This window comes from Misgurnus anguillicaudatus, chromosome 8, assembly GCF_027580225.2.
Source record: "Misgurnus anguillicaudatus chromosome 8, ASM2758022v2, whole genome shotgun sequence".
Lineage (NCBI taxonomy): Eukaryota > Metazoa > Chordata > Actinopteri > Cypriniformes > Cobitidae > Misgurnus > Misgurnus anguillicaudatus.
In genome coordinates, this window is record NC_073344.2 from 37,121,372 (window position 1) to 37,223,396 (window position 102,025).

The following is a 102,025-nucleotide window of genomic DNA, read 5'->3' on the forward strand; positions in this document are numbered from 1 at the left end:
TTCTGTGTTTTTTGCAGTCTGTAAAACGATAGCTCAGAATTCTTGTTAATCTGTTAGTACAGTCTATCGCACAACAGCTTTTTCCCATTAAGACGTTTTTTTTCCCCGTGTTTTCGCTGATTTCACACTGTACTCAATTGCTGCCGCTCTGTCTTTTGCCACTCAGTGGGCGTAACCGCAGTAACTTACACCGAAAGGTGACGTCACGCGCATACCCTCTATTCTATTTGGAATGTTCATGAATAATAATGTTGAGCCCTGCTCTGATTGGCTGTTTCATGTCCGTCAGTAGCTCTTAAAGCAATAGACATTATATGGTTGAGCCTGTATCAGACAAAGATACCGATTTTGATGTATAAACAATTGTATGGAGATTACAACTATAACGTCAATAGAACTTCAGCCTAAACGTTAGCATATAGCATTAACTAGCATATTGTGCTAACTCAGCAGTCAAAACGTAATTCGTTTTAGCACAGTAATAACATTGTAATTAATTTAGTTAATTAATATTGGGGTGTAGGCCTACATCTGGACTGTAATGCAACAGTGGGTGTTATGTTGAAATTCGAGAAAACAATCATGTGTGAGGCTCACGATATGTCATCAAAATGTAACTTACAGAACTCTTAGGGGGCGTGCACACGAAAGCTTTTACGCTCGCGGCCGGTGTATGTTTTCAATTGTTTCCAATGGAAGCTCTGCGTTTTTCAAAAAAGCCAGTAGTTAGCATTTTTTTCCGCACTGAAAGGAAAAACTGCAGAGCGCTGGAGTTGAAAAATATTCAACTTTGAGTGAAAAGCTCAGCTCATCAAAGTATATTTTTTTACTTTTAGCACTCTGAGTGTGGAAAAAACGCTGAGTGGCGGCTTTCAGCTAGGAAAAAGTTGTGTTTCCATTGAAAACAATTGAAAACATACGGCCGCCGGCGTAAAAGCTTTGGTGTGCACGCCACTTTATTATTTAAATATGCCTAGGAAAATGCAGTTTCTATTCTACAGAACCTTTAAATCTTTCACCAAAGTAACCATCTTTTGCAAAATTGAGGTCTATAGTTGAGTCTATTGATGATGTGCTCATAAATATGTAAAAATAAAGACTTGGCATTTTTGGTAGTCTTCATTAGTTCAAAAAAAATATTGTCTAATAAAGTCTATGTTTATGTGAAGTTTATGTGTTTTGCAGAGACAAGTTAAGGGCCATTCACATTATAACGATAACTATATAAAAATATAGTTTTAAAAATCATTTGTGCGGAGTTCACACCACAACTATAACGATAAAGATACAATTAATGATATTATTGGGATGGCTTCCTGAGCATTTTTTTCCAACTGATGAACAAAAAACAATGACAGCCAATCAAATCTACTTGAATCTAAAGTGCACGCGCATTTGATATGGCACTGTGGAGATGCTCATTGCTGAGGTCCATTACATAAAATCACTTCAGCACTGTTGCAGTGAAATTGACTTCAGAATGTTTTTATTCTACTACACTAGACTATTACACAAAAAGGTACGATATTAGATTACACAAACTAGATTCACTGTTTAGAGATACGTGAATCGCAGTGTGTTGAGGACATCTTATCAGTAGAGTTCTCTGAGATGTCATCACTGATATTAAGAAAAGAAATGTATACTGTATGGACATCGTACTTCTCCATTACGTGTCTCAGTGCTCTTGACGATGACTGCTTTCTTGACGATGACCCAAAATTACACTGAACTACATTAGTGCTAACCCTCGTGCCATCCCAGGTGTAAATGATTCCTCTCCCTCAATTAAATACATGTTTTCTTCTTGTATAGGGCTCATTTGGATTACTTTAAGCATGGATGTATGTGCTTTTTGGAGCTTCACCAAGTTGTTCCCATTTAAGAAGAGGACGTCTCCGCATTTATAGGTGCTTTGGGTACATTTTAACCGCATCTAGTGGTGACATCAAAACGCATAGAGAAGTTACAGTAGATGCCACAGAAAAACATGTAATCGTAGGAAAAAAGACAACGTAGTGACAAAACACGCTCTGTAGCAGTGCAAAATGGCGAATTTTCATGTAAGGGGACCCGCTGTGTATGTAATAAAACCGGCTGATTCTAAGGTAATAAAAACATAACAGTTTATTATGTAAGGCTTTTATAAACCAATGAAAATATAGTATATATTTCTGTCAATAGATCCTCCTAAAAGTTACACAGTGCACCTTTAAAGGGGTGGTTCAATGGTATTTCATGCATTCTGACTTATTAACACAGTTATAGAGTTGTTTCCTCGTGTTAAACATAGGCAAAGTGCCAAAAAAGCAGTTGGGCGTGTTACAGAGTATTTCTGTGCCGAATTCACTTTGCCAGGGTTCGTACAAGTTTCGGAAAGTTTTTTCGATGACGGCTTCAGCTGACGTTTCAGGGGTTTCTATACGTATCGCTTATTATTATGGGCACGTCCCCCGGAAAACCCCGCCCACCTGTCAATCAGCGGGAGACGCTAGAACTTACAAACATCACATCACGCGACAGCTTTGTTTAATATCAAGACTCAACAATGACATGAATGAAGAAGTGTGTTTTTGGATGTAAGGAGAAGAAAGTCAGCATTATGAAAACAATGGATATAGTTTATTATCCAGGGTAGCAGCAGGGTTTGCGTGTGTGTTTGATGCGCTGGATTTCATTGAAAGTCCCAACCGGGTCATGAGTTGCATGCGGTAAGTAAGACTTCTGTCTTATGTTGGAAATAGGTGCGTGCATATTATATAAATGACACGAACATGTAGTGAATCAGTTAAACAGTGTTGTATAGTGTTGCATGACTCGTACTCGCTCCTCCTGTGTTACTCCTCCTTCTTCATTTTTTCGTACGTCATTGGAAAGATTTGGTAAAACTAATCTTTCTTTTATAAATCTGATTAAACTAAAGACTCTTCTGAGATATTAAGGATGTATAGGTACTCCAAATTAACATCAGAAATGCAGAAACAGCGTGTGTTATGTGAGCTTTAAGATGAAAAATATCTGTGTTTAACTGAACTAACAAACTTAAATAATTTGGGATGGCATGAGTAAATTATGAGAGAATATTCAGTAAATTACAATTGGTATTTAATTTATTTTAAACAATAATTTATAGGGGACATGCAAACACTGATCACCGTAATGGTGGTTTGTTGAAATCAAAATTCAATGTGTTATTTTCTCTCTCTATTTCTGCGCTAAATAGCAGTGCTGTGGTTGAATAGTGCAGATTACCTAATTTTTCACATGCTTGCAGAAAAACGGTTCACCAAAAGAAATTACTGGGTTGTTCTTGGGGACCTGATTATGGCACTTAAAGTAAGATTTTCATGATATATCCCCTTCAGTACAGAGAAATACAGTCACGGTTTGTGCAGATTGTCTAGCAAAGACTCCTCCTTGTGGCCACTTTAAGTAAACACATCAACCTTTTCACAAACTGACAGATGTCTTTCTTACCAAAGCTTATAGTAGAATAGGCCTGCATAGGCATCCCAATCCTTTAAACTTTAAAGGACAAGTTCGGTATTTTACACTTAAAGCCCTGTTTTTAGATTGTTTATGATGAAATAGAATGGTTTTGACTGATATTTGGACATATGATGCTAGCCCGAGAATTTTCGGTTGTTTCTTGTATCACCTCACATCTTTATAATGGCTTTATAGGTGCACAGGAACAATCCCTAAAATGCATTAAACTTTCATTTTCAAAGACGTGAAACTCATCGAGTGGTCAGGGGTGTTCACTTATATGCTCACACAATTTTTTTTCGGTGCAAACCAATTTTTTTGGTTTGCACCATAATACTTAAAGGTGGGGTGCATGATTTTTTTTTAAAACACTTGGGACCGTTACACACTTGTAGCCAATCAGCAGTAATGGGCGTGTCTACTAACTGACATGGTTGCCTTGGTTGCGTATTTGTGGGGCGGGTGTAACCCTTCTTCTAGTTCCTACAGACACAACAGGTCTGAGCTATGGACCAGCTCTTTCAGAAGATCAGATTCGACTACTGAGCCCAGGAGCTTCCAACAACAATGAATCACTCACACACTTAAGTTCAACTGAAGATAGATAAATGTATTATATTCTCAGATTTTAGTATTGTATCCAAATTCCATTACACAAAAAATATAAAAATAACAAACAACCAAAAATAAACAGAATAATTGGTTTGTTGCAATATTGTTCAAAGAAAAGAATAACAAAATTCCTCTTCTCTCTTTTTCAGATCACCTCAGTTCCAGGATCTTACAGGACAACTTAAGGTAAGTGTTTTCTCTTTTCAGTGTTACAAATGTATCACCATATACACTATTTTCTTCTTACTTTTATGTTTCCCTTTCTTAATTTACTTTTCTGTTTACATTCATTTACTCTGTGAATTTTAAATAACCCAAATCACAGTAATAAAGGAAAAAAAATGAAATAAAGTGCTTAATGCACAATTAAATTAATTCACATTAACACTTATCAATGTGCTTATAATGATTAATTCCCTTTCCAGATGTATTTCAAAACCTTAGACTTGAAATTGAACATATAACCCAAAACAAAACAATAAATTCACTGTAACTCCCATGCACATTCAAAATGTAAATCACATTATATGTAAGCTCAATTAAATCAGTAAATCAGTCTTTACCAGAACAGTTAATCAGTCTTTAACAAAACAGTAAATCTTTAGATCTTCTTTTTATCAGTCTTTATGATCCTTTTCACATAAATGGATTGTTTTGTATCTCAGTCTTTCCTTTTAGATGAAATTACTCCACAAGAAAAATAGGGAAAAAATGTAACTGTGTGTGTTTCACTTGCCTACTGTCCGTTTGGCAATAAAAGGGTTAAATATCACGCATTTAAGACTCGATGAAAACTCCTCGTGGCTCGCCAGTCCCAACTCCGCCCACTATCGGAAGAATTGAAAACGATTCCAGAAAGTTCGACCGTTACCGTAGCAACTTAGCCTCGTGTGCAAAACAGCACCTCATACGCAGCATTCACAGCGCAGGATGGAGACGTCCGTAGGCAACAATCATATAAACTTCAAAACAAACACAACAACAACAAAAAAAAAAAAACCTGACCTTGAATACACAAGGCCACAAAAGCATCATTAGTTTCCAAAGTCTTCATAAAATGCATTAATGTTTACATAGAGGTCAACTTTATCAAAATAACATTACATTGCATCACCTATAAAGCATATAAGCTTCACATTCACTCTTAAACCATAAAGAAAATTAAATAAACTCATTCACATTGCATATTTAACTTATATACATTTAAACACATTAAATGTAATGAATTTACAAACTTTAACTCACCAAAACCAATGATAAAGTCCGTTTCAAATTGTTTCAACAGTTTCTCTGAAGAAGTTTTATCTCTATTTCTATCAATATTGAGTAAAACTCAGCATTAAAGCAATTTATACCCCCGATTTCTCCAGAGTTCTCAATCTACATCTGCTCTCTATCTGACTCACGTGCAGACTAACCAGCGATCTCTCACGTGCGTGAGAGAAACCCGGAAGTAAGCAGTGCGCCAAACACCATTCACACATATCATTGGTCGAACACAACATTAAACTTTCTTCTTATTGGCTGAAACTTTGACCATAAAATAACTACATTTAGAGATTCAACAAATAAAATAATTATATTTTTATAACTTTTGTAACTGGGGTTACACCCTCCCCCCTTGTTCTCATGCACGTCCTCGTGCATGCATGTGGCTGCATTGTCACTGCTGCCAAAGGATCCCCAGGTTCCATAACACACTGGTTCTGAATAATGTCAGAATTATTCTCTGCTTGAGCAAATGCAGTACTTAGGCCTTGTAATAAGGACTGAACTACTGAAATCAAGGGATTCCCTAATTGAGGATAATGAAATTTCTTTGGGGGTTTGGTCACTCTTGTGGAATGTCTAACACCCTCCTCCTGTGAATTTCCTTTTCTTGACACCATGTCATCAGGTACGGCTTTACAAGTAGGACTATTTCCTTTGCTCTGATCAAGATCTGAGTCCTTAGCTGGATTCAGGTCTACACTTTCCAGTATCTCAGACTGGTCAATTAACTCGGAGTTATCACATTCTTCCTCCCATGACACTGCTACAGGATTTTCTATTCTACCTTCTCCAGGCTCATCTTCAACACTTCTTACAGGTAAGTTCTCATTTGCTTTATCACATAGTTGTTTTTGTTTTTCAGTAACTTCTTGTACCTCTCTTTCTAGGTAATCTGTATTTGGTTGGGCAGCATCCGCTACATCAACCTCAATTGTGCTTGGTACAATCAACTGGCTGTCTATCTGCTGGGAAGAATTTTCATTAGAGACAAGGTGAGAAACCAAGTCTAGTGATTTTCTAGGCATGACACAATAAGAATGTTCACTCTCAGAATTCTCCCCATCATTAGAACATTCTGCTTCATTATCATTTTCCACACCAGACTGAGCTCTGGTTCTGCGTCTGTGTCGTACCTTGTGTGAAGCTGTCTCAGTTGCTTCAACTTGGGGCAAAAACCCACAAGGTAAGAGCAGATCTCGGTGCAGGGTACGGACAGGTCCATTTTTTCCTTCAGGGCAAACAGTATACACAGGTATGTCTCGTACTTTACTCAACACAACATAAATATCTGTTTCCCACTTGTCTGCCAGTTTGTGTTTCCCCCTTAACCTGACATTTTTTACCAAAACTCTATCTCCCACTTCCAGAACAGAATTCACCACATTTTTGTCAAACCTCTTTTTATTCCGTTCAGCCACCTTTTTACTGTTTTCCACTGCCAACTTATAACTTTCCTCTAGTCTTTGCTTTAGAGAGGTCACATAATGTGAGTGAGATTGCTGTGGTTCATCTTTCAAGATTCCAAAGGCTATGTCAAGTGGCAACCGTGGCTGCCTTCCAAACATTAACTCGTATGGTGAGTAGCCAGTGACATCATTTCTTGTGCAATTATATGCATGCACCATTGGCTTGACATACTCTTTCCAATGAGCTTTCTGTTTGTTTTCTAGGGTACCCAACATTTGCAATAGAGTCCTATTAAACCGCTCTACTGGGTTTCCCCTAGGGTGGTATGGTGTCGTCCTTACTTTACGAATCCCTGCAATCTTACACAATTCTTGTATAAGGCGCGACTCAAAGTCCGGCCCTTGGTCGCTATGTAGCTTCTCGGGGAAACCATAATGAACCAAAAAATGTTCCCAAAGGCACTTAGCTACCGTCTGAGCCTTCTGGTTACGTGTTGGAATTGCAACCGCGTATTTCGTAAAGTGATCAGTAATTACTAGAATGTCTTTCGTATTGCTGCTGTCGGGCTCCACGGATAGAAAGTCCATACAAAGCAACTCTAATGGACGGCTGGTCTGTATGTTCACCAAGGGGGCGGCTTTCTGTACCGGAGCCTTCCGCCTGACACAACGTTCACAAGTACTTATCTTCTTTTCTACAGCACTGGCCATTCGGGGCCAATAAAACCGGGCCCTAAGAAGGTCAAGAGTCCTCTCAACCCCTAGGTGACCCATATCATCATGTAAAGAGGTAAGTACTAACTCTCTCAAATCTTTAGGTAATGCGAGTTGCCTTCGCACCCTTCCTTGATCTATACGCTTTCGGTACAATAAGCCACGTCTGATCTCAAATTTACTCCACTCACGAAACCACAAAGCCATTTCCATTGAAACATTTTTCATGCTGGGCGGTCTTTTGTTTGCTTCTAGCAGATCAATTATCTCCCTTATTTCAGAGTCGGCTCTTTGTCTACATGCCAAGTCATCCTCTGACAAGGTAGGAATAGCTGGTAAGCCATGATCACACTCATCTAGAAAAGCTTGGGGTAAAGAATTTGCACTCACACCTAGAGACTCAGCTAAAACCACTGGAGAAGTCTGAATCTGGTGCCTCTCACAGATGGCTTTCACTACCTCTGGCAATATGACTTGCGGCCCTTGTTCACCACCCAAATGATTCAGCGTGAACTGCTTTATGCGTTCTTGTTCTTTCTGGGACTCTACATCATCCCTAAGGGGACCGTTAGGACGTCGAGACAATCCGTCTGCGTCCATATTTTGAGTTCCTGCTCGATACTGAATTTTGAAATTGTACGTCGACAAGCTGGAGAGCCATCGATAGCTTGCGGCGTCAAGCTTTGCCGAAGTCAGAATATACGTTAGCGGATTACTATCCGTTACCACAGTGAATTCACTCCCGTACAAATAATCACTAAATTTGGAGGTAACCGCCCACTTCAATGCTAAAAACTCCAGCTTATGGGCTGGGTATCTAGCTTCACTTCGAGTCAACCCCCGACTGGCATATGCAATGACCCTCAGCTGCCCCTCCTGCTCTTGATACAGAGCAGCACCGAGCCCAATGGTACTGGCATCGGTGTGTAACAGGTAAGGGAGTCTGGGATCAGCATAACCCAGAATAGGAGCAGTCGTGAGTTTGTCCACAATTGTGTCAAATGCTCTTTGGCATTCGTTAGTCCATCTTTCCCCCAATGGATCTCTGGGGTTCAGGTAAGTTTGCTTTACTTCTCTACACTTAGCATTTTTCCGAACCGGAGGATATCCAGCCGTGAGATCATTCAGGGGTCTAACAATTTTTGAGAAGTCCTTCACAAACCTACGGTAATACCCGGCAAATCCTAAAAAGGATTTTAACTCTTTTAGAGTCTGCGGTTTTGGCCAGGTCTTTACGGCTTCTATTTTGCTTGGATCTGTACTAACACCATGTTGAGACACAATATGACCCAGGTAACGTACGGATGTTTGAAAGAAACTACACTTTTCGGGAGAAAGTTTTAGCCCGTACTCCTTCAACCGGTTTAGCACTTTTATCAGACGGCGTTCATGTTCTTCAAGAGTGTCTGAAAACACAATTAAGTCATCAATGAATACCAAGACCTCGCTCCTGTTTAGGCTACCCATACAGCGCTCCATGAGCCGCTGAAAAGTACTTGGGGCATTCGTTATGCCCTGTGGCATCCGGTTAAATTCCCAAAATCCGATTGGGCATACAAATGCTGTCTTGGCTTTATCCTGCTCATTCATCTCTATCTGATAGTATCCTGACTTCAGATCTAAAACAGAGAACCACTTGGAGCCTGTGAGTACCGAAAATGCCTCCTCAAGATTTGGAAGAGCATAGGCATCCTTAATGGTCTGCGCATTCAACTTTCTGAAGTCAATACAAAGACGAACCGAGTTATCTTTCTTTCTCACCACTACAATGGGAGATGCAAAGGGTGATTCAGATTCCCTAATTATTCCAGCGTCTAACAACTCCTGTAAGTGTTTCCTAACTGCACTAACATCTTGTGGATGTATGGGTCTGGGTCGCTGCTTAAAAGGAGTCTCATTGCTAAGCTTAATATGATGCTTAACTCTGTCTGTATGGCCATAATCCATGTCATGTAAAGCGAAAACCTCAGGCATCGTATTCAGCAAAGCGGTTATTCGACACTTCCATTCCGTCGGCAAGGGTGAATCACCAAAGTCAATGTTTATTTGTGGTTCATTTGATTGCTCTTGAGCTTGCGAGAAGTCACTTCTCTGAGAAATGTCTGTCACTTTCTGAACTGAGCAAACATTAGCTAGCACAGTCTTAGGATATATATTGATGTCAACTTGAGTTTCATTCTTTACCAACAGTGGCACACTAAAGGAGCGTTTGCCAGGTAAAGCATGCAAACTACTGGCTACAACTAACCCACCCGGTAAGTTGGACATTTCAGTAGAGTCAATGACAGCTAAATCTTCAATCAGACAATGGTTCAGTTGAACAACCCCATCAAAGACTACAGTACGACCTGCAGGTACAATCTCAGGGTTGTCCCCTCTTAAAGTCACATGCCCCAGGACTTCAGCACACCTCTGCTTATGCCTAGCACTCAAAATCTTAAGCACAGCTCGATACCCATTGAAAGCTGGGTTGAGCTCAAGGTCTCCCTGGGCATGCACATCATACAATGCATCTAAGGAATTGGTACCTATCAATATCTGCTGCACTCCCTTCAAGTCTGGAACCACTAAAGCTAGTGTGTCAATATTTGCTGTGACCCCTAGAAACTCCTTAGGAAAGGTTAAGGTAAGTTCCACATACCCTAAATAGGGTACCGACTGCCCGTTGGCCCCTTCAACCTCTAACAAGGCATCTAAAGGCTTCACAGGGAAATCAGATAAGTGTGCATTGTGGAAGGACAATGGAATTGTGGTTACCTGAGAACCGGTGTCTAGTAAACAATTCACTTCTGTTCCCTCAATGCACAACTGAGCAGTGCACTTTGTCCCAATTAACCCTTTTGGTAACCTCCCTGATATCTTGTCCTTAGATCGAAAGTCAAAAGTTTTTCTGAACTGATTAGGGCACTCAAGTTGGCTTCCGATCTCTGTATGCCCTAGTACAGAGTCGGTTTGGAGTTTAACTGCTGAGGCACAACATGATTCTGTGAATCCCAATGAGCTTGTTTCTCCCTCAGCAAACGACGCTTTCTATCCACTTCAAGAGGGTTTGGATCATTTTTACAATGAGCAACTATGTGCCCATCCTCACCACAATTAAAGCAGTACCCCGGACGGGGTCGAGCCGAGACTACATCACTCAAGTTAGACTGTCCACGTTTGTTTAACTCAGTCTGCTTAGGCTGTGGCTTTTCAAAGTTTCCATGTGAACCTAACAGCTTTTGGGTTTGATTTTTCTGTGGTCCAGTTACAGCTAATTGAGCTTTTAGCTCAGCAACCTGCTTCCTTAGGTCTGCAAGTTCTGAAACATCTGAGTCAAGGTGAGTGTTCTTTTTAGTCATAGCTGAGCCTATAGCTTTTACCTGTGCTCGCAACTCATTTATTTCTTCTCTTAGCATAGAAATCCCTGCTGTTTCCTGAGAATCAGTTTGACCCTGCTTATGGACTCGAGACTTCAAAGGCACTAACTGAGCATGTATTTCCGATATTTGCTTTTTCACCGGATCAACATCAGCAGCTGCTCCAGCGCCTACCTCAGTAGCATTAGACGACAGCTGGTGCACTGTAGCACGTGACTTAAATGAGTGTAAGCCAGGTTTTGTCATTCCCAAATGGCTTCGCATGCGTTCCTCTTTTGAGGCTTGCTTGTCCTCCTCGGTCCTAACAGCCACTACCAACTCAGCAAAGGAAGGCGGTTCGTTCTTTCTTTTTTCGAGATTCAAACTTACTAGTAAATTGCTGTCCCAACACCCACGACAGAATTGTCGCAGTAAGTAGTGGTTACGCTCAGCCTCTGAAATACCTCCTCTCCGCACTGTTGCGCTCAGCATGACTTGCAGTCTATGCAGGTAACTAGAGGGCTTTTCACCTTGGTTTTGCAACAGAGTCATATACCTCGCAAGGAGCTCATCACCGTCTTCAACTGACCCATAAACGGACTCTAAAAGTCCTAGATACATCAACGGAGACGCATGAGACCCGATATGTTTCACAACATCTGCTGCTGGCGGCAAAAGGCTGTCTAGTATTTTTCGAGTGCGAGACAAGTCAGAAATGGATGGGTCATCAAGTAAAAAATCAACACTCGCTCTCCAGGTTTCAAAGTCAGGTTCGTTAGCTGGTCGAGGACTTTTTCCTGAAAATGACCTCAAACGCATTGGAACGTACTGATTGGAAACAGCATCAGTAGCCCGCACAATATGTTCAACTACTACACGCTGAATACCAGGTGGACCCATTACATCAACTGGCAGGGTAGTATGCACTGGCACAGCACCCGCTTGGTCATTGGTCTTGGTCAGGTTTTGATATTTACTTTGTTCAACACTGGACACAGAGGCCCTATCAATCAATGGTGTAGTTGCAGTACGTTCGACTGCTTGTTGGATTTGTGGTAATGACCTATGAGGTTGAGAATCTGCCACAATACGGTGCACATTACTTTCACTTGGTCTAGATGATGGTTCATTACAAGCGCTACCTAGCTTTCTTAACTCTTGAATCACATCATGAAAAGATCTCCCACTAGCTTTGGCAATTTCTTGAAGTTCATCCATACACTCTTTAGTGACATCACTTCCAGCCACTTGTGGATCCACACTGCTCAAGGCTTGCACATTGAAAGTGACGTCTGCTTTAGAAGCACCGACGATTCGTAAAGGCAACAAGGTTTGCAGCTCGTCCATAGCTGAGCTGTATTGGAACTCAATGATAGCATGTCGATGAAACTCAGAAGTTGGGCTATCTATGAGCAAGGTACGTTTTATGCTACCATAACGCAATAGCCACTGCTCTAAATCATCATCACTTTCTGACAATGTTATACCACTCACCAGGACGGCATTGTTAACATTCACGTTTTCTCTTTTCACAATATCCATAATGGTGATCACTGCACTACAAAACACTAGTTTCAGAGATGTCACTGTTGTTGATAAGCATCCAAAGGCTCCTGGCTGGCTCTCGCCAAGTTTTTGTAACCCGTCTTCTAGTTCCTACAGACACAACAGGTCTGAGCTATGGACCAGCTCTTTCAGAAGATCAGATTCGACTACTGAGCCCAGGAGCTTCCAACAACAATGAATCACTCACACACTTAAGTTCAACTGAAGATAGATAAATGTATTATATTTTCAGATTTTAGTATTGTATCCAAATTCCATTACACAAAAAAATATAAAAATAACAAACAAACAAAAATAAACAGAATAATTGGTTTGTTGCAATATTGTTCAAAGAAAAGAATAACAAAATTCCTCTTCTCTCTTTTTCAGATCACCTCAGTTCCAGGATCTTACAGGACAACTTAAGGTAAGTGTTTTCTCTTTCAGTGTTACAAATGTATCACCATATACACTATTTTCTTCTTACTTTTATGTTTCCCTTTCTTAATTTACTTTTCTGTTTACATTCATTTACTCTGTGAATTTTAAATAACCCAAATCACAGTAATAAAGAAAAAAAAATGAAATAAAGTGCTTAATGCACAATTAAATCAATTCACATTAACACTTATCAATGTGCTTATAATGATTAATTCCCTTTCCAGATGTATTTCAAAACCTTAGACTTGAAATTGAACATATAACCCAAAACAAAACAATAAATTCACTGTAACTCCCATGCACATTCAAAATGTAAATCACATTATATGTAAGCTCAATTAAATCAGTAAATCAGTCTTTACCAGAACAGTTAATCAGTCTTTAACAAAACAGTAAATCTTTAGATCTTCTTTTTATCAGTCTTTATGATCCTTTTCACATAAATGGATTGTTTTGTATCTCAGTCTTTCCTTTTAGATGAAATTACTCCACAAGAAAAATAGGGAAAAAATGTAACTGTGTGTGTTTCACTTGCCTACTGTCCGTTTGGCAATAAAAGGGTTAAATATCACGCATTTAAGACTCGATGAAAACTCCTCGTGGCTCGCCAGTCCCAACTCCGCCCACTATCGGAAGAATTGAAAACGATTCCAGAAAGTTCGACCGTTACCGTAGCAACTTAGCCTCGTGTGCAAAACAGCACCTCATACGCAGCATTCACAGCGCAGGATGGAGACGTCCGTAGGCAACAATCATATAAACTTCAAAACAAACACAACAACAACAAAAAAAAAAAAACCTGACCTTGAATACACAAGGCCACAAAAGCATCATTAGTTTCCAAAGTCTTCATAAAATGCATTAATGTTTACATAGAGGTCAACTTTATCAAAATAACATTACATTGCATCACCTATAAAGCATATAAGCTTCACATTCACTCTTAAACCATAAAGAAAATTAAATAAACTCATTCACATTGCATATTTAACTTATATACATTTAAACACATTAAATGTAATGAATTTACAAACTTTAACTCACCAAAACCAATGATAAAGTCCGTTTCAAATTGTTTCAACAGTTTCTCTGAAGAAGTTTTATCTCTATTTCTATCAATATTGAGTAAAACTCAGCATTAAAGCAATTTATACCCCCGATTTCTCCAGAGTTCTCTATGTACACCTGCTCTCTATCTGACTCACGTGCAGACTAACCAGCGATCTCTCACGTGCGTGAGAGAAACCCGGAAGTAAGCAGTGAGCCAAACACCATTCACACATATCATTGGTCGAACACATCATTAAACTTTCTTCTTATTGGCTGAAACTTTGACCATAAAATAACTACATTTAGAGATTCAACAAATAAAATAATTATATTTTTATAACTTTTGTAACTGGGGTTACACGGGTCTATCAAAAGAAGGTCCACATTCTATTGGGGTAGGGGTGTGTTGGTTTAGGTGATTTCAAATTTCGACATTGGCTTTCAGAGATCATGCACCCCGCCTTTAATTCTGTGTAACTGTTGTACACAATTACACTGCTTCATGTTCAAAGAAAAGTATTTGGTTATTAGATTTATTGGTTTTTCCCAACCCCAAATAGCTGGAAAAAAAATCTAAAATGCAAGCCAAACCAAAGCTTGGGTCTTATGAGTATAATCAATAAAAGTATTAAGACGAACAGTAAATGTAGTCTTTAAATTTGCTTATATTGTTAATAATTGTGAGCCTTTATGATATTTAAATTCCACTATACAAAGACTACAATTTATTTTTTTAAATGTCCCATTTGGCTTTAAATTACTACAAAATTTGTTGTTTGGTCTTTCTATGAAAACAATTCTCTGTGTTTGTCACCAGAACTGTTAAAAAGCTTCAAATGAATCATTAATGTTAAGTATAATATAAGCTAAAGAAACCGATCTAGTTTAGTGTCAGTAAGGAGTGCTTTAACACAGTGGTTCTCAAACTGGGGGCTGCGAGATGGTGCCAGGGGGGCCCCAGTTTTATGACATTTTATAAAATACATTCATTTATCATGAATTTTGTATAATTAAACCTAAAAAAATAAGGCTTCTAACCAACAGCACTACTTTGTATAACTTAATATGTTTTGTTTAATTAAAATGTTACATTTTAGATAAGTTTTTGTCATAAATTTCTTTGGGGGGCCGCGAAGGAATGCACTGTACACAAGGGGGGCTGCACACGGAAAAAGTTTGAGAACCACTGCTTTAACATACTGATGAATGTAGCAGGGGTACAGCTATTTTTAGAAAAGACCGGAAACGCCTGTTTCGGGAGTCTTACTGCTCTGAATGCGGCCAAATTATTCTCTGCATCCTCTTTCAGTGTGATCTCCTCCTGAAGCCTGGAGCAAATTAAATGGGGAGAGACAGATATGTATTATTACAGGCAACCTTTTTCCTTTTCTTTTTTAGACAGGAAGTGTACAGTAGCCTCAGACACGTATACACATACTTCTCTTGCTGGAAGGGTATAGTCGGGTCAGAGAAAATAGGTTTGACTAACTACCTAATAGGAAATGCATAAGCTATTGTAAAACAATGTATAATGTAAAACTAGGTCTATGGTTATTCTTGACAGTGAAATGACGACTGATGATGTGAGAAGCTCAGAAACAAAAGCCGCTAAATCATCAAAAATGAGACAATGATATAAGGAGCACCTATGGTCCTATTCATAATTTTACATTTCCTTTGGTGTGTAAGTGTGTATTAGTACACGTTAACGATATGCAAAAGGTACATATGAGTTAACGATGACGCGAGTTATCATCTCCAACGTAAATCTCTTTTCTTGGTCTACGAGAAGCACACAGATTGTAGGCAACAGTTTACTTCCTGGTATTGGTGATGTAGACAAGACCGACATTATCATAATTCCTTCCGTTAACTCCTGTTAGCATTGCATTGTGACCGAATCTTTCAAACATGGTAAGGAGCGTCACATTTCCGGCTAACATCAGAGGTATTCAGGCTAATCACAACGTACAGATTAGCTGGTCAATCAGGGACACAACGCTTTTCAAATCGATGAGTTTTGTACAAAATCAGGGTGTTTCAGGAAGAGAGGGAAATCTGGAGCTACAAAAATGTAAGGTATGTGGAAAATAATGTGTTTTTTGAACCATAAACCATGCGAACACATTGTATACCAAATACACAAAATAATGTTTTTTTTTTTGTAATGAAATAGATGCACTTTAAAGGTCTGTTTTTTCTGTGTTTTTGAAGCTTTGTGTTTACAGTGTGCAACATGTGGTCATGTTTCACGTGTAAAAAAACGCGGTATTTTTCACACTGTCCTCAAAACGAGCTGATTTTTTCCATGTTCTATGAAGTCCCTCCTTCCGAAATACATATGGAGTTCTGATTGTGTAGTTTATTTAGTGTGTTGTGTGTACGGTGGCCGTCAGGGGTCACTGCCTTGCAATGAAAGAAAACACATGCAAACAGAAAAAACACCAGCAAATCAAGAAAACATCCCCACCAGCCCGACAACACACGCGCCGCAGACACCGCAACACATCCAAACACAGAAACGCGCCGCAAACACCACAACACGAACAAAAACAGAAACGCGTTCCAAATCTCACAACACATCCAAATACAGAAACGCGTTGCAAATTCTTACAACACGACCAAAAACAGAAACGCGTTCCAAATCTCACTACACAACGGAAGTGTTTCAGGGGGGTCACAAAAAGTGATGCACCGGTCTGAGAAGTGTTTTCGGTTTACATTCAATTCGTCCGTGGAGCTTCTGTGAGTTTACATCGATCAAATGTAAGTTTTTCTTGTTTATTTTAATATCCTAATTGCATATTTTTTTAGCCTTTCTATTATATAGCCTATAGACTCAAATAACTTGACAAAATACATAATAAACTGTGAAACGTTGTGTTAGCTGGCTTAGTTACACAAATGTCACTAGATAGTGTTCTAGGAGGACAATAAATACCACATTCTTCATTAAAACAAGTAAAAATAACGTGTGTGTGTGTGTGTGTACACGTGTGTTTCTATGGGAGGTTTTTGTGCTAATAATAGCTTATTGTATGTCTAACCAAACGTCTTGTGTGTGTGTGTTTTATTTTCAGGCAGCAAACATACTGTTTATAACTATATATAATAGTGTTAATTCAAGTTGTTTTTCATATTTTATTTACACATTTATCAGTTTTATATCATCTCTTTTATTAATGTCTGAAACTTGTTTAATTTATATTGTGTGCTATGTGATTTTACGAATAGTTAACATAATTATTCTGTATTTTGTCTTTTTATTCTTCTAGGAAAGCTAAAGGACCTGCTATTACATTGAGAGCATCCTGAGCAGATGCAGTGTGATATGGTAGCATGATAGAAATTAACTGCAAGAGCCTGTAGAGAGGGATAAAGTCTACTGAGAGGAACACCACTGCCTTCCTTTTCACATTTGACAAACTAACGCACCAAAATTAACCAGAGTTTTGTTAGGTAGCTTTAAATTTGAGCTTGGGGCTTGTGTCAGACTGGTCTATCATTGTATCTATTCCAGAGCAAGATTTCTACTGCAAACTAAATAAAAATTAAATTGCATTAAAAAAACATTTGTTTACTAGCTTAAAACAACATAACATATAACAAATAACACGTTTTCTAATTGTAACACAATTTTAAGTTAAAGTTAAGCATCAGGGCCATAATTTGTATTTTTCATTAGTAACAGCTTATGTTTTGTAGCTCAACTTCTGACAGTTTTGGATGCTGGTAGGTGATAATCTGGTCATACAGATTTACAATGTTAATGTTAATCTGAGAATGGTGATTATTTGTAATTATTTCTCTTGATTCTTTGTAGACCACTGCATTGTATTTCATATCATATCAGCTGCATATGAAGATGCATAAATTGGATTGACATTAAACATCGTGTTCAAAGATTCCTCTCCTGATTTTCTTACTGGAATCTGCTCCATATTTAGCCACCTCAACCAGCTAAACCTTAAATGTAGTGAAGCTAACTACAACCAGAACATCAATCTTATCGCTTTGACATGTATGACTTTTATTTGAATGAATAATACTATAACATCTTACAATGTTGATACTTCTTTTTAGTTTCTGCTTAGAACTTCTCGTAAAGGACAATGCTGTTAATAAACTTGCAGTAAAGCTGATTGATTGCCTATTTGTTTACTACAAATACCATGGCTATATGCAAATACAGTAACAAAACTGTTTCTTTTCTATCATCCTTGGTAGGTTATTTTCTATTTTTATCAAATTACTTACATTTTAAGATTATAAATCTTGCTGTTTCCTTTTCTTCCCTAAAATGAAAGAGTGTTTTTAAAGGAATCAAAGAAATTATTTTAAATATTCTCCCTTAAATATGCAAATGAAAAATGCATTTGAAGTTTAAAGCCTTTATTTTCATATGTATAGATACCTGTTAAATGACATTCTTCCTTTTTATTGCCACATTACATTAAACTGTGGTTGACATTAAAATAATAAACTAGAAAGAAACCTGTTATACAATATAATGTTGTCTGTGCAGTGTAAGTGTGACATGCTTGCCAAGTATGCAGCGCATACTCAAAAATGTGACCTCTGCATTTAACCCATCCCAGTAAATGGTGAACACACACGGAGCAGTGGGCAGCTATTCCTTCAGTGCCCGGGGAGCAATTGGGTTTAATGTGCCTTGTTCAAGGACATCACAGTCGCAACCTGCCGGCAGAGACGGAAACTGGAACTGGCAACTTTCGGGTTACAAGTCCAACCCTCTAACCACTAGGCTATGACTATGTGTATCAAAACCTGCAGTATTAAACTAATGTTTGTGTAGAGATTAAAATAATGACAGTGATATTGGGGTCAATTAATGTTTTTGACATATTGAACACTGATGGCTGCTGGATAAAACGGTTCCTCAATCTTTACGTCCTGTAGCTTACACTTCTGTATGTATTGCCAGAGGATGTAGGTGGAAACAGTTTGGTATAAGTGGGCATTTTAACAATGGAACTGGCTCCTTTCTGTACTGTGTTCCTCTCAGTAGACTTTATCCCTCTCTACAGGCTCTTGCAGTTCATTTAAATCATGCTACCATATCACACTATGCATCTGGTCAGGATTCCCTCAATGTTAAAACAGGTCCTCTAGCTTTCCTAGAAGAATAAAAAGACAAAATACAGAATAATTATGTTAACTATTCGTAAAATCACATAGCACACAATATAAAATAAACAAGTTTGAGACATAATAAAAGAGATGATATAAAACTGATAAATGTGTAAATAAAATATGAAAAACAACTTGAATTAACACTATTGTATATAGTTATAAACAGTGTGTTTGCTGCCTGAAAATAAAACACACACACAAGACGTTTGTTTAAACGTTCAATAAGCTATTATTAGCACAAAAACCTCCCATAGAAACACACGTGTACACACACACACACACACACACACACACGTTATTTTTACTTGTTTTAATGAAGAATGTGGTATTTATTGTCCTCCTAGAACACTATCTAGTGACATTTGTGTAACTAAGCCAGCTAACACAACGTTTCACAGTTTATTATGTATTTCGTCAAGTTATTTGAGTCTATAGGCTAATAATAATGGAAAGGCTAAAAAAATATGCAATTAGGATATTAAAATAAACAAGAAAAACTTACATTTGATCGATGTAAACTCACAAAAGCTCCACGGACGAATTGAATGTAAACCGAAAACACTTCTCAGACCGGTGCATCACTTTTTGTGACCCCCCTGAAACACTTCCGTTGTGTTGTGAGATTTGGAACGCGTTTCTGTTTTTGGTCGTGTTGTAAGAATTTGCAACGCGTTTCTGTATTTGGATGTGTTGTGAGATTTGGAACGCGTTTCTGTTTTTGTTCGTGTTGTGATATTTGCAACGCGTTTCTGTATTTGGATGTGTTGCGATATCTGCAGCGCATGTGTTGTCAAACTGATGAAGATGTTTTCTTGATTTGCTGGTGTTTTTTCTATTTGCATGTGTTTTCTTTCATTGCAAGGCAGTGACCCCTGACGGCCACCGTAGGGGTGGGGTTGTGATTCGATAGCAGCTTAGCTTGCCTTTAGCTTAGCTGGAGACTGACGTATTCCTGTGGGCGGAGTTTAGTCGAAAAACTGCCTGCTGACGTCATTAAAGCCGGAGAGGGCTGTAGTCCAAACCGACCATTCGCTGTAGGCTTTGAAAGGCGAATTTTGTTAAAGAAAATATATTATTTATGCTATTATAGCAACATTACACACTAACTAGTGTTTAAAAAATGGGATCAGGAAGAACGTGACCTTTAACCATATGCTCCCGGCACTTATTATACGTTCATCAAATACTTTCACTTTAAATCTACTCAATCCCGGCCTTAATTTACAAGTAAACATGTCAGAGGGTTTTGCATCTGAGCTCTTCATATGTTTACTTCAGAAGCACAATGATATTTATAAGACTTTATTTGCCATGTTTTAAGCATAAATCTAACAAAATCCCATGCTTTTGTTTAAGCAGGATTCCTGTGTTGTGTTACGATTAAACTGAATATTTGTGTTGCTATCAGATTGTGCTATCTTTGCTGTCCTGCGCATCAGAGTCTTTGTGAGATGTCAGCAACAGAGAGATTACTTTCATTTTATTGCTGCCACTGAATGACTCAGAATGGTTATGTAAAGCGTGTGTTCATACCACATATGAAAATCAAGAGTGGGTTGTCAGCTTCAAAAACAAAAAAATACAAGCATGCAAATGTTTTAATTTCTTTCAAACAATCGCTTATGCGGCAGTATATATTTAGATTTGTATCATATTACCACTCGTGTCTTTTCTTTTTGTCCCCATTTTACCTCATTTTCAGTTTCTGCAAATCATCAGCCAGGTTTTCTCGTTCAACCTCACCACGTGATCTCTGATTGGTCACGACTTTGATCTCTCTCCTCAGCTCCTTCACCTCATCCTCATACAGGTCTGAGATATGAGTGGGCTCCCGGCCCCTCAGCTTCTCCACCTCGACCACCAAACCCTGGTTCTGCTGTTCCAGCATGCAAACCTTCTCGATGTAGTTGGCAAAGCGGTCATTTAGGTGCTGCAGCTCAACTTTCTCGTTGGTGCGTCTTTGAAGAAACTCTTGGTTGAGCGCGTCTGCCAGACTGAAGTCCAGTGTCTCGCCTATCCCGCCGTAAGACTGGGTATAGCCCACAGACAGGTTGGGCATACTGTAGGTAGAAGCTTTGTAACCTGAAACTCCCGGAGATGAAGTGGAGGATTTGCTGACCTCAAAGACTCTGGAGCTGACCCGATTGCCGGACCCCCCCAGAAGCCCGGCACGGGACATGGGTGGTGTTTGGTAAACTGGGCCCCCGAATGCTCGTCGGTATGAAGAGGATGAGGAGGAGGGGGTGTAAGAGTGGCTCATGGTGGACCACAACGCAGACAAACACACACAATAGACAGAGATAGGAGTAAGTCACGTGTGTGGCTATTTCTACTGTAGATTTATCTCTCATGTCCCCTCCCTCTTTCCCAAAGTACCACAAACTACTTCAGCCCCATCTTGTCCATTCCACCCATATTCCTCACAGCACAGCTGTCTCGCTTCTTTTGTTAAATTCCGACTTTGCACTCTCAGAAAAAAAGGTATCTTTTTAAAAGGTCCTAATATGTAACATTTAGGAACATGTACTTCTAAGGTACCAGTGTGTACCTTTTAGACCAAGTTTTGTACCTTCATGTACCTTTTTTTGAGAGTATGTGTTTCTTACCTGCAACCCTGGTTAACAGCAACCATGTGTGTCAATTAAATTATTTAAATGTTTTTTTTTACTAAATGGATTAAAAAACTATGATGATGACTTATGATGATGTGTTTTTCAACAAATGATAGCAAATGTTGACTGAGAATATTGATGTTTGGTGTAAAATTAAAAGTAATAGCCTATTTGAACAATGTGACAGGTAAATTATGTTAATTTTCATTTTTGGATGAACTATACCTTTAACCTCATAACCTGACAATAGCATTAGAAAATTCAAAGTCTCATTCTGACTTTGTTAGGACCTGCACTTACGAACAACAGTGACTGAGGAGATTGAGGAGATGATTTGTCTAACCTGCCTTTAAAAGGAAATGCATAAACAGATGAGCTGATGTGTTCTGTGGAAAGCTCCTGCACTGGTAAATAAACTCATGGCATTATATATTGATAACGTATGTCATAAATACGACATTGTTTAGGCACTCCAGCTGTGCGGTATCATTTCGGCAAATTCTGAGGTGACAGAAGATATAAACACTTCTCTTCTGCTCTTCACGATTTTCCTCCTCTTTAGTCATCTGTTTATCCCACCTCCTCTCTCTCTCAGCTCTAAATAAGGTGTACAATCCCTGGAGCTCTGCAGCTCATCGCCAGATAATGAAAGTTTAAAGGAAAACAACACAGTTTTCCAATATTTTACTATGTTCTTACCTTTACTTGGACAAATTAATTGATACCTATCATTTTCAATGAATGCACTTTTAATCTTTGTTAAGCGCCTCGTGGATGTGTTAGCATTTAGCCTAGCCCCATTCATTCCTATGGCTCCAAACAGGGATGAATTTAGAAGCCACCAAACACTTCCATGTTTTCCCTATTTAAAGACTGTTACATTAGTAAGTATGGTGGCACAAAATAAAACTTTTGTTTTGAGTCATGAATGAATGGGGCTAGGCTAAATGCTAACACATTTAAGAAGCCCTGTACAAAGATTAAAAGTGCACGCATTGAAAAAAGATAGGTATGTATCAGGGGCGTAGCCACGAGGGGGCCTGGGTGGGCCTTGGCCTCCTCATTTACATGTCCAGCCCCCTCAGATTTCCTATTGCTTTAAATAAAATAAGAAAATATTGATTTCTTAGTCTGCTGCGCGGTAAAATGCAGCTATTTTCAAACCTGATTGGATTAGCTCATGTCACGCATTGTTGTGCGTAATTTACGCTATCATCTTCGCATGAGAATGAGTTGCCCCCTCATTTTAAGATAGGACCCCCAAAAATAAAATTCTGGATACGCCCCTGGTATGTATTAATTCATCTAAATTGAGCTAAAAACATAGTAAAATGTTCAGAAACGGTGGATTAATCTGAAAAAATGATAGACGTGTTTGTTTTGTTTAAAAATATGCTTTCTATAATATTATGTTTAATTTAATATTTTTGGAAACTTTTTAATATGACACATTGTGATTATTTTAGAGTTGGGCATAGATTAATCTAGATTAATCTCATACAAAATAAAAGTATTTTTTGCATAATATATGAGTTTGTACTGGGTGTAATGTTATGTACACATAAATACACACACATTCATGTATGTATTTAAGAAACATTTACATGTGTATATATATTTATTTATATTTTTATATATTTTATATTATATATAAGTAAAAACCAATATTTAAATAAAACATTTCTTAAATGTATGTATGTGTGTGTGTTTAAATATACAAACTATTTACACACAGCACAAACTCATATGGGTGATTCTCACGAAACCATTGAAACACCACGGCACGAATGATTTTAGCTTTAAAATGTGTAATATAGTAACATTAAAAAGCATCAGAATTAACACAATACTGTGTTCTACCTTGCACAATGTGTGATTTCAACATAAGAATTTATAATTGTAAATTTTATCTCATTTTCTGCTGAAATTCTCATTACCGCAATGTGTCCGGCTGTGTTTGAACATGCGTTATGTTGTAATTTAATCAAATTAATACAAAAATATTAAGAAAAAAAATAAATGGATGTTTCACTAGACTACTTTAGATGACAGAAAAAATATTTACTGAATATTCATGTATAATAATAATGAAGAAAAATTAGGAAAATGATGTGTCCCTGCCTGATGTTCTCATCCTCCGCAACACTTTTTGAGAACAGTTTAAGCACACATACAGAATTTTAATAAAGTTTGATTTTGAGTGACCAAGCACATGGACCAGTTACTTCAAGATGGCTACCAGGTAAGATCATTTTTTTTACAGTTAATTTGAAATATTGTCTTGTCAGAATGCTTACACGACATTTTGATTATGATTACCGCAACAGATGCTTATTAAATGTTAATTTAATTAATAGAAGCATTATACTTTGATTTTAAATGCAGAATCTCCAAATTATGTTCTTTCAGGTTTGTCATGTCATTTTAAAAATATGTCAGTGTTGATGTTTTCTGACTGTTGCGGTAATGAGATTTTTTAGGACTAATTTTTTAAATTATGTTACAAAAAGTGTTAAATGATAAGTAAAAGTTTTTAAATTAATGTTCCCATTTACTCCAGACTTTGTTTTTCAATGTCTGGTGGGAAAAAAAGTAAATTTAAGCAATTTTTACATTTTCATGCTTGACATTTTTAAAACCAAGTTTTCGTGAGAATCACCCATATATTATGCAAAAAATTACTTTTATTTTGTATGAGATTAATCTACATTAATCTATTCCCAGCTCTAGTTTATTTACCTGTATATATGTTAATATATATTTACTCTTTTTGGGTGATAAATACAAACAGACACATTCAATTTCCAGTGACTGAATCGCTTTGGTCAAAATCATAATAATACAGGATTTCAGACTCAGAACAGATATGTCTTTAAAATCCATGGTAACAGGAGATGTTCCAGTCATCCAGGAAACTGCTTTAATCAGCGACCCTGACCTTTTACTATCAGATGAGGCCGTATTGTTATTCATGAAGAAGCGATGACACTTCACGTATGCTTCATGACTGAATGAAAACACAACATACCCTAAAATGTCAGGAACAATATGTTGGCAAAAGTATAAAAATGTTCTCAATTAGAACAGGTCAGTGTAAACAAAACAAACAAACATACAATTTTACATCAGTTCTGAAATGTGAAAAGCTGATATAAACACAATGATTTGTGTAAGAGATTTTGCCTTCAGCAGAGATATCTGGGTTAGGCTCAACACTCCCCAAATAGGTTGAAGATGGTTGATTACATTTGATTAAATTTGTGTAATAATGAAGTCTTGTGATTAATACAAATCTAACTTTTATGTGCATGCGTGCGTATTCCAGTGTTGGTCAGAGGAGCAAAGTACAGCTCATGCTTCTGCATTTTTATTGCCACCAGGAAGCAGTACATGCAAAGACACACACACAAAAACACTTTGTAAGTGCACACTTTTTTAGTTCATTTTTTTGGCTGCAGGCACTGACTCGTTGTCATTGTGAGGTCATCCATAAAGGCACAGATTGGAGGTTGCGGTGTTCCAGTTTTGGATTTGGGCCCTCTACACTCCGGTTCAGCAGATTTCACCAACATATTCATTGCCAGAGCGAACCGGATCACTGAGATCAGGTGCAGCCTGTGATGATTCCCACTTCTAGCCTGTGCCACTCTGTAGTAATCCTGGATAAGATTTCTCACTGTGACAGGAACATGGTGCCTCTCCAGAGCCTCCTGTACCAATTTATGGGACATAGAGCCATAGACATTGGTCAGGTCTAATCAAAGAACCACCAGATAGCCCCTGTTCTCCTTTGCTTCTCTGAGGAGCTGTGTAACCACGCCTGTGTGCTCTAGGCAGCCTGGGACACCTGGTATGCCACCTTTCTGCACAGAGGTCTCTATGTATCCATTTTTAAGGAAGAACTCTGCCAAACGTTTTGCAACTATGCTGAAGAAGATCTTACCTTCAACACTTAGAAGCTAAATGATTCTGGAGGATGGTCTTAGAGTCTTCCTCTTTTGGGATCCAAACTCCCTCTTCAAACTGCCACTGTTTAAAATTTTCCCTTTTCTCCAGATAACTTTAAGAGGTACCCCAATATGCAAAAGGTACAAACCCCCCAAAAAATTATGACGCAAGTTATCGTCTCCAACATAAATCTCTTTTCTTATACTACAACAAACACACAGATTGTAGGCAACAGTTTACTTATTAAGATTGGTTATGTAGTAGACCGACATTATCACATTATCATAATCCTCCCGCTTCACTCACAGCCTGTAAGTTAACTCCTGTCAGCATTGCATTGTGACCGAATATTTCAAACATGGTAAGGAGCGTTTCCGTCTGACGTCAGAGGTATTCAGGCCAATTACAACATACAGATTAGCTGGCCAATCAGGGACACAGAGCTTTTCAAATCTGTGCGTTTCAGGAAGAGAGTGAAATCTGGAGCTATAAAAATGTATGGCATGTGGAAAATAATATGTTTTTTAACCAAAAACCATGTGAACACATGGATTTTATTATACCAAATACACAAAATAACCTTGATTTTAGCAATGAAATAGGTGCTCTTTAAAGGAATCATTTGGATTTTAACCAACACCATTTCTATTTATTATTTCTAATGTTTACAAATATGTGCAATTACATTCTCCTTGTTATCCTTTTGGTTCTCACTGACTGCCATTGAGTTTTATGATTCAATAACCACATTTATATAAACTCTTTCTAGTCTTTTAGCCATAAATAATTCCAATTGAAGGACCACGGTTGACTGCTTGCATGAAAAACAATGTGGTGCTTACATGTGCCAGTGTTTTCAATCAGAACAATTTTGTTACATATGTGTTACCCTTTCTGTTTGTTGTGTTTTCAATAGTGTTAAAATTGAGATCTGAAAGGTTAAAAAAATATTGTGATGTGGGTTAATCATGAACTCTAAACACATCCTTTAAATTAATTTAACTGTTTTATTTAGGAAGTTTAACAATATCACAACAACAACAACAACAACAAAACATAAAGAAATTATGTAATAGATTTTACATGAATATATTTCATTTCTTTCAACTTATTCAATCATTGTGTCTACAAAATGCATTTGTGAATTTACTGCAAAGAACAGCAGACTGTTCAATGTGTAACAATGTAACAGACAGTTTGTAATATATATTCAAATAAAGCACATGTATGCTAAAAAAAAAGATAAGTGGAATATTACTGTTTTACATTATTGTCTTGTCTCGTGAAGTTATTAATTAAACCTTAAGATGGCGACACACCATTATTTCTACTTATGAAGATAATACAACACACATACAATTAAAAAAAAACTGTAATAAAAACAAAATAATGATGTATATAAAATAAAGCGAATATATATAAATCAGTAAATATGCCCACACATACAGTATATGGGAAAGAAAATTATAAATGAAACACATATGTCTGCTCTCTTTACTCTTTCAGTTAATCCTCAGAAAATACATACTGTATAAACAAGCTCTACACAAAACTTCAAATTTCTCCTTCACAGGAATATGATAAAGGCATACAGGTTTTTTACATTTGATTAATGATCTATTGCATTAAGTCCAGCTACATCTCTGATTTCACGAGCAATACTTGCCAGTTCATTTAATCCTTCTCTCAAAATATACATTGTGGTGCCGAAGGACAATCCTGCTGCAGCAATGCTGCCCACAACTGGAACAAGACTCAGCACAAATTCAATGGCAGCCACTGTTCCTAACGCTGCAGAGACTTGCATCCTGGTTAATGTTTTATCTCGGATTGCAGAAGCAATCTTTGATTTGCGCAAATAATTTTCCAAGGGAATCTTTACTTTTTTTGAAAGTCTTCTCAGTGAACAATCATCCAAGCCAAATGCATAGTAGCACCTTACAAAGAACAGTAAAACAATGCTTGCATCACATGCTATTGACAAGCCGGGCACAGGGATTACTGCTATATAAGCAGAGGTTAAAGCTGCAGCCCAGACCAGCCCTTCATAAAGCTTGATCTTCTCTTTCAGAGACTTAGTTGAACACACTGGCCAGGCTTGCAGGAGAGCAGATCTCTTATGGGTTGGTAGCTCTATTTCTAGTGTGTTTCTAAGCATTTCGAAATCATATTTCTCTACTTGGAAACACGATATCAAGAAGATGTGGGGGTTTTCCACTTCTTTTAAATTCTCCTTACAGTCCTGCCGTATTTCGGAAAGAACTTTTTGCTCATCAAATCCATTTCTCCTTTCCTTTGATCTGATGTCATTGTCAATCTGGGTACGAACGAAGTAAAAGTTTTTCTTGATCTTATTTATTTCTTTAGCTAGCATAAGGTCATTCTCACTAAACCTTTTTGCGCTTAGGATAATAAAGAAATCATAAATGTCAAAGTTGACATCTTTAAAATATGTTTTGGCTTTAAAATTTGGGCTTCCTATTCCAGGCAGATCCCAGAGTTTCACATTTGGCATTCCAGGGTGCTCATACATGGTGGCCTTCATTGTAGTTTCTACGACATCAGTGGGGGCTGCACCATCATCATCATCACCTAGACCTCTAAGGGCATTTACAAAAGTGGATTTCCCAGATCCTGTTTCTCCCGTCACAGCAATGTTAAGTGAAACATTGAATAACTGGTCATATTCTGCTAAAGCTTTTGCTTTAGCATTTTCCAGTGTTGACTCCCCTGATGCTCTTAATGCCTCAATAACATCCTGACGTTCCATGTTTTCAACTGCAAAGATTTCAAAAATACTTTAACACACTGATAAAGAACCAAAGTGTTTGAAATTAAATATATAATTTAGTAAATTTATTAATAAATACACAAATATTTAATTTTATAATAATCTCTGTTCTTAGTTATTAGAAAACTAAATTAAATACAAAAATATCACATAATTTTATGAAAAACCATTAAATTCCTAATTTCTTGTAACATTGCGTGGTTTAAAGTTTAAAGTATATTTTATTTCATGTACCTATAGTCTACATCAAATACAATCAGTCTTACCTGATGATGTAGACCTCAAAACCGCATATTTTATAGGCTAGTACTTCATGTATTGCCTGCCTTTAAATTATACATGTGTGTTGACAGTAATTTGGTGTTACATATACACTGCACACATTTATAAAGTGAAGAATCATTGTAGTCTCGTTTAAGTCTATAAAAGCCTGGTTTCACAGACTTAGCTAAAGCCAGGACTAGGCCATAGGTAAATTAAGACGTTTCTAACATGCCTTAGAAAAAGACATTACTGGTGTGTAGCTTGAGACAAATCAATGGCATTGGAATATTTTACGATCTGTCAGTGCAAGTTATTTTTAGTTGAGACAGCTCAAACATGTGTTTTAGTAGTCTTAAGCCTGTTCTGTGTAACCTGGGGTAAGTCTAATTTACAGAAGTGAGACTCCTATAAATTGTCTTCTCTTCCTGTTTAATTATTTAAAGCTTGAGAAAATATTTAAAAGGTAATATTGTATACAAAGTGTGCTGAGGAAATTAATTATGAAGAGGTTTAAGCTTTGACCTTTTTTTACATTATATAGTCAATTACCCTACCTTGTATAGCAATTCAGAAGCAAAGCCTTCGTACGTTCTTGATCTTCAAAGGTTCGAATAACAGTTAAAAATGAAAAATTTCTCAGATTTAACAGGCAGATAGTAAAAAAAATATTGAATCCCGCTTTGCAGATGTGTCACTGTTCTTGCTGGAAGATTCCACAACAGGCAAAAAATCAAATATCAAACATGCCTGTACCCCAGGGAGACATAAACAAAATCGTCATGAAGGCTATGGGTGTGAGTTTTACTAATTGTACACACGATGTGTGTTCTGAGCGACTCAAATGAACTTACTGCTTAATGTCGTTTCTTAAACATCCTGTTAGATAGGAGGGGCAGGATATTGTAAGGTGTTATGTTAGATTGTATGAAAAACAATTCCATAAATGGTTGAGAACATAAATCATTGAATATGATTGGTGGTGAGGACTATTTCAAGTTTGAAAAGGAAATGTTAAGGAAATGCTTTTTGCAGCACATATTCAGCAGAAAGTCACGATAGTTAAAACTAAGATGATGGTGTTGATAGCCATAGACAGCTTTTAGAAAGGTGTCTTGAAGAAAACTTCTTTGGTGTAGCAGAATGAGGAAATCAAAGTAAACTAACACATTTACAGAACCATGTCACGTAAAGCACTTTAAGTGAAAAATTTAAGTGGAAATAGTTTAAATATTTTAGATGTTACCAAGTGAAGTAATTTCTTTACCTTAAAGTTTACAATTAAAGTGAGAAAATTTAATTTGATAAACCGAGAAAAGATAAAAAGGCCTCTGACATTTGTGCACAAGCACATTATAGAGGTTGGGAACAAAATGTATGATGCCTGCCGATCTGCACTATATTACAGTATAACTTATTAAAGAGCACCAATGGTTTGATTCACAATTTTTCATTTGGTGTGTAGGTGTGTATAAACCCCAAAGTAAATGATGATGCAAGTTATCGTCTCCAACGTAAATCTCTTTTCGTGGACTACAACAAACACACGGATTGTAGGGAACAGTTTACTTCCTGGGATTGGTTATGTAGTAAAGACCGACATTATCATAATTCCTCCCGCTTAGACTCACATCATGTAAGTTAACCACACAAACACAACGATTTAGGCTATACCAAATACACAAAATAACCTTGTTTTTAGCAATGAAATATTTGCTCTCTAGAGGAACTGTCTGGTTTTTAACCAACACCATTTCTATTTGTTATTCCTAATGTTTACAAATATGTGTAATTACATTTTCCTTGTTATCCCTTTGGTTCTCTCTGACTGCCATTGTGTTTATGATTCAATATAACCACATTCATATCAATTCTTTAGTCTTTTAGCCATAAATCATTCCAATTGAAGGATCACGGTTGACTGCTTGCATTAAAAACAATGTGTTGCTTGCATGTGCCAGTGTTTTCAATAAGAACAATTTTGTTACAAACGTGCGTTACCCTGTCTGTTTGCTATGTTTTCAATAGTGTTAAAATTGAGATCTGAAAGCTTAAAAAACATTTATTTTTAAAAAAGACAGCTTCTAATATTGTGCTGTAGGTTAAAAATGAACAGAACTGTCATCCTTTAACTTAATTTAATTCTAGGAAGTTTAATACAAATCACAAAAAACAACAACAAAACATAAAGAAATTATGTAATAGATTTTACATGAATATATTTCATTTCTTTCAACTTATTCAATCATTGTATCTACAAAATGCATTTGTGAATTTACTGCAAAGAACAGCAGACTGTTTATTCTGTAACTATTATAACAGACAGTTTGTATTCAAAAAAGCTAATTTATGCTAAACAACAACACCAAGCAAACATCAGATAAGTTGAAAGTTACTACTTTACATTATTGTCTCGTGAAGTTATTAAATAAACCTTAAGATGGCGACACACCATTATTTCTACTAATGAAGATAATACAACACACACCTGTAATAAAAAAACTAAATAATGATGTATATACAATAAAGCAAATATATATAAATCAGTAACTATGCCCACACATACAGTATATGGGTAAGAAAATTATAAATGAAACACATATGTCTGCTCTCTTTACTATTTCAGTTAATCCTCAGAAAATACATACTGTATAAACAAGCTCTACACAAAACTTGAAATTCCTTAGTTTATGCCCTTCACCTGTGTGTCCTCGTTCCCTAGTTTAGTTCTTTCCTATTAAAAGCCATTGTGTGTGATGTCCTGTGTCGGATCATTGTGTGTGTCACGTTTGACACTGTCATGGGTCCTGTTTTGTTTTGCCATGTCTTGTTGTATGTTATCATTTATATTCTTGCCTTGTTTATCCCCTCAAGGATGTTTTTGTTAGAAAATACAAGTCTTTTTGGTTGAGAGCTGTTTGCACTTGGGTTCTGTCTTCCCCATCCCTGACACTATTGCATTAAGTCCAGCTACTACTCTGATTTCTCGAGCAATATTTGCCAGTTCATTTAACCCTTCTCTCAAAATATACACTGTGGTGGTGAAGGACAATCCTGCTGCAGCAATGCTGCCCACAACTGGAACAAGACTCAATGCATATTCAGCTGCAGCCACTGCTCCTACCGCTGCAGAGACTTGTATCCTGGTTAATGTTTTGTCTCGGATTGCAGAAGCAATCTTTGATTTGCTCAAATAATTTTTCAGGGGAATCTTTACTTTTTTTGAAAGTCTACTCAGTGAACGATCATCCAAACCAAATGCATAGTAGCACCTTACAAAGAATGACAAGACAATGCCTGCATCACATACTAATGACAAGAGAGGCACAGGGACAACTGCTATACCAGCAGAGGCAAAAGCTGCAGCCCAGATCATCCCTTTATAAAACTCGATCTTCTCTTCAAGAGATTTATCAGAGCACACCGGCCAGGCTTGTAGGAGAGCAGATCTCTTATGGGTTGGTAGCTCTTTTTTAAGTGTGTTTCCAAGCAATTCAAAATCATATTTCTCTATCTTTTTACTCGATATCAAGAAAATGCTGGGGTTTCCCACTTCTTTTAAATTCTCCTTACAGTCCTGCCGTATTTCGGAAAGAACTTTTTGCTCATCAAATGTTTTTTTATCTTGCTCTGCGTTGATGTCTTGGTCAATCTTGGAACGGACAAAATAAAAGTTTTTCTTCATCTTTTTTATTTCTTTAGCTAGCATGATGTCATGCTCTCTAAACCTTGTTGAGCTAAGGATAATGAAGAAATCATAGATGTCAAAGTTGACATCTTTAAGATATGTTTCGGCTTTAAAGTGTTTCCCTCCTATTCCAGGCAGATCCCAAATTTTCACATTTGGCATTCCAGGGTGCTCATACATGGTGGTCTTCATTGTAGTTTCTTTGTTACCAGTGGGGGCTGCGCCTTCATCATTCCTACTGAGGCCTCTAAAAACATTTACAAAAGTGGATTTCCCGGATCCTGTAACTCCAGTCACAGCAATGTTAAGTGAAACATTGAATAACTGGTCATATTCTGCTAAAGCTTTTGCTTTAGCATTTTCCAGTGTTGACTCCCCTGATGCTCTTATTGCCTCAATAACATCCTGACGTTCCATGTTTTCAACTGCAAAGATTTCAAAAATACTTTAACACACTGATAAAGAACCAAAGTGTTTGAAATGAAATATATAATTTAGTAAATTGACATATAAATACAAAAATTTTATAATAATCTCTGTTTCTCGTTATTAGAAAACTAAATTAAATACATTAATATCACATAATTTTATGAAAAAACATTACATTCCTAATTTTTTGTATCATTGCATTATTTAAATTTCAAGTAAACATATATATTTTTTCATGTACCTATAGTACCTAAAAACTGCTTATATTATATTATATGGTACTTCATGTATTGCCTGCCTTTAAATTATACATGCGTGTTGACAGTAATTTTGTGTTACATATACACTGCACACATTTATAAAGTAAAGAATCATTGTAGTCTAGTTTAAGTCTATAAAGGCCTGGTTTCACAGACTTAGCTAAAGCCAGGACTAGGCCATAGGTAAATTAAGATGTTTCTAACATACCGAAAAAGACATTACTGGTGTGTAGCTTGAGACAAATCAATGGCATTGGCATATTTTAAGATCTGTCAGTGCAAGTTATTGTTTTAGTAAGCCTGGTCTGTGAAACCGGGGGTAAGTCTAGTTTACAGAAGTGAGACCCCTATATATTGTCTTCTCTTCCTGTTTATTTAGAAAATATTTTAAAGGTATATTGTATGCAACGTGTGCTGAAGAAATTATTAATTATAAAGACGCTAAAGTTTACCTTGACCTTTTTTGCATTATATAGTCAATTACCTTACCTTGTATAGCAATTCAGAAGCAAAGCCTTCGTACGTTCTTGATCTTCAAAGGTTCGAATAACAGTTAAAAATGAACAATTTCTCAGATTTAACAGGCAGATAGTAGAAAGATTCTGGCAGATATTAGAGAGATATTGAATCCCGCTTTGCAGATGCGTCAATGGTCTTGCTTGAAGATTCCACAACAGGCAAAAATCAGATATCAAACATGCCTATACTCCAGGGAGACATAAACAAAATCGTCATGAAGGCAATCGGTGTGAGTTTTACTAATTGTACACACGATGTTTGTTCTGAGCTTATTAAACTACTAAATGAACTTCTGCTTAATGACATTTCTTAAACATCCTGTTAGAATATAGGAGGGGCAGGATATTGTAAGGTGTTATGTTAGATTGTATGAAAAACAACTCCATAAATGGTTGAGAACATAAATCATTGAATATGATTGGTGGTGAGGAGGACTATTTCAAGGTTGAAAAGGAAATGTTAAGGAAATGTTTTTTTTTTTCACATTTTGCAGCACATAATCAGCAGAAAGTCAAGATACCTTGAAAAGTAAGATGATGGTGTTGATAGCCATAGACAGCTCTCTTGAAAAAATCTTCTCTGGTGTAGCAGAATGAGGAAATCAAAGTAAACAAACACATTTACAGAACCGTTTTTTTTTCAATCATGTAAAGCACTTTAAGTGAAAAATGTAAGTGGAAATTGTTAAAATGTTTAGGTGTTGCCAAGTAAAGTAATTTTTTACACCTTAAATTTTACAATTAAAGTGAGAAAATTGAAGTTGATAAACCGAGAAAAGATTCTGACATTTGTGCACAAGCACATTATAGAGGTTATCCCTTGGGGACAAAATGTATTATGCCTGCCGATCTGCACTGTCGTATCTAATAGGGAAACAGTTAAATAGAGTAGCGAATTATGACCAGCAAACTATATACACGGTGACAAGTTATTCTGGTCCAAGTTATTCTCATGATTCTGTCCCACATGTATCTCTGTCTAAGAGAACTGGTGATGCTTGACCTGATTTGGGAACTTTTATGAAATCCTGTGTTCAAGCCACAGACTAGGTGTAGATAGATGATATCTTGATGTTTAGTAACTTTTCTGCATGTGTATTGTTCATGCAAACACAAATTGCACATCCTGGGTGTGGTTGTAGATACTGATGATGATCATAACAAAACAATGGACTTTGTTAACTCTGAAGATGCCAGGGATAAAGAAGCCATCGATGGCATTAGACCAGTTTTTAAAATCTAAATAAAAGAAGGTATTATAGTATCATGCGATGATTCTCCTGTGTGCACTCCAATACAGCAGATTTGTTTAAATGAATGAATTTGAGACTGTAGCTTTTTGTAAGCTGCCATCAAATTAATTTACCCAGGCGGGTGAACTGGTAGCCCTTACAGAAACATGAGATGTGTCACAATGTATAGTGCAACATATAGATGTTTTTGGTGTAGTGTTATGGTGGGTTCTTCTACCCAGCAATTGCTGTAAAAAAATGTGCAACACATACTAAAGCCACTGACCACTGTTTCCACAGGAAATGCATGACTGGATGCCTCTGCAAAAGCTGCTGCAGAAAGGTATGCTGTGCAAGCTCATGAGCTTGCCTGCATACAAAAGTGTTGTATATTTGCTCTGGTGCAACTATACAGTCTTAACAAGATCGGTGTATCTACTTTTTGAACAGTACCCGCAACACTTGTGAAGTGGAGAGATTGGACATTCAAATTGGTAAGCTCGAAAAGCCAAGTCCAGTCTGTACGACCTGAAACCAGGTGATTTTGTGGTCATGAGGGACTTTAGAAAGAAGCACTGGAAAGCAAAAAATGGAACAGACGGCACCAGGTGTTGCTAAGCCTACTATGCACACTGCTGTTAAGGTCGCTGAGGCTGCCTTAACATTGATGATTAAATTATAAAGATAAGAAAAGCTGTTATCCAAAACACATTGACATGTGAACTTTGAAAAAAGGGGGTGTGAATAAAATGTTGGGTACACTGTAAGACTGTTGACCTTTCTTGCAAGAAATACAAATGTTCAAAAAGGCCTACTGTCTCTTACTTGGAAACACAATGAAGATGTAACAAATGGGTTTAAACCAAAATAATGTATGGTACATGGCAGAATGGGGAAAGTTTTTGTTAAGGGCTGCATCAAGTTGTTTGAATCCAAATCTCTTTTTTATTTATTTCAAATTTACACATACTTATATTGTAGGTATACATGGACATGCAGTTCCAGACATCTTTACTTTGTTGTTTTATGAGCACACTTTACCTCAAATACACCGTTACCTGTGTTTTTCACACAATATACATACAGTAGCAGGACTTGACATTTGTTTTTTATGCTCATCAGCTAAATCAAATCAAATTACTTTATTTTATTTTCACATCACCAGCATGCAGTGGTGATTGAAAACAGTGTTGCCAAATGTGAAAAATCCAGCTAAGACCAGCATGAGCTGGTTTTAGCTGGTCTCCCAGCTTGGTTTTAGCTTTTTTCTGGTGTAGCAAGCTGGTCTAGCTGTGTTTTGGTGACTTTTTAAGCTGGTCTAGTTGTGTTTTGGTCACAAAAGCAGTCCGGCTCTTTCAATAGATTCGGCTCTTTCGGCTCAAGCTCCGGCTCTACATTTTAGTGATGGCAGTCCGGATCTTTTCATAGATTCGGCTCTTCTGGCTCAGCTCCCTTAGAAGAGCCGGCTCTTACGGGCACCCCTGTTTGCGTCTGAAGATTCGCCTCTGCTCGTTCGCTACAAAGAATCAGCTCTTACAGCCGGCTTGTTCGCGAACGACCCATCACTAATAGGAATAGTTCACCCAAAAATGCAAATAATGTCATTACCCTGCTGAACAAAACAGCATACCAGCAAGACCAGCATCTGTTGTGTTTTGGTGCTGATTTTTTGGTGACCACCAGCTAAACCAGCACCAGCTAAACCAGCACTGAACCAGCACCAAAACAGCAGCCACACTCCATGCTGGTCATACCAGCAAGACCAGCATGCTGTATTTTGGTGCTGGTATGGTGGTGGCCATCATGCTGGTCTATGCTGTTTTTTCAGCAGGGTAATGACTCACCCTCATGCCGTTCAAAACCCGTTCATCTTCGGAACACAGTTTAAGATGTTTTTGATTTAGTCCAAGAGCTTTTGGACCCTCCATAGAAAATGTATGTGTTATATGCTTGGTTTTATAGCTTAATCTTATCAAAATAAAGAATCTCACAACCGCATGCTTCTCAGTGCTTCTCTTTACTTCCGTGCATCAGCATCACAATGACGTTACATCACATGACTCACACGTAAACCATATAAGGTCTGTCACATCCTGCTGACCATATATATAACATATTGTAACATATTGTAACATCCTCCCTTTTTTTTTTTTTTTTTTTTTTTTTAAACAGCCCTATGGCTATTGTATTTAATAAACTTGTCAACATAACAACAACAACAAAAAACATACCACTGTATACTCATAGTGGATCTTAAGTGTCATTAGAACAATTATGCAGTTTAAACAAAATCTTTTAAGTGAGTTGGTCTCTTGACCACCCTGCCATATCTGGTAGTCACAACATTGTAGCTGTTATCTGACTGTTGTTTGCATGTGTGCGTTGTGTGTGTTCCTGTCGCTGAATGTCCCTCATCCAGCTGTGTCTGCTGGTTAGTCTGTTCCATCTTGCTATTTGTGTTTTGTGTGTCTGCTCTCTGTATTCCTGCAGGCACAGTCCTGAGATGTTTCCTATTTCTCCTCACAACAGTTCCATTTTCCAACTGCACAGTATATGAAGAGTTTGGTTCCAAAACGCAATAAATCCATTTTGACAAATTTTGGTAAAAACGTGTTTTCTATACCAAGAAAGTGACAAGACGAAAACAACTATTTTCTGTTACAAACTTTCACACAGCATCTTTAGGTTATAAAAACATAAAAAATTCAAATCCATAAGTTGATTTTCAAAGATTTATTATAAAAACGGATTATTTTTTCCACAAAATGCAATAAATCCATGACAAGTTTTTAATCAAAATGCTATAAATCTATTGAATCAATAGCCTATATAAATGTGCATTCATCTTTGCCATGTTATATTCATTTAGTTGACTAGTTGTACACACTAATTAAAAATATAAACATTAATGTTATTAATCAAAACACTTACTTTGTCATATTAAGAACCCTGTCATTGCGGTTACTTGACGTCTTCACTTAACGTCTTTCACAGCGATCATCTGTAAAATGTTTTTGGTCCTGCTCGATTTTCGTTGACTTTGAGTAAAATAATGGAAAGTTTTTCATAAGATCCTCTGGGGTCAATGTGTTAGCATGAGAAGCTTGATGTCGGGAGAACAAGCACCCGTCTCCCGAGTGCCTCTCAGGGAAAATATTAGATGCTGATGGCTTACGTTTCTTTCCCATCACAGAAAACCATCACAGGTTTATCAATGCCATTAAAGTATTATTTTGTTTTGTTTGTTGATCACGAAGTACAAAGTAGATGAGGAAAACCAGGACTCCGTGTACTCAGCGCGTCCGCCATTGCTTGTTTACATTGCGTGAACGGTGGGCTGTAATATCAGAAATGGATTTATTGCATTCTGTAAAAAAGCTGGAGTGGCGTTTTTCGCATTTTGGGAAAAAAGGGAGAAAAGATGACAGAATAAAACGGCGGATATTGGAATTTTCGTAAAAATAAGAATTTACTTTTAACAACTGACCTGAAATAATGCTGATTTTGGCACTAACTCATTTTTTTCAAAAATGGCGTTTATTGCGTTTTGGAACCAAACTCTTCATATGATCTTTTATTGGCCATTTTTATCACTTGTGCTGGTGACCATTGTGCTTTGTGTTTCGTGTCCAACTGAACTCTTACTTGTTCTCCTTCATGAAGAGGTTTAAGATCTTTTGCTCCTCTGTTGTAATAGTAAGCCTGCTTGCGTTGGTTGTCTTTTACTACCTGTTCTGTGTGAACAACAGCTGGCTGCAGGAGGTTGTCATGTGTTGGAAGTAGTGTTCTGGTTCTTCGGCTCATGAGTCGTTGTGCAGGACTGGCACTGAATCCCTGAGATGGTGTGTTCCGGTGTTCTAGAATAGCGAGATATGGATCAGTCTTTGCTCTCCTTGCTTTGTCCATCATTAGTTTGGCTGTCTTTACTGCAGACTCAGCTTTGCCGTTGCTCTGTGGATATGCAGGAGATGATGTTATGTGCCTGAATTCCCATGCCATGCTGAATTGTCTGAATTCTTGTGAGCTGTACTGTGGCCCGTTATCCGAGATCACTATGTCTGGGATTCCGTGACGTGCAAAATGGGCCTTCAACTTGTGTATCACTGTGCTTGAGCTGGTGTCTGTTAGATAGTCCACTTCCCAGAAATTGGAAAAATAGTCAACAGTAATGAGGTAAGCTCTGTTGTTAAATGAAAACAAATCTGTACCCACTTTTGCCCATGGTCTCATTGGAATATCGTGTGGGCACATAGTCTCTTTCTGCTGTCGTGCATCTACCGCTCTGCAAACCTCACATTTTCCAATGTATGCTTTGATGGCTGCACTCATCCCAGGCCAGTATACACAGTCCCTTGCTCTGCGTAGACAACTTTCAATGCCTAAGTGTGATGCATGTATTTTCTCCATGATTTCTGTTCTCAGTTTTGCTGGTATCACTGCTCTTTCTCCTCTAAAAATCACACCGTGTTGCACACTCAGTTCCTCTTTTACAGAAAAAAACTGTCTCACCTCTTCTTTCAGCTGAGTTTTCTCGTCTGGCCATCCCTGGACTATCACTTGCTGTAACATCTGAAATGTTCCATCCTTAGCCGTTTCTGCCTGTATCCTTTGTAAACTTCCTTCTGATATGGCTAGATACTGTAGCATGTTAATTGTCTCTATTTCTGTCTCTACAGAGCCTTCTGTCGCACCCTCCGACAAATATGCTCTGCTGAGGGTGTCCGCTAAGTGCATTAGACGACCTGGAACATAGACGACATTAATATCATAACGCTGGAGCCTCAAAAGCATTCTCTGCAAACGCTTAGGCGCATCCAGAAGTGGCTTTCTTGTGATGGTTTCAAGGGGTTTGTGATCAGAATGGACTTCTACGTTCCTGCCATAGGTGTACTGGTGGAATTTTTCCATCCCAAACAGGATTGCCAGGCATTCCTTTTCTATTTGCGCATACCCCTTTTCAGTGGGTGTAAGCGCTCTGCTGCAAAAAGCAACTGGTTGTCCTGCCTGTAGAAGTGCTGCACCCAGGCCTGTCTCAGAGGAGTCACATTGAAGGACCAGGTCTTCTTCTGGATTATAGTACTTTAAAACAGGTGCAGAGGCGATCATTTGTTTCAATTTATTGAATGCTTCTTCCTGTACTTCAGTCCACTCCCACACCACATCTCTGTGTGTCAGTTGTCTTAATGTGTCGCAACTATCTGATAAGTGTGCACAGAATTTAGACAAATAGTTCACCATGCCTAATACTCTTTGTAGCCCCTTCAAATCTGATGGCCTGGGCATCTCCACTATGGCTCTCACCTTCTCTGGGTCAATCTTTAGCCCTTCTGATGTCAGTCTGTGTCCGATGTATGGTACCTCTTTTTGTCTCAGCTTGAGTTTGTTGAAGTTTAGTTTGATGTTTCTTTTTCTGCAACGTTCCAGTAGCTGCCTGAGTTTTACATCGTGGTCTTTCTCAGCTGCCTCATCATTATCACCTTCACCACAGACGAGAATGTCATCTGCTATTATCCGAATTCCTGGTAGCCCCTCCAATGCCTGGGTCAACCTGTGCTGGAACACTTCTGGAGCCGGGCTGATCCCCATGGGCATTCGAATCCATCTGTACCTGCCAAATGGAGTGGAAAAGGTAGTGAGGTAACTTGACTCTTCTGAAAGCCTGACATGCCAGAATCCGTTCTTCACATCACACACTGTGAAAACTCTCGCTTTAGATAGATCTGGAAGAACATCATCTATGGTGGGCAAAGGGAAGTGTTGACGCTTAAGTGCTTTGTTTAGTGGTCTTGGGTCAATACAAATTCTTAATTGTCCCGATGGTTTCTTCACCACCACCATGCTGCTAATCCAATCCGTGCTCTTTTCCACCTGAGTTATGATGCCTCTCTCCACAAGATTTTCCAACTCATCTTTTAGGTGTTTCATGAGAGCTACTGGAACTCTCCGCTTCGGAAGCTGCACCGGTTTCACTTCAGGATTCACTTCGAGGTTGTATTTGCCTTCCAAGCATCCGTCACCTTCAAATACATCAGCATACTCTCGTTGTATATCTCTCTTGTTCCACTGTTCCTTTTCTCTGCTTTTCTCTGAGGTGACAATATCATCAATCGCAAGAATATTTTCATGCTGAATTCTTACCAGATCCATTGCTTGCACAGCCTTGTTTCCTAGCAGTGGTATTGATGAGCTTTCATCCACTACCATGAATTCCAACCGGTAAAGTTTTCTATTTCTGGGGTTTCTTATTTTTATTCTGCATTTTCCTAAGGGTTTCAGGGTGCTCTTGTTATACATGACCAGAATCTGTTCTGTCTTTTCCATTGCTGTGTCAGGGTTTAACAGTTGGATGGGTATGACATTGCAACTGGCTCCACAGTCCAATTGAAATTTTACTGGCGTTTCTCCTATCAGCATGGTTGCGAACAGTTGTTTTTCTTGTTTGTTTCCCTCCTTTTGTGAACTGAGACTGAGAATTTCTTGAAATGGTTCCTCTTCCATTTCTGCTACACTGTGTATTCCTTTTCGCTTTGTGTCTTTTGTTTTGCATGTGGTTGCAAAATGGTTCAGCTTGCCACACTTTCTGCACTGCTTTCCATAAGCTGGGCAACTTAGCTTTTTCCACTCATGCTGTCTTCCACAGAATTTACACTTAACGTTAGTTGAATGAGTTTGTTTGTCACTCTGAGACTGCCTAACTCTCTGAACTGCATGCACTTCTTCAGTTTTTCTTCCTTCAATTGTCATCACATTTTCTTTTGAAAGTTCAGATGCTCTGCATATTCTCATACATTTCTCAAGCGTCAAATCCATCTCTCTTAATAGGCGTTCTCTCACTTGCGAGTTCAGTATGCCGCATACTATTCTGTCTCTAATCAAAGAGTCTCTAGCCGATCCGAAATTGCACGTGTCCGCCAGCACTTTTAAATCAGTAACATATTTTTCAATCGTTTCTCCGACGTTCTGATTTCTGGAGAAAAATCTGTACCTTTCTACAGTTTCATTGAGTGCTGGATTGCAGTGGTTTCGGAACGCAGTTAACAGCCATCCCACTGTCAACTCGTTGTCTGCCGGTAAAGCGGCGCTTAGCGTCTTGCTTAGTTCTCTGCCCGTTTCTCCGATTAGATATTGGAACACTTTTACCTTGGTCTTGTTGTCCGCATCTGCGAGCGATAAGTCCATGTACAGGGAAAACTCCTCTTCCCATGATTTCCAAGCTTTGGTTAAGCACGCTGCATTCCAGTCAAAATTCGCTGGCGGTTTCAGCCCGAATGCACCCTCCATGATCGGCACTCTCTCACTCTCCGTTGCTCTCTCTATAGCCAACTGAACTCGGTCTTTTACTTTTATTCAACAATTTACCACTGCCACCATGTTATATGCTTGGTTTTATAGCTTAATCTTATCAAAAATAAAGAATCTCACAACCGCATGCTTCTCAGTGCTTCTCTTTACTTCCGTGCATCAGCATCACAATGACGTTACATCACATGACTCACACGTAAACCATATAAGGTCTGTCACATCCTGCTGACCATATATATAACATATTGTAACATATTGTAACAGTATGTACGGTATACTGTCCATGTCCAGAAAGGTAATAAAAACATCATCAAAGTAGTGCATGTGTCATCAGTGGGTCAGTTAAAATTTGTTGAAGCATCGAAAATACATTTTGGTCCAAAAATAAAAAAATACGACTTTATTCAGCATTGTCTTCTCTTCCGGGTCTGTTGTGAACCGTGTGCACGAGACTGCAGTGACGCCGCTGACGTACGACGATGCTGACGTACGCCGCTGCTGACGTACGCCGCTGCTGACGTGTTATCTGGTGCACCCCAGCTTTTTTTTATTTGTTTACAGTTACAGGAGACACACGCTGTAAGTTTCAATGTCTGAGGATAACACGTCAGCAGCGTCGTACCAAAATGTATTTTCAATGCTTCAATATATTCTAACTGACCCACTGATGTCACACGGACTATTTTGATGATGTTTTTCACTATTTCACTAACTAGTGCATACTAATAATTAAGCAGTGTCCTCACAACACCACATCTCACCAAACAGCAGGAATTCTTTTTTTCCACTTTCATTCATTTTTGGTTTTGTATTTTCACCAAATCAGAGGGTCCAAAGGAAACTACAGTATTGACTTAGCAACATATGAATATAATATTAACCTTACCTTCATCAAGCAATCCAAAAAACATAGACTGCTAGGGCTAAATTAAATTTCCTGTTGCCCTCCATGTCCAAAGCCCCCAATGTTATGTTGACTTTAACTGCACCTCCGACCACTAGAGGGCGTTAACCTTCTTCTGCTTCCGAAGTAAAGTCAATCCTACAATAACTTCCTGCTTTCATAAGCTGCATGTGAAAGTCCAGTTTATTATCATATATGCAGGTAAGAAGGATTGACGAGCCACTTTAACAGTGCTGTGTGCAGATATTTCCATTACCTCCAGTGAGTTTGGCATTGGCTTGTGTTTAATAGTTAAAGCCTGTATTCTACAGAGTTTGTTATTCGTCTGTGTACTGCATACAGTTGCGTTGTGTGATTTGTCATTTCTCAGGCGTCAGCAGTATTTAACTCAAGCATGACAATATACGCCTATGAAAATCTTATGTAATGTAAATTTAACTCTTGTTTCTTTTTTGTTATGTATAACGTTACTCTTTTCTTTGTTTATCGGAGTCTTTAATCATGAAAAGCTCCAAAGAAGCCGTGCAGACAGCTGCCAAAGAGTTTCTTCATTTTGTTAATAAAGGAGTTTCACCATATCATGGTAAGAATGACGTGTATAACAATCGTTTCATGTTTATTAAACTTTGTGATATACTCCAACATACTTTAGCATGGTAAACTGTAGCAAATTGTTGTTATATGGAAGTATAAATTCATTTACACTATAGTAGTTTTGATAATAACTATAGTAAAGTGATAAACTCTGGTAAACACTGATTCTAGTATTCTTTAATACTTAATAGTATGGTTCAGAAATGCATTAAATACAAAGTTGTTTTTTTTTTGTAGTTAATACTAAAGTATACTACATTATTTTTCATGTGGGTTGACAAAGAATGGCTTTGGGAATAAAAAAGGCATAATTGTAGTCTTACAGTGTGAGATATATTATATAATTAATATACAGTTCCATTACGTTAGGTGTGCTTATTTAAAAAACAAAATTATACACTGTCTGTAATATGAGCCAACTTTACACGTGTCGGACAAAATATAAGTGTCTTGGACATTGTTCCATTATTTGATGATAGTCTTCCAGATACAGATCTTGATATACACGCTGGCTGGATCAAAGGCTCTGTAAACATTGCTTTTTATTAAAGTAAAGTTTTCATATTTTTATCTCACTTTGCTGCTCTTTTGTACGCTTTTCCTTTTTGCTTTTCTGTTTCCTCCGCAGTGGTGGAAGAATGTAAATCTCGCCTGCTGAAAGCTGGTTTTAAGGAGCTTAAAGAGGCAGAACACTGGGATATTAAACCTGCCAATAAGGTGTGTAGTTTAGGTCTGTTTGATACCACCGACATGATAAAATACATGTAGCCGGGGGTTTCTAAAGACAATAAAGTTAATTCAAGATCACTGCATAGAGCAGGGGTTTTTTTCCAAACTTTTTGATGGCAGAAACACCCACATATGATGAACCCCGTTCCTAAAATATGTATTCATATTTTTTATAAAGTTCATGTAAACTGTGTTAGATAAATAGTAAGTTGTTAGCAAACTTAAATAATTGGCTACCCATAGACTTTTCACAATTTTTGCTTTGTCTTTTTCTTAAAAACATTTCTGGGGAGCCCTTTGAAACTTCTGGGGCTCCCCAGACCCCAGTTTGAAAACCCCTGGCATACTTTTAATTTGATAAATAAATGATTCAATTGTTTAAAAATAGTCAAAATTGTAAATAATCTTTTAGAATAATAAAAAATAACTTGAGTAACTTTGAATACAATGTGTTTCACACAATGCATGACAGTAAGTTAATAACATGCAACACATTAGATGGTGCAGGAATCATGTTTGTGAACGATCTTATTAGAGACATAATAATATAATATATAATATCTTTTTAAGTAAAATTCTTGTTTTAATCAGTACTTGAATCAGTTACCATTTTCTGTATAATATAAGGCATAGAATTGCATAATGCATAGTAGGGCTACACAATATTGAAGAAAAATGTAATATGCAATAACTTGCTTAATAATATGATATGCGCGTTGATAAGCGCTTGTTAAATCAATTAATACTACAATAAAATATATTTAAAAACTCAAAATTATTTGACCAATTATTTACCTACAACCTCTACTAAGTATGCATAATTTTTGTTACTATTAAAATCATTTTTATATTGCAAAGCACTGTGATATTCTTATTTGCAATATTTGGATAACTCAATATATCTTGCTGCCCTAATCCATACAATATTATACCAAAAAGATTTATCCCTTGTGTTTTGAATTTTTATTTGTATAATTTTTGCTCCAAGCCTACAAATATTTTTAAATACACAAAGCTTAGCCTTGTGGTGAAAAACAATTCCTGTTTGTCAAAATCATACACACAAATAAGAAATAAATATTCAGGTGTGTTGAACAGGTGTGTGGACATCATTATAATATTTTCCTTTTTTTACGCAGTATTTTGTGACCAGGAATTACTCCACTATTATTGCATTTGCTGTAGGCGGTCTTTACAAGCCTGGAAATGGTTTTTCCATAATTGGAGCTCATACGGATAGTCCGTGTTTGAGGGTAAGAGTTGCAGATTCCTTTACACCTTATGTAGGGCTTTGACATAAAAAGTCACTATTTCTCATAGTTAAATAGCATGCTATTCAGACTGTACAAATTTTTTACATTTAAAAGTAATGTAAATTCAGAATTACTAGTATAATTGTGTAATAATAGCTTTAAATGTGTGTGTTCAGGTGAAGCCACGCTCTAAGAAGACAAAGTTAGGCTTCCTGCAGGTAGGAGTTGAGTGTTATGGAGGTGGAATCTGGAACACGTGGTTTGATCGTGACCTGACCATTGCAGGACGTGTTATGATTAAGAGTAAACCTCTGTTATGTACTTTACTTTGTGATTCATTTCAGTGATCTGTTGTTGATGGTCGTTAGCTTTACTGATATTTTTTCTTTGCAGAGTGAAGGCAAGCTGGTGCAGCGTCTGGTTCACGTTCCACGTCCCATCCTCAGGATCCCTCACCTGGCCATTCACCTGCAGAGAGATATTAATGACTCATTTGGACCCAACAAGGAAAACCACCTGTAAGCATAAAGAGGAATCATTTATATTGAGCAGGGGTCTTCTGGTTTGATCTCAAGCGATTTTTTTTGTTGTTGTGAAAAGATGAAATTATTGTCATTGAAACTTAAAGGAAAACACCACCGTTTTTTCAATATTTTACTATGTTCTTACCTCAACTTAGACAAATTAATACATCCCTATCTTTATTTAATGCATAATCTTTGTACAGCGCATCGTGAATGTTTTAGCATTTAGCCTAGCCACATTTATTCCTTAGGATCCAAACAGGGATGAATTTAGAAGCCATCAAACACTTCCGTCAATATTACTGCGCCCTACAATATAGTTCTCATTTTTTATCCGCTTAAAAAATCACCGCGTTTTATTTTGTGCCACCATACTTACTCGTGTAACTACTCATGTAACAGGCTTTAAATAAGGAAAACGTGGAAGTGTTTGGTGGCTTCTATATTCATCCCTGTTTGGATCCTAAGGAATGATGGGGCTAGGCTAAATGCTAACACATTCACGACGTACAAAAATTAACTGCACACATTGAAACAAAATAGGGATGTGTTAATTTGTCTAAGTTGAGGTAAAAAAAAGTATATTAAAAAACAGTGGTGTTTTCCTTTAACAACTCTTTGATGTGCTTTGATGTTCTTTTTACATCAAGCTCAGCTAAATATTTTATTTACTAAATATTTTTATATTTTATTTGGGGAAGTTGTAGCCTAGTAATTTGAGAATCGGGTTTGTGGTCACTTTCACGTTCTTACTTTACAACTTAAAAACAACATGTGGTTGAGTAGATCATGATGTGATTTTTATTGTTGAGAGAAGTAGTTACTAACAATTTAACCTAAATATTGTACTATATGCATGTTATTACAGGCCATGCTTAAATGCAATACTGTCCCTTTCAGCAGGGCTTTGAACTAAAATTGTCAAAATAAAAAAGGGGGTTTAAAGGCATTGAACAAATCAGGAAGCAGGATGGTTAAAGGAAAGAGGAAGTATGTAAGGGACACTATAATGCTAAAATTCTGACTGTGTCTATACTTGTGTGTTTGTTGTAGAACACCTTTGTTGGCCACTGCCGTACAGGAGGAGCTGGAAACGGGCTGTGCTGCCTCAGGAGATGCCTCTAACGCAACATCCACAGTAAGATGACACACATACAGACTTATAAAATCTAAAACACCAGGGGCCTCATTTATCAACAGTGCGTAGAAAATTTTCTATATTTTTACCTACGAATGAAATTAAGTATGCAAGTACAAAAAAATAGGGATTTATCAAACGTGCGCACGGGGTTCGTACGCACATCAGTAAGTTACCCTTGATGAAAAATCCCACTTGTTCTTAAGCACCATGTTCGTGCACGTTCATAGTCATTTGCATTCCGAAACGCCTCCAATGAACCATATATGGTGTACACACCTCCCGTTATAAGTCACGTCGTTGTGCTTTTTCCCTCATCGCAATAATGGCAAAGAGAGCATAAAAAAGGAACTTTATAGACACAGAAATTAAGTTACTGCTGGATAATAACACATCCTGTATGGTTCACTTAGTGCGAGAGGAATGACTAACAAAAGAAAACAAATCTGCATGGGAACATGTTACCAGTGAGTTTAATTCTGTTGGGTATGAGTGAGAACGCTTCTAGAAATAAAAAAGTGGTTTGACATTAAATTATCAGCCAAAAAAAAAAAAACGCGTAACACACCGACGTGAAATCAGTGCAACTGTAGGAGGACAGACAATGACAGAACTTTACTTGGATATGTGCTTGGGCATAACCAGCAGTGTTGGGGAAAATTACTTTAAAAAAAGTAAAAGTAACTAATTGCGTTACTTAGTTACTTTTCATGGAAAGTAATCCTTACGTTACTTTTAAGTTACTTTTGCATTACTTTTTGTTACTTGGCTGAGGCTTGATGTCTTTCAGGCCTTGCAGGTGTTTTTTATGATGGCAAAAATGTCAAGCTCTGACCTGCCATCTCTGTTTCTGACTCAAACTGTTCAAAGAGTGCGTAATTCTACATTAATATGTTCAGTTTAATTCAGTACATTGTTTTAGTTTTAAACTGAATTAATTAAACTGAAAAGTATCTCACATTACTTTTTTTAAAAAGTAACTCAAATATTAATGTGTACATTTATAAAGTAATGCGTTACTTTACTCGTTACTTCAGAAAAGTAATATTATTACGTAATGCACGTTACTTGTAATGCGTTACCCCCAACACTGATAACCAGCATCATTGGCGCAATCTTTGAAAACGCGCTCCCGGCGGATTGGATGGTTTGCCAAGTCTTCCAATAATGCAAGATAAGCCATTGCACTGTCAAGCATTTGACGGAGCTTTCTTATATAGGGTTAGATACTAATTTCATTAATTAACTTCAACACTGATTTGCAGTTACTTTTATTAACAGTAATAATTTTTAACACCTGGGGGTGGATAATAAATAGACAAAGTGTTCTTTTAACGCTGGGGATGGACGGTCCTGTGTAGTATCCCTATTCTACCACTAGATGCTCTGCGTACGCATACTTCGAGGTGTAGTGATAGACCGATATATCGGCCAGCCGATATATCGGGCCGATATTTGCGAGTTTTATGTGTATCGGCATCGGCCGATACGTGGCTGCCATGTTCGCCGATTTTTTTCTGCCATTATTTACAGACAGAGTGCTGGAACCCGCAAGCGATTGCAGGTCATGTGACTAAAAACAATTAACCTTTCCATGACAACATCGAAAGCTCGGCCTAACAGCTGATCATAGCTGAACAAAGCTGGTTTTTATTTCTCATCCCTATGGGGCGGTTTCCCGGACAGGGATTAGACTAGTCCTAGACTAAAATGAATGTAAGAACTGTCCAAACTAATAACATCTCTTTTTAACAACATGCCATTTTTTTACATAATTTTTATGATGTAAATTGAGTGAGCAAAAGCAGTATCGGCTCCAAATATCGGCTCAAGAAAATCGGCAGCCTGTATCGGTCATCGGCTAAGGCTGATGAAACAAAAATCGTTATCGGCATCGGCACTGAAAAATCCATATCGGTCGATCCCTACCGAGGTGTGCGTATATTTACACACATTTCTACGTATAAGTGCAATTTGATAAATTCCACACTTTGCGTAAAACTGTTCCTACGCACACTTCTGTTCGTACGCACGCTTGATAAATGAGGCACCAGGACTTTACAAGGTGTAATATCTTATGGCCCCACTGTTTGGTTTGGTTTGGTTTGGTTTGGTTTAGTTTAGTTTGGGTCAGGTCAGCTCACCTCACTTTGGCGTGGTTAGCTTTTCCATTGAGTTTAGGATCACTTCGCAGTGGGAGGGGTTATAGGCGTGTCGTCATATTTGCGCTGCCTTCTGCTGTGACATCATACAAGTGAGAGCGTTGTTGTACATTCCCATACATTTATTTATTACTCAGTCTGCCACAAAATTAAAATTGGCCACCAAACTGCAAGTCTGGATAAAACTGTTATGGTGTCCCTGATTCTCAACCTGTGGACGTTTTTCATCGCTAAAAGGGAGTTTGGAAACTTATAGCAGAGCAAAGATGACAACATGTCAAGCACTGAGGTAAAGCTAATCTTTAACATTATAGCAATGACGCTGGGAGACGATTCTCTCAGACCAATCAGTGATCTACAGTGTTTTCACGTCACGTTTGGTATCAGCTCGGGTCGCTTGGAACCCCCACCGAGGTGAGGTGGTACAAAATAAAGTATCGGGTGCTACGTACTGCACCCAGTGGAAAAGCTCCCAAAAGTAAGCTGACCCGACCCAAACTAAACCAAACAGTGAGGTACCATGCAATGGAAAAGCGCCATTAGACCTTTGAAACTAGTGGCACGAAATTATAATAATTAGATGCACTCATTAGCATATAAAGAGCTCAGATGCAAAACCCTCTTAAGTGTGTTGTTGGTGGGTTTTCTGACCTGTTTGTCTGACCAATAGCAGATGGGAGTATTAAGTAAAACCTGTTAAAAAAGTACTTTGCAATTACTTTTAATGACACAGAGGTGCAGAATAACACCCAATACCTTCAGTTTTGTAGTTTACAACCCTTAACTCTCTTTGTGTGCATGTTTTTTTAGGCAGAGAAGCATCAGCCTGCTCTGATCCAGATGCTCTGTGGACAGCTTGGGGTCGAGTCTGATTCTTTGCTGGATTTTGAGCTCTGTCTGGCAGACACGCAACCAGCTGTACGTCTTTTGTGTTCATATTGAACAAATACCTTGTATTTTGTTTTTTGATTCATGCTGACAAAAAGAAGCGTTAGTATGCACTGTACGTTTGTGCACAGTGAAGAGGATTGCATTATTTTTACCCAAGTAAAAAATGCCACCTATGAATATAAATGTGAGACTAGGAATAACTATAGGAGCCTTAGCAAAATAAAACATTTTTAGAGAATCTCAAAGAAACAAGGCTAAGAGCTCTTATGGCCTCATTTCCATATAATTTACACATAAAACATTTGTCAGATTTGTTTGCACCAGTTTGTGCCTAATATTTATGAGGTTGTCAGCTTTAATATGTCCTCATGTTGTGCAGGCACTGGGAGGCGTCTTTGAGGAGTTTATCTTCTCTCCTCGTCTGGACAACCTGCACAGTTGTTTTTGTGCCCTCACGGTATGATGGAACACAGAGAGCAACATCTTATTAAATATTCAGCCATTCACGCAAATATAATCTGAGGAGCGATGATGAATAATAAATGAAAAATTGTGTCTTCTCCGCCAGGCTCTAATGGATTCCAGCACACCTGATTCACTAGCTAAAGACACAAACATACGTATGGTTACTCTTTATGACAATGAAGAGGTGTGACAAAGATTATAATCAAGATATTAATCTTAAATTTGTCTCTTATTAGCCTCCTCACTTAAATATTTCTTATATTTCTGGTTTGATAGGTGGGGTCGGAGAGCGCTCAGGGAGCCTGTTCAAACCTTACAGAATTGATTCTGAGACGTTTGGCTTCGACTCCTGAAAACCTGACTGCCTTTCAGGAGGCCGTGCCACTGTCCTACATGATCAGTGCGGACATGGCCCACGCTGCACACCCTAATTACCAGTCAGTCTGTCTCTATGGCAACTTTTTATTTCCGTGATAACCTTTTAAGCTAACCACTCCCATTACCATCTTATCTATTACAATATACAGTCGCTTTGGTGATGCCTATATGCTTTGGTGCTCCTGTGTAGCTCAGTGCTAGACCATTATGTTAGCAGCACAAAAGGTTATGGGTTTGAACCCAGGGAACCCACATACTAATAAAAAAATGTTTACCTTGTAATGCACTGGAAGTTGTTTTAGATTCAATTATTATTAATAATGACATAAATGTAATGTAAATGTAATGCCGTAGTTTATATTATCATAATTTACAGCAGGGAAAATATTTGACACGTCAGCATTTTTATCAGTAAGGGGGCTATTGACACAAAATTTTCACCAGCTGAACATTTAAGTATACAAGTTGAGTCATAATAAATAAAGTGAAATGCCACAGGGAATAAGTATTGAACACACTTTAATACTTTGTAGAAAAGCCTTTGTTGGTGATTACAGCTACTAGGAGCCTCTTGTATGGAGAGACCAGTCATCTCCATTGCTCAGGAGTGATTCTAAGGTTCCTTGGGCCTCTTTTATGAACTTTGATCTTCAGTTCTCTCCATAGATTTTTATGGGTCAGGTGATTGACTGGGCCATTCAAGCAACTTGATTTTCTTTCTTTTTAAATCACTACATTGTTTCCTTGGCCTTGTGTTTGGGATCATTGTCTTGCTGAAATGTCCACCCTCTTTTCATTTTCATCTTTCTGGTAGATAGCAGCAGATTTTTATCCAGAATGTCCTGGTACATTTCTCCATTCATCCTACCTTCAATAATATGAAGTCTGCCAGTACCCCATGTTGAAAAGCAGCCCCAAACCATGATGCTTCCACCCCCAAACTTAACTGTTGGTATGGTGTTCTTGGGGTGGTGGGCAGTGCCATTTCTTCTCCAAACATGGTGTGAAGACTGACTGCCAAAAAGTTCAATTTTGCTTTCATCTGACCATACTATAGTCTCCCAATAATCCACAGGCTTCTCCAAATGCTCTTTCGCAAACTTTAACCGAGCCTCAACATGCTTTTTGTTCAGCAATGGAGTCTTGCGTGGTGAGCTTGCATGGATGCCATGGTGGTTCAGTGCATTGCTTATAGTTTTTTTTTTAAACAAAAGTACCTGCTGATGCAAGGTCTTCCTAAAGTTGTGCCCGAGTGGTTCTTGACTCTTGGAGAACTCTCCTGATTATTCTTTGCACTCCTCGGACAGGGATCTTACATGGAGCACCTGATCGTGGCCGGTTTATGGTGAAGTGATGCTCTTTCCATTTCCGGATAATGGCCCCCACGGTACACACCGGAACATTTAGCATTCTGGAAATGCACCTATAACCATTCCTGTCAGAATGCTTTTCAACGATAAGATTACGAAGATCTTGAGAGAATTCATTGCTTTTACCCATCATGAAGTCTTTCCTGTGTGCATCCTGGGTAATGAAAAGCCTTTATAGGCCATCAATTAGGACTAAAGCAGCTGATATCAATTAGTACTGATAGGGCAGGGGTGGGCAACTCCTGGTCCTGAGGGCCAGTGTCCCTGCAGAGTTTAGCTCCAACCCTAATCAAACACAGCTGAAAAATCTAATTGAAGTCTTCAGGACTGTTCGGAAATGACATTCAGGTGTGTTCGATTAAGGTTGAAGGCAAGCTAAACTCTTCAGGACTGTGGCCCTCGATGCCCACCCCCTGCTTTCTATGCCATTTTGCACCTTCATGTGTTCAATGCTTGTTCCCTGTGTGATTTCACTTTATTTGTTGTGACTCAGCTTGTATACATAAATGTTCTGATTTCTTTGTATGAATTCAATATTTGGCTTGATGGCTACAACTGTTAGAAATTTTGTGTCAATAGCCCACTTAGAAATCCCCTTACTGATAAAAATGCTAATGTGTCAAATACTTATTTTCCCTGCTGTATAATGCATAATGCTATAAAAATCTCAAGTTTTTAAGTGATCTTGATTGTAGGGTTCTTCATGTGACCCTGGACCACAAAACCTTAAGACTTAAGTCTCATGGGTATATTTGTATTAATAACCAACAATACATTATATGGGTCAAAATTACAGATTTATGCCAAAATCGTTATGATATTATGTAGAGATCATGTTCCATGAAGATATTTTGTAAATTTGTTGTATCTTTGACAAATATTTTCCTATCCTAACAAACCATACCATACCATACATCAAAGCAAAGCTTATTTATTCTTTGTGATGTATAAATCTCAATTTCCCAAAGATGTACCCTTCTGTAGCTTGTGAATGGTTTTGTGGTCCAGGGTCACAATATCTTGGAAATAAATTTTTTCGCTGCCTCTTTCTGTTAGTCTGTGATGAATAATGTGGTTATTCCTTTTACAGAGAGAAACATGAGGAGAACCACAGACCTGCTTTTCATAAGGTACCAATCACACAAGCCTCAACTTGCATACACATTTATGAAGACCCAAGTAAAGCCCAATCGGCTAAATCTCTGGCACTCTGTGTCCTGTATCAGGGTCCTGTCATAAAGTTTAATAGTAACCAACGCTACGCAACCACTGCTGTGACAGCTGCTGTGTTACGAGAGATCGCTGGAAAAGTGGGTGTACCTCTACAGGTGAGTAAAAAACTGTTAATCTCTTCCTCTATTTATTATCTAGCTTAATTGTAAAGCAAGGTCATGGGTTTGAGTGCCAAGGAGCAAGCATATGTAGTATTAAAGAGTATTGTAAGTCACTTTAAATGAAAGCATCTGGTAAATCCATAAATGTTAAATGTCATTATATGCTTCCCAGAATTCTTCTGCCATATGAATCATCAGTTAAAGCTCTCGGCTAAAAGTATAATATTGTTTTGTTTATGAACAATCCTATACACGTGGGTGTGAACAATATGTGCTTGAATTCACCTTTTTTACTCACCGTTTGGTATTACATGTTAGGCTTTTAGTTGTAGGTATATTAGTTTTATGAGACATGGGTTTTCACAGTAGAACTGTTAAAGGACCAGTTTGTAGATTTTAGTGGCATCTAGCGGTGAGACTGTAAATTGCAACAAACGGCTCAGTCCACAGCTCACCTCTCCTTTTCAAAACGCATGGTGAAGCTACGGTAGCTACCACAGGACAAACATGTCCTCGTCTGAGACAATGTAGTTACAAAATGTACTCTATAGAACAGTTTGTCCATTTAGGGCTACTGTAGAAACATGGTGGCATAAAATGGCTTCCATGTAAGGGGACCCACGGTATAAGTAGATTAAAAATGGCTCATTCTAACGTAGTAAAAAAAAACAGTTCATTTTGTAAGGTCTTTATACACTAATGATAATATAGTTGTGTATTTCTGACTGTCAAGAGATCCTTCTAAAACTTACACAATGCACCTTTAAACTATAACATGTTGTCATTTACCATATTATAAAAGTAAAAATTATGTTATATGGTATGTTGGTCTTTATTTTTCTTCCTTATTTAGGTGTGTGAGAAAAATGCAAGAATAAGTGTAAATGTGTATGTGTGTATATATATATATATATATATATATATATATATATATATATATATATATATATATATATATATATATATATATATATATATATATATATATATATATATATATATATATATATATATATATATATATATATATATATATATATATATAAAGCAGTGGGAAAATAAATTGGACGTGATAGATACAAACAGGTGAAAAGTTTGCAACTCGTTCTTTTACAGTGATAAATAATGATTGTTTGTAGTGCAACCCCTGCAAAGAAATAAGCGCAGTCATGCAGCACAGCATGCAATAAAAAAATCTGTGCGCTAAGCTCCTTTAGTTAATATAATTCAATGTATTCACATTAATACAGGGTCAATATATTGTATGTTTGTTGGTAGACATTGAGCGTGTTTATTGATGTTTGTGTAAATTAACAGTGTGATATCTCTACATACCATTCAAACGTGTGAACAGTGTGCATAGCAACAGGCTGCTCACAAAACCATGTGGGACTTGTAAAGAAAGATATTGATGGATCCAAAAATCCATTCATCAGTATGCTGATCCATCTTTGTCAGTATGCTGCCAAAAAAGGTGTCACTGAGATGGTGCCCGTTATAAGGGAGCTTATATGTGACCCTATCTGTGAAAATAAAGCTAAAGTCATTTTTTGTAATAGACTGTTTTCTGCATAAAAGCATCATTCTGTAAATATTAAAGACATCAAGGTTATATTATTGACTGAGGTAGTCCATGTCAATGATTGGAATTAACGTAAAATCAATGATTGAAATCAATCGTTAGCCTGGATTTCACAGGCAGGGTCACATTTAGGTACAGATATGCATTTTTGAGGTGATATTATGCACCCTTTAGGTACAGTGGTGTACTTTATACCTTTATTTTGACCATAATGACACCATACATTCTGTATGTATGCACAATTAATTTATACAATAGTCACTGACCTCTCTTCTGTCTTTGTGGAGTTGTCGGTGATATTAGACACATCATGAAGTAATTAAGTGTGTTTTCCCAGGATGTGATGGTTAGGAATGACAGTCCGTGTGGAACAACAATTGGCCCAATTTTGGCAGCTCGGTTAGGAATGGCAGTTCTGGATCTCGGAGCTCCACAGCTTGCCATGCACTCCATTCGAGAGATGTGCTGCACATCTGGAGTTCTCCAGACCACCACACTCTTTAAGGTAAACCCCAGCTAAATATACTGGCCACTTAATATTACCCCAATGGTGGTTTTAAATTATTATTGAATCATTTTAACAGGACAAATTGAACATATAAATGCTAATAATGTTTCTCTGTTTTGGGTTGGGTTTTTTTTTGTGAATTGCAGGGCTTCTTTGAGCACTTCCCCTCTGTGCGAAGCACAGTAGCCGTAGACTAGACTGTCGGTTTCACTTGCCAGAACTGCATGGATGGATTAATGGACGTCATTAATAGGGAAATCAATATCACTCTATCCTTTCTCATTCATTTTCTCAGCATTATCATTTGTCCATTTATCACTGTTTGCGACATAGTGGAACAGGAGTTTGGTCTCTTGTAAACTGTAGCACTTGAACAGTATGACCATATTGTATACTGTACTTTGTTAACTTGTTAATAAAGTCAACAAATTTTTGAATTTCACCTGGGCTGTTTCATGTCTATCTGTTTTTATCTTAATATGTTAAGTGGCTTACATTTTGTAAGCATACACTGCATCACAAAGTCCAAATCCCTGAAGTACTGACCATTAGGAGTGATTTGTGCGTTTCTTAAAATAACTGCATTACGGTATCTGATTGTCGTGCCCACTTTCCGGGTTTTCTGTCTGTCCGGTTCTCTCACCCCTCCCTCCTGTCGTGTGCTGGCGCTGCTTCTCTCACTCATCTTCTAAGCTCTCTTACCTAAGTCTGGTGTTTCTGGAGTTTGGCACAGGCACAATATCACCCCGTTCGCTGTGTCAGCTAAATATGTTGCTGTAAACGGGACTGTGGGTGCGAGAGGTCGAGGGAAGATGAAATCTGCGCGGCTGTGGATGCTTATCTGTTTGACGACTGCGTCTTGTCAGCTTGGTACCGCTGATAAATACGGTTGTCAATGAGCCACAGGTTAACTTCACACGACTGAATGATGCGCGACTCGGATGCAAATAAAGAAATGTAATGAACGCACATGTTTTTCTTCATCGTCATATCTACATTATAATTGATTAATGTAAATGTAGCCATTAGATATTTTTTTACAATGTTTAAATTGCATTGGGACTTATGTTTGACTTTCTATCGTTTGAAATAATTTGTCAATGCTATTAGCATTAAAAAAAGTATAAACACGATTAAAGTGTTATCAATAATCTTATGTATTCGTTATTACATACATAAATGTTAAATGTAAAATGCAAGAGAAGGACTTGCGTGCTTGCTGTTAATGTTGACGTCGACAACGCGCGTGTCTTGACTGAAATGAATGGCAGCGCTTGGCGACCTGGCAACGTCAGATTATAACATTATTCATAGAGACCGCAATAACACTATTTTCATACTAGACCCGAGCTACTGTTGAACTAGGAATAGTTGTCTTGTTTATACAGCGATATTTTACCTTTAAGTGCATTTTTTAGACTTCATCGTAATGGAAAACACTTCAAGGCGTACTAATAAGTTGAGTTATTTTATTGTTTTTTCAGCGGGATAATATATTAAATTCAGCACCATGGACAGAGAGAGTTGTAATGAGGTTGGCACAGTTGTTTTTGAGGCACGTGCCTCATTGTATGTTCGCTTGTGCATTGCATCTGGCTGTTTTCTGCAGGCTGACTCACCGCTGACGACCCTTCCCACGTCATTCTTATGTTCGTCGTCACTGTGGGGGCACGAGTCACTCACTCAGAAGAATGCAAATTTGCTCTGTGAGAATGTTTATGTGGGCATGAGCTCGTGTGAATATAGCAAAAGAAAAGTGAATTGTGTAAATAATATTTCTAAATTCGAATGGATATCTTGGACAGATGTATTCACGTGAAAAACAAGCAGGCTAGGGCGAGTTATTCAATAACACATGCGCAGTGTTTTCCCAGACACGACTACATTTGTTTGTGCCAATGGTTGATTTAACCCTAATTTATTTTTGGAAAAGCAACAAAGAAAATACAGATAAATCAAGAAACGACTAATGAATGGACATGTTTGATATAGTTTAACCCCCTTTTGAGTGTGGGGTGAAGTTGATGTGCACTTTCAAATGAATATTACATTTTTTGCCCTAGAAGCCTAATCTTGGTCTTGTTTTAAAGTTTTTCACTGAAGTGTATGGAGGTGAAAATATTAAACAATATATAGTTTAAAAAAATAGCAGTTTAAATTAAACATAATAATAAATAAATAAATAATGCAATCAAGTATGTATTTTATATTTAAAAAAGCATAAAAATAAAAATCCTAAAAACATAAAAGTCTCAACTAGTTTGGATCCAAATTTCAAGTTAAAGGCGGGGTGCATGATCTCTGAAAGCCAATGTTGACATTTGAAATTAATAATAATTTAATTAATTTACTAATAAAATTAATTTTATTTAATTAATAACATTTGAAATCACCCAAACAAACACGTTGCTACCCTAATAAGGCCAATTCACACTGATCTAACAGACTCCAACAGACGCTTTCCAACGATATATAGTTTGTCAAGATTGTTTAGAAAAGGGTATAAGCAGTGCTATACACTCTAAAAAATATTGGGTTGAAATCAATGGGTGAAAACAACGTGGGCCTGTCAGTGGGCCCATGATATTTTAGAAATAATAAATATAAAAACTACTCTCTTAGAGCTTTCCAACAATATATATGGTTTGTCATAATTAGATAAGAATTCAAATGCAAAACACTAAAGTAAAAATAGGTCCCACTTGCGGGACATTGACATTTAGCAGGATTATCAATATTTTGAGGCACACGCGTTTCATAAATGAATCGCATACTCTCCCTACATAATTTATTTTATTAAACACTGTTGAAATATTTATTTTAGAGGCTTAGACCTTTCCAACGATATGTTTTATCTTAAAATTTACATAAAACATATTGACGTAAACTCAGGTTTACTGTATACGGGACAGTGACAGACGGTGATAGTTAAATGGTAAAACTTAATAATTTCATTTAATAATTTAAGTGTCTTCTTTCAAATGAGACCAACCTTATGTTTATATTCCAAAGCGTTCATAAATTCCAGCTATTTAAGTAGTGTATTTTCATGAAAAGGGGTGACAGTTAAGGGGTTAAAATCTTTTTGATGGATCTCGTGTCCAGCTGGTGCCAAGCGACTTATTATTTTCTTCCTGTGCATGAGTTTGTTGGATGTCAAACTCCATTAGTCATACTTTAATATAACCATTTTTTTTTCTATTTCGCCTCCGTCTCTCACCCCCGTTGCCTTCCCAAGAGCCCAGGAAGCCTTTCAATTTATTTTGACAGAGGATTACTTTTCAACCTATCATTTTATTATATATGACAAGTATGTCTGCTCTCCTCTCTAGGGGTCTGGGGACACAAAAAGGTTCCCTCTTAAATATAAATGGGCAAAACAATGCCACAGAAGAACCAATTTTGGCTGTATGGTTCCATAAAACCCCTTATGTTTCACAAAAGGTTCTTTGCACTGGAAAACAGTTCTTTAGATTACAAGAAAGAAGTGGTTCTTTTAAGAACCTTTCAGTCAAAGGTTCTTCAGGAAAACAAAAAATGTTATGGTACCCTTTGTATACAATTTTATTTAAGAGTGTAATGGAAAAGGTTTTTTAGACCAGTAGTTCTCAAACTACTGGTCTAAAGAGGGGGTGGTTCCACTTGGGGGGCAAGAGATGGTGCCAGAGGCGGCACTAGTTTTATAAAATAGGCTACATTCATTTATCAAAAATTCTATGTAATTAAAGCTCAGAAAACCAACATACTAACCAGCAGCATTACGTTGTATCATTTAACCTGTTTTGTTTAATTTAAATTCAAAATTTGAGATTGTTTTATGTCATTAATTTTCTTTGGGGGGCCGTGAAGGACTACATCTACAGTGCTACACCCTACACATGGGGGACCACTGCTTTAAGGGGGTCGCGCAACGGATGCGCAGCTTAGCGCCACGTCGAGTCACGTCTACAACTCGGAGGTCGCGTAAACCGGAAGTACACATTAAATAGCGCAAGCTTCCTCAGATAGCGTCTATTTAAAAATGCAAAATATACGTTAGCAGCCAATGTTAATCGTTAATGATTTGGGACAAATAAGATGTTATTTAATGTTAAACTATGTGAGTGGCGCTCTGTGGCACGACAGGGATTTGAGCAACTTCTTGAGTCAAAGCTCCTGTCGGCGCCAATGTGCGTATACTCATAGAAAACAATGTGTTCGATTTTTTTTTTTTTTTAGAACGACGCGGCGCTAAGCTGCGCATCCAGTGTGCAACTCCCTTTAGAGAACCACTGCTTTAGACTATTAAAATGTAAGAAATAAATGGTTCTATTAAGAAATTTTGGCTTTAAAGTTTCATTTAAAGGTGCAGTGTGTAAATTTTAGCGGTATCTAGTGGTGAGGTGGTGAATTGCAACCAACGGCTCAGTCCACTGCTCACTCCTCGCTTTTGAAACACATAGAGAAGCTACTGTAGCCACCACCAGTAAAACATGTCATTATTGGAGACAACTTAGTAAAAAAAGTTTGTCGGTTAAGGGCTTCTAGAAACATGGCGGCCCAAAATGGACCCTCGGTGTGTGTAGATAAAAACGTCTCATTCTTAGGTAATAAACACATAATGGTTCATTATGAAAGGTGTTTTTACACCCTGATAATATAGTTTTATATATTATTTTGCATTTCTGTCAAAATATCCTTCTAAAAATTACACACTGCACCTTTAAGTACTAAAAATGGTTCTTTTGTGGCTTCACCAGGAAGAACCCCTTTAGATCCCCTTTACTTTTTTAAGAGTCTGCAAAATTTCAGCTTGAATTTATATGTTATGTTAACTTTAAGCCAAAACTTTAAATAGTAGGTTGAATTGACTTGCGAAACCAAGTTGTGCATTTATTTTACAGTGTATATAAAATTGGCTTGTACCATGACCTTGTCCTGCATGAATGCCCTCTTGTTTTATTTATTTTTAATTGTTGTTGTGTTAAGGATATTTTGTCTTGTGAGATGTAGAACGCAGCTGGAGCTACTGTTGCGTATTTCTCACAGCGTTCTGGCAAATGTTAATTAAAGCTGTTTATGGTGGATGGATGATTCAAAACCATTACTTGTCTGTTGCTATGGTGTTAACAGATTGACAGTGTCTGATGAGCAATTAAATGTACTGGTGCTGAAATTGCCAGAGGACTATAGCTAGTCTACTGTATCTAACCTTTCAATTAAATATTAAAGAACCCATAACTGTATCTCTTGGGTGCTTGTGGTGGTGTGGGCCAGTACAAGTCTTCGAGGAACTTGCTTACATATACCGGCATGTATATTTAAACTGTGTGTGTATTACTCTCTTTAAAAATAAAGGTGTTAAAGGGGGTTCTTTGCATTGAAGAACTATTTTTGAATATTTTAGTCCTTAGAAGAACCATTTCTTGCTTGCACTGTAGTGGAACCTTTATCCTTTATTTAGTGTTCCCCAAATCCCCTCCTTACTTGCTGCTGATCATACTCACTCTTTTTTCTTCATCTTTTTCCGGTAAGGTTGTCTGTTTGATGAAGGCTTATGCTCCAGTGACCAGCTTTGCTGGGATGATGAGTGCTGCCATAGTTTGTGTTTCTGACCTTTGTACAATGGCTGGAACTGTTATGTAATTATATTACTTCATAACACCAGCCTCATTCGTTCTCCTTCATATCAGCCTGTATCTTTAACGTATTATTGGTTGGGCTTCAATACATCAGTCTTGGCCTCGTGTTTATGCATGTGCAATTTATTGTCATGCATTCAAATTTTACAGATTATATGAGCAATTATGCCGGTTCTATCTCTATTTTATAGCCCTTTTGTTAAGTCACTTGAAAAATATCAAGCTGATTTGTGTGGTAGTGCACATTTTTAAGTGTGTGTAAGAGGGATTAAAAAAAAGAAATCATTGACTGCACAGTAAACACTCTCGCACCATCAGCTGGTCTTACCCAGTAGGTGGTGTTCAACTATTTCCATGGCAACTATGACATCACACAGTTTCAAGTCTCTGTTTATGTGAAAAGCACAGGGGTGAAAAGTAAATTGTACAAAAGATGAAACACATTTGTACCTCACACAAGCAGACTTCATTTCACTGAAGACCTTGTCCATATGTCTACCAGTGACACAGCATAAGATGTCTATGTGTGTGTTCCAGATGAGTTGTTTGGTCAGTGCCTTACACAAAGGCAGGAAAGGTTTCGATACAGGGTGACGGCAGTCCTACTAGACAGGCTGCAGTCTTTATTGCAAATGCTCATGAAGCAAGGTAAGTTGTACATGCATCTTCTTGTCCTTGAGTTGCTTTAAATCGTGCAGCACTTTTTTCTACATAACAAAACTTATTGGTTGTCATAGAAACAGCACAATGTGTACGATAGGGAAAGTATTAATTCACCCACCAGCATGTGACTGAATATGTTGCTAAAGTAAGCAAGGTCAACTAAATATATGTGTGTCCATAATATATAAGCCACATTTTTAAACGATTTAAGCAGATTTTCCATTATTTTGCAGGATTAACCTGGCAGGATGATGTTACCCAATCAGTGATTAAAAAGGAGCTTAACAAAGTTACAAAGATCCCAGTAACTCCTGAATTGAAAAATGGCCCATCATCTGAGTAAATTTCACTTTTTTTGTCAAATTAAGATTTTTTTTTTAATTTTCATATTCCACTGCATTGATGTCTGTATTCTCTTTATTAATAAAGATCTCAGGTTGGCCCTAAAAACCAGCTTAAACCCAAACTGATGAAGCCCTACGTGGACTACATGATTGTTGATCCCCCTCAAACATCTCTCCATATGCAAAGTCTGGACCCTTACACTTACCCCAGAGTGAGAAAAACCCTACGATCATTGTAGATTTTGGCTGATAAGGTCTACAACTTTACTGTTAATTACAGCTTTGTGTCTACTTCGCAGTACGGCTACCAAGATGAAGAAGAGCGCTCTTTGAACTTAGTGGACAGGGACCGGTCCCAGCCTGCTTCCTCTCGCATTAGGGGCAATTCACCACTTTCTTCATCTCTGGATAAAGATGATCAACTTCTGCAGGACCTGATGACCCTACTTCTATCCTCACCCGCACAGCCAACTTCTCGCCATCGTGTGGCAGCACCTCATCACGTCTCATCTTTTTTCCAGGATCTGGACTTTCCCCTTGACTATAACAAGGACTTTTTAGCCCAAAATGAAAAAATCAACAGCCAGCAAAAAAAAGAGGGGTCCCAGAAATATGAAGCCTTTGTTGGGCCGAGTGGTGAGTGGTGTGTCTGTAAATTTGACAGTTTTGCTACTTTCAAAACCACTGAAAATGAACCCATCATTTGACTCTAGGGCCCAATCATCAGAATCTAAATGAGCTCCTTCTGCAGCATGGGTTTGATCTGAACCATCTCAACCCTGAGGAGATGGAACGTCTTTTTACAGTCCTTCAGCTCCTACAAAATGAACCCACCACCATGCAGAGAAAACCTGAGCATATACATTTTACTGGATATCAGCAACTAAGCCTGACTATATTTGTCATATATAAAAGGTTGATAGCAATATTGGGTACTGCTGCCATTGGCATTCATTACAAACTTCATCTGCTTGTTTTTATTCTTTCAGCTGAACAAATGGATTCCTCTGTGCCTCAAAAAGTGGTGAGTGTTCAAAATGTTTCTGCCATCTAGTGCTTAATTTGCAAGGTTGGGTTGTTGTCAGTTGTATTGAAATATTGTACCTGCAGGAGGCAGCATGTGTTTGATTTTGCAGCTAACCATACAAATAAATAGTGCTGGGCAAAGATTAATTGCGATTAATCACAACATAAAAACATTTAAATGTGTATATATATAAAAAAAAATTATGATAATGATTCGAGCTTTGTGACATGGTGCATTATCCTGCTGGAAGTAGCCATCAGAGGATGGGTACATAGTGGTCATAAAGGGATGGACATGGTCACAAACCATGCTCAGGTAGTCCGTTGCATTTAAACGATGCCCAATTGGCACTAAGGGGCCTAAAGTGTGCCAAGAAAACATCTCCAACCCCATTACACCACCACCACGAGCCTGCACAGTGGTAACAAGGCATGAAGGATCCATGTTCTCATTCTGTTTACGCAAAAGTCTGATGCTAAGTTTACACCAACCACGTTTCCGGCGTCAAAACCATCTACCGCGTGTGGTTTGCCGCTTCAACAATTTGGATGCATTCGCACGTGTAGAGCGGAGTACACGTGCCGAAAAAGCAAGCATTTGACGCGCGTCAGAGGCAAACTCCGCTTCTTGTGGGAGGGGCAAGTGCTATGCAAAAATTAGCGTGAACCGCAAAATGCACAAAAAGCACCATTCGGGCGTACCGTGCACAACGCTCAATTCGTGTCTTTCGCGCGAGCGTCAACGCGTCTTCACATTGACTTAACATTGAAATCACTTGCGCTTCACGCCTCTTCTGCGGTTGGTGTAAATGCAGCATGACTCTACCATCTGAATGTCTTAACAGAAATCGAGACTTATCAGACCACGCACAAAACTGTTAAATTTTGGTGCGCTTGTGCAAATTGTAGCCTTTTTTTCCTATTTGTAGTGGAGATGAGTGGTACCCGGTGGGATCTTCTGCTGTAGTAGCCCATCCGCCTCAAGGTTGTGCGTGTTGTGGCTTCACAAATGCTTTGCTGCATACCTCGGTTCTAACGAGTGATTATTTCAGTCAAAGTTGCTCTTCTATCAGCATGAATCAGTCGGCCCATTCTCATCTGACCTCTAGCATCAACAAGGCATTTTCTCCCACAAGACTGCCACATACTGAATGTTTTTCCCTTTTCACACGATTGTTTGTAAACCCTTGAAATGGTTGTGCGTGTAAATCCCAGTTACTGAGCAGATTGTGAAATACTCAGACCGGCCCGTCTGGCACCAACAGCCATGCCACGCTCAAAATTGCTTAAATCAACTTTCTTTCCCATTCTGACATTTAGTTTGGAGTTCAGGAGATTGTCCTGACCAGGACCACACCCATAAATGCATTGAAGCAACTGCCATGTGATTGGTTGATAAGATAATTGCATTAATGAGAAATTGAACTGGTGTTTCTAATAATTCTTTAGGTGTGTGTGTGTGTGTGTGTGTGTGTGTGTGTGTGTGTGTGTGTGTGTGTGTGTGTGTGTGTGTGTGTGTGTGTGTGTTAATAACACACTTTTATTTTTATGCAATTAATTGCGATTAATCCTTGCCCAACACTACAAATAAAATAAATAATAACATTTTGGCAATGTTAACAATTTCATGTAGTTTGTCGTTCATGTCTATTATATTCCATTTACCCGTCGTACATCTCCAGACACAGCATTTTACTGTAGATGATTTCAGACTGCTGCAATATGATACCCTTGCCAACTCTATTACATCAACAATCACGGCTGGCTAGAATATAAACAGCAACTGCCCAATAACCAGTGAGCTCAATAGCATGTGAATGAGAAAGATACACATAGATCATTATCTCGAGACCATTTACCTGACACTGCAAGTCTTGTGTGCTTTCTCCACATTAGATGAAGATTACAGAGGGGGAGATGACCCATGTTTTGAAGCAAGCATCTGTCCCAGCTACAAATTCTTCTTTACCTCCTTCAAACATCCTTAGCTCACAAGTTTCTCCAAAAGGGCCCAGCTCCCTGGGGACCCCGCGGGATAACTCTGTCCCTGTGGGTACCAGTAAACTAAGTCCTGCGGCTCTCAAAAATGAGGATGGAAAGCTTGCAAAGGGAGCCATGAGTGTAAAACCTGGAAAGAATGGAACCATATCAAAGGAAGAGTTTGGTTATATTGTCACCAATCAGAGGTACAATCAACAAATTAGAGTGTTACTCCATGTGGAATTCTTTTGTTCGGAAGTAGAATGGTCACATGGTACTTGTTTTCAAAACACATCACTAATAAAAAACCTGAAGGCACATGCTCGCTGTTCAATGAGAGACTGTCCATGTGTGTTGTTTTGTGAGTTTTGTATTGTTGTGCTTGTGAAGTTTGTGTGTGTATGAATGTGTATGTCTCTCTACAGTCCCCTCAGTCTGTCCGATGGGGTTCATCTACTGAAGATTCTTGCAGATAGGATCCATCTCACCACTGGCTCTCTCATCAATATCAGGTAGGCCTGGGTCTATAGACCTTTTGCGAGTAGACGTCACCGTTACGTCACTGCAAGCTGCGCGCGCAATGTGGTGGCAGAAAAACAGTGGAAATGAATTATACACAAGTGAAACGAGCAAGATAACTCTAGAAAATGTCTTATTGTGCTGTTGAGTGTCAGAATAGGAATGCCAAAAAAAGATGGCCTTCATTTTTATACCGTTGTCGAAGACACCATTTGAAGATAAACGTAAGTGTTTATGGTTGCAATAAGCCCTTAAACGGACAGACTGGAGTGATGAAATCATCTGGAAATCTATTAATAATTAGGATAGAAAACAATGTCCGGTGTTCTGTCGAAGTCTGTTCCCTCTATGTGTTTATCAGAGCGTTTTCATCACTTTACGTTTATTATTTTTTAGAAAAATAAATATTTGAATGGATTATACTGAAAAAGCAATAATATCACCATTTATTACATATTTCAAAATTTTTCCGTTTTCTATTATTTCTTTTTACCTTATATCTTCGCCTATGTCTTCTGCTCTAAAATTATTATGTTTACATACTTAATAAATATAAAAAATAAAGCGCACACACATATGTTGTAAAGTGTTATTAATATATAAACAGGCCTATGCATATTAATTTGTATGTTAACATAATAGTTTTAGAACAAACACGTCGGCTATAAATATAAGGAAGAAATAATAGACATTTAATAAATGGTATTATATAGAATACATCATATAAAAGCAATACTATGTAATTTAGCGATTCATACTGTAAAATTAATTGATTTGCCAATAAAGAACAATACATATACATTACATACATGCATCAGTAGCCAAGCCATTTAAACTTTTAATCTATCTAAAAAATAACCCTGACATGATTAAACAAAAACATTACACTAAAGGGAAACATAGGGGAAACAGACTTCGACAGAACACCGGATCTATAAAAATTACAATTTAACGCTAAAACACTTTACACCGCTACTGCAGAGCTGTCACTTTCTGCCACCAGTTGGGCTCCGCCCACAAAAATGTCATCTCTGTTTGCAAACACGCAAATGGTCTATTGCAGGCCAGAAAGGCTTAGATGAGTCCCAGATTTGGTTTGGTAGTGAACTTTAACATCTTTAAAGTGTTTCCTAAGAAAACTCAAACCTTTGAAGACGGGTTTAAAAGTGGACGTTTTTTTGATAACAACGCCTCGAAGTCTCCGTGTAAACTGCACAAATGCAAATCTGTGATATTGGTGATGTCATGAGTATGTGATAAATCACTCTATAACAATGGCCTACAGGAATGTGTTCGTGCTGCTCAAGTTAATTTATGTTTTTTCAACAAAGTTTACACATTTTTGTGAAATTCTTCATAAACCCAAAGAAAATACTTTCCCGTTTTTCAGACATCCTTGTTGCGTAAGCATAACCTTAAGTTAAAGAGTAGTTTACCTTTACAGTGCAAATAGCGTCTCTTATTGGCAAATGCCATTTACACTAGCTCCGCCCACAAAAGTCTGGTTGGAGCACTAAAGTTTAAAAAAGACACACCAAAATCAACAGCTTCTGTGGCGCAAGCTGTAGAGCATATATGGCTTGTAGATCTGGCTTTTAATGGTTCAAATCCACATTTTGGGACTTAGTGTAAATAGCATCTATCGCATTTACACACAGGCTGCGTCGGAAATCCCTAAAATGCTGCCTTCGGAGGCAACATTTCAAAACAGTAAAGCTGCATTCAGACAAGCAGCGATTAGCAGTAGCCGAGCGGATGGGGCGTGTCCAGTTGCGCAACAAAGTTTTAACTTTATGCAAATTATGAGCGACTTTCGGGAGCAACTACCAATGAGAACGAAGCAGTAGAGTTCATGTCATCCATCTCTAGTCAGTCACTGGAGTGGACGGTACTCATTTTGTTTATGACAACCAGATTTAGAAACACCTCTTTTGAGACGAGCGACACACAGCGACAAAAGTCGCTTATAATGTGAATATACCTTAAAGGGACAGTAAGTAGGGTTTTAAGTGTTTTATTAATCAAAATCAATGTCTTTATTCATAAATATGTCCTCGTTGGTGTCAAATGATCTCTGTCAGTGATCTGACTTTTCTTTGTAAGCTTATAATTTCTTCTCTTTACTTACATTAAACGGGTAAGGCCAAGGAGGCTTCCATGTTGTTCCACCATACTGATAAACTCTAATAGCAGAGAGGGACAAAAAGCTCTAGCCTACCAAAGCATTTCCGCAACACGTTTTCATTCAGGACACGTGAACTAGCTTAAACGGACAAGGAGATCAGTGATTACATAACGGCTACCGTAGTTGCAACACGCATTTGGAAAAGCGAGGCGCTAGAGAGCACTATTCGTTTGAATGCAAAATACAATTTCACCACTAGATGGGGTAAATCCTACTTATTGTCCCTTTAAAGGTGCAATGTGTAATTTTTAGAAGGATCTCTTGAGAGAAATGCAAAATAATATACAAAACTATATTATCAGGGGTATATAAAGACCTTTCATAATGAATCGTTATGTGTTTATTACCTTAGAATGAGACATTTTTATCTATAAACACAGAGGGTCTCCTTACATGGAAGTCGCCATTTTGTGCCGCCATGTTTTTACAGAAGCTCTTAACGGACAAACGTTTTTACTAAGTTGTCTCTGGCGATGACATGTTTGTCCGGTGGCAGCTATCGTCGCTTCTCTATGTGTTTCGAAAGCAAGAGGTGAGCAGTGGACTGAGTCTTAGGTTGCAATTCGCAACCTCGCCACTAGATGCCGCTAAAATTTACACACTGCACCTTTAAGGCATCAGGGCACGTCCGAATCCAATGTTTGCTTTACTTCCTGATTCCTCAGAGACCTTCATTGTCTTGTCCCACAGGGTATGCAACAACGTCACTTTTCCACTTGACCACACCGGAGCTCACCCTGTTGAGTGGCAAAACATTTAACAAAATGGCTGGTTTTTATAGCTGCTGCTGCGAAAACGCCAGTAAAACTGACTATTATCAGCTTAAATTGAATGTAGTTGGCCTTATAAGTGACCCTAACAACTTGCCAAACAACCATTAGTCTGTGGACATTGGCATATGACCAGACATTGCTTTTCCTGACATATATGTTCGTCTTGCCTATAATTATCCCACCTGTGAAGAACACAAGGCTCATCATAATGACAAAACTTTGCAATTACACAAAATAAGAGTATTTATTGGTGTATTTTTATAGGATTTTTTATTCCAAAATTTTACATACCTGACATATGGCTACTGATTTACTTCTTTCTTTTGATTGTTTTTCTTTGCAGATCGCTCCAAATTTTTGTTGAATCTGTTAGCACAGGTGATCACACAACTACTTTTTCAATTTTAGCCGCGTTTTTCACGTTAGGCTAATGCTGTTGCTTAGACTTTTTGCCACTCAGTGGGCGTAACTGCAGTCACTTTCGCCGAAGGTGACGTCACGTGCATACCCTCTATTCTATACGTGTGTGCGCAAGGAATGTGATTGGTCGAGGCTTTTCGAGGGAGGCCAGGAAAGCGTGTTTAGTGTAAATAAGGTTATATTTTAACTTTTTATACCTTTTGATTGCATTTTTAGCAAGAAATTAGTATTGCATCTTTCAAATATGGGATAAGTTATCACAAAGGCACTTTCTGTTTATATTTCAAACTGAATTTCATTGCTGCATATGAAGGCTGTCTGAATGCGTTTCTCTGAGCTGCCTTCATTCCTCTGAAGTCATTGCCTCATGAAGCAGCAACAAGTCAGCTGCCTTGCCTTGGGTTTCAGACGCAGCCTATCACGCTATTTGTACTTGGTGTAAATAGCCGCTGCCTTAACATTAGGCTAATTAACACCGGTGTTATTATTGTTTGTTGCTTTGGTTAGCAAGCAAATGCCAATCTCACTAACCCTTTGACCAAATCAAATTGTGGTGAGCTGGAACCTTAATCCATTATCCCAAGAGGACAGAGGGGGTTGGCTTAGAGAGAAGTGAATGGAACAAACCAACCACACAAATGTTACCCGATTAGGCTACTTGTACAATAGGCTGACCCTCACAGTGTGGGTCCTTATACCTAACACATCCATGTGTGTGTCGGATGCTTGTATGTAGGCCTAATAAAAACCTCTATTTCACAGTGTGGTTGGTCCAGCAGTCACTTTCCGTGTCCTCCCAAATAGCCAGAATTTTACAGCCAGTGAGGTGTCAGAAAAGGCCGGTGAGTATGCCTAATAAAAATAATGTTTGTTTTTTTTGTTATTAGGAGTATTTCGTAGATTTTGTAGAAGTATTTATGGCTTAAAGATCATGCAAGGTAATAGAAAAATTGACTGATTATTTTATAAATTATCAAATTATCAAATTATTATTATATAAAAATATTATACAATTATTTGACTCAAATAATCTAGATTAGCTTCGCACTTCAATTTCATTCTCTATTAATGGATTAGATTAAATATTTTTGAGTGTTCAGTGCACTTGCTTTATTAAAGCAATACGTTACTCGCGGCCATTCACATAGGCTACAGTAATTTGATTTAACAATTGTTTTCTACGTTTGATTCATGGCTAAAATTATTTAAAATATCTTGCATGTATTATAGAAGAGATAAAAGCTAATAAGATTATATTATGAAGGCATAAAAATACCATTCTGTCTATGTAACGTCTTATTTCATTTTATTTTATTCAGTGGCCCAAAAAAACTCTCTAGAATCCGAGACTGGTCTAAAGGTGCTTCAGGCAGGTGTCGGGGAGGTAAGGATGTCCATTATAAACGCTATAACTTTAGTACCCACTGTTTAGTCCTTCACCATTTCATTTTGTCTCTGTCACTGCTTGAGAGGGGAGCATCTCACAAGACCCCCGAGACACCCACCCCCGTTTTTTTTGCTTTGTTGCTATGACAACGACATCATACGTGTCAAACTGTCAGGCGCGTTCACGCTTCTGAGCTCGCTGCCGATCGGCATCCCAAACGCTTCTACATTCAAAACGCATTATTCCCACAAAAGATTAAGATGCCTGACCTGTGCTGGAGTTCTCCGCTTTCTGTTCATTTCCCGCGAACGCGAAGTTACCGATTAGAGTCGTTAAACGTTCAAAATTCAAACCGGCGGAGACGGTTGAAGCACGTACAGAATTCTGCTCGTGTTTGTCGGACACCGGGCGGGAGCGGTTGCGGTTTCTACAAAACTGTGTAACGTTATTAATTTGATATATTCTGGTGAGTTAAATCTTAATATTTTTACACCCTAATAAATATTACATTAATTTATTGTTACATTGCACTAAACCTCCAAATTAATTCAGTTTTCCACCAAAATATGCTTTTTGTCAGCTGTATGGTCCTCCTACATCACGTTGTCATTTTAGGTTATCGAATTTCCTCATCTGACAACGTTTTTTGTGAGCTGAAATCTCATACAAACCACCGCTTGTGGGCAAAAAAATATACTTTAACTATACACTGCACCTTCAATTTTCCTGCTTAACTTCAAGTTTGTGGATTAAAATAGCATATTGTCCATTAGAGACAGATTAAACTGCTTTTATATAAATCTAGGTGCCTGTTGTGTGAAAGTGTTTTCTTTGAAGTGCTCAGTGATTTGTTAAAATGAAGCACAAATGACCAATCAGAATGATTTGCACTCAGAATCACCGCGCAGACGGTGATGTCAGGTAAAGATGGTTGCTGTGGCGACAAGGTCAGTGTGGTTATGAATGATGATGTAATAAGTCTGACTGGCTCCTGTCTGCATCATTCCAGCAGATAACAGCACAGGGGCATACAGTGTGATCCTTCATATAATGGGTCGAACTACAGTATAGGTCTAATTGAACAAATACACTTTGTCTGAAATCTTATAGGCCCTTACTATACATTAAGTGAAAATCAGTATGCACAATCAATATGAATAATCAATGAATAGTATGTGCAAAACCTAAATGTGCAAAAAAGTAGGCAAGAAATGCCTGGATGGTCTACTCCTGCTTCCGCTGAGATTTCTTAGAATACATCAGATGGACATTTTTGGCTATCCTGTGAGGTCACAGTTGAACTTCAAAAAGTTTATATATTACACAACTGGGAAACTGTGAGCCGGGCAGCTATTTTCAATCGTAAGTGCCACCAAGAAATGTATTCGTCGATAAGTGGGTACTTCATGTTACCCAGTGGTACATACTGTACTGAATATGTTTCGAAGTCAGGGATAGCTTACATCTTCCTCCCTTTTATCAAATCAGTTTATTCATTGCATACATGTTCCTATAATGTCATTTATACACTATAGTTCATCAAGCTTGTAATGTTGCCATGGCAACCAGAGAGCCCACTGAGATCATAGCTTTACATCACAGGGTGGGATGTGCATTACTCTTTTAAACACTCGTTCTGTCCTGATTGGGATTGTGCAAGTCTTTCCCTAATCCACTTGGCCTCTTGAATTTTACTTCAAAATCCGATAACAAGAAAAGCACTTTGTTTCATATATTTTAAAAATATACTTGCTCAAAATAAGATTCCATAAGACACAACATTGGGGGGATGTGAGTTTAAAAAAAATCTTGATTGTACCATGACTTTGTCTTTTTGTACTATGCATTATTGCAGAAGAACGATGGCCATGCGTTGCCAGTGGCAACACGCGTGCATGACAACACCCAATGGGTGTTCATCATGTTTGTGGGTGTGGCTTGTGTGGGTGGACTCCTGGTGGGGGCGCTGACCATCTCCTGCCTCCGCACACATGCCCGGCAGTTGGCCTCAGGGAAACTGGGATTGGGACCTGAAGCTGGAAACGTAACGCATTATGAGTACCAGGTAGGCAGAAGTAATTTGCAAACAAACTGACTCAAATTAAAAAAATTAATGTTTAGGTGTGACCATGATTGCTTATAGAAATCAGATGCGTAGGAAATTAGATTTATTTGCATTTAACACAAGTAATCTGTCTTTTTAAAACATTTGGTTGGCACTGCGGACACTTGATGGCAATTGCAAAGGCAAAATATTGCAGGTTTTATTAATCAGAATCAATTCATTTTTGTTTTATTATGAGTGACTCCACAGCCTGACAAGCTTGTTCTGTTTCTTTTCGCTCAGGATCTTTGTCGGCAGCATATGGCTGCTAAGACCTCTCAGGGCAGGCAGGACTGTGGGGTCGGAGCTGCAGGTGGCGCCGGTCCGGCAGGCGTGGGTGGCGGAGGAACGGATACATCACGGGTTAGCAGCGTTTCATCACAGTTCAGCGATGCTCCCCAGCCAAGCCCTAGTTCACACAGCAGCACCCCCTCCTGGTGCGAGGAGCCTGCGCAGTCTAACATGGATATCTCTACAGGACACATGATACTGGTAAACACACACTATTTGCCCCTTTAGCTTACACTTTGGATATTAAATGCCCTCCAACCATTTCCTTCTCACATTGTCAAATGTATGATATGTTCATACAAAGGATTTTTTGTTTTTGTTTTCCTTGATTTAAGTAAATTATTAGCATACTTCATGTCTGAAGGATCATGTGAAAGAAAAACATTTCTGAGAAACACGACACGTGTCTCTTTTGCCTCATAGGCATATATGGAGGATCATCTGAAGAATAAGGACCGATTGCTTAAAGAGTGGGAGGCTCTGTGCTCTTACCAGGCAGAACCAAGCACCATCTCAGCAGCCCATAGCGAAAATAACGTCAAGAAGAATCGCTGCTCTGATGCCGTGCCTTGTAAGTAAAGTCTGTTGCTCTACCACACCTCAAAATATCTCTGTTTTTTTACTTGTTGATAGTTTAAGATGTAAATGTTAATTGTTTTATGCAGATGACCATTCCCGAGTAAGACTGAAGGCTGAGATTAACCCATCCAGGACAGACTATATCAACGCCAGCACCATTGTAAGATTAAATCAGATCGCTCATCTGGTTTCTGTCTGTATTTGAACTATTCAAATCAATCCAACTTGGACTTCATTAACTTTCCGATTAATTTTTTAGCATTAGTGGCTTACTTTATGGTCTGTTTCCCTCATTGTTTAGCTGAAAGCTAAGCTAGAAATCCCTTCTTTGCTCGCATCCTTCTCAGTTACCAAGGTGATAATCCATTTATTCTTCATAGATGTGTTCCGGAATCCCCTCTTAGCGTTGCCATGGTTACATTGTATTGATCTCATTCAGGATGTGTAGGTCTGGAATCCCCCGCTGCTCTGTTGTAGGAGCAAAGGATCATCAATTAAACCTTCATGCTCGCGGATCACATTAATGGCCTGTTGTCGAGGTGATGGCCAGTCCGAGGATGAAGCACTGACCCCTGACCTTTGTCTCCTGTTGACCCTTTAGATCGAGCATGACCCCCGGATGCCAGCGTATATCGCCACCCAAGGACCTCTTTCACATACCATCTCTGATTTTTGGCAGGTCAGTCATGATGATGTTATTGAGTCCAGTTAAATCATTTATTATAAGTGAGCACAGATATGGTAAAGATTTGAATGTCTATGTATGTAGTAATAAGTATAGCATAAATTTTAAATTATGTAATCTGCGTTTCTTTGTGTGTGATGTGTAGATGGTTTGGGAAAGCGGCTGTACGGTTATAGTGATGATGACGGCACTCGTTGAAGATGGAGAAAAGCAGTGTGGTCGATACTGGCCCGACGAGGGCTCCTCTCTTTACCACATCTATGAGGTATGCTTTGATTTAACGGTTGTCTATTTTGTTGTCTGTCCTGTAATGGTGCTGATTTACACTCACCCAAAGGATTATTAGGAACACCATACTAATACTGTGTTTGACGTCCTTTCGCCTTCAGAACTGCCTTAATTCTACGTAGCATTGATTCAACAATGTGCTAAAAGCATTCTTTAGAAATGTTGGCCCATATTGATAGGAAAGCATCTTGCAGTTGATGAAGTTTTGTGGGATGCACATCCAAGGTACTAAGCTCCCATTCCACCACATCCCAAAGATGCTCTATTGGGTTGAGATCTGGTGGCTGTGGGGGCCATTTTAGTACAGTGAACTCATTGTCATGTTTAAGAAACCAATTTGAAATGATTTGAGCTTTGTGACATGGTGCATTATCCTGCTGGAAGTAGCCATCAGTGGATGAGTACATGGTGGTCATAAAGGGATAGACATGTTTAGAAACAATGCTCAGGTAGGCTGTGGCATTTATTTTAAATGATGCCCAATTGGTACTAAGGGTCCTAAAGTGTGCCAAGAAAACATCCCCCACACCATTGCATTAATGAGAAATTGAACAGGTGTTCCTAATAATCCTTTAGGTGAGTGTACATGTAGTGTGATGATAACTTTTAATTATCATACTCAGGTCAACCTGGTGTCTGAACATATCTGGTGTAATGACTTCCTGGTGCGTAGTTTCTACCTGAAGAACGTCCAAACCCAGGAGACTCGTACCCTCACTCAGTTCCACTTTTTGAGCTGGCCCGCGCAAGGAATACCCAACTCCACACGCCCTCTGCTGGACTTCCGCAGGTACGGCACATGCACGCAGACGAGTACTGCGTGTGCGCAGACGAGTGCTGCGGATACGCAGTATATAATACAACATTTACACCCGTGTCACGTACTCATTGGCTGTGTCGGAAATAGCTCCCTGTACCCTTAAACAGTTCACTATTTGAAGGGGCCGCCATTTGTAGTGGTGTCCGAAATGATAGCGAACATTATCGAGAGCACTTATTCTATACCATAAAGCACCTTAATTATGAGTGTACAACCGCTACCCCTTCACTTCCAAATGAACTCCAACGTCTCAACAATTCCTCCGCTAAGTGACTATATTAGCAAACCAATGAAGGGAATAGCGGGCTATTTTCAGCCATTCACTCTTCGTCACGTCATTCCATCACGGCTTCACTAGCGCTGTTATTTTCTGTCTCTCTCTTAACCTATTGCGCTCTCTCTTTGTGAGCGATGGAGCGCAGTAGCGAGGTATTGCACAGCTGTCTGTGTCATTTTTGTGGTTTGCAGCTAGTAGTCTGGTTCCAGTTGCATAGTCACAAAAATGAGCACAGACAGGTGTGGCTGCAGCAACGCTGATGAAACGCTCCATCGCCGCCCCAACTCTCTCTTCTGTCCCTTCACACGTTCTCTCTATGTGCTTGTCTGTCCATCTCTCCATCATATTGCCTTATTTCCAGTTTCTGTGTCGATCTCCCTCTCAGTTTCTAACTACAGATATGATGAAATGTTATTTGGTTGTTGATTTTATGTTGCTTGTTTCTTACCATTACTCTCTTGTGTTGGATCTTTCTGATTCTCTACTATGCAGTGGTCCTGATGTTTTCCTCTAATCTTTGTGGGTCTCTGTTTTACATTAGTGTAAATATTTACAGTGCTTGCAAAGCGATGACTGCTTTTTGATGCCGTAAATTAAGCCTTATTTAAACAAGAGTCTTCTTAAGGGGACACTCCACTTTTTAAAAAAATATGAAAACATTTTCATTCTGGCATAATAATCAAGGACTTTGCTGCCGTAACATGGCTGCAGGAGGTGCGATGATGTTACGCGGCGTCTGAAAATGGTCCCCTTGGTAACTTTCAATAGCAGGGGACTATTTTCGGGCAGTGCGAGTGTCTTTCCCCCTCTTGCAGCCGTGTTGCGGCAGCAGGGGTCTTGATTGTTACGACAGAATGAGAGTAGCCTCTAGTTCCTAGACATATCTGCCTAGAAAATCACAACTTTTAATTTTCAGTCGGTCTTAGTAGACAATGTAACTACAGAAGAGTCAAGTTTTAAATAGGAAAAATATTGAAACTCTTTATTTTGAGCGTGATGCTAATGGTCTAATCCGATTCAATTGATTATGCTAAGCTACGCTAAAAGTGGTACCGCCAGACCCGGAGATCGGCTGAATGGATTCCAAACCAGTAAATATCAAATGTTTAACTCTAGGGGAGCTGGAAAATGAGCATATTAAAAAAAAGTGGAGTATCCCTTTAAAGGTGCAATGTGCAAATTTTAGCGGCATCTAGTGGTGAGGTTGCGAATAGCAACCAATGACCATCGCACACCTCTTTCTGTCAATAGAACCTCTTAAAACACATTGCACCTTTATAAGTTTAAGATTAAAGTTTAAAAGTGGTCTGTTTACATATTGAGACTTACATTGTTTGACATTCAGAATCATTGCGAACTAAATGTTTTGCAAGCACTGCTTTTATCTTCAGAAAGAGTCAATCTGGTTATATCTGATATCTCTTTCTTGTCCTTAGGAAAGTCAACAAATGCTACCGTGGACGCTCATGTCCCATCATTGTGCACTGCAGGTAAATCAGTACAATGTGTAAGTACAGAGGATTTCTGTTTCATTAGAAAAAACTAAAATAATTATTGTTTGCATTTAAAATCATGTTCTTGTCACTACGGTAAGCAAATAAATTATGATTATACAAAATTGTTCGCAAATTGGACAGTTGCATTCGTTCAGTGTGTAAGCGTTGCTTTTCTGACTTTGCAGTGATGGTACAGGCCGAACCGGAACATACATCCTGATTGATATGGTTTTGAACCGCATGGCTAAAGGTCTGCACGTGACAAACTAGTAAAGTTTACTTATAAAAAGCAGAAATTGTTTTAAAAAAAGCTTGTTGTTTCATTTAATTTCAGGAGTTAAGGAAATCGATATAGCCGCAACCCTGGAACACATCCGAGACCAGAGGCCGGGAATGGTGCGCACCAAGGTAATGAATGCTATGCTTAGTAACACCACAGAGCCACATATAAGAAATTAAAGCACTAGTGTACTCATAAAACACCATAGTATCAATGGTCTCTCCTATTCCCTTCAGCTACGGTAACTGTTTAATATAATTTTCACTGCCGCTGTTGGTATTATTAAATGAAAGCTGCACAGATTAAGTGGTGGATTTCAAAATAGAAATGCTGACCTATGCTTTTATCTGCTTCCTCAGGATCAGTTTGAATTCGCATTGACTGCTGTGGCTGAAGAGGTTAATGCTATTCTCAAAGCTCTACCCCAGTGAGACAAACGCCCACAACTATCAGAAACACTCGCATAAAAACACATTCACAAATAGCTGCATGTGTGCATACACGCTTTATGCGGCCACCAAGGTTCAGATTAGGGATGCGCATAAGTAATCGACTAGTCGGGTACTTGTTCTGACTACTAAAACACTAATGGATTACAAACCTAAATGTGCCTGTTAAAACTGCATGTGTTGGATGTGCTTTGTTGAATATGGTGAAAATAAAAGGTGTCCTTGCGACCTCAGCTGTCAGAACACAATTTCGTCAAAGCAGGCTTTGTGGTTAACAGGCTAAAAATCCAACTCACACCACTTGTTTTCCTAATTTTATACATGGAACATACTTTAAAAATATTATATACACAAAAATATTATAACCTACATATGAAGAGTTTCGTTGCAAAACGAGATAACCACCGTTTTTTTAATTGTTCAGAAATCTCGTTTTTTGGTTGTGCATTCCAATTAATTTTAATGCAACTGCAGTTGGTTTGTTTTGATTTAAACCTTCATAACTTAAAAAATACAGCTAAGTAGCACCATAAAACTAAATAATAACATGATAACATAATAATAAACATGTTTTGACAAAAATGTTAAAAATGGATTTATCTCGTTTTGCAACGAAACTCTTCATATCAAGACAACGTTTTTATATATGCATTACTCTTGTTTTATTTTTTAAAAAAGGGTTTTATGTAGAGGTCGACAGATTTTCAGCCTAGCTGATTTTCTGCACCGATATTAAGCATTTTAATGGTTATTACTTTAGTATCGGTCATTTTCAGAACAGTTTTGCCGATAAAATAATTACAATTTTAAATGAATTATTCTTGCCATCTGATTTGTTGGGAGTTAAGAATCCGTATTAGGTTATTTTTATTATTAATGTTATTATTTACAGTTCCCAGAATTAAAGATATGTTTTAAAGCATTTAAAGAAAGTTTATGTCAGAGCCCTTGTTATTCTTAAATTCAGTGTGTGTAAATTTTAGCTGCATCTAGTGGTGATATTCTGAATTGCAACCGCCACAGGACAAACATGTTGTCGTTTGAGACAATGTACACTGTAAAAAAATCCATAAAAACTGTAAAATTCTGGCAGCTGGGGTGCCAAAAAATACAGTAAAATAACAGGCACAATAAATTACAAAAAATAAAATAAAAATTGTGATACAAAAATACAGTTTTTTTTTCTGTAATTTTACATTGGGGATGAAACGCGCTATGTAGAACAGTTTGTCCATTTAGGGCTACTGTAGAAACATGATGGTGACTTCCATGTAGGTAGACCTGCGGTGTATGTAGATAAAACACATTTTAAGGAAATAAAAACAATACAGTTCATTATGTAAGGTCTTTATACACCACTTATAATATAGTTATGTATTTTATATTACATATAATATAAAGAGATCGTACTAAAACTTATACAATGCATCTTTAATTTTTGGCATTAATTTTCATTTTTAAACCATATATCATCTTTTTTTTACACATATCGGTTAAAAATATCGTTACCGTTCTACTTGATCTGTAATCAGTATCAGTATAATAATCCAACTTCAACAACCTATATATATATATATATATATATATATATATATATATATATATATATATATATATATATATATATATATATATATATATATATTATATATATATATATATGCACAGGTTGTTGAAGTTGGATTATTTGAAAACAATTGTAAAGGTGATGTGGCCTAATGGCTCCTAAAAACCACACATATTAACATACACATACATATAGTTTCTCATATTTGATCCTAGCTTTTCATTTTCAAATCATTCCCTTTAAGCATTGCATTACAGTACTCGACTACAAAATTACTCAAAATGCCCATCTCTAAATATATCGCTCCCTTTCTGAACCTTTCCAAAGCACACTCAAAACCATTAACCACCAGTGCTGCTTAATCTCACCCTTCCAGAGCATGTTAAATGAAGTCTGTCTTAACTCGAACACAAACATACTACTAGGAGGTCTATTCCAACTGCTAACTCTTCCTTGCCTTTTAACAAAAACATTAGCTAAAGAAAAGTCTGTTTCTCTGTGCCCTCTTGGATGCTGCCCTTAATTCCACCATGGTGATGGCATCCCTGCTATGTGCATTTAATCAGTGTTATGTGTGTGTTTCCTTCACAATACTGTAGTTTGGTGTGGTGGTAGCAGAAGAGAGGGAAAACCGAAAAGTTAAGTCAGGGCTCGTATTCAACACGGTCATGTATAGACCTGAATGGAATGTGCAGCCAGAGGGTTCTGCAGAATTGTAATTGGCTGTCATTCATAAAACTACACATCCACCCACGTGTTCCTTTGAATACGTTTGGCGAAATGGATTATGCTTTTGTTGTCTGAAAGGTTATTTTACTCCGTTCACACGCATTTTATCAGTGATTTCTGGGAAAACAGCTATTGTTTAAAAGATTTTCAGTCCTTTCTTAATGACATCCAACTTATGAACTTATGAAGTTACAAAGTCTTGCTTTAGTGACAGTGAGAATATAATGTCAAAGAAATGTTGAATTTCAGGCCAGAGTTTGAGGACAAAAAATGATGCGTGGCATACTAAAGGCAGTTTGAATTCCCTCTCTTTCCTGGTCAAAGTTTTTCTGTACTTTGTGGTCAATTGAATTGTTCTATTCCTTCTTGCAATTGTTAATAAAAAAAGTTATTGAAATATTTAAATTATTTTGTATCTTGTGATGATTAATAAAACGCTTGTGAAGTGATGCAGCAGCATCACTGTGTATACGTGTCTTTATTTGCTTCACCTCAGAAGACATTTAATTACTGTATGGATTTGTTTTAGATGAATGTGCTTTTTGGAGCTTTAAAAAGGGGACACTTTCGAATGCCATTATAAAGCTGAAAAGAGAAATTACTTAGAAATAACATATTATCTAATATAACTACCAACTGTGTTTAGCTGAAAGAAGAAAGTCATATACACCTAATTATGTGCTAATTCTCATTATTGGGTGAACTATTCCTTTAAACTCAGGGTTCCCACACCTTAGTAGACTTCAAATTCAAGGACCTTTCAAGGACTTCCCAGGTCCAAGACCCTCAAATTCAAGGACTAAATGTGGGGACACATTTCAAGTGAGAGCAAGGTTACATCGTTTTACCTTTTAAGATACATTGTTACAGTTCCCTTTCAAGGGAACTTGTGCTGCGTCACTGCAGTAACACTTTGGGGACACCCATAGGGGTAAGTGCGTCTGAATGTGTAAATCAAATTCAACCAATGGTGAGGCTTAATAACAAAAATAGGGTGATGTGGGAGCCAGGAAGTATATCTCTGAAAGATTGCTAAAGACGGCATTACAGGGATGCAGGAAGTATGGCAAGGGAGACGCAGCGTCTCGTTCCCTCCTCAGGGAACAACAGTTACATACGTAACCAGAGACGTTTTCATGTGTCAAACACAACTATGCAAAAATGCATTTTGGTAAGAATCAACATTCACATACAGAAGATATAAGCATTTAAAGCGAACAGTTTAGCACGTGTGCTTAAAAAGTCTAGATACTATATACTATACTACACATGGAATATATGGATTTTACCCCAGAAAACTTCTTGCATAAAATAGATTCAAGCACTTTCAATGACCTGTATCTATGTATGAATATTTTCAAAAACTTCCCAGGGCCTTGAATTCAACCCCCCCCCCCCAGATTCACAAACTTTCAAGGACCCGTGGGAACCCTGTAAACTGCAAAATAAAGTAACATTTTCTGTATTGACAACGAAGAGCTACATTTCAGATCTGAATGATTTCACATCCGTGCATTCCTAAATATCACAGCTAGTAAACAAGGACACAACACTTCCAGTATATAGCGTATTTGTTAACTGGTTATATTCAGTTTTACATAGTATACAGAGTTTAAACATCACAAAGAATGAATATGAAATGTTATTTAAATGCTAATAAATGTGATTGGCACAAAAATGTATGTTTTTTTTAGCAATATACGGTTTGCTCCTATTTCCACATACAATGCACTAGCAAATACAGTATTTTAATGCCCATACATAATGTATAAATATCTGTATATATCTTGCTGGGCCCAGTTATTCTGTACTTTTGGCAGGCATGCCTGTGATGAAACATCCTCAGATAGCCATGGTGCACATGATGAACTGCAAGAGTAAATTGAAGAAGTTGTTACAACATGTTACCAAACAGTTTAACATGCTATTACAATAAATGAAGTCTTACTTCCTAAAACAAACTTGAAATAATCAATCCAAGCCAACTGATTCTGTGAAAGCCATCTTTGATTTATAAACGAGAAGTTTGGTAACGCAAATTAGGCAAAGATGTTAATGGGTTTCATTCTTACATCATCATATTGGAAGTTCACCATGCCCTGCTGCATCGTGTCTCTCCTCCTGAAGAGGTCTACAAAAGAAAAAACACGCCTTGCATTGTTAAATATGTAAGGATTATGTGTATGATGTTGACCTATGGCCTTACTCAGTCAGTATTAAAGATATCAAGGTTATATTTTATGTAGGATGATTTTATGTAGAAAACAAAAATTAAAGCTGGGTTTTAGCAGGAAGGGTCACAAATTTGCTATAATGATCAGAATAATTACAGTCTGGATAATTATAAATGTTAATGTCTATCAAAATCTGCATTGTTAGTATTTAAATATTAACTAGTACAAACCTGTTAGTGATCTTAGCTTCACACAACACGCCACGTAGTCATCAAAGAAAATCTTTCCTGAGCGGCTGTAACGTTTGACGATGCAGTTCAATGCCTGTGGACTAACTCTGTACCCTGAGGAGCAGAAAAACAATTTCCATTACATCATAGTCTATTTACACACCTGTCCTAGTGCAACTGTAGAATAACCAAAAACGTTATTTAGATCTTATAGTTAACGTGACTTATTAAACTTTCAACATACATTTTGCCCTGAGCACTAGGTACTCTTTGAGCACAGTCAACAGAAACGGACTTCCACATCTGGGAAACATGTAAACACTCACCCATGTTGGTAAAACACTGGGACAACTCATGAGGTTCCACGGTTCCACTGCCGTCCCGATCCACCATCACAAAGTTCTGCTTCCAGCCATTAAGCACTTGAAACAGTTCTTTAAACTCATTGAAGCCCATCTTTCCTGTGTGATCTCTCTGCGGATATGCGGTTAAAGAAACAAACCCACAACAAAGAAGTTTTAAATAAAATCAGACAGGGCTCTGCGGCCAACTTAGAGGAAACAGCTCTGTATTTCAGCTCAAGGTAAAATTTTAAGAGATATAAAAGCTGCAACATAAAGACAGTGACTATGAGGTTTGTTTCAAAGAAGGATACATCCAGCATGGCGATCATAATCCTGCATGTTTCCAAACTGAAAGCTGCAAAGAAAAGATTATATACACTAATTACAATTGATTTATTACATATTTGAAATAACACCAAAGTTTCCTTAACCACACAAAGAGGATGTTATTAAAACTAACATTTTTAAAACTGTTACACCTTCTACCCCACTAGCTACAACCCTGTATACGCACAACCGGCGCAACGTCATAGAATATCTCTGAACAGGTTCACGCCCACTTTTGGGGGAAATCGCACTAGACGTTCCATTGGCTTCCATTCAAAATAGCGGAACAAAGCAACCTTCGTACACAGCCGGCAGGCGTAAATAACTTATGAAATCACTCAGATTAAACATGTTGAGTAATTATCTGTCCACCCTGCCGGCCATAGAGCGCGAAATATAAATTAACATATTTAATTTGGTCAATATAAAAACATGTCTCTTTCATTCTCCCAGCATCAAATTTGTGTAACAACGCTCCCTATTGGCCAGAGGTGTCTTACCCGGACATTTACTCGTACCTCATCAAGGCAACAGGGAAGCAAGTGAATGATTTTACTTCGTATTTGAAAGTTACTTCGTATTTATTTATTATGTCTTTATATTTAGAGTAATGAGTGCACTTTTCCGTCCAGCCATACAACTAACTGGCTTAGCGATATTTCCAGCAATCACTGGATGGCGTTGTTACACAAAATTTGACGCTGTGAGAATGAAAGGGACATGTTTCTATACCGACCAAATCAAATGCGCTAATGTACCCCCCGCGCTCCATGGCAGGCAGGATGGACAGACAAACACCCAACATGTTTAATCTGAGTGATTTCATAAGTTATTTACGCCTGCCGGCTGTGTAAAAACGTTGCTTTGTTCCGCTATTTTGAATGGAAGCCAATGGAAGCGCTGCTTTTTTATCCCCCGAAAAGGGGCGGTGACGAAAATTACAGTCAAGTTCCCGGATGTGCCGGTAGTCCGTATACACACACACACACACACACACGTACAAGTCTTCATGTGTGTGTACTTACGATTGTAGGAACCGCTGATTCCAGTTTGGGTCAGGCACCTTTGCAGTTCTTCAGCATCAACCTCACCATCCTAAAAATACAAGAATGCACACATCACTCATATGACCATTTAATGCTAGATATACAGTAGCTTTACCAGACTTGTGTGTGTGTTTTTTCTCACCTGACCAGCTATGGCTGTGAAATATCCCAACATTGGGTCTTGAGCAGGGGGGGCAGGAAAGGTCCCTGGGTACCCCCCATAGGGTTGAGGCGGGTATCCACCTGCCTGAGGAATTCCTGCCGGGGCTCCAGGCATTGCCATACCCTGAGCTGGGACTCCTGGCATTGGACCACCATACTGCACAGAAGAGAGAGAAATATATTTTTAGGGCGTGTTACAACTAGTGTAAAAAGCACAAATGTAATGAACCTTTGGACTCGGTTCAAGGACTCTGGTTGTAAAATGAAAGTGAATATACAATGGTTATTACTATTTAATACATATGAATAATGCTTAATACAATTAGTATAATGTTGGATTTTTCCAAAGCACACCTAATTCTATTTCAACTGATAACATAAGTCGGTTTTCTAAGAGTATAGATATGGAAACTAATATCTGACCTAAATAAGCTCCAGCCCACAACCTGTTTACAGTCAAGATGGTGATGCTAATATACGTGTGGTTTCTGTAGTTAATGTTCACATACTTTTATACTCCTAAATGTACTGTAGTATCCGCATGTGTTAAATCATACAGGATATTATATATAATATATACAACACTCCAGTAACACAAATTACTACTTTTATCCATGTAGTTAACGTCAAATTCACCCAAATGGATTTACTGTTACTTAGGACGCTGGGTCTAATGGAAAACACGTCCAGATTTATCCGTCTTCTCTTAAAAAAAAATTCAAATCCTTTAACTTACATCAAACTGAGTTTAACGGAAAAACATAAAGTATACTCACAGTGTTATACCCTGGGTACGCCATATTTTCTGATCACACGTATAAGGAATAAAAACCGAATTGAAACGAGCAAAGTTTCGGGCAGCAGTGGTAAAGCACTTCCGCACTTTTACTGTAACGGGAAGTGATTACATGACGTCATTCCAGAAAACGCGCGTAACCGACGGCGATTGGGTGACACACAGCGTTCGATCATTGATCAGCTTCAATGACACTTTTCACTACGAAAATGAACGCTGAAGCTGATTTTGGATCAGTTCCAAAAGGCGCCTAGGTTACTCGTTAAGAGACAGATTGACAGATAACCTTGGTGGCCACTGGCCAAATACGCCCTGCATCCGGGATACATATATATAATATGCAAAAAATATTATGCAAACTGAGTATGTCTTAAACCTCAGTATAAAAAAACAGTATGCGAGAAAAATCCTTTCTACCCTTAATAAAAGTGCTTTTCCTATGGAGCTGATAGCAGTATCTGGATTTACTAAGTCTGTATTACTTTAATAAATCAATGAACTACATTAGTGTATTAAATAATTAAAATGTTCTCTCAAAGCTAATTGATACAGCGCACCGATGGGGTCCAGGGCAGGGGAGCGCTGCCGTTGTCCGCATGTTAAGAAGTTAGGGTTTTGTTTAGTCAAAATACTCAATATTTGTTGGGCAATAAAATGTACTAACCGACGAGGGGACACGCCTGGGCTTCTACAGAATTTCGTCAGAGAAGAAGATCACAGTGACCACTTCATCAAAGCAGGTAACCTCACTGGATCTATCGTTATTCTTAACCATAATTCATATATTTGCGTAATTTATAACCTGGATTGTTGCAACCAACAACGGTCATAAGTTAAATTAACTGCTAAGTTCGCTAAAGAATTGACGTGAAAAGGCAAAACTTATGTGAAAATAGTGAAAAAGCAACGCTTGCAAATTCTTTTGCACCTTAGATAATTTGTTGAACAAAGAAACGTGTGTTTTGACTGAAATGTATTGTTTTTCATTAATATGATTTTTTTTATTACAATACAATACAATATGATATAATATTTGTTTAGAGGAAATGTAAACATCTTCAAAGTGGAGGTCTGACAGGAATCTGGCGGTTTTAGTGAATTTGGTGCTGTGTGCAAGTGCCCAAAACTTGTAGTTTGTGTTCATATCTTAATTTTTTCTTCTGTTAAGAGGTGATATAAATATTCGTGGCTTGAAACAGACGGTAAATTGACTGACTGCTGCATCTCTATGGAGGAGAAAGTCCCATGTAAACCGACACTAGACGCACGGATGACGTCAAAGTTCCGCGAGAGCGATTTAAAAGCAGACTCCTCCGTATGATTTGGCGAATCGCTCTCGCGGTAGTTTGACGTCATCCGGCAGTCGGTTCTTGCGGCGCCGCATAAAGTCGAACAAGCCTAACGTCTTGCCCTCCAACAATGTGTCACGTGACTGAAAACTAGCAAAAGAAGGCGTTTATGTAACGTCACCTGTCATTACACATAAAACCACCAGTAGGCGCCATTACCCTAAAAGTACGGTATAATGAAGGTCTCTGGACTGTTATTCAGCCATATCAGTCCATCTTATTCTTGAGCAAAGAATTTGGGCAGTGCTGGGACACTTCCTTACGTTCACCCAAACAGGATGTTATGGGCGTCTTTGACGTCACAGCATGAAATATGACACATCTTACTTTTTAAATACTGTTTAAGTACAACTGCACACACATCCATTAAATATATACGTTTGTAAATAAATGATAGTCAACCCTCCGAGGAGAAGAATTAAATAAAGTACACAACTTTTATATATCCCTACTGAAAAATCCAGCTAAGACCAGCATAAGCTGCTAGTTGGTTTAAGGTGGCAGTAGCTAGTTTAAGCTGGTCCTCCCAGCCTGTGTCAGCTACTGGGACACTTTATTCCATTCGTCACACTGATAAAAGGGTCCCAACTAAATCTAAATCACTCTAACCCCTAAATTGGTCTAGATTCATTAAAAGAAACAAAACAAACATTAAAAAAGGCAAAAACGAAAAATGTAAATATTTCTTTAGTGTTTGTGTTTTTATTGCAAATATATCTTAATAGTTATACTAAACAATATTTTCTTGGACAGAAATTGTGAGTTTTTTTTTTAAGAGTCAAATAGGTTGAGAGCCACTACACTAGAATGTTATGTAATATGCTGTTACGTCACATGACCTTGATGTTATACTGACTTTGGTGGGTTACAGTTAAGCAGTTAAACTGAGAAGCTTCTGAAAAAAAGATCACAAACATGAAAATGTGATAGGCCTACTTCAAATGTTAGTGGTCGATGGTTCAAGTGTGAATTAAGTTACAGTTCTTTACCTACTCTCTATACATATATCATAATGCAAGTCCATTGGTTTAATCAAGTAAAAAAAAAAAACTAAGCAAAACGGTTTCTGGAGATTTTATTCATCCTGTACCATGTTATAGCTTATAAAATACAGATCTGTACACCAAAACTGTACTTGAAAATTTATAACCAAAGCAATTGTCTTCAAAAGACAACGTGACAACCGTTTTATCCACAGTGAAACAGAACTAGGGGGTCTGTTGTACCCAGCAAAGACAAGTAAGATTGACAGTAAAGGTGGAAAGAGCTACTGAGGTTGCTTGCCATGCTTTCAATTTACTACTGAACAGAGATCAGATTGCGTTGCCATAATCCTTTGGTAAACAACTGGCTTGACTGATCCTAAATCAGTAAACTTGATTTTCCTCTATATCAAGAGCTGGTTGCAATTTTGCATGCAGCACTGTACAAAAAGAACAGATTTGAACAAACGTCTGTTCGTTGTGGAGCTTATACAATGCAATTCAGTGTAGCATTTGCAAAAATATACTTATAATATACACAGATACCACTTTTCAGGTCCCCAGTCTTTTATAACCCATGCCACCCTCTCACAAATCCATAAAAATCACATTACAAAAGCAGAAGTCAAAATAACCATTATAAAGCATTTTTTACTTGGCCAGCTAGAGAAGAAAATGTGCAATTTTTCGATTATAACCAAAGCCTTGTACCTTGATAATGGCAACAATGTCCCAGATGCATCCCTATGCATTGTCAAAGGTGTTCACTTGAAGCAGAACGTTGACAGACACCAGGCCCAATACATACAATTAGAGAGCAGTGCACAAAAGCCATTTTTAAAAATATACATGCATTTACACATATAAAATCTGAGATTATACTGAAAAATACTGTTGTGTCCCTTTCAGTGTACTAAAAAACAGCCACCATGTGTTTTCAACATGGATTCTTAGTAAAACAGTTAAACAATAAAGTCTAAAGACTCTTCGACAGGCGCTACAGATTCCTCAGTGATTACAATATGACATGAGCTGCTTTTGGAGTGCGAGTATGCATTTTAAAGTTCTTCTGGACCGCTCGGCGGTAGTTTCAGGGGTCGTGAAAGAGTTCAGAAAGCATAGTTTTCAGGAAAAGACGGCACTGCTAAGCACTGGTCCCTGGCATCTCCTGGATAAGCGACACCGTTAGTCTCATCAAAGTGAGAAAGCGGAACAGTGTCGTCCTCTGGAACCTGCAGTCCTTCGGGATCTGCCTTCAGACTGGGCCGTTGGTTGTCAGGGAACGCCATTGAAAAGAGAGCATCTGGATCACACACAAACTTGTACACGTATCGCTCTCCAGCAACCTGCATGTGGGAAAGGAAAACATTAATGTCTCATATTTGGAAATTTGATGGGGTTATTTGATGGAGCTAACTAGAATCTAACCCAGGCATGTCCAGTCCAACAGGATCGGACAACTTGGATTTAATTGTCAGGGAATGGAAAGAAAGAAAATAACATTGGAACGGGAACGTGCCTTTACCTTCTGCATGATGCCCTTCTCATAATAGTAACGCAGGGAGCGACTCAGCTTGTCGTAGTTCATGGCAGGCCTGTTCTTTTGGATACCCCATCGCCGAGCAACCTGTAGCAAAAGTATACGTTTATCAGCTTGTCTGTGAAAAATAAAATGGGTACTGAATTTAGTTTTTAAAACAAACTAACCTCCTCAGGTTCTATGAGTTTGAACTCGAGTCCACGCCCAGTCCAAGCAATAAAGTGGCTGTTGGATGGGTCGTCCAATAGGGTGACCAAGAACTGCCAGAGTTGGAGAGAACCCCTTCTTTGATACGGAGGACCCTCTCTGAATATACCACCTTCCTGCTTTAGCTTTCCTTCCAGCCTGTCTGGGACCACACATGCATCATCGTAATACAAGTGGGACTCTCTGTCATACGCGAAACCTGCCAAAACAGCCAGGATGAATGGATTTATTATGGACGGTCTGAGAAAGAACTGCAGCAGTGATGAAATGAAAACAATTCAGATGTAATAAAGGTCTCACCTTCATTATTGCCTCCATAGTAGTTTGCAGATTTGCCAAAAGATGACTGGCAATTGTGTACTTCTGTAAGACAATTAAAAAGAATATAAACACATGTGGGATTAAACAATGATTTAAAAAGGACACAGACAAAGAGAGGACATTGTGTATCTAGACATCTACCTACTTGTACTATATGTGACCTAGTAGGAGCTAAAATGACATTGTGCATCTAAACATCTACCTACTTGTACTATATATGACCTAGTAGGAGCTAAAAGGATTTCCCCATGACATCACTACCACAGAACTAATTTGAACTGAACCAAAGCTCTAAAGATACAGGCATGTCACATGACTTCCCTCCAATTTCCACTCACCTGAGTCAAAGCCAAAGTCTCTGGGCTCCTGTTTGATTGACAGCTGGTGAAACTGCGGAGCATGAGAAGGTCCCATGTTCTGTTCACCTTGCTCATTGTAGCGGGGATCCACCATCTCTTTCTTGAAGCCCTGGGGAGGCATGGGCACCAAGGGTTCAGACATCTGCCGGTGGTAAGGGGGGCGGTTATTTCGGGGAAAGTGATTGGGGGTCTGCGGGGGGTAAGACGTCTGACAACGACCATTGGATTGTGGGAAGGGCAGACAGGGCTCGGAAAGCTGCCGATGGAACCTTAAGAAAAAGATGAAAATAAAGAATAACAATGTAATCCAGAACATCAAGGGTAACCAAGGTCATCGAGTTTACATTAAAGGGATAAGCCTGGTTTCAACGTCCTACTTTCCATTAGTTAACCCCAGAGATCTGAATGGCTTAAATATAGCACTGCTTTTCAGATAAGCATGGCATCTTTAACAAGATAATACCCAATAGGCACAACATGAGCTGATTACGGCACTTTTAACATGCAGGTCAAGCAGAATCCAAATATAGAAATGAGATTTTTTGCTCCTTTGTCATAAGCAAGGCGTCACATATTCATACCTATGCTCTGTGTTGTACGAGGCTTCTGGGTGCTTGCCCGGTGGGCAGGGCACAGCAAAGGGTGGGCTTTGACTGTGTAATGGAGTCTGTGCTCTCTGATGGGGTGGGGTGGAGCTGTGGGCGGAGCTGGGCAGTAGCGGCGGCCCTTGTGACTGAGTTTGGGCTGGAGGCATCACTCTTCTTTGCAGGGGGTGTGTCGCTGCACTGGCGGAGGAGCCAAAGGGCGATGCTGGCGTGGAGGGAGGCGTCAGGGGCTTGTTGAAAGAAAATGGCTTCCTGTCAAAGGCACTACAAAAGAGATGACAGAGTGAGATTGATGTTTTGGAGTAAAAGTAATACACAGGGAATCAGAGACAGGACAGGCTAAATTACCTGTAGTTATATAGGCACTTCTCTCCATAAGGAGAGAGTCGCTGCTCTTGTCCACATGGGGAAAACTCTCTGCCTGGACTCAGTTCCCTCTTCACTTTTGTTTGAGGGGGTCCATGAAACATCACTATTAAGATAAAAAAAAAACACGTTAAAAAATAATATGGTGTACTCAAAATTTGGAACCTTAACTATTAAAGTTAAATATCCATTACAGAATTTTAGCAAAATAAACCTTTCCCTCTAAAAAAGGAGGCAGCAAGTTCAAACTTGCAGACTACCACGTGATGCTTATGGAAAACAGGCCCCCTTTGCCCAGATGTGTTGAAAGAGGGGCCTGTGAGAGTAACCGGCATGATGCCAGATAAGAGGGATTGTGCCAGACAAACACACACACACTATTTCTATGCAAACACATTCATGTGCATTCACATTCCACAATAAACACCATTGAGACCATAGAAAACGGACACAATCAGACTTATTCAGACTGATAAATGGGAAGAAAAACTAACAAGGGAAACGGCCACAGCGCAGTTCAACCAGCATATAATAAACAAAGTGTGTGCGCTGAAGATCCAGCCCCATTAAAATGTCACCGGGCTGGAGGCTGCCATGAGCTACGGCACTGCAGCGGCAACCTGGGCCTCGCTCTTTCACACACCATGCATAGATCTTAAATCTCTGACCTTAGAATCGCCTGTGAAAGTTTTGAGGTCCATACTTCCAAAAATATAAATTACCCAGTGCTAATGTGTGGTTTAAAAACGTGCTTCTCAAGTGCCTGTTGCTCAAAAGGAAACCATATTAAGCCTCTATACTTCATGAAAAATACAAGACTACATGTTACTCTGAATATTGAAAAGGCACTCACAGTTATCCGACTGGAAATCTGGAACAAACTGTTCATCGTCGGGTACCTGGGCTGCAGATGGAGAAGAAAAACAAAATTATTATTTCACAGGCATGAAATAATTCATGGTCATTTTAAATAAACGTTATACAAATATATCAACCATTGAGATGATGCATTAACCCCATAAAGGCAATGATCAATAACCCTTAGTTGCACTTTAACAGCACTTATGAAATATGTTATATGCTATTCCATAACCATGATAAATCAGACTAGTACTTTACCTTCTGCTATCCAGATCTCTTGGAGCTGGCTCAGATCTTGAAAGAGATCTGAAAAAAGATTGATCGTGTTTAAATAGGGCTGCTTTGTTTGGGACTGGGATAAATGGCCAGATTTGGATAGATTGATTGCATGTTCATTTGTTTACCCTCTGTGTCCTGTGCCAGCTCTGTGTCAACAAACTTCCTCTTTCGGTCACTGAAAGGTCTGCATGGCAGTGCCTGCATGTGAGACTTCTGTAAAATAAGATAACAACGACTATTTCAGTGATGATGCACCCAATTAACAATTCTAGGGCCCCAAAGCAAGCCAGTGGATGCAGAATGATCAGCGGTGGTCTTGAAATGGACATTGAAAATGAGGCATGGTGAACTATAAACTGTAGTAGAGACTTATTGGGGGGAACCACGAAAGGGACCTGCTGGTCGTAAAACCCGTCCATGTCACTCGCTTCTCACTGCGGCCGAAGAGGCAGCAGCAGGAGGGGAAAATGGAAATAACAGGGGATGAGTCCGCCAAAATCAGAAGGATGATATCCTCGCCTGTCGAAAGAAGAGCCGAGAAAAGTGGCACTTAGAGAAAGACGGGTGCCGTGTCAAAATCCAATGCAGCTGTCAATGATTGTCCTGGGCCCTGACAGCAAAGGGCCAACTGTCCCTTTGATCTGTGAAAACTTTTAGCTAGTCAGTTTGTTTGTGTAACACTCGCTCTCAGCTCCCGCTTGGATGAAGTGTGCTACACTAGCACTCTCTCCAAGCTCACACAAAATCATTTAAGGCTCACGGTACAGATGGGGGTCCTTGCATAACCATACAGTGCCATCTGTTGCCTAAGGGAGCATCAAGGATTCTGTACTAATATCTAAAAGCTAAACATTATGAGTAAATTCTTTTCATAAAAAGCACTTCACCTTAAAATTCTGAGTGATGGGAGTAAAGCCTAAACCCATGTCTTCATACTTCGTCACACACGTGTGTTTATTTTCCCTGACGCAAGTGTTCTGGCCATAAAATCGTATTACGGCCTCTTCGGGCCAAAAACAAATTAAACAACCAATCGCTTAAGATTATTGCTTCCTGAAACATATCAGATCTTTATAAAAAGGGAAGATATACATCCGCAAATTTCGCTGAAAAAGCAGAGTTTGTGTTCCTAAAGACTTTTATTGCAGCTAATAAAGGCAGCCAACGGAAGGCTAAGTTGTTGAATAAGTAAATGAAGATTACAGAATTACAACCGAGTTAACAGAGCGAGTTCAAGAAGTTCAATCCCTTCCCCCCAGCGCCCATTATCGCCTCGCGATCCCCCCTCCCTGGCTTGCGCCCTCCCTTTCCTCGGCCGCTTGTTTTTCTCAATGAAGTGAAATTTGATCCCTAGTGCGCGCGACCGAATTCTCCGTCGGTTCCATTCATAAAAATACCAAACGTGCGAGCAGCACTTCATCAAACCGCGTATGTATTTTGCGGTGCGCAAACTATCATAGTATATTAAGTTTATACTACGAGCTTCGCAAAGTACGTTATTGAGAAAACAAACAAGCTGGAAATGGTTGCGCACAAAGAAAATGGCGTGTGAGCGAGCAAAAAGTAAGTGTGGTGTTGCAAGTAAATACAACTTTATAACAACAAAACACGACGGTAAACTTGAAATCCGCCTTTAAAACTACAAAAGCGTGCAAAACATACTCACCCGCGGATATTAAATCCCTTCCTTAAATTAGGTGAAAATGTTCAGTAAATCCCCAAGAATAACAAGCTGCGTTTGCGAGCTCTAATGGGTATCACGCTCTCCTCAAGCTTGACGCGACTGAAATTTCTCAATGGGATCGCCTGCTTTTCCAAGAGCGTCGGCTTAACGCTGGAACGCACGCTCATTGGGTCGTTTCTTACGCCCTTCGAGAGATCGACCAATGGCTGTTTCCACATTACCTAGGTAATCGTTAGACTGCAGTCAGCCAATCAGAACGCAGCCCTCTCCTGTTTTTATGAATGGCTGGGTTTCATTCAACAACCAGATGTTTTTCCGCGGCTGACTCTATTTAAAGGGCCAGAAGCAACTGAGTGAGCAAAAGTGAAAAATGTTTCATTTTAAAAGTGACATTTAAATATATTTTCTGTTACTAGGGTAATAAAACAGATCGAGTTTAAAAAAGACAGACTGCAAACCAGTTTGGGCAAATGCTTTGACTAACATTTACTTTAAAAAAGAATTAAGTAAAACAAATAAACAAAACGTCTGGAAGATGTTTATCTAACTGTGTAACTTAGTCTGTATATACACTGACTGAGATTTGAAAACCATTGACCTTTAGCTTGGGTGATAGAAGAGTGGATGTGTCAGTGACTGAAATCTTCTGTTATAACCTCTTTCTTGCCCCCCCCCCCCAAAAAAAATACACATGATATCCCTGCCTTTGCTCACTCTCTTTGTTAAAGGACATGTATCATTAAAAAAATCGAACTTTTTCCAAGTTTATGTGCGGTAATTGGGTCCCCGGTTCTTCTATCAACCTAGAAAATGTGAAAAAGATCAACCCAGTAACTTAGTTTTGGTAAACCATTCTCTGCAAGCATGTGAAAAAATAGGTCCCTAAAATTTGGCTCCCCTTGTGATGTCAGAAGGGGATAATACTGCCCCCTAATCTGCACTATCCAACCACGCCAATGCCAGAGCTGTGCAGAGATCAGCTCATTTGCATTTAAAAAGGACACACCTAAAAAATGGCACATTTTTGTTTACACCTACAAAGTGGCAATTTTAACATGATGAAATAAATTATCTACACTCACCTAAAGGATTATTAGGAACACCTGTTCAATTTCTCATTAATGCAATGGTGTGGGGGATGTTTTCTTGGCACACTTTAGGCCCCTTAGGGTGCACTCACACTATCCAAACCAAACCGCGCTCGGTCAGGGAATGTCCGAGCTGCACACGTGACAGATCAACTAAGCAATATGATGACATGTGAGAGGTCTGTCTGTAATCGCGCACCAAACGACTCCGAATAAAAAACCCAGACTTATCATTACGGTGGGTTCCAGTGTTAAGAGAAAGCTTTACTTCCTTCTTTTTTCAAAACAATCGCATCTTAATGACAAAAGCGCGCCCGGACTCGGATCGATAAAAAGTACAGTGTGAGTGCGTGCATCTGGGGGAGTAGGGAGGGGTGACAATTGTGCTGGGACATGGTTTGGTTTGCGCCCTTAGTGCCAATTGGGCATTGTTTAAATGCCACGGCCTACCTGAGCATTGTTTCTGACCATGTCCATCCCTTTATGACCACCATGTACCCATCCTCTGATGGCTACTTCAAGCAGAATAATGCACCATGTCACAAAGCTCGAATCATTTCAAATTGGTTTCTTGAACATGACAATGAGTTTATTGTACTAAAATGGCCCCCACAGTCACCAGATCTCAACCCAATAGAGCATCTTTGGGATGTGGTGGAACGGGAGCTTCGTGTCCTGGATGTGCATCCCACAAATCTCCATCAACTGCAAGCTGCTGTCTGGGCCAACATTTCTAAAGAATGCTTTCAGCACCTTGTTGAATCAATGCCATGTAGAATTAAGGCAGACCAGAAAGGGGGTCAAACACAGTATTAGTATGGTGTTCCTAATAATCCTTTAGGTAAGTGTATATGGTATTTTGAGATAAAACTTCACATCTGGGGACACCAAAGATGTATTTTACATCTTAACAAAGTCTTGTGAAATGTTCCCTTTAGGGAGATGCCCAAGCACAGTTAACATGCATGCAAACAAAGTTTCAGAACAGTCAAATATACCACACAAATTGTAATAACAAGGATAACCCAATAGCAAGGGAGTCTTATAAAATAGGTGTTACCGTCTGCCAGGAAACTCCACTGAGAGAACACTCTGTTGCATGATCTATTATTCATGACTGTCCCTCAAAGAGATCTGCACATCAGACAGTGATGTCTGATCTTTGATTTTGCCTTGCCACAGTTTAAAAGCAATGTGTACAATACTTTACCATTTTTATTCTGCTACTATACTATTCTAAGTTCAGTTTAGTAATGGAACATAGCACAAAAATATTGTCAGATTACAAATGAACAGCTATATGCATTACTGCTTGACTCTCAAAAGACCTAAGGAGAACAGATAGTTTTTTCAGTGCTGTGGAAGATGTATTGTATCACACAGAGTGGTTGGAAGTAAATTCAATTTGAGGATGAGTGGAACAAGTTTTCATACCCATTTTTAGGTTAGTGCTCAAGATCTAAGATTTGTGAGAGAAAACAATTCATATTTTGAGCTTATTTTTTCAGTTATTAATACGTCATGCATTTATGTGAGAACCAATAAGCAGTAATAAGCAAAATATCAATAATTATCTCTCACAAACATTGTTTTGCTTCAAAATACATTAACACGCTGGAGTTGTATAGCTCACTTTTATGATGAATGCATGTGCTTTTGGTGCTTCAAAATCAAGACTCCCATTTAATGTCATTACAAAGCTAGGAAGAGCCATACACTCACCTAAAGGATTATTAGGAACACCATAATACTGTGTTTGACCCCCTTTCTAGTCTGCCTTAATTCTACGAGGCATTGATTCAACAAGGTGCTGAAAGCATTCTTTAGAAATGTTGGCCCATATTGATAGGATAGCAGCTTGCAGTTGATGGAGATTTGTGGGATGCACATCCAGGGCACGAAGCTCCCGTTCCACCACATCCCAAAGATGCTCTATTGGGTTGAGATCTGGTGACTGTGGGGCCATTTTAGTACAGTGAACTCATTGTCATGTTCAAGAAACCAATTTGAAATGATTCGAGGTTTGTGACATGGTGCATTATCCTGCTGGAAGTAGCCATCAGAGGATGGGTACATGGTGGTCATAAAGGGATAGACATGGTCAGAAACAATGCTCAGGTAGGCCGTGGCATTTAAATGATGGCCAATTGGCACTAAGGGGCCTAAAGTGTGCCAAGAAAACATCCCCCACACCATTGCGTTAATGAGAAATTGAACAGGTGTTCCTAATAATCCTTTAGGTGAGTGTATAACTCTGATTTTATTCACCTGAAGAATGATAGTCATACACCTGGGATGACATAAGAATAATTATTATATTTGGGGGAACTATTCGGGTGATTACAGGTACAGTTGGTGTCTAAAGTCATTTTTTTTTATTTTTTGCTTTTGTAAGTGCTGCCAGTCATGTGTATGTGTGTGTGTGAGAGAGGAGGAGGGGGGGTGTTCCTCTGCTTATGACTACCAGTTCTGTTACTCTACCTTGGTAACAAAGTTTTATGATAACAGAATTGACGCTGACTAATTCGGACAACAGGAAATCATGATTTTCAGACCCTTTTTCAGAAGATTAGCTTCATGTACTTGTATATGTAGTTTTGTGAACAATGTTTATTGTTCTTGTTGAAAACAAAATGTTCCCTCATTTTGTAAGTCACTCTGGACACATGTTTGCTAAATGACTAAATGTAAAGAGAAAAGAGCATCGTCCAATATATGAGCTTCATTTTACATAGTCACTGATATGAGACAACACACGCATGTTAGATTAAAAGAACTACTGTGCTGATGGCAATAATGAAGACCCATTGTAAATAAGGTGAGTCATCTTTTAGTCATTTCTTTCTCTCTCTCAAACAAACACATATAGGCTGGTACTCATCTCACATTATATGGACTTTCCATTTACATTTTTTACAAGCTAATGCGACTCTATCCCCAACCATCACACAAACCTTTATGTGTTTTCCTATTGACATGGTTTATCAAGTCACCAAATTAAAGTTAGGTTAGGGTGACCTCCTTGGGTGTTTTTGGCCTGCATAGTGAGTTAAGGGTAAACGTGATACGAATTAGGAATTGATTGTTTAACATTAGTTCGGAGCTGTTGCTTGCGGTCTCTCCCTATGTCATCGTGCATAATTGCAAACAGCAATAAAAAAAAAAAAAAAGAATAATAATGCAGTCAGCGCCAGACAGCCCTTTAAGACACAATGGCAAATGAAAATAACTAAACAAGTCTTTATTTTTAGAAGAAAATAAAGAAAGGAAACTTTTAGCTGTTTTGAAAACTGTTAGGTGAAAACTAAAACCAGTGGCGTAAATTCACCAGTGTATGTACACTCTAAAAATGGTGTTATATAGTACTACAAGCTCGTAATCATAGCGGAACCATTGTTATATAGCACCTTTGTAGAACCATAACTACAGCAACATAATATGGTTCTACAGGTGCATTTTAGCACTGAAATGGTTCCCTATGATTATGAGCCAGTGAACCACTTTTAGTGCTATTTAGCAGCACCATTTTCTTTAGAGTGTGACATCATTTAATCTTACTACAGGACATGGATGTGACAGTCCCATATTCATTCCTGACCCTATCATACATGCTGCTGCAGCAACCTTGCTCAAATATCACAACAAAGCACAATACGCTTCAAATAATCTATGGAATATAAGCATTTTTAGCGATATGCTATTTCAACCAATTCTCAAAATTGCGTATAAATAGCACGCTTTGTGAAAATCAATACATAAAATGACATCCTAAGCCAAATCCCAAATTTTAACCCCAACTCCAAGCGACCATGGTTTAAAAATAGGGGGAAATGGAGAAACCAATACATAAAATAACATCCTAACCCAAATCCTAATGCTAACCCCAACTCCAAGGGACCATGGTTTAAAAAAAATAAAAATTATATATATATATATATATATATATATATATATATATATATATATATATATATATATATATATATATATATATATAAATGGAGGCACCAATACAAAAAATGACATCCTAACCCAAATCACAATTCTAACCCCAACTCCAATCGATCATAGTTTAAAAATAAAAGAAAAAAATGGAGAAACCAATACATAAAATGACATCCTAAGCCAAATCCTAATTCTAACCCCAACTCCAAGCGACCATGGTTTAAAAATAGGGGGAAAAATGGAGACACCAATACATACAATGAGATCCTAACCCAAATCACAAATCTAACTCCAAGCAACCATGGTTTAAAAATGAAATAAAACATTTTTAGAGTGTGACATCATTTAATCTTACTACAGGACATGGATGTGACAGTCCCTATCATGGACTGACCCTATCATACATGCTGCTGCAGCAACCATGCTCAAATATCCCAACAAAGCACAATACGCTTTAAATAATCTATGGAATATAAGCATTTTCTAAGCGATATGCTATTTCAACCAATTATCATAAATTGCGTGTGAAAAGCCATGCAATACATACGGAAAAGTCTAATTTTGCGTGCATATGATATGCCAGTCCTTTCTGTTCACTATACTACACATCTTTTTGTGTCATTTTATGTATTGGTTTCTCTTTTTATTTTATTTTTAAATCATGGTCACTTGGGGTTGAATTTGTGATTTGGGTTAAGATGTCATTTTATGTATTGATTTCTCCATTTTTTTCCTTTTTTTTAAACCATGGTCGCTTGGAGTTGGGGTTAGAATTGGGATTTGGATTAGGATGTCATTTTATGTATTGGTGTCTACATTTTTTTCCTATTTTTAAACCATGGTCGCTTGGAGTTGGAGTTAGATTTGTGATTTGGCTTAGAATGTCATTTTATGTATTGATTTCTCAATTTTTTTAAATCATGGGGGCTTGGAGTTGAGGTTAAATTTGTGATTTGATTAAGATGAAATTTTATGTATTGGTTTCTCTTTTTTTCTATTTTTAAACCATGGTTGATTGGGGTTGGAGTTAGATTTGTGATTTGGGTTAAGATGCCATTTCATGTATTGGTTTCTAAATTTTTGTTGTCTATTTTTAAACCATAGTCACTTGGAGTTGGAATTAGGATTTGGGTTAGGATGTAATTTTATGTTTTGGTTTCTCTTTTTATTTTATTTTTAAACCATGGTCACTTGGGGTTGAATTTGTGATTTGAGTTAAGATGACATTTCATGTATTGATTTCTCAATTCTTTCTATTTTTAAACCATGGTCGCTTGGAGTTGGGGTTAAATTTGTGATTTGGGTTAGGATGCCATTTCATGTATTGGTTTCTCAATTTTTTCTATTTTTAAACCATGGTTCCTTGGAGTTATGGTTAGATTTGTGATTTGGGTTATAATGTCATTTTATGTATTGGTTTCTCCATTTTTCCCCTATTTTTAAACCATGGTCACTTGGAGTTGGGATTAGAATTGGGATTTGGGTTAGAATGTCATTTCATGTAACAGAAAGATGTTCTAACCACAAGCGATAATGGTAAAAAAAAAATGGATAAACCAATACATAAAATTACACTGAAAGATGCTTGGTATTAAGTGAATGGGAAGGACTGGCATGTCATATGCACACACAATTGGACTCGCGTATGCACGACTTTCACAAAATAAGTTTAAAATAAGAGCGAGGTCGGCAAAAGACGAATTTGAAGCATGGACATTGTGTCAATAGCCAAGCACAAGCCGTGTGTCTACAGCTTGCGCCACTGAAGCCATTGATGTCTGCCCATGTAAATTATTTGCCAACAAGGGACGCTATTTGTCCTTAGTGTGTGAATAGACACTCCAACACAGGCCACAAACACTCTGCTGTATGTTTATTTATTTAGGAAAAGTCAAAGGAGGTGTAAAGTTATAGTTTCCCAGACAGTTCTTTGGGGTGGTTTCCCAGACAGGGATTAGACTAGTCCTAGACTAAAATATATGTAAGAGCTGTCCAAACTAAAAACAACTTGCAGTGACATATCTTAAAGTACATCAGTGCCCTCTGTTTTGCCTCAAAATGCACAAAAGTAATGTTTTTTAAGGCATGTTTGTTAAAACTAGTTAAATTTCATAATTAAACTAAGGCCTAGTCCTGGCTAAAGCTAATCTCTGTCCGGGAAACCACCCCTTTATCTTCTAGAAAATGTCAGGATTAAATTCCATCTTGGTTTCTCTTAGTATTAATCAAGGCTTTAATATTGCTTGATGTTGTGCTTTAAAAGGTGACATCAATGACTATGAAGCCGCTGCACGACTTCATTAGATAGAGCAATAGTGATTCTCATAACCTGAAATTAAACAGGTTGCCATAGCTTTCATCAGCGCTCCACGCAACTCGCTTTTACTGCGGGCCGCTCTAAATATAGCTCCCAAACGCCTCTATTATATAACAATTCACTCTAAATGCAATGGCACCATGCTCCAGTACTGAACACATCTTTTGCACACTCTTACAAGAAAATGCAGTTTTCTGTTGAGTCATAGACGTTATATTCGTAAATGTTCCATCTCTGTGACTCATGCTAAGTTGCAGATTCGTGTCTAAGATCAAGACAGCAGCATGTTATTAATTGATTGTTAATATATTGCAGAGCCGTCTATCTGCCGTGCTGGGTGTGACTCACAGCGTTTGTTTTCTTCTTCGGGAAGAGCTAAATTCATTGCACGGTCTCTGGTGTGTCATACTGTACAGGATACATCAGAACACAAACCTGTGATTGCCTGGCGTTCCCTATAATTGAGGGAAACGATTCTCTTTCATTCAAGGCTGTAATTTTCTCAATCTTAGTTTGATAGATGATGGATGAGTGTGGTTAAGGACATGCGTGTAAAGGAACAGAAAAGATCTTGATATGAAAGCATTTCCTTTAATGAATTTGAAATATCATTGCAAATGTCTGACGTTAAAAATTGTGATATTGGAGTGTAAGTAGTTTAATAG

At 38.2% G+C, this 102,025-nt stretch overlaps 8 protein-coding genes and 1 long non-coding RNA gene across 13 annotated transcripts; 3 read left to right on the forward strand and 6 right to left on the reverse strand.

The window, feature by feature from the left end:
• Nucleotides 1-10,429: 10,429 nt before the first annotated feature.
• Nucleotides 10,430-14,210, reverse strand: LOC141348947 (uncharacterized). Of its 4 annotated transcripts, none has more exons than XM_073870849.1 (2): nucleotides 13,862-14,210; nucleotides 10,430-13,578 (listed from the first exon to the last, which is right to left on the reverse strand). In XM_073870849.1, exon 2 carries the CDS (start codon nucleotides 12,371-12,373, stop codon nucleotides 10,430-10,432), a length of 1,944 nt encoding a protein of 647 aa, XP_073726950.1. In that variant the 5' UTR covers nucleotides 12,374-13,578; nucleotides 13,862-14,210. The 4 variants fall into 4 exon arrangements, with proteins under 4 accessions (XP_073726950.1, XP_073726948.1, XP_073726947.1 ...); XM_073870847.1 differs by having other exon boundaries at nucleotides 10,430-13,616; XM_073870846.1 differs by having other exon boundaries at nucleotides 10,430-13,621.
• Nucleotides 14,211-16,254: 2,044 nt separating this feature from the next.
• On the forward strand, nucleotides 16,255-17,774 carry LOC129422623 (uncharacterized). Its single transcript, XR_012370831.1, has 2 exons — nucleotides 16,255-16,633; nucleotides 17,143-17,774. It is a non-coding gene; the product is annotated as an uncharacterized lncRNA (long non-coding RNA).
• Nucleotides 17,775-20,188: 2,414 nt separating this feature from the next.
• desmb (desmin b) lies at nucleotides 20,189-21,284 on the reverse strand. The gene has a single exon (XM_055213909.2). The coding sequence runs from the start codon at nucleotides 21,279-21,281 to the stop codon at nucleotides 20,709-20,711; it is 573 nt and encodes a 190-aa protein (XP_055069884.2). The 5' UTR covers nucleotides 21,282-21,284; the 3' UTR covers nucleotides 20,189-20,708.
• Nucleotides 21,285-26,573: 5,289 nt separating this feature from the next.
• Nucleotides 26,574-29,494, reverse strand: LOC129449944 (interferon-inducible GTPase 5-like). The gene is made up of 2 exons (XM_055212274.2): nucleotides 29,191-29,494; nucleotides 26,574-28,359 (listed from the first exon to the last, which is right to left on the reverse strand). The coding sequence occupies exon 2, from the start codon at nucleotides 28,349-28,351 to the stop codon at nucleotides 27,191-27,193; it is 1,161 nt and encodes a 386-aa protein (XP_055068249.2). The 5' UTR covers nucleotides 28,352-28,359; nucleotides 29,191-29,494; the 3' UTR covers nucleotides 26,574-27,190.
• Nucleotides 29,495-30,778: 1,284 nt separating this feature from the next.
• LOC129449943 (interferon-inducible GTPase 5-like) lies at nucleotides 30,779-34,059 on the reverse strand. Its single transcript, XM_073870850.1, has 2 exons — nucleotides 33,500-34,059; nucleotides 30,779-32,746 (listed from the first exon to the last, which is right to left on the reverse strand). Exon 2 carries the CDS (start codon nucleotides 32,736-32,738, stop codon nucleotides 31,518-31,520), a length of 1,221 nt encoding a protein of 406 aa, XP_073726951.1. The 5' UTR covers nucleotides 32,739-32,746; nucleotides 33,500-34,059; the 3' UTR covers nucleotides 30,779-31,517.
• Nucleotides 34,060-43,065: 9,006 nt separating this feature from the next.
• On the forward strand, nucleotides 43,066-56,336 carry dnpep (aspartyl aminopeptidase). The gene is made up of 15 exons (XM_073870852.1): nucleotides 43,066-43,167; nucleotides 43,459-43,549; nucleotides 44,189-44,277; nucleotides 45,429-45,542; nucleotides 45,719-45,842; nucleotides 45,934-46,060; nucleotides 47,120-47,204; nucleotides 50,177-50,284; nucleotides 50,637-50,714; nucleotides 50,826-50,906; nucleotides 50,999-51,159; nucleotides 53,561-53,600; nucleotides 53,697-53,798; nucleotides 55,724-55,891; nucleotides 56,041-56,336. Exons 1-15 carry the CDS (start codon nucleotides 43,162-43,164, stop codon nucleotides 56,089-56,091), a joined length of 1,425 nt encoding a protein of 474 aa, XP_073726953.1. The 5' UTR covers nucleotides 43,066-43,161; the 3' UTR covers nucleotides 56,092-56,336.
• A 203-nt stretch (nucleotides 56,337-56,539) lies between these two features.
• ptprnb (protein tyrosine phosphatase receptor type Nb) lies at nucleotides 56,540-79,240 on the forward strand. The gene is made up of 23 exons (XM_073870851.1): nucleotides 56,540-56,782; nucleotides 61,409-61,458; nucleotides 62,052-62,163; nucleotides 62,412-62,517; nucleotides 62,608-62,734; nucleotides 62,822-63,158; nucleotides 63,236-63,373; nucleotides 63,512-63,546; nucleotides 65,445-65,734; nucleotides 65,954-66,040; nucleotides 70,188-70,267; nucleotides 70,745-70,809; nucleotides 72,668-72,877; nucleotides 73,160-73,408; nucleotides 73,631-73,778; nucleotides 73,873-73,946; nucleotides 74,388-74,465; nucleotides 74,617-74,736; nucleotides 75,383-75,549; nucleotides 77,293-77,346; nucleotides 77,538-77,602; nucleotides 77,687-77,760; nucleotides 77,992-79,240. The coding sequence occupies exons 1-23, from the start codon at nucleotides 56,707-56,709 to the stop codon at nucleotides 78,061-78,063; spliced, it is 2,814 nt and encodes a 937-aa protein (XP_073726952.1). The 5' UTR covers nucleotides 56,540-56,706; the 3' UTR covers nucleotides 78,064-79,240.
• Nucleotides 79,241-81,940: 2,700 nt separating this feature from the next.
• gca (grancalcin) lies at nucleotides 81,941-85,595 on the reverse strand. Its single transcript, XM_055212275.2, has 8 exons — nucleotides 85,437-85,595; nucleotides 84,641-84,817; nucleotides 84,478-84,547; nucleotides 83,437-83,480; nucleotides 83,108-83,255; nucleotides 82,782-82,895; nucleotides 82,450-82,508; nucleotides 81,941-82,246 (listed from the first exon to the last, which is right to left on the reverse strand). Exons 1-8 carry the CDS (start codon nucleotides 85,458-85,460, stop codon nucleotides 82,220-82,222), a joined length of 663 nt encoding a protein of 220 aa, XP_055068250.2. The 5' UTR covers nucleotides 85,461-85,595; the 3' UTR covers nucleotides 81,941-82,219.
• A 2,269-nt stretch (nucleotides 85,596-87,864) lies between these two features.
• Nucleotides 87,865-94,172, reverse strand: etv5b (ETS variant transcription factor 5b). Of its 2 annotated transcripts, none has more exons than XM_073870854.1 (12): nucleotides 93,993-94,172; nucleotides 92,691-92,845; nucleotides 92,452-92,532; nucleotides 92,306-92,353; nucleotides 92,040-92,090; nucleotides 91,169-91,292; nucleotides 90,797-91,084; nucleotides 90,195-90,484; nucleotides 89,836-89,898; nucleotides 89,496-89,734; nucleotides 89,314-89,415; nucleotides 87,865-89,134 (listed from the first exon to the last, which is right to left on the reverse strand). In XM_073870854.1, exons 2-12 carry the CDS (start codon nucleotides 92,743-92,745, stop codon nucleotides 88,898-88,900), a joined length of 1,578 nt encoding a protein of 525 aa, XP_073726955.1. In that variant the 5' UTR covers nucleotides 92,746-92,845; nucleotides 93,993-94,172; the 3' UTR covers nucleotides 87,865-88,897. The 2 variants fall into 2 exon arrangements, with proteins under 2 accessions (XP_073726955.1, XP_073726954.1); XM_073870853.1 differs by having other exon boundaries at nucleotides 89,308-89,415.
• Nucleotides 94,173-102,025: the final 7,853 nt, after the last annotated feature.

Coding starts and splice junctions, on each gene's coding strand:
- LOC141348947 (XM_073870849.1), bottom strand. CDS start 12,373: ATGGATATTGTGAAAAGAGAAAACGTGAATGTTAACAATGCCGTCCTG.
- desmb (XM_055213909.2), bottom strand. CDS start 21,281: ATGAGCCACTCTTACACCCCCTCCTCCTCATCCTCTTCATACCGACGA.
- LOC129449944 (XM_055212274.2), bottom strand. CDS start 28,351: ATGGAACGTCAGGATGTTATTGAGGCATTAAGAGCATCAGGGGAGTCA.
- LOC129449943 (XM_073870850.1), bottom strand. CDS start 32,738: ATGGAACGTCAGGATGTTATTGAGGCAATAAGAGCATCAGGGGAGTCA.
- dnpep (XM_073870852.1), top strand. Junction 45,843..45,933: donor TGCAGGACGTGTTATGATTA/AGAGTAAACCTC, acceptor TTTTTTCTTTGC/AGAGTGAAGGCAAGCTGGTG. Junction 50,715..50,825: donor GTTGTTTTTGTGCCCTCACG/GTATGATGGAAC, acceptor CTTCTCCGCCAG/GCTCTAATGGATTCCAGCAC.
- ptprnb (XM_073870851.1), top strand. CDS start 56,707: ATGAAATCTGCGCGGCTGTGGATGCTTATCTGTTTGACGACTGCGTCT. Junction 63,547..65,444: donor CCTCTGTGCCTCAAAAAGTG/GTGAGTGTTCAA, acceptor TCTCCACATTAG/ATGAAGATTACAGAGGGGGA. Junction 73,947..74,387: donor ATATCAACGCCAGCACCATT/GTAAGATTAAAT, acceptor TTGACCCTTTAG/ATCGAGCATGACCCCCGGAT.
- gca (XM_055212275.2), bottom strand. CDS start 85,460: ATGGCGTACCCAGGGTATAACACT. Junction 84,548..84,640: donor TCACAGCCATAGCTGGTCAG/GTGAGAAAAAAC, acceptor TTGTATTTTTAG/GATGGTGAGGTTGATGCTGA. Junction 83,481..84,477: donor AATCAGCGGTTCCTACAATC/GTAAGTACACAC, acceptor TTTTCTTTGCAG/CTTTCAGTTTGGAAACATGC.
- etv5b (XM_073870853.1), bottom strand. CDS start 92,745: ATGGACGGGTTTTACGACCAGCAGGTCCCTTTCGTGGTTCCCCCCAAT. Junction 92,091..92,305: donor AGAGATCTGGATAGCAGAAG/GTAAAGTACTAG, acceptor CTCCATCTGCAG/CCCAGGTACCCGACGATGAA. Junction 89,416..89,495: donor AACTCATAGAACCTGAGGAG/GTTAGTTTGTTT, acceptor CTTTTGCTACAG/GTTGCTCGGCGATGGGGTAT.